Consider the following 126,729-nt stretch of genomic DNA (forward strand, 5'->3'; position numbering starts at 1 on the left):
TGAAATTGCAGTATGTATGCATACCTGGATGCAGGTGTACCTGCTTCTACATAATCCAGGACATAGATACTACTGTGGTATAGTCCTGCGTTACTTGGGATGATACATATTTACATGTGGAGGTGATCTGTATAATCATTTTACTACAAAGAAAGAAATGCATATGGCTCCTTATTACTGGATTTTTTTTTTGGATGTCTTCCAAATTCTCTGGGAAGTATGTTCATTTTGTTTATCTACTTTTGACTCAACCTGAGTAACAAAGTTCTTTCAGGCTGCTGCTTATAAACACAACCACATGCAGCCAAGCAAATATTTATACAAATGGCAAAGTCTTCGAATGAAATGAAGAGAACGGAGTGTTTCAAGAGGTCTATAATCTTTATACACCAACAAAGATGAGCACAACATAAAAAAGTAAATCAAGGCTGCTATACCAAGAAGCTCTTGATAAAGATCTCTACTTTAAGAAACCTCTAATCCATATGGCTTATAGAAAGACCTGCCCATAAAATAAGTCACTAGTCACACTTCAGTTAGCTGTGGGGACAGTTGTGCTGGAGGTGCTCAGAAGTAAATAGCGATAATGAGTCTTTTCTAGACTGATCTGAGTTTGCTACAAACTAAGCTGGTCATGCTAGCAGTGCAGCAGTGGAAGTGTGAGGAAAAAAACAAACCTAAGTAGTGTGCTGGCGTCCATACTACTTACGTGGTTAAGTGTGTGCAACACAGACGGAGGTCACTCCTGGCAAGCACTCTTAACACAAAGGACCTAACAATTCACTCAGTAGATGGCAACTCTTCTGTAGTAATAGTATCAATCTGCAGCCCTGAGACTGCAATCTGGTACTGTTTTCTTAAGGATTCACAAAAGTCTGGGGAAAGCATACAGTGGCGTCTCCTTTCTGCTGCAGCAGCCAAAAAAGTTATTTTTACTTACGGGAACACCCTTCTCTTTCATGTTGCTTTGTGATTAGTAAATTCTCTTGGCTATTGGGTGTCTGGAAATATTTCTACACTTTCATACAAGCTGAAGAAGAGAGAAAAGGGAAAAGATTAAAAATACATGGGGAATTTTTTTTGGCAAATACTTGGGAGAGGAGCAAAATAAAGAGACTGCAGCACAAATGCATATTTCTGACATTCTTGACAGGCATTTTTATATTACGTGTTCTGCAGTCAGAATGAGATACTCAGGGAAAGACTTCTCCAGGCAGTGCAGCTGAATCCACTGTCTACAGTAAGAGGTCTAGATCAAAAAATACCACCTAGAATCAGAATTATTTTGCTTCAACAAATCTATGCCTTTATTTCTAAACCTATCTTATTAACAACAGACATAAAGATTGCAGTAAACCCTGATATGAAGTGTGGCATCGCTGAAGGTTCTCCATCCTCTAAAGGTGCTCTCCTGCTGTGCTAATGGTTGATGTAGCAGCACAGATGTTCAGTAGGGGATTTTTCAGCATAAGCAATTGTCATGCCATCTCTATCATAGTTTCTCTACTTCCTACATTTGGCAGAAAAAATGTATTGTGTACCTACCATGTTACAGGCTATGGTGACTATTGCTTCTCTTTGCCTGCAGAGAAAATTCACACATGCTGCCTGAACAGATAATACTTCAGTTATGTAATCAATAAGATAATACTTATTGTGTAAGGGAATGAAAGACAGTTTCAGTTTCATGCACGCAGTGTGGTTTCTTTGCCAAGTCAGCCACACACTTCCTGCGTGATCGGGAAAAGTTATTTAATCTGTTCTCACTCATCCTCAGTTGTAAAATAAGCATGAAGAGTATGGGAGCTGCTGATGACTTTTTGTGAATATCATATATCTGTTGGTCTTTTGTTACAGTTAGCTCTATCAACAAATTAATTCAAGCAGTGGACAACAGTCCTTTCTTAGAAAAGATGTTAACAGGTTCAGCTGATTCAATTAGTAGCATTCAAAAGAACAACACAAAAAACCCCATGAATCAGTTTGGATGAGATTCAAGCAGGAAAGAGGGAAAAACAACTCTGCTGGCTGTATACATGGGAGTTGTAAGCCTCCAGTTGAGAGATTTGTGTGTCGGACCTGAAGTAATTGTACTGTAACCTAATAGGGAATCACTGCTGAGTATCCAATACATGTCATAGGTCTAACACTTTGGGCATCTACTACTTAAAATTTTTGTCAGCGACCTTAAAGATAACATGAGATAATTACTGATAGCTCACAAATGACCAAGAGGATGATTCATTGACAGCAATGCAAATTGCTCTTGTAGTTGTTTTTTAAAAAAAAGCGTACCAAAATCTAAACATACAAATAAATCTTGTAAAAACTTGTACTAACATGTAAATATACACTAATACCTAAACAAAAAGGTTCATGGGCTAAATGCACAAGGGCAGTTCATGAGAGAATATTACATTTTTAAAAAATCCCTGAGTTGCTGGTAGATATAAATCTCCGATGCAGCCACATCCAAAAGGAATGAGGGCTCATATTGGATACAAAAAAAATAAAATCAGGTACTAGGGGGAGGATTGTCACCTCTGCTTTTAACCCCTTGTGGCCAGAGGAATACTCCTGCTCAACTTCTTCTGTCCGTAATTTAAAAAGGTGTTTATGAAGTGCTCATAGTAAAGGGTGTCTACCAGGCTTGTTTGTGCTTGCACAGACCAATGCAAGACATATATTTTTAAATGAAGGATTACAGGAAAGATTTTGTATTAAGCTGCTCCTCACACTTTCTTTTAAACTAAAATCTCACTGTCTTTTGATATCAGTGTCTGTTTTTAATCTACTACAAGGCAAAACTCTTTCCATTCTGAGCCTTAACTCTGCAGGGGAGAAAATATCTGAGACACCTGCAAACCTCTTTACTTGACCATGCAGTTGATGATATTTCATATCCTGAAGTTCATTTAGTATTGTTTCCATATATAGATGCATATCAGTTATGGAAGTGTACTGGAGCATAAGTAAAATGAAAGAAGGAACTCAGAGAAAAAAAATACGGTTATTCCAACCAGCCTGAGTCCAATTCTATTGCCACAGTGAAATCTGATAGTTTTGCCTCTGTGTACAGTGGCAACAGAACCATGTTCTCATAGTTAAAGTCTGAATCTGTATATGTCTATTAGGATGGATTATAGCTTTGAGTAGATACCTGAAATTAATACAGCTGAGTGCTATCCCATTTTTAATATAATAAAAAGGACTGATGCACATCATTTGAAATGATCATGAACAGTGGTTCCAAGAGGTAACTGAATGAATCATAATAAGTTTCATGAGCATTTCTGTTGGTAATTAGGGTCATAAAGCTACCGTGAATGATTCCAAACACCATCCATCACAAAATAACATATAATTTAATAACAAAGCAAACAACAATATAATAACCATAGTGCAATACAAAGCTTAACAGCTAACTAGCATTTTTAACATGCTAGTCAAAAATGTGCCCTCAGAGATGTCCACACAAACTGTTCCACTTTTGACTCAAAAGTGACTTGAAATGAAACTGAGGCATTTAAAAAAATTTTTGAAAAATGAAAAAGAACACACATAATAATGTAAAAGTTTATTATGTTATAGAGTGAGTAGAAGGAATGAATTTCCAAATGAGATAAATTAAATAGACTTTCATGATGCTGTCAGGGAAAAGTTCAAGGACTTTGGGGGGGGGGGGGGAAAACACACCAATGCTCAACAGCTCTACAGTTTTTAAGAATCAAGAACATGAATAATTTTTGCAAATGAGAGTAGCATCTGGTCCTTTTTTCCCTGATCTGCAAAACTGAGCCATATTACGACTAGTCCAAAGGGTGGGATGTCAGCCAAAAACACCTTTAAAAAGTTTTAGATGTTACATTTAATAAAGGTGACAAGGTTGCTATCAAGCCATTGCAAGTATAGAGAGCCTATAGCATGTTCCAATTCTATGCCATTACGTATCTGGAATAAGAAAAGACAATTCAGCAGCAAGTATTATAACACATGAGCTAATATGATAAAAATAATTGACATCATGAAATAATCTGCTTTAGATTAAGAAACCATCATTGCACACAAACAGTATTAATTAAAACACACACTAATACAAAAAGCATTTATTTCTAAGAGAGTTGTAATAGTTTTCAAAGTATTCCAAAGCATTAACCATTACTGTTCCTAAATATTTGTATGCTTTTTTAAAAAAAACCCACAATTGTCAGAGCACAATACACTCTGACCAGGTTCTTTTAGATATTTCATCCATGGAGGGTTTAATGTTTAATAACAAATTTACTTATTTGTAGATATTTGATGTTACATGGTATTTGGATTTAGCAGAATGATACAGCAACCTACTGAAATCACAATACAAGCGCAAGTTGTAAAGTAAGCGAAGTTGCACTTCATACAATATAGCAATTACAATATACAGGTGAGTCACAGTACAAACCTGATTCTCATTACAGGTCTCTATAATACGCTCACCATCACAAAGCCAGGCATCTCCAGTCACCGGGAAGTAATACATGGGTTGAAAGCAGCTTGAGCCCGTTGCTCTCTTCAAAGTTCTTTTTGTTGGCTGTTTTATTTATTTATTTATTTTTACACTCTATGTTAAGCTGAGCCACTCCCCCCGTGCTGGTCTGGCTAACTCAAGATGACATTCACATTCTTCGGATTAACTCAGGGAAAAAACATTTACACAACCAGTTGATCCACTCAACTGATATAGCTGTTTATCTAAAACAAAGGCCCTCTGGTCCTCCTTTTCTAAGATAAATTCAGCTTTCTTTGCAACAGCTGTGGTCAGTTACTCCCTACATTCTTCCCTGAACTTCATGGGCACATCACCCTTGCCCATCTCCTCTGAACATATACCTTCAGTACTCTTAATATAAGGCATTTCTCTGGGAGGAAACAGGGAAAAAAATCTACTGCTATGGCTTTGATTGAAGAAAAAGAAAGTCATCTATCTTTCATATAAGTTAATTGGCATTCACAACATGAGTAGTCCCCTGACTAAACTGACTGTTTACAATATTTTTGCTTTTGCTAAACAAAAGAGTAAAACATGCACAAAATTAGCATTAGCAATTAGCAAATTTTTCCAGTGTTCTCAAGCTTTAAGACTACAGACTATAGAAACTCAAAAATGTTTTGGAATTCTCTGGGGTTATGGATTTACTACAGTATCATTTTGCACTACAGCAGGAGAGCCACTGCAGTACCAGATTTACCACAACTAGGATATGGAGAAATAATTACTTCAGTGAAGACCAAAAATCTTTGTGAAGTGTTACCTGTCTGATGATGAATGGGGTCCTCTACAAAGAAGCTCCATAAAAGCATTCAATCTGTTTGGGAGCGAAGCTTTTGCAGTGGCTGAAGTTACACAAGAAAATTACAAAATGCTACAGTTACTGGCTAAAGATCTTAGGATTTTTGTTTGCACCTGCTGCTGAAACATGGCTTAGGTAGCATTTTTTTTTTTTTTTTTTTTTAAAAAAAGGGGAACACTGTTGTAGAGCTACTGCAAATAAGATATTTCTGGAAGCGTCTTCACGTCCCTTCCTCCGTCCTGTTTTCGTAGAGGTGCTGCCCCTCTGTTTCTCTCATCAACTAAGAATTCAGTCCGACTTCTACGTGGAGAAAAGCATAGAAACGTTGTGGACAGAAAAAGATGGCCAAGCATACAAAAGTTAAAATCTGCAGAAGAAAGTGAAGTACTTCACACACACCGAAAACAAAAAAAAAACAAAACAAACAAAAAAACCCCACCACCCAGAAGAGTCCGTTTCACAGTTTTTAACCACCCTCAAGGCAGACCTGCTCTCCGAGAGCCAGACACCCAGGCGGCAGAGGGCTTTCGGAGCCCACCAGCAGCGGTGTTTACCGGCTGGAGAACCTCCGCGCCGGCTCCCTTCAGCGAAGGGTGCTTATCAGGGACGCCCGTGGCGCAGTTGCACGAAACAGCGCTTTGAGCGAGATGCCGAGCGGCGGCCGCCCAGCCGGGGCAGCGCCGCGCCGTGATGGCGGCTCCCCTCGGCCCCGGCCGCGGCGACCCCCGACGCGACCCGAGCCGCCTCCCGGCCCTGCACCCGCGGCACTTCCCAAGCGACAGGGCTTTTGACGTGCTGCTTGTCGCGAAACCGCGGCCGGCCCTGCCGCTGCCCAGACGCCTCCCGCCGTAACGGCCCGGTGGTGCCGGCGGCCCGGCGCTCACCTCCGTGCGGGGACGGACGACACCCGCCGCGGCGCGGCTCTCCCCGCCCCCGGGCCGGGCCGGGCGTGCGCAAGGCGGGCTGACGCGCGGCGCTGGCGGCGCCCGGCATTGTGGGAGCGGAGGGGGCGGCGCCGAGGCCGAGGCCGAGGCCGGGGCCGGGGCCGGGGCCGTGGTGACGGGTTCCGGTGCTGGGGCGCAGACGTGTCGGGCCGCGTCGGTGGGCGAGAGGCGCCGCCGTCCTGCCCCGCCGGAGCAGCTCCCGCCGCGGCCTGGGGCCGGCCCGGCGGCGCCATGTCCGGGACCAGCAGCCCCGAAGCCGTGAAGAAGCTGCTGGAAAACATGCAGGGGGACCTGCGGGGCCTGAGCCTCGAATGCCGCAAAAAATTCCCCCCCGTGAAGGAGGTGAGGGGCCGGGGCGCCGTCGGGCCGGGCCCGGCGCTGGGCAGCGGTCCGTGCCCTGCGGCCGCGGCTCGCCCGGCGGCTCCGTGTCCGGGGCTGGTGCTTCCGGCGCGGTGCCGAAGCGGGGAGCTCGGCCGGGATAGCTGAGCTTCCTCAGCCGGGCGGTGGGGGGGTGTCTGTGGGACAGCTCCTTGTAACTGGAGAAACTCGGGGGACAGAGTACTTTAGGTTACTTTTTTCTTCCTTAAAACAAAACAAAACCTTACCTTAACTGGATTATATGTTTTATCTTTCAAATCTGGATTTACTGTACTTGCAGCTCGAGACTTCAGTTATCTTGATAACTAGGATTACTCCAGCTGAAGAGAAATTAGAATATTCTCTCTAATTAAAAGTATACACTTTAACAGTATGTTTTCTTTTAGTATATTTATACAGTGAATTTAACTTTTTCTCTGTCAGTAGTTTGTGAGTTGCCATTTCTTAAAATATATTTTCCACACAATGGTGGAAGGAAAAACTGAGATTAAGTTGCAGGACCAGAAAGGTATCTGTGAAGATATGAAAAAGACACTGCCAATTTGGAAGAAAGGAATTGCGTATTTAGTATGACTTTAGTTTTAATTAAGTGATAATATATTTAGTGTCATACAAAGTATTAAATACTTTAATATATGAATTGAAGCTAGTGATTGTGCTGTTTTGAAAGGCATGAAGTGCTGTACTGTAGTAGAGCATGTTATGTATGATTGCAGGTTGCAGAAGAATACCAGTGTGTTTGAGAATGTGTGGTCACATATAATCAAGAAAAGGTTGTGATCATTTGGACAGAAGGCCCAGTGTGTATTTTAGAGAGAGGCTGAGGTTCCATTTCCACATTCTCCGGTGTATTAATGCGTGACTTTGTAAGTTATTAAGTTGCTGAACCACTTTCCCCACTGTGATAATGTTTACCTTCTTCAAGATCTACAGAGGAGATGGGCAATGTAATTTTTAAGTTAGTATTTTTAATAATGCTTCATTATATCTGCCATGCTGAAGGTTAAAATAACCACTGCACGTACACTTCTTGGTATTTGCTTGTTTTCCATGTTTCTTGTGTGTGACTTTTTGTGTTCCCTTTTGCATCTAGACAGCAGTTTATATAGCTTACTTTGCTAATAAAATGTTTTCACAGTTGTGTGGAGTTTGGATAGGTTGTATTTGTGAACACCTTCCAGTACTACTCCACAGAGAGGTGGGACTTTTTCTGAAGCAAATTGTGGGTCCTTATATAGAAGTCTGAGGTGAGTAGCAGTCCTGTAGTAGGATATATGATACAGTTGTGAGGAAGTAAGACTGTTTCCTGCTTCTGGAAGCCCCTTTTTTTTTTCTTCTTCTTTTCCTCTCTCTAGTTTTAAAGGAAACTGATATCTTACTTTTCTGTCTGTCAGATCTGAACTGATGAATTGGTATTTGAATCATATGCATTTGTTCTAATCATGACTGGATTTAGCTAGTGATCAGAGGAGTTGAATTTTCTTCTTACTGATTTGGAACAGTGCCAGTTTTTTGAACTGCTTTTAAATGTAGGCTTCTTTAAACTGATTCCTAATACTTATGATCTCACTGTCGACTTGTGATATAACTAGACTGTTCTCATTTCCACCTCATGCCAAGTAGTTTATATGCTTATATTGCAGCTGATATGTGTGCCTCCGTGTCACTTTTTAATGCTGTCATAGTGTGATAAAGCTATTGAAAAATACGTAGTCTAAAATAATAGTTGTGAGCTCTATTATAGTTGTTAGATTCAATAGGTGCTGTGTACAGGTAAACTGCTTCTAATAATCCTTTCAATTTCTGAGGGAAACTTTGCTCACAGCTATTTGTTATCATCAGCCCTTTCTAAAATTATTTCTGTCTACTCTGTTCTTTTGGATTTTTATATTAATAGTGTTAATGAAAATTCTGCAAAATCAGTTTAGTTGGTAGTTTTGCTGCTGATAAAGGAAGTAGTGTAGTTCCCAGTTCTGCCTGTTGCTCAACTGATTAATGTTAACAAAACCTTTTTGAATCACTACTGTAAGGAGTTAAAGTGTCATAATCAGAAAAATAATACCCATTTTAATTAAACGGGGTTTTAGTTTTCACCTTCTAAATATGTTTGTAATGAACATGTTATTATGTATATGTATACATGTGTGCGCATGTATATATACACACACACACACGTTATATAACTAATGCCATATTTATTAGGTACAAAGAGAGCAAAACAGTATTAAATGATTCTTTGAACAGACAGGTAGATGGCACAGACAGCTTTATCAGATTTTTGGGGGTCAGCAGAAAAGGGATCAGCTGGCTGTCTTTTGAAATCTGTGAGATTTAGACCTTCTCCTCAGACAGGTACCTGAATTAAGGTCTTAAGATCTTGCTGGGAATGGAACTTGAACTCTTTGGTATTTTAAGCACTTTTGTCTCATATAGTTTCAATTACTTTTGAGTCTGTAAAGTTTTCTTAGTAAGTCGTATTTATGTGGAGATCATGTAGTTCTTAAGTCCAGTCACTTCTAACAGTGGATTTTGAGGTTTCTACTAATGCTCTGATAATCTGTTAAGAAACCTTGAAACTGTTGAATATCTCCCAATGTTAAACTTACAAGTATGTGGCAAACCCTGAAACTTCCTTCCCCTTACAAACAAAAAGAATTTCTTCCTAAGAAATAACAGAATGCATTTTTGCCCCCAAAGCAGTCTACACTACTTCTTTGTTGTGTATGACAGATTATGCACATGAGTAGAACCATTTATTTTGCTAGGTCATGTCACTTAATACTGTGCAAAATGGGAACCGCGGAAAGAGTTTGTGGATTTGACATTATGTTGCTGGCAGTATTTTGGGATTAACCATGTGTTAGACTTATTTTTTTAAGGGTGTGGAGAATACTGATTACTATTAGGTTTCAGACCAACATCTATTTGTTGTTAGGGTTTTCTTGTCTGTTTCTGTATGATTAGGGTATAAACCCTATATGTTGCTTAAGATTGTCTACAGAAATACTCTAAACATGAAAGCTATATACTGTGACCAAAGAGTGATTTGGTGATTGCATGTCTGTGATATGCCAAAACTGTTTATATTGGCAGATGTACAACTAATTACACTGCTGAAAAACGTACTCCTGTTTTCAGTATTTTTTCATATCCCAGTTATAGAAACAAACACTAACCAGGGAGGTGAGAGCGGCTTTCAGGACAAACATAAATTAAACTGTATCTTTGGAGTTTAAAATAAAGGAGGATGAAGCAGTCTTTGGTACCAGCAGTGGTTTTGCTCATGTTATATTAAGTAATCTGATGTTTCTCTTAGAAGACAGTATTACTTGGCCATAATTCTCTGTCTTTAATATGGGGTCTTTAGGCTTTGTTCTTTATTAATACATAGTAGTGCTTAACTTCTGACTCTGAATTGACCTGCATGATACACATAACAGAGCTCAATGCAGTATTTTAACCTGCTAGTGACCGCAGTTTGAATATTCTGTGCTGGGTGTGTGCCAAAGCAGACAGTACTGTTTTTAACCATCATCTTGAAAAATTGTTGTGCCATCATGTTGAGTAATTTAGCAGAAGTGCTTCAGGTCTGTTTTTAAACAACAAATCCTTAATTTAAAAAAATTAGCTTAGAAAGTGAATTGGAGTATGAACTTCATCTTATCATAATATTGAAAATAATTTAGTGTGTTAAATCAATTGTCTAATGTTCCTTATTCTGGTTGAAAATACTGTTATGTAAGTAACATCTGATTTGGTTAGATGATTCGGTTGGGTAAGGAACCTTAGAAATACAGTGAAAAATATTTATATTTAACAGAAATAATTGAATTAAAAGGGGGGGGGGCAGAAGCATACCAGAAAATTCTTCTCAACCTGAATGTCAAACTTGTTTCAGTCTTATAACTCCATGTTGTTTACATAGATCCAGTCCAGCCATCTGAGCTTTCTAAGTAGGCTTGTAGCCTCTAGGTTGACACAGGGCTTTTTTATTTTTTTAACTATCAATTAAAACCAAAGGAACTTAAAAAGCACAGAAAAAGTTTAACCCTGGTCCAGCTTACTGCACAGTTACAGGAATGTTTGGGCAGGTAGAAGAGCGATAAGGAAAGAGCAGGTAGGGTTGGAGAAGAGCAGGAACTGCATGCTTGGGTGACTGGGTCAGCTTGCATGGCCTCAACCAGTCGTGGAAGAGAGGTGTGCTTTTCACTTAGCAGCTCTTTAATTGATTGAAAGTTGTAGTATCTTTATGTTTTAGGATGTTTGCTGCTGGAGTAACTTGGAACAGTGGAAAAGAAATAATGTTCAACTTCCCTAAGCTTTACATGGGCACTTTGAAAAGCAGCACTTCTTTAGCTTGGAGTATTTCAGTGAAAGTGCTCTCTAGAGATTCTTGAAAGATATTTTTTGATATCCTTTCCATACTGTTTCTTTCCCAGACCTTTGAAAAGGAGCAGAATTGCTTTTGTTAAACTACTTATTGAGTTGCGTATGCCTTTGGCATACTAAAGTATTTTTGAAACAATGTAGTAAATTGATTCACTATATCTAGGAGAAATAATAGGATCTGATTTTGCAGTCTTATTTTCCTTCTTTTATTAGAACTTTACCTATAGGCAAGTGGCTTTAAGTTCTTTGAGTAAAGGTTAAAGAGTCCAGACTTGAGCAGCTTCTGGATAAGTAAGAAATTGTTTTTGAAATTGTTTCATTACACTGTAAGTTATATGGCCCCTTCTTAGGGACTCCCTGTTGTGTACTGTGAACACAGTTTTATTCATACATTTCTTCCTTTGAAGCCCACTGCTCTCTGTATGGAGATATACCTGACAGTTGCATCCACTTAATTAAATCATTCTAGTTCTGGAATGATTTGCTGATACTGAACTCATCTTAGTGCTAATGCTGAAAAATTGGTTTGGAAGCTTATTCTTTTAGGGAATCTCTCTGATATTGTTGGGTAGCAACATGAAAGCAAATGTAAGGATATATTGCAATATTTAAACGTGTTACAAAGGTTAATTAGGTTCATAGTTTTCAAGTGATCTTCAGATATTCATATTGATAAATCTTGACTTTAGGATTCCTGATGCAACTGTAATGGATAGTAAAAAAAAAAAAAAATTAGGTGTGGTATGTCAATATTAGCTGTTTGTTTTGCAATAGTAACAGTATTTCAGAAAGTCTGTTGACTGTAGTCCAGTAGACAAATGAGGGATTAAGAAAGAAAAAGATATGCTGAAATGCTTTGTAATTTGGCCCTTTCAGTCACTTAATGTATTACTAGTATTGATGGGTTTGAGAGAGCTGTGTTCATGCACCTATCACAGTGAAAAAACAGGAAACAAATGGACTTGGCATAGAACAGACCTTAGTACATAAATTGTTCTCTGTAGGGGTAACCAAGTTTTTTTTTGCTTTATTTTTCTACTAAAATGTATCAAGTAATCCTGAAGCTATAGCCTATAGGAGGGAGCTTAACTTGTAGTGAGCTTTCCAAGTTGGTTAATTTTCAAGTCTTCACAGCATTAGTTCAGAAAGATGCAAATACTGTAGAAAGTGTTTTTTGTTTGCTTTAATGAGTCAACACTTAACTAATGTTTTGAAAATTCATTCGAGATGGAGAAACTGTGATCTGTAAAAATGCATATTTTCATAATTAGGCAGCTTCCACTGAAGCATGTGTCTTGCACATGTGACTGGAAGTTATTCTGTAGTGTTCTCTGGTTGCCAGCCAGTAGCTGAGCTGGTAACTTGAAACAGGTGAGTCCTAATATTTCCTGCAGTCCCTTTCTTATTGCTAATCTTTACCAGTTGCCAAGTCTGCTAACTTCATGTTTGGAATCAATTAATTTTGCTGTGTTTTTATTCAAAAATAATCTGTGTATAGTAATACTTTTTTTCAAGAAATTATTTTAAAAAATATGCTGTTACGTTTCTGGGGGACCATCATCTTCTATTCAAATGTCTTCTAAGTTTCAAGACTTATTATAATTTTAAATTTCATTTGACCTTTTGCTCTTACTTCTGTCTTTTAATCTTTGATAAGAAATGCCATGTGTTCAAGAATGGCTGACGTTATGCATGTAGGTCAAATTTCTCCATCATATAGTATCTTAAAACTTTAATTTATCACTCTTACTATCCTAAAAGATATAATACAGTATTTATAGAACTGTTATGAAAAAACTTTCTTTACCTCAATCTATCTGTAAACTTTTAAAGGTAGAATTCAATGCAGGATTAAGGTGCCTATTCATTGATCACATATGCTCTGTTCATTATGGAAATACAGTCAATACAGTCAGTGGAGCTGGGCAGCTTTTCAGAGGACCTTGCAGTAGACGCCAAGGGAGTTGATTCAGTCCATCATCCACACATAGGTATCTTTGCTACTTGAGATGCCTTAATGTATTTTGCTTGGCTTGCAGCAGCTAGTCCAGGAAAGCATGGGTCTTCCATATGTCCTGCACTGTGTCCTGCTGTCCACATGTAGATGTCTCAGATATGGAGGCCCAAGCTTAGACAACTGTACTGAGCCCCTGCTGGTGATTCAGCTGAATTATTTTAAGGAGGAGCTTTAAGAACTAAGGAGCATTCAGTAGAGACTAAATTTCCAGTGTAGTGGGAGTCTAGATACTTAAGTTCCTGTGTCTTAATCTCAGATTGAATTCCCCTCCACTCCCATGGCTTCCTGAACATTATACAGGAAACCCGTATTTTGGAAATTAGATTTTGGAGACCCAGATTCTAAACTTGTGTCCAAACTGTTGATTGTGGTTTCTTTTTATCAGGTGCCAGGCAAACAGCTGTCACTGTCATGGATTTACAGTCTCTGACTAGGTGACTCTGAATATAGTATCTGTGGCAATGCCTCAAGAGTTGTCTGGTCCCATCTGTTCTGATCAACAAGCTGAACACAAAATTAGTTTGAACTTCAAGCACAAATCTCCCAAAGCTCTGAAACAGATTTTTGTGTAGAAATATGATTGTTATGACAAAAATATGTCATGAAAATTCAAATGCTCTATTTCAGTGATTTTTATAATCAGTTGTGTTGTACTTGATGGATTATTCAAAAATATATTAATGCTTGACATGGACTTTGTTAAGATATCCATACATCCCACGTACACACACACACACACACACACACACATATAAAGAAATATTACATACATCCTGACTATCTTACTATGCAAGAGAGAGGTTTGACTAAGACGTCTTCAAATCTTCGCTAAGTAGTTGTTTCTTCTGTATCAAATCTTGGTTAACATTTTTATTTACATTTCCATCAGTGCAGCTTAGTAATGAGTTGTTGCATGTTATTTGCTCTGATTCAGTTGGTTGATTTATATGTGATGGTTTTCTAGCTGAGGTGTAGTGTTTTGATTGTCAAATGAAAATTCGTGATATTAAATGTTTGTATTTCATTATCTTTACATACACATTCACATCAGGTGACACAACAGCTCTGAAGCAATTTAGATAACACTGGCACCTCTTCTGGCATTATTGATGATTAACCTTCAGGTTTCTGAATTGGTTGCTGATACTGCAAGCTGACAATTTCAGAAGATTAGTAGACTAGAAGAGTAATCGCTCCTGTCAAGAGAAATCGCACTTTTAACATCAGGGCAACTAATATAGTTGCACTAAAGCTGGAAATGAACAAGGTTCTCTGCAAAAAATATGGAATATCATAAATCTTATGGTGGTGGAGAAATTGTATAATAGAATCAATTAACATGTCTATTTTTTTTCTCAGAGTATTGGAGCATCAGTAATTGAGAATAGTACTGATCTTGAGTAGAGTTTAGCAGGGATTAGAGTTTGGTATCTTCAAGTATTGTCCCTGCTGTTGGGATATACATTATTTATTTCTTCCACTGAGCACTACTAGACCATGGTTTAGAATAAACCTGAGCAATTTTGCTTCTGTTTCAGGTAGACTATGAACAGTTAAAGAAACTGTCATCTAGATGAATAGAGACTGACCATTTCTCTGCATTTTCTTGCATTTATATGCTAAATGGAGGTAACAGGAACAAAAAAGGCAAATGTATTAATTTCTTGATTAAAAAAAAAAAAAAGGTCAGGCCGTTCAACAATTCATGTAAATTGCACATTCCAAGCTTAAAATAGTGAGAAGATTATAGCTGCTGCTGCTTTTCCATTGAAGATGTGATGATGCAAATAGCTTACTGAAATATAATTTTCAGTTTTAGGAAAATTAATAATATTTTACCATGATTGCTAAGAATCTGTGAAAGAAATATTACAGTAGGAAACTTGAGCAGAAATTATAGAATTACAAGTGATATGAAATAAGAATTATTCCATTCCTTTTTCCTTACTGTCTTTCTCTGCTTGTACACATATCCAGGATGGGGTATGAATCTGAACAGTGATTGCAAACCAGTCCACATTCTCCACAGCCTCCCAGTAGGTACATGTAGACAGCAACAGGCTCTCCCCTCAGCCATGTCTTCTTCAGACTGAGCTAGCGCAGCTCTCAGCCTCTCCTTGTACGTTGTTCTCCAGCCCCCTGACTGTCCTAGTGGCCTTCTGCTAGACTCAGTCTAGTATGTTGATGTCTGTCTTGTACTGGGGAGCCCAAAACTGGACACAGTACTCCAGCAGTGGACTCACAAATGCCAAACAGAGGGGAAAACTCTATTCTGTCAGCCCGCTGGCTATTCTCTTACTAATACAGCCCAGCATGCAGTTGGCCACCTTTGCCATAAGGGCACAGTGCTGGCTCTTGTTCCACTTGCTGTCCAGCAGGACCCCTGGGTCACTTTCTGCAAAGCTAGCTGCTTTCTAACCAGTCAGCTCCCAGCCTGTACTGGTGCATGGGCTTAAATTATCCCATGCGCAGGACTTTGCATGTACTTTTGTTGAACTCATGGGTTCCTATCAGCCGACTTGTTCAGCCTGTGTGGGTTCCTCTGAACAGCAACCCTGCCCTCCAGCATACTGAAACCCCAATTAGATGTCTGTCCACAGACTCTATCTTGTTATCCAGGTCGCTAAGTTGTTAAATGCTGTTTGCCCTAGTATTGATCTCTGAAGAGCGCCGCTAGTAACTGGGTGCCAGCTGAACTACACTGTGCTTGTCATCATGCTTTGAGCCTGACAGTCTAGCCAGTTTTTCACCCGCTTTATTGTCCACTTGTTTCACCAATATCTCACCGGTTTGACTATAAGGATGCTGTTGGAGACAGTGTCAAAGGCCTTTCTGTAGTCAACGTATACAATATGCACTGCTCTCCCCTTAGCCGTACAGCCAGTCATCTGATTGTAGAAGGCAACCAAGTTGGTTAGGCCTATGGTAAATTCATGTTGGCTGTTCCTGATCATCTTCTTGCCCTGTATGTGCCTGGAAATGGTTTCCAGGAGTATTTGCACTGTAAATCTCCCAGGGACTGATGTGAGGCTGGCTGGCCTGTAGTTCTCTTAATGTTCTTCCCTGCACTTCTTGAAGATATGTGTGTCATTTACCTTTTTCCAGTCATCAGTAACCTTCCCCAGTCACCATGACCCTGAGAGAGGGTGACCTTTCACTGACCTTGGCCTTTGAGTGCCTCCTCTCTGATTCCGTGGACTTGTATGTGTGCAGTTAGCTTAAGTATTTAGCTTACGTACTCCATAACTGTGTCTTCCTTTACAGTGCGTGATGCTACATTCCCAGAGACTCTGCTAGTTGACTTTTCTCTGAGCCAGTAGGACGTGAGCAAGCTCTAATCCAAATGCAAAAAATCATCTAATATAATAAATCCCTGTCAGTACCCAGTGCCATGCAATCAGAACCAGCATTTTACCAGTTTAAATATGGAGAGAATGAGCATAGATCTGTATAAAAGAGAAGGGTATGAGTAGGGGTTGTACTCCTGATGAAGAAGATAAAAAATACAGCCCTTTTTCACACAGATGTGTTATACTTGAGTACTTTCATGGGACTGATTTAGTGTGGAAGTTTTTTTGCTTGTGTGGCCTTTTCCAAAGAATAGTTCTGCAGTACAGTAATAGTTTGTAGTGTGCTTTTGCAAAGCACACCAGAACAAGTATGAAGTGAAACTGTACTTTAGAGTATCTCTTGTCTAAACTATTGGATATAGGTTTAGTATTCCAGTTGGAAAGGCAAATAATGATGAATAGAAAAAATAAGATCCAGTCTTAGTAAAAAGTTTACAAATGATGTAAATAACAACACAGATTATTATTCCTGAAAGTACTGAATGCTTTTCTTTTTTAGAAGAGAGAAATCAAAAGCTTACTTAGTAAGAACAGCAAACCTTACAGCAATTTTAATATCTCTGGAGGTAGCAATTTGCTCTGACCTTTTAGTTGAGATGCAAATGGTCATTTAAAACATTAGTGGTGGAAGTTTTTGATTTTATTACTTTTTGGTAACAATACTATCCCATTTAGAAGATCATACACACAAATATTTTTTTGAATTAGATAATCCGTAGTAGAAATTTCAGCTCAGGCCTGCTGTTCTGTTGAATATCTCTTGGTGTTTAAAAAAAAAAAAAAAAAGAAAGAAGTTCTGGCCTCTGGTCCTAATTGAGAGGTACCAGTCCCTTTGAAGATCAGCAAGCTCAACACCTTTTTAAAATTGTGGCTATGGTAAAGATAATGGATGTTCTTTTCACTTCCTGAAAAGGGTCACTTGTAAATAAGATTTTCTGTATTAGAATTTTGTGTCGTCTTTCCCTTTTGAAAAGTTAGTAACTATATTATTATTTTTCAATGAAAAAAGGGTAGCTCTTTCACATAGCCCAGAGAAAGAGCAAGTCCATAGGAATTACCATGGAGCAACTGATGTGCTGTCAGATCGTATCGCAGTCAAGCCTGTGGCCCCTTGCTTGCATGTCCGTATGCGTTGCCACGTTGCAGTGGGGGGGTCTGTGATGTCTTTGCCCTAAATAATTACACAATTACATATTCAAGTATACACTGTGCCGTTATTCCTTCTGGCCATTCTTTTCTTGAGCTGCCAAGTATCATCATCAACATTGTCATCACCATGGAGTTAGCTACAATGGTATCTTTTGATAGTGTAGGCTGATCCTCTGCAGTTCAGTTTGAGAGCTTTCAGGGCTTTTCCCTGACAGACGGCTTGGTGCACTTCAGCTTCAGTTATCACTGTGCTTCTGATATTGGTAGGTTAGCATTGTGTTGTCCTGAACAGTAACCAGTAGAATTGCATACTCTAATTGTCCTAATACCTAAATATAATATAGTTATAAATCTTTATATTTTGTGTGCACATATTTTAGGAAATTTAACTCTGGGACTTGAACGTAACCCAGTTGTTGGAAAATGTCGATTCTTCTGGAGGGTGGATTAACTCTTTGCTTGGAGTTAGCTGAGTGCCTGAACAGTAATTAGCTGTCTGTGTTTCGCGGTTGGTGCTTTTGGCCTTACACAAGCGTTTACATCTCCAAGATTGGAAAGTGTACATGGAGGTCTAATGACCGGAAGACTAAAGTTCCTTCCTATTTGGACTAAGAAGTCAGTGAGAAGGGGAAGAGTTTTGGATCTGAGAAACTATTAAAGGTGGGGTAAAAAACAGGAGATCTGGATGTGGGAATTCATATTTTGTGAAGACAGCATATGTGTATAATGTAGCTGTAGGCTGAAATTCTCAGGGAGCTATGAACATTTTCACTGTCAGACTGTACACTGGAAGAGGCACTTTGGCTCTAGGAGGTAGGTATTACACATAGCTTTCTTTTCAGTTTACTTTTTCTATAAGCTTTGCAGCTGCACTGTGTATATCTTGATTTTTGTAAATAAATTCTTCATTTGCTTTACTTTGGTTTCTATTAAGGGTGATTTCCATGTAATAAGCAAATATCTAGGAAGTTCTACGGAAGCAGAAAGATAACGAGGCAAGTGCTTGAACCCAGAGGGCCGTGATGAAGTTTCGTACAAGATTTTTGACTGTTTTGTTGCCAGTATCCAGAAGATTGATTTGGTTATGAGCTATGACTGAGAATCAGTGTCTGTTCTCCCTGAAGATTCCCTTTCCCCAAACTGAAGGCTACAATTACTTCAGCAGAAATGTGGAACAAACGATTAATGGCTAGTGTGTGTTCAGGGTATTTTATTTCAGTTCAGTACACAGGTATTAAAGTAGCAGAATAAGAAATCTGACTGAAGGTTTCAGGTACACTTGAGCTTTGTAATTCCACAGGAATTATGTACTTTTGCTTCTTTTTAAAAACAAAGAGCTCTGACTTGCTCATTAGACTATTTCTATTTACTGTGCTGCTAACTGAAACTCTGATAACACTACTTTTAAAAGTGGTAGCTGCTTTAAAAACGTGGAGCCTTATATTGTTTATGTGAAAGTAGATTATCATATTTATACCAGTAAATGTACAGTATGATACTGGCCATCTCCTGGATTAGTGTTCTTATAAGATCCTTTTATAATGGAGCAATGTCTTGAAGAGTGCTGTAGTAATTTTCAAATTCATGTAATCTGTACACTTAATGCCCATTTTAACCTGCCAAGTTAAATCGAAGCTATCCAAATACACTTTTATATTGATGTCAATAGGATAGCCAGATAACTATTTATAGTCTCATTTTTTTCTGTTGGTTATTTTTTCAACGAAAGTCATTTTTTGTAAATGGTCGTATGTAGTTGTTTTTTACATATATAGTTGAGTGTTTTTTTTTCTAGGATGTGTGCAACATAATTAATTTATAATTGCAACGTTTTGATTTAGAATTTTAAACAGAAACCAAAGCAAAATCCAGATAATCATAGAACTTCCTGTATCTTGTAAGGAAAGAAAAAAAACACTTATTGTATTTAGAGTGATAGTAAAATGTCTAATAGTTGTTCTTTTATTTTACCTTAGTTTTAAAAAAAGTATGCTGTTTTATATAAAGCCAGTGTAGAAACAGCTAACTGGGGTATGTGTTATAAATTATTTTTTCTTTCTTCATCCAAAGAGGCCACAGTATGTGTGAATGTCACATGTGTGGGCAGGCTTAGTATTTCTTTGCAGATTGAGTTTGCACTGCTGGCAAGAAAGAAATTAATTGCCAGTAGATGTGATGAGGTTTAGTTTGGAGATAATTGAACTTGGACTGTGACAAATCCTTCATATTAATTAATGGGAATAATTTGTTTTGTCAAGACCCTTCCCCCCCCCCAATTAGCTTACAGTTTATAACTGAAGCAGAACAGGGATTGACTTAAAACTTAGACACTTCAACACTTTAAGTTAACGTAATTAAAATAAATGAGAGCTGCATTCGACATGCCTCATTTTAATTATGCAGAAGATATATTTGCATGTCAATTTGCATTCATTTGAGCATGTTGTATGGCAGTTCAGGCACTGTGTGTGTGTATTACACAATTTTTTAAGTAGAAACACTGTGTTCAGCAAAGCTTATATAATTCCCCCAAATTTCACAAATATATTCAAATGTAATGATGGTAACGGCTGTGCTTCATCTCTCTGTATTTGTGTTGGGAACTACAAAAATGTTGAAAATTGAAGTTCTCTATTTCTAATTTAGCTATTTTGAGAAATAAAATATGTATATGAAGTCTCAGTTACAATGTTTGATTTTAAATTTATACTCATCTTAATCTGAGTTTCTGGGAAATCTTATTAGAATAGTGTTTTGATGGAAGGGAAATGTCACTATATGGTAGAATTTTATGTACTGTCGCTTTCACATTTCTGCTGCCACAGATTGTCTGCTTCTCTAATCTGTTTTATATAGTGCCGTCATACTTCCTTAAATAGTAAGGTAAAATCAGGGGAAAAGTGGAAAGCCTTAGTGCGTAAAGTATGCAGAAATATGAAACTGAATTAAAAGGTGGTAGTGTACTTTTAAATTTGGCAAAATAATATTTTCCAGTAGTCCGTGTCCTGTGATTTGGGGAAAACCTGTGTGTGTGAAGCCACACAACACCCACACTCAGTCTCCTGGCCAGCGGAGAGGGCATCCATGGGAGAGGCAGTGGGTGCTGCTGTTGGCAACTCCGGTAGCACTTATGGGCCAAGGCAGGAACTCCTGCTGCGGATGGTGTGGCCTGTCGGGAGGAACCGAGGCTGTGGGCAGGGAACAACGCTTGTAGAGCTTATACATGGCACTGCAGCTACAGCATTGGGCTAATTGCATATGGAAATTAGGATACAAAATCCAGGGGGAAATGGGGTTCATTCTAGTACCCGTTGTTAGCAGAAGCCTTTGTTTTAGAACTGAAAATACCACTAGGTGACTGGAAGAACAGTGATGAAATTCATGTGTTGAGTACCACATCTAGTTTATTAACTGGATTTCATCCCTGAAGTATTAAGTGATGATATAATTACCGATATTCACAAGATCTTCAGAATTTTGATCTGGTAAATGTGACGGATGATATAATATATAATGGTAACTGTTTTACTGTTTAAAGCCATATAAAAACTACTTATCACTTTTCTTGTTTACTAGTGATTTTTCTTTGCATTCATAGGACTGGAAAGTAATATAATGAAAATTTTTTGTTTTCTGAAAATTCTGAACCACAGAATAAATGCCTTTCTGTAGAATTCTGGAAATTAATTTCAGAAACTAGAAAGACTTCACTGCTGCATTAACTTTGCTTACTGAAAACACCACAAAAGTGTTTTTGCTCTGAGATTATGCATTTTTATTTATCGTAGATGTGTTTGTTTCTCTTCAGGTAATGATATATGAAATAGCATCTAAACTGATTGTTCTTTTTCTCTTACAGGCTGCTGAATCAGGAATAATAAAAGTGAAAACGATAGTTGCACGAAATACTGATATCTTGGCAGGTAATTATTTCAATATCAATGCAGTGGGAAAAGTAAATTTGGGTTTCAGATCAGAACTTTAAAAAGATGTTTTGGATTTGTGTAATAATCCTACAGACTTTTTAGTGTGCATTGTATCAATGATACTTTACTTTTTGGCACCTAGCAAAAAATCGAGTAATATTGAGAAATCCGTTATGCTATTCCTATTTCATGTTAGTGCTGTACTGATGCTGAGGAAGGTCTCCATTTTCAGTGGTGGTTCTACAAAAGTAGTCATCAACATAGAAAAATAAAATGAAATTCTTAGACTCCAAATTCTCACCCTCTTGTTCACTGCCCACATTCACCAGAGCTGTTGTTGAGTGCTCTAATAGAGTTCTGCAGCGTGATCCTCATCTGAATGTTTAGCATCAGAGTCTAGCCTGGGGAGACTTGTACCTGGCAGGCAAAAATTCATCTCAGTCTGAGACAAGGTCATTCAATTTAAGATGTATCATTGCCTTGAGGGACAAGAGATCTCTTGCGAGTTGCAGCTTTGTAACCACTTAATACAGTATCTTTAACTTTCTTCAGCTTTATTAAATTGCATGTAAAGTGAAGGCTTCTTGCCAATTGCTGTTTGAGCCCTTGGCCAAATTTGAATGTCCCTGTATTAATACATGAGTGTCTACAGCAGCTGTAGTCAAAATCCTTACAATGCTAAATTACTGGAAAGGTCAAAATGAAACTTAATGAAACGTAAATCTGTTTCTTGTTTTGAGATATGTAAGTTAAATATTGTTAAGGAGGCACTTTCTAGAATTATTTGAAATAGCAGCCCCTCCCCTCAATATTTCACTTTAATGCCTCTTTTTTATTTGTTTATTTTCTTTGTTTTTACTGCTGTCATGAATGCTGACATAAGTGGGAAAACTATGCCAGGTAATGTCAGCTATGCATCAAAATACACAAACATACTAGACGGATCTCCAGTAAGCCATCTGGGAACCTAGCAGCGTTCTTCGGAATATTACTGTGTAAAGATCTTTACATTTTTTTTTAAAAGCTGGTTTGTGATCTTGCAAGTTTTCAAGTTTTTACTCTTCATTTCAAAGTGAGGAGATGTGAAAGATCATTGATTCTAGGCATACATAGACAGTCTTTCCTTTTATCCTTTTGAAGGAACACTTTCTGGTAGTTTGTCAAATTTTGTAAGCATTTTCATTTGAAAGATTTAAACTAAGATATATTTAGTATTTGTTTCACTCACCCAAAAACTGCACAGATTTGTTGGTATGAGGTTTGAAATAACATCAGGCCCTAAAAATTACTTTGATTTGTTGATATTTGCTAATAGGACAGTAACTTTTTTCCAGGGAGAAATTGAGGGGCAGAAGGGAACCTGTACTGTGCCTGCACCTTATCCTAATGTTTTACAGTTTAAACATAATGCCATTAAACACTCCCAATTCTTTATGGATTCTTGTATTTTTTAAGCTGTCAGTTGTAACCTAATCTTGTAGATAAGGTAATATCCAGATCTCTGTTGTCTCCTACATGCTATTTAACAGTTTTCTTGAAGAAGATGGTATATATTCTTTAGTAATAATAAAGCCGAAAAAGGCTGCTCTAATTGTGAGATCTGGTGAAGCAAATATGGCTGCTAGATAATTTAGGAGCAACTAATAGGCTTTCTAAAAAATATCCAAAAATAAATTTTGATCAGTATATGATTTTTCTTTATATTTTGATGGAAACATTGTCATTTCACAGAAATAGAACAATTATATCACGTTCTTAAATAAGCTGAACTTCGCTTTCTTGAAGCATTGCACTGTGTAAGACTAATTATTTGGAAAATAGATGCAGTCTTAAAATAACATTACTTCTGTATGTTTGTAATATCTGGTGAGATGTGTTTAACTTGCCAGAACTCTGAGGTTGTTGATCTAGTTTCTTTCTTTCTCTTGGAAAAGTTACATTGAGCAGTTTCAAAATTTTCACTCTTGGCAGTCTATATGTGCTTTTAAATTTATTTATGAAGATTTCAGTACTTCTAAAAGAGAACTTAGCTTGAGCTTCAGATCACAGGAGATAAATGTGAGAAGTTATTTCCACATGGCTCTAAGATGTGCCGTTTTTAGGTAGTTCATACTTTTGCTAAAGAAGTTCTTTTTAAAAAAATAAGGGTTATTATCTTTGCTGATGGAATGAAGTACTAAGTCTTTTTTTTTTTAGCAAAAACTTCTTGTGTGATGTGGTTCATTATGAAAGATTTATTTTTTAGTATCATTTATTTCTTTTTCTATAAAATTTTGGTATAGTAAAATGGAAGCAGACCTTGATATAAGCAAATTCTTGCGTGTATTTTAAGACTGAAGCTAATATAATAGTCAGTAGTACAGATTACCAAGCATGTAAACTGTTCAGCTTAATAATGAAAATGCTTGTATAGATGCTGTTGGGGGATTGTTTTTAATGGATTACAGGAACGATACTGTAAAAAGTTACAATTTTTCTTTATCCCATTATATGTTAATTCCCCTGTCGTTTTTGCCTTTCAGAACTCTATCATGAGTCTTATGTTAAGTCTTATGTTAAGAATAAGTGTTTTGTTATATCTTTTTGAGTTTAGTTCTTGATGATTGGAATTTGGTGGCAATTTGGAAATTTATATGAGTAAGAGGCATCCTTTATGATGAGGTTTCTAGGCTCTGTAGGCTCTGTGTAATAGGTATCTGTAGACTATAAAGGGAGCTTAGACATCTAGCTCACATGTAAACATTAACAGGTACTTAAATTATATGTCTTAAACGGCAACTCACTTCCACTTTTTGATTTGCTAGCCTTTTTTTTATTTTTTAATGAGAAAATCATGGAATGCTTCATTGAAGAATAATGATGGTTGATACAGTTTAAAAGGAGGTTTATTCGCTTGGTAGCTAAAAAGAACTGTAGACATCAAAGCAGAGTGTTAAACAGGCAGTGACTTGTCTGCATTAATGGGAATGAATACATTTTTATTGTTTTTGATTAGGCATTTGGTCCTCAGTCAGCTTCTGTCAACTTAACTGCTGCCCTGTACTGGCTCTGAAGAGACTGACACAACTCTGGACTGTCTGTGTGTTAATAGCTATTACCCTATGTGTTAAGAACTATTACCTTATAAAAATTGGCATCCGTAACCTACTCTAGCCTGTTCTTTTCAAAGCAAGTTGTTCATGGTGTGCTAGTGCTTCAGTGTCATTAAATATATTTTTGTAGCTCTTAACTTGATGTTTGTTTCATTTTATTTCTTCAAATCAGTTCTGGTACTTAATAACAACCCTGCTTGAGGGCCAAACTTACTCAAATCGTTCAACAGACAAAATAAAATTGAAGTTGATCATGCTTGTAGTTTTATGTGAGAATATTTTGTTTGTTTGTGGTAAGAGCTCTGCTCTAGAAATGTGTGTAAAACATTTTCATAAATGTATTTCTCTTATTACACATAGACTAAAATATATGGAAAGACATTCAGTGTAAGAACACACTGTGAATTTTCAACCGTGAGGAAATTTGTATTATCTGAAATGGGAATGAACAGCTAAAATCTTAAAATTTTGCATGAATCAACAATCTTGCACACAATCAAAAAATCACTCAGTTGGTTTGAATCATGCTTTGCTTTGATCTTTTAGAAATATTTTCTTCTTTAATTCTATGATGTTTAGCTCGGATGTCTTGAATTGCTTTTATGGGAAAAACTTTTCAAAATGTCACTGTGGAATGTTGTATTAACTGTGAAGTTTTTTTCTTTTTTTAAAAAACGAGAACTTCATGAAACTTGTCACTTCTCATGAAAAGCTTTCATTTTAATAAGCTGCCATTTCTCACAAAAACCCTGGTTGAAAAATTCCCAGCCTGGTGTATGTATCCAGGATTCAAACAGCCCAGTTTCTTTTTCCTCCTTGTTTGGTGGTGGCATTTAGCTTAGCCGTTGCCCCCCATGCCATGTGCTTTGGTATGTCTCTTTGTACCACACTTTGTGTCACTTTTGAATTCAGTTCAGAGGTGAAGTAGAGCGGAAAGAAAAGGATGCCAGTCTAAGACTGGTTATCTCTAAGGCTAGAGAGAGCTTTAAGGAAGTCACTCAGTGAAAAGCAGGTCATTGAGAAAGGAAAGAGTGCGTAAGGGAGAAGGTGTTTTGGAGTAGAGACTTATTCAGATCAAATGTTGAAGTGAGCTCTGGCAATCTGTTATCTTTTTTCGGTTGGCTTTTCCTTCTGGTGCAAAAATAACTCCCAGATTTCCAAGACTGCAGATTGCTTTTCTATTGTTCTTAATGGAGATGATTAACAAATTTTGCATTGTGTTCTTCAAAGTACTGAAAATTGACTGCTTCCATATCTCTTTTCAAAAGCATTGAAAGAAAACAGCTCAGAGGTAGTTCAGCCTTTTCTAATGGGTTGTGGAACAAAGGAACCAAAGATCACTCAGCTGTGTCTAGCAGCCATACAAAGGCTCATGTCCCATGAAGTTGTTTCAGAGGTAAGATAAATGTTCATATAAATATTTCAGTGTGGGAAATACAGGCTTCTAAGTGGAGGTAAACACCCTTTTGTAGGAGGCTGTTAGTAATATAATGAACACAGCCTGCAAAATTTGCTTTTATCTACTTTTAGAAAAATAGTAATTTAAAAGAAAACCTTCTTTTTAAGCATTAAAAAAGGTGGTGAGGAAAAATAATAACTTTGACGGGGAAATCGATGACATTCAAAACAGCTCATTTGGTTTGCATACTTGTACTGCAGGAGCAGAACATATATAGTCTGTGATAAACTTACTAAATGTTGCATCCACAAAATTTAGTCTGTGATGCATTTGTTGTATGTTACTTCTAAAAGATAATGTAAAATGGAGACACATTTCCTGCTACATTTCCTTCCTAAATGCCATGTGATCTTTTGTGGTACTGCATATACAGCATGTTAAGAAGCTTGTGAAAGTAATATTATTAAAATATATCTTCAATTGTGCTTTCATAATGTAAAATTGCAGTGTTTTCTGTCATGGATGAAATTTGAGGGTAAAATGTCTTTGTACTGTCTCTTCTACCTTTTCAAGTAAAAAAGTATGGACTTTTATTTGGACTACATGTTAAGAGATTTCTCAACTTAAAAAGAAAAATCAGCTTTTAGACTTGAAAGATCAACTTTTAAAAATATTTAGAGACACCTGTGACAATGAAATTAGTTTTATATTCAAAATGTAGTCCTGTGATATAGAAAAACAGTCAAATTCAGTTATATTCAGTTACAAGAGTGCTGTTCTTACATGCGTACACATGACTTAGCAGTATATAAACATCTTAATTGTATGCACAAAATAATTTCTTTGTAGGCTGCAGCAGGAAACATTATTAATATGCTTTGGCAACTGATGGAAAATAGTCTTGAAGAACTTAAATTGCTTCAGACAGTTCTTGTACTTTTAACAACCAATACAGTTGTGCATGATGAAGCGCTGTCCAAGGTAAGAATTTGTTAGTGCCAACTATAGTACATATAATATGCTAAATCAGCTACATCAGTCATACCAAAGAATGTGGGCAGCTTTTAGAAAAGAGGCTTGCATTAGAGGCCACTGGTAAATAAATATCTGTCATTCATAAATGATGGCTTTGCTGAAGAAATCTTTTGTAAGGTTCAGGGTTTTTTCTGTAGTAGCTTAAACCTATATACTGATGTGCGTACTGTGCATCTAATAATTATTATCTTTATGATATTTAAAATCATTCTAAATGTGAAAGAGTAGTACTGGATCTTTAAAATTCCTAGCTCAGCACATTTGTGTTTTGTTTTCTCTTACCATATTTTAACAGGCATGATATAACAACAAATATCTTTCTGTATAAAATATTTTCATAAGGAGATATAAAAGAATATTTTTAGCACTTACACTGGTTTTCCTAAAACTACAATTTAACTCAATTTGCAATAGCAACTGGTTTCATAGAGGAAAAATGGAGAGAAATTTTACATATGAAGCATTTGGAAATGATGAAGGGGGGGGTTTCTTGGTTCTGTTATGTCAATATTGTCTTCATATCTAGACTCTGAGAACAGAATTTCTTTTAGCTTCTTTGTTAATCTGTCTTTTAATTCCTCCACAGTAATCAATTTGTGACTTAATGAGCATTTTAAATTAAAATGCTGGGCAATTGCTTATCCTTCTGATATGCTAAATTATTCTGTGTATGATTTCAAACTGAAGAAATCAGAGCATATAGCACAGTGTAACCTTTCACTAGGCAAGCGTTTGGAGAAGCTGCACCCCACCCTGCACTGAATCTGTTTCCGAAGTAGTGTTACACAACCTCAGCTTGATTAATATTATTCCATTATTTGCTATTGTGTTTGCAGTTTTTTCCTTCATTCTCTAATGAATGGGTGAAAGGCAATGAATTCCTAGTTTCAGGAACTTTTTTTCTATCTTCAGCCTTATTTCCCTTTCCTTTCTAAAGTTGTGGGGAAGCCTTAAATTCTGTAGTCTTTATCCTCATATAAACTATTCAGCCTTGTATAGTAACTCTTCATAAAATAGGTATTCTGTGGCAGAACCATAAATTTTGATGAATGAAATGGAAATACTTTAGAAAGTGGGATTCTCGGTCTTTAACTGGATAGCAGATATTCTCTAATGACTTGCAACATTGCAGTTTATCAAGTTTTAATCTAGGCTCTGGAGAGAGGCAGTCTGTTGAAGTCCACCCTAACTTTCTCTTCTGCATATCCCATATCTTTTATAGCAGTGTGCTTCTCATCTCTTCCCTCATTTATTCTGCTTTTCTGCCTCCATGTACCCTCTCTCTCCCCATTATTCTTAGGTTCTTGGTATCTACATCCCATTTCATTTGCCTTTTTTAAACACTTTCCAAACACCTTTTTTAGCATCCCTCATTTCTTCTTCCTTTTCATATCCTGAAATTTTCTCCTTTTGAACACCATACATAAAAGCATGTGATCACAGCAGTGCTGAATAACTAGGAAAGGTCTTTCCCAGCACTTTTCTCCTGTCCTATAGGACAGGATATCTTGTCTTGATGTATCTTATTAGGATATATCCTGATCCAGAACATGCTCACGTGATGGAATCACTGGAAGATCTAATTGCTGGACTTTTAACAAATCCCTTAGAATACATTAAAAACTAGTGTTTTTCAGAAGTTTATAGTCAAATTAGGGCAGATTTTGACAGGGGGAAGAAAAAAAAACCCCTAATTCCTGTCGTAGAGTGATATCCTGTAAAATTTCTAGAGTGGAATTACTAGAGTTTCTCGGTGAACCAAATGTAAGCCTTAACATGGGTAAAATGATGGATTGTTTGTTTCCTACCTGAAATAGGTAGAAATTTCTTTTAAGAAATATCTGAAAGGTTTGTCTTGTTGAAAGGTTCCTGGAAAAAGTCAGTTTGAGGCAGACATGTATGTTGCTTGTGCAGTTTTTAGCTTGACTGATTGAAATTAAGAAAATTACTGGCAAACATTCTTGAAAAGGCCCTTAAAATAGGCATTGCTGTTAGGTTAACCTAGAGGTCATATCAAATCCAATGGGAGATGGTGTTTGTGCCAGCCCAATGACACATGAAAATGCGCACCTTAGAGAGGAATAGTTGCAGCAGAGGCAACGTGGTAGTGAAAGTGCTGTGATGTAATACAGGAGAGGAAGCGATAGGTTATGTGTATCTTAGCTTTGGAATTGCCTGACCTTTCTGTGATTAACCATATAATCCTAAATCTTTTTTGACATTAATATTAATACAAGTTTTTTTATGTGGTTGATTACTGTGTAGTCTCTGTATGATGATTATAGTTGTACAGGTGCATCATAATGTCTTCATTAATACCATTTCTAGCTTACCTTTGGGGGGATTAGTAAAAAGAGATTTTTCTGTGGGACAATCCACAAAACTACTCTGATTCTTCAAATTTACAATGATTAAATAAATTTTTTCAGATAACTTTTTGCCAAACTACAATGGAAAATGTTCTCCAATCAGCGTTCTTGACTCTTGGCTAAAAGATAGATATATTGTTGTGAGATTAAATTCTTTTCTTTCAGGCAATTGTACTTTGTTTTCGATTGCACTTCACAAAAGATAATATCACAAATAACACGGCAGCAGCTACAGTGCGACAGGTAGTTACTGTTGTATTTGAGAGAGTGGTTGCTGAAGATGAACGATACAAAGGTGGGTATATTTCTTATTCTGCTCACTTGTGGTAACCTGTTTTTTGGGCACACATCAAATGCTTATCTTTTTCAGATAGACAGTAAAAAAAGTACATAAATGTTAAAAGAAAATAGACATTATTAATTTTTATTGTCTTTTATACATGTACTTGTATATAGAAAGGAGATGAAATCCTCAGCCATTCCGTAGGTCCAAATCTGTACATCAGTATATCAAATAGATTTTTCTTAATGTGAGAACTGGTCTTAAGGCTGGTATTGCAAAGGAATTTGGAGCAAGAGAGTCATTTAAAGTGCAGGTAATTTAGATCACTTAGTATGAAATAACTCTTAGTGATAGTTCTGAAGAGAACACTTATTTTAAGTGCTTGGTATTCATGAACTTTGATATTCAGTCTAACCTTTATTTCTGTAGAAATGATAAGTTGCGGAAGAATTACTTGACCATTCTTCCAGAATCTGTGTTTGTAAGAACACTTAACGTGTACTTGATTTTGAACAGTTCTTTTGTTCACAAAACTCATTTCTGGTTTTTACATAGATACTATTGAACAGCCAGTTGCAGTTCAAGGAAATAGTAACAGAAGATCTGTCAGTACACTGAAGCCATGTGCTAAAGATGCGTATATGCTTTTTCAGGTAATTGCAGAGCATACACTTATACATTTGCAGTTATAATTGGATGCTTCTCTACCACTATAAGGAATTTCAAAAATCTTCTGTCAGCATATTGATAAGCTCCTTAACCAGAGCCTCAGGTTTTCTTTTGCATAGTTATTGTAATTGGCAATGCAATGTTACATCCCAGAGGAATGATTAGAAAATGAGGACAAAGTGGCTTAGAAAAGGTTTTTAAAATAAATGTTAACTAATAACTAAGCAAGCATGTCTGCATTAATTTCAAGGATCTTTTTTGCTTTAGCCAAACACTGCACCATAGTTCAGTCTTTTTTCTTGTGTTTGGTATGGCATTGTAATGTAGAAAATATAGTGAAAAATAATGATTATATTCATTATACCAATAAAAATCGTTTTTACTTATGAAATTCACTTTTCTTGAGGTATTTTTGAGAGCAGGAATGAACATGATTACTAAAAGGATACAACCAAAGTTTAAAATTTGTTAAAAAGGTTTTTTGCTTGATATTTTATGTAAAAGGTGTATTTGAGAAAAATGAACTTTAAAGTGGACAGTTACTCATCACAAAGAAGGGAGTGAGTTTAGATTTCGTTGTAGACTCAGAAAACTTGGAAACTTTATCGCAGTAAAGGATTGTGAAGAGACTGTAAAAGCTAATGTATTTCTTTCTAAGGATCTTTGCCAGTTAGTTAATGCTGATGCTCCCTACTGGCTCGTGGGTATGACAGAAATGACCCGGACATTTGGACTTGAACTTCTTGAGTCAGTCCTCAATGACTTTCCACAAGTGTTTTTACAGGTAATTAATTCTTGGAAGGAAAATTAGGATTTTTCCTGACATATGTAATAAAATTAAATCCTCATTAATTTAGTGGGAATGTGTCAATATACTGCTGCTTTAGAGGAGCTGTAACTTTTGCATGTTTTCTTTTCCTGATAGAAATGAACCACGTACTTTGTCTGCTTTTTTCTATCCCATACACTTTATATGTTCAACTCTGTGTGTTTGTGCCTTTTATAGAGCGTGTGGTACTTTGTAAGTAAGGTCTTTTTTACTTTTTATTTTGCCAGTTATATCTCCTTCAAAGATGCATTTCCTTATCTTCTTGCATGATTTATGACACTGTTGATGATACAGCTGTGTAGCTTAGTTTGTGGCAACATCATTTCCACAGAAACAATAACTTCCCCCCACCTGCAAAGCAGTAGGAATTGTGACTTAGAATTGTATGATTCTGCTTCATGTGAATACACCGTGATCTTTCAGTAACACATTTTAACAGGCAGTAGCTAAATTCAGAAGTTAATTATATAATAAATGATGTATTAGCATCTTACTATAATTTGCAAAGTACAAGAGGAGTGTGTGGTATGAACCTGACGGTGTCATTTTGTTGTGCTTTTTGGTAGCTTTTTAATGGTGTCTGCTGTTCTTGCTTTTCATTTCCTGAGTGTGTAATTTATACAAAGATTTGTGTGACTTCAGAGCACTTGGTCTTAACACTAAATGTAAATAAGATGCTTAATCAGAGCTACGGGTAGCAATTAAAGAAAATCTGTTTTTAAGCTGTGAATTGATTTTCATTTGTATAATTTGTTCCTAATATGAATTTTTCTTTTTTTCTTTTTCAGCATCAAGAATTCAGTTTTCTCCTTAAAGAAAGGGTATGCCCTCTTGTTATAAAGCTCTTTTCCCCAAATATCAAATTCAGACAAGGTTCCAGCGCATCATCTTCCCCAGCACCAGTGGAAAAACCGTATTTTCCCATCTGTATGCGTTTGCTGAGAGTAGTTTCTGTTTTGATTAAGCAGTTTTACAGTTTGTTGGTAAGAATATGTTCAAATTTTATTTATACAGATCTGGTTTTCTGTGTGTGTACTGGTACTGAGTTCAGCAGAGTGTTAGCTGTTGGGAACAGTTGACCTATAGTGAGGGAAGGAAAGTCTGAATTATATCTTCCTTTTATATGTGTTTGTGTTTACTTGTATTCTACAAGTAAGCATTCTCCATTCTACTTGTATAATTTCTCAGAGTAGCTTGTTAGCTGTCTTTGGATTTTTCTGTAGTTGCCAAAAGGTTAGTTCCTTTACTTGACTGTCTTTCAGTTAAGTTTTGGGGAATCTTTAAATCCTCTTGTATTGTTTGTTTGGCTTTGAATATGTTAGTTGTGGTGCTTGATGATAGTTGCTAAGAGGCTTTTGACTTCTGTTGCTTAAATAAAGTGTTGGCAAAAAGTTTATAAAAGATATTTATAAGTTTAAAACCTTGTTCATTTATTATGCCACTTACATTTCAGCTGGTTTTTACTTCCCAAGTTTTAGGTACAGTATTTGTTTAAAAGAAAAAAAAGATTTTTTCTTTCTTTCATTTCTTTGTTGTAGCACATTTTAGAACTTTGTTGAAATGTCTGTAAGGAATTTAACTTCTTGAATACAATTACATATGTGATGTTAGCTTGGCAAAACAATATCATGATTATTAGGCATATATTGTATATTACTTGAAGTGAATGCTTGTTAAAGCTTTTTAGATCCTGTGCAAAACTTGCTAGTATAGGTCTCCTAATCTGGAACAAAAGTTTTTTGGAGAAAATATTTTGCAGGAGGCTTTTTCTTTTAATTTAATGGCTGTGAACTGTATTTTTTAGGTAACGGAATGTGAAATCTTTCTGTCATTGCTGGTTAAGTTTCTGGATGCAGACAAACCACAGTGGCTAAGAGCTGTTGCAGTAGAATCTATTCACAGGCTTTGTGTGCAGCCTCAGCTATTAAGGTACAACATATCGAACTTCACTTTTATGTGAAAGTGAAGAATTTTTTTTATTTTTCTCTGGTGGAAAGGACTTCCGAAAGTATTGTAAATATTTAGAAACTTAGACAATAAACTCTTCAAGATGATTTTTTTTGGATGCATTTGACCATGCTTATTATCCAGGAGTAGCTGAATTATAGTTATCTGATTATCCCAAACCCTCTGTGTCTCACCAGTATTAAAGAAGCATTTACCCAAAACTAAATTTTATTATTTACCTAAATATTTGCAGTTAAAATGTGCTTTTACTCTCTAATTTGTCAAATACTTACTATAATTTTAAAAATATTTTACAGGTCCTTTTGTCAGTCCTATGATATGAAGCAACATTCCACTAAAATTTTCCGTGATATTGTGAATGCACTGGGGTCCTTCATCCAGTCACTGTTTCTTGTAACAAGCACAGGGAATACATCAGCAACACCGAACCAAGCTGGTAAAGTCTTGTCTTACTATTGTTTTAATTTTCCAATATTTTCTTATTATAATTTTGAATTGTTCCAGTTTATACATTTGGTTTAGTACAATTCTGTAATTTAGCATGTATTTAGGTGAAAAGCTTGCTTGAGGTAAACTGATGTTTTCAGGTCTGTTACAATGGATGATTTTATCTACCTGTAGCCTGGCATAGGTTTAGCCCCCAGTCAGCAGAGCATTACCCATCCAGCTGCATCCGCTTCTAGAGTGACCAAGCTCTTGGTTCAGAATTTTTCTGAAGGAAACTGAGGGGTTTACCTCTGATTTCTGACTACTGCAAATTTGATTCTACTTGCCTAATTTGTTTTGAGGTTTTGTAAGGGCTGTGTACACCTGAAGCAGTAAGACTGTGTGTGTTTGCTTCCTCTTTTGAGAGACAAAAGCTAATTTATTTTTGTTTTTTAGGGCCAGAACTGGATTAAGAAAGTCAAAGGATAGAAAGGAAGATCTGTGTTTTACAGATGATCTTTGCTTTTCCTGTAGGCAGAAAATAGTTCATTACTGAAACTAGATTCTTTCCTTGCAGCCATTTTGGCATTTCACTAGGTATATTTTTATTTTTGTAAGAAGGAATGGTCTTATTGTTAATCCCTTTGCAGGCAGTCACATCTGAGTTAGGGTGCTCTGCTTCTTCACATGGCTCTGAAAGCAGAAGCCCAGCAACAAACAAAATAAAAATAATTTCTAAGTGTTTCTTTTGACATGCCTTCTTAAACAAGATAATAATTTGATAATTATTCTGATAATGTATCAATAATAAAAATATAAAATAATAGGTATATAATATCAAGAGAGTGACCCTGTCAGCTTAAAAACTGTGTAATGTATGTGTTTGTCCCGCAAAGAGAATGAAATGGGAATCTTTGTCATTAAGCTTTGTGAGTACTTTCTCACTGAAGTCACAAACGGTTTCCAGCTTCTATAATGGGAAACTTTGCAGAAAATCAGGCTCAGGCTACAGTTTTATCAGGAAAGTAGATTTGTATGGGTGTATTTATTTGTGCTTTCATGAATGTTTTTTTGTGCAGTCTGGTAACCATGACTCGGAGCGCTTTGGAGGTAAATGGATTATCTGGCACTGAGGTATATAATTAAGTGTACTGTGAAAAAAAACGTATCTTTTTCTTCTAAGGGATCTGAAAATGAATAACCTTGTCTTCAAAATGCTGTTGTATTAAGGGGAAATAAAATGGTCAGTGTATTTCCCTGCTGCTGATTGCTTTTAGACAGCAAGAGATAGGCATCAGAATGCCTAAAGGAGTGTCTCAGAAGTGGGCACAAATATTTTCCTATTTTTCATTGCAGAAATCTGTGCATCACCAGTGCTATTCAACTTTTTATCAAAGTTAGCCAAATATACATAGTTATGCCAAATTACGTGCAAGAGCTATGAATGAGGAAAGAATGAAACTGCCTGATCATGTGTGTGTGTTTTCTTTATTTTTATTTTTTTTAAAGAAACCTGTCCAGTAAGAACTGAATCAGTTTTGTCACTTTTTCTCCTAGTCATTTATTCTTGCACTAGCAGTCAAAGAAGTATCTAAGTTAGCAGGTCTTTCTTTTCCTCCTAGGACATTAGAGAGAATTATGGTTTTGCTATAGTTTAAGGGATATGTGGAGATAAATTTTGCTTTAATTAATAAACATTAAAAAATCTGGTGTTAAACCCATACATGTCAGTGCTCACTCATAAAGGTTGGTGTGTTCTGAATTCCAAGTTGGTGTTTGCATTGTTTACATGGAGACATTTATCATGGTAGCTATTGTTCAGTAGCTGTCTGTATGGAAGCTGACAGAGCAATTTTATTATTTTTGGGTTAGTTTAACCCCTTATGGTAAATCAGAAAAGCAGTTTTCATCATGGAATACACACATATGCAAGAAGCTATTCTTAAATATTCACTCTCCAAATTTACATTTCTCCTTAGTCTGAAACAGCACTGTAATACAGTCTTGTCCTTAGCACTATTACTATTTCTCTGGCTTATCATTCCAATTCATTTTCTCCGTTAACTTTTCACCTTTTTTTCTTCCTGTCTGAGTTTTTCTCATGCATTTCACTTTCTGTTTCTTCTCCTATGGCCACGTATAACAGACAAGGAGCAGATCAGTGCAACTTAATTTTCTCTCAATCTTCCAATTATTATGATAATCCTGTGATAACTGTATATACCTTATGAGCATGCGGTTGTCTTTTGAACTTCAATCTTGCAACAAGGTAGCCCTTTCATAGAAGAAGATTAAAGCTGCATCTACCTAAGCTTTGTATCACCTTTATTATACAGGTGTAAACCTTTTACCTTTCACTGTAAGAAGTTATGTTGGTACAAAGATGATTTTATATGACTAACTCCACACTGGGATGACAAATAACTACACCAGTGTATTGTGTTAGTGGCAGTACTTTGACCGTTTTGGTTTAGCAGTATGATTTATGTTTTAATCTGATAAGCTTTACTGTATTAAAGTGCATAGGCTTCTGTGTGCATTTGTTTTGCCTGAATTAGTGAATTAGCCTCTCTATATCATTAAAAAAGAACATACCAAAATGAAAGTTGTTAGACTGATGCATATAGGTGCTTTGTGGCACCTTCCTGAGGACTCGGCCTTTTCTCTCTCCTTTGTCTATACAGAGAGACAGTCTGAACTTGTGGCACCTACTCCTAATAAGTATCAACTTGTTTATACAGAAGTCCTTTTGTCAGCTTTTTTTGGCTTCTTGGATTGGAATCAAAATTTGTTCACTTATGGCTGTTGGTTGACATGTTGTTGGCTCTTCCCTGATGTTTATTCTCCTCTAGCTTGGAGCAGAACAGATTCAAACCCTGCAGTTCTTAAACTACTGAATTTCTTCATGTGGCTTTTGCATTTTTGAAATCTTTCAAGTTTGTGGTGATCTTTATTCTTGGAGTGACTAACTTGTATTTCCTATAATTTCATGAGTTCTAGATGTAGCTATTCAAATAATCCATGACATTTTATTTAAATATCTGTTTGATGCTACACTTACATATATATAATGTTTATTTTATATATAAAATATATATAAAATATTTTTTTCATCAAGGCCATTTAAGTTTAGTTTGCTCATAGAGTGTTATGAATGTTGCTGCTGCTGTACCTTTCACAAAAACATTTTATTATGACTGAAAACGGAGCAATTGATATCAACAGTGCCTTTTAAGCTAACTACTCTGCACGTAATACTGTGTTTTAGACAGCAGGGGGAGCACGAATATAGTGGTTCCCCCTTTCCCCCCAGAGCTGGTGGTCTCAGGTTGATCCATGTATCTCAACATAAAAATTAAGTATAGAAAAAGGATGTTTGGTGGTAACTAAAATCAGATTGTGAGACTGGTTAGTTTTATCGCTTTGTTTCCCTGAACAGGAAGCAATGTGGCAGGGAGCGCTGGCTCAGCACAAGCCACCCCAGGAGTGCTTGGAATGGGGGGGGGTGCAACTGTGTTACCTGCGTTTGAGTACAGAGGTACCTGGATACCTATCCTGAACGTAACAGTACAAGGAAGTGCTAAAGCTACCTAGTAAGTACCACTTTCCATTTAAAAATACATATAATAAAGATCTTTATTTACAACTTGATTATATAAGGATTTTTTAAATTAGTTAATATGGAGGTGTTGATTCCACTGGCAGTTGAGATTTTGTTTTTGTCAGTGCAGTGAAGCGATCTCATTTTTTTTCATTGTTTTGTTAGTGTTTGGTATTCTGATCCAAATATCCCCTATGGCTTTAGCGTCTGTTGCAGTTTTCTTTACCACACCATTGCAGTGTTAACTCTTAAGTTTTAGGCCTCACTATAGTAAATAATAATTTTAGAATATCTTTTAATGGCTTCTGTAATGGCAAACAAGAGAGGCATTAAACCAGGGGAACATTAGTGTGAGTGGAAAATAGCTTTCCACAGTGCTTCTACTGTATGGCAGTTCTCATGGAACAGGATATTTTGATAGATGCTGGACAGGTTGCCATTCCAGGCACTGGAATATATTGACCTGTATACCAAGGTTAGACTGTGAATGCTTTTTAGTATGACCAGCTAGTTTTTTTCTTGAAGAGTTTGTTTAATGGCGATTGTATTTTCAGTTTACAGAGCTGTAAATATGAGGTTTTGAAATAGTGGAAGTTTTTTCATGTCAGTCGTGACCATTGAGGGTCATCTGTTCAAAACTGCAAATTATTTGCACAGCCCACAAGATTTTGGTGTACTAATACTCAGTGAAATCAGCAAATAGTCTGGCTCTCAGTACTTTTTTAATGCAGAGATTCCCTTAATTGCCTTTGAGGTTTAAAAGGAAAAATTCATCCTTAGATTTCAGAAGTTTAACGGCTTGCATGTGTTAAACATTGCCTCTTGACTTTCTGTTCTAATATTTCCTGTAAATATCCTTTTAGTTTACCTAATCATTCTTGGGAATCCCATCCCATCCTTGGGGTTCTCTCCTCGTGCTGTCATTAGATTTTCATAAAATGGTCAGATCTCATTTTTGTGCAGTGATTTGATTCCAGGGACATGAATTGTGAACAGAGCTAACAGATGACTTTTTGCCAGGGTAGACCTGTCTCTTCCCAGATCACTGTGCCTTGTCTTCCTCTTTACACGAGAAAGGAAATGTGTTTTAGAGAACAGATGGAGGAGATTTGCATTCAAGACTTGTCATACCCATTCCCTTGTAACTCTAACAAGTAACATCATTTTTCAGTAGTTTGCTCTCCCATCTGTGAAAATAAGGGTATATGACGTCTGTCTCGCATGTGTCTTAACTATAAAACTCAATAATGATTTTAATTATTTCTGTATATAAATTTTCTATTCTCAGTTGTAGGAGCTAAAACTGCTATGTTTTAAAAAATGTTAGTAGTGTAAAATGTTGTGAACAAAATTTCTCTAATATGAACAATTTTTAGTAAATGTAAGCATATAGGTTTTTTTAATATAAACTTTTTGGAATATGAAAAAACAACCTATGTTAGGGTTCTGATCCCAGAATTAAGAACCTTTTGAGAAATATTTTCAAACACTTGTTAAATAAGTCCATTATTTTAACGACTTCAAAATTTAGACCTCCTGGTCAAAAATGCGTAACATGACAGTGTTAGCAGCATAAGACTTTAGAGTGGAAAGGAGAAATATAAAATAAAATTACAGTAATTTTGAAAAAGACAAAACTTTTATAGGCTTATTCTGTATGAAATTGTTGTAGTATCAAGATGTAATATGATTTTTTCAAATGTCCGTCATTTTTAACACTTCAGTACTCATTAGCAGTGACATTTTTATAGTTTTGTACAGTATAATGCACACAGTTTGTCAAAGGTTATTTTTAAATTGAATTTTAAATGTGAAGTCATACTTTTTTAAAAAAAAAATCGTCTTCTGTTGAAAAATTCCATTAAATTTGGTGACAAGATTAAAAATACTACTCTTTTCGTTTACTGTTTTGATGTACTTCAAGTCGATTAGAATTGAAAAAAAAAAGATGAAGACTTAATGGAAAGAATGCAGTATTATTACTTTTTTGTTACTTAACCAACTCACTTATTAATCTCTGTATAAAGGCTTGTAAGTCATGATGAATGTTTTTCCAACTATTCTGCATTCTGTGAGGCTGCTAATGGAAAAGTATAGGCTTGTACTAAAGGAAACAGTGTAGCCTGTTGATTAGTGTCTGTTAGTTTCATTATTGGCCAGGTGTTTGTAGACACCCATGGCCAATTTTAGGCAATCTGGTTTTCTGCATAACCTGAAAGGCTGCCTCAATTTGTCTGAGCTACATGCAACAAGATTTGGAATAAGTAGAGAGGGTTTAAGCAAAAGTAGAAAGTTTGCATGCATCAAATAGTTTGGCTGGTTCTAGGATTTCACAGCGGTTTTTCTCTCTCTGCCACATTCTCCGAAGTAGCCAGATGATAGCCAGCTACAGCGTAGAAGTCCTGTGGTAGCGTAGTACTGCGCTGAGGCTCAAGTGTACCTTTCAAATCAGTACCTATTTGAATGCCAAACTGAGTTGACACAGCTGTGTTTTTCATGACTACACCTTTTTCTTTTATGGAGTCATTGTGCCTCACTTAATTGGGACACCAAAGCCAGAGTAACAATTACCTTACATTTTTTGTCCTTACTGTTCCTCCATAGAATGAGCATTAGTCTCCACTTCCCCCACCACTTTGTGTCTGCCTTGTCCCACTCTAGATCTGATAGTAGAAACAAAAGTTGAACTGCCTGTACTTCATAAGTCTTCAGATATCTAAGGCTACTTTCTATAGGAAAGTAGAAAGTAGAAATAATATCTGAAGTGTTATTTGTTTGGGAGAAAGAAAGAAAAGCCTTTGGGCAGAAAGGACTGGTGATAAGGTGGTATAAAAGTGTCTTTAACTTGTAGCTGGAGTGCCTGGCCCTAAGAGTGGTTTGTAGACCAAATCATGAAAAATGGTTTTTGGTTGTTGGAGTGGTAGGTAGTTTCTGTAGGACTGACTCTCCTTGGGCAGACACTGGTGCTGTAGCAACTACAGTCTGTTTCCTGCAGGATTTGTAACTCGGCAGTTCTTTATGTGCTTTTAAGGTAAAAAAATGAAGAAAAGTGGCAATGAGACAACAGCTCTAGAATAGTGATGTTTTAATTGCAGGGCATTTGGCAGTGAATAATGTCAGCCGTTCCTCTTTGTACAAATAACTTTCACTGTTTACATATGCATTTAACATAGTTGATGGGAGGTGATGAATATTTGGTCATATATTATCTTCCAGTGGCAGGGTTTTCCAGTTTTATGGACTCAGTGATAATGATCACGGAACATGTGACTTGTTCTCAATTTGTTATAACAATATTCACACTGTCACACCGCCTTATTTCCTCTTTGTACATTCTTCTGAAAAGGTTCTTTTGCAGTAGCTTTAAGCAGAATGAGAATACGAGTAGCAGAATTCATTCAGTGACACTTCCTTATATGTGTTAATGTCTTAATATTTATTTGCAGATCCACATACTATACTTGGAGTTTCTACCCTTTTATTTATTTTATTTAGTGACTTATTTACTATTTTAATTAGTAACTTAATTTGTGAAGTAGTTTATTTTCTGGAGTTTCTGTAACTCTCCAAGGATGATATTTGGGGCCTTTTTGTAGTTATCGGGTGTTTGGAAACTTGTTTTTTCTTATTGTTTTTTGTCGCAGTTGTACTGTTACACATTTACTTGTAATGCTTTCCATTTTTTAGTTTGGAAATGCTGGACAAAGTAGAGCCACCTACAATTCCTGAAGGCTATGCCATGTCAGTGGCATTTCACTGTTTACTGGATCTTGTCCGGGGTATCACTACCATGATTGAAGGAGAGTTGGGAGAAGCTGAAACAGTCAGTCAAATCACAACAGAGGCAGCCTCATCATCAGCACAGTCTTCAGAGAAGCAAGATTTGCAGTCTGTATCTGACCAATCGGACAAAGACCTAGGTATTTGAAAATGCAAATAACACAAATTACAACACAAGAAATGAAATCTTATTAGTACAATTGTATGTTTAATATATGTACATTCTTTTTATTATTAAATTTTTTATGGAGACATTCTAGCATCTACATCATTAAGATTACTTTGACTTTTATGAGAAGGAAGGTTAAAATAATTCATGCTTTGTTGTTTAAATTTATTGTTTTGAAATATTATGTAAAAGCTTTCAATGAAATAGTAATTTTTAGTGATTTTTATCATTTCTAATTATGTTTGAACAAATATTTGGAAATAGTTTTTAAAGTTTCTGAAATAACTTCTAATTTTGGGAGGGTTTTTTTGTTTGTTTGTTTGTTTTAACAGAACAGCAGTAGGTTATAAAAAGATACTTGACTTTTATGTACTGTTTCTGTCATATAGCACTTTAGCCATAGTCTCCTTATGGTGTTTTAATACTGATTTACATGTATGTGTGGGATTGGGACAGCAGAGGGAGTGATAATAGGTGTTGTGTTCTCCAGGACTACTATTCTGCCTTCTTGTGTTCTTAACTCTGCTTAACACTGAGATCCAGGAAGGTCACAAGAGAGATCCTGACTGAAAGAAATGTGGCAGTTACAAGCACATTACAGAACTCTGTTTCTAGTGACAAGATGAGAAGACACATGTTTTAGTGGAGAGATGTTAAATAAGGATCCAGGGAAGAACTTACCTTCTTTAGAAGCAGAAATAACAGGGGCTTGTATTTGTGCAGCATATGAGGAGTCAGTATATGCACATGCAGAAAGGCTTGGCTCCCTGGAGCGATTTTACATGGTGTACCAGGAAGGCGGGATTGTGGCGGTGAGGTTGGTGCCAAGGCATCAGCGCTGCAGAGAGCAGGGAAGTGGGTTCGTCCTGGCCGCGGGCTCTGGCCGCCTCAGCCGTGGAGCTCTCCATGGTGCTGAGGCAAACGGGCTCTGCGCAGCGGCGCGGCAGGGCAGAGGGAGGCAGGAGCGTGGGAATGATAAGGGCAAATTATAGGTCTGTGAGACCTACAATTTTCTCCTGTTAGGTCAGAGAAATGAAAAAATGTTCCAGGAACCTGGAGAATTATAAATGCCAGGGGAGAGATGTCTTTCCATCACTGCAAAATTTCAGTGTGTGTTTCTTGCCTACCCCATGTCCCTAATTTATGCACTTCTGCATGCTTGTTTTTATAGACAAAGTCTTAAAATCGTTGTATATGCCTTTGTAGGGTCTTTTGTGTAATTTAGTGTAAGCACTGTGTGCAGTACAATTAATTCTATGTGGTAAGCACAAAGGAGTTTATTAGATTTGGTGATCACAGAATCACAGAATGGTTGAGGTTGGAAGAGACCTTTGGAGATCACCTAGCCCAACCCCCCTGCTCAAGCAGGGTCACCTAGAGCACATTGCACAGGATCGTGTCCAGGCGGGTTTTGAATATCTCCGGAGAAGGAGACTCCACAACCTCTCTGGGCAACCTGTTCCAGTGCTCTGTCACCCTCACAGGAAAGAAGTTTTTTCCTCATGTTCAGATGGAACTTCCTGTGTTTCAGTTTGTGCCTGTTGCCTCACGTCCTGTTGCTGGGCACCACTGAAAGGACTCTGGTCCCATCCTCTTGGCACCCTCCCTTTAGATACTTGTATACATTGATAAGATTCCCCCTCAGACCTCTCTTCTCCAGGCTAAACAGGCCCAGCTCTCTCAGCCTTTCCTCATAAGAGAGATGCTCCAGTCCCCTAATCATAGCCCTCCGCTGGACTCTCTGCAGTAGTGCCGTGTCTCTCTTGTATTGGGGAGCCCAGAACTGGATGCAGTACTCCAGATGTGGCCTCACCAGGGCTGAGTAGAGGGGGAGAATCACCTCCCTCGACCTGCTGGCAACACTCTTCCTGATGCAGCCCAGGATACCATTGGCCTTCTTGGCCACAAGGGCACATTGCTGCCTCATGCTTAACTTGGTGTTCACCAGGACTCCCAGGTCCTTCTCCTCAGAGCTGCTTTCCAGCAGCTCAACCCCCAACCTGTACTGGTGCATGGGGTTATTCCTCCCTAGGTGCAGGACCGTGCACTTGTCTTTGTTGAACTTCATGAGGTTCCTCTCTGCCCACCTCTCCAGCCTGTCCAAGTCTCTCTGAATGGCAGCACAGCCCTCCGGTGTATCAGCCACTCCTCCCAGTTTTGTATCATCAGCAAACTTGCTGAGGGTGCACTCTGTCCCTTCATCCAGGTCACTGATGAATAAGTTGATAAGTGATGCTGGGAATGTATTGAGAAATGTAAATGAAAAGTACCTTTAATGTGTAGTTTCCATATTAGGAGTTGCATTGATGACTTTTTTTACTTCAGCCATGTTATTTTAAATGTGGATGTTTAAATGGTACTGGTGTGTGTGTGTGTATACATTTATATGTATATGCACACACACATATATATGTTTTTTAAATACACTTTACAAGATCCAGCAGTGAGCATTGTGCATTGGTGCCAATATTTTATTTAATAACTTTCAGTTATATTTTTCTGCTACAAACATGTATATACATTTCTTTCAAGTTAGCAGACCTGTCTGGGAAGAAATGGTGAATGCATGTTGGTGTGGTCTTCTTGCTGCATTATCCCTCCTACTTGATGCAAGGTATTTCATCTTTTGTATCTCTTGTTCTTTCATAGATGGTGTTCCCAGTTATATCTTGAACTGAGTTTTGAAACTGCTCAAATTGACAGAGAGAGTATGACAGAGAGCTCTTCATAGTACATAAGCAGACAATACCAGAGAAGTTTTGTGTGTTAGTGATGGGTAGATTGAGTGAGGATCTGTTAGGAGTAAACTACATGCAAGTCCCTGAAAGTGTGGCATAAAACTCTAATGTACATAGAGCAGTTGTACATATTTGTAATGCACATGGAGCTCTTAATACATAGAGAGCAGTTAATTACATTTTCAAAGTCTTATGTTTAAACTATTTCATTTTTTAAATTCTTTTTTATTTTGACTGAATGTTTTGTCGCATTAAAATGATTCCTCTCAAGTCTTGATTACTGTTGATAAAGTGGCTAAATAATTTTTCAGTACTTGTTAGCACTATACAGTCTTTCCATTGAAGTGGAATAGCTGTTTAGTAGGTAAAAACTTTGGCAACTTAACTGCCCTTTTCTAGGAGTCTTTAGTTATCAACCCCCTTTTTCTGAAGTCAGTGTTAAATATCTCCTTGTAGTCTGCTTTGTGCTAAGTCATTCAGAACTAAAGACCAATTTTATAGGAAATGATTCTAAATAATTTTGTTGATTGGTTATGCTTGCTCTTCAGCATTTATTGTGTTGCCAGTTTTAAAGTGTAAGTTCTCATTGCTTTCACATTCGGTTAGCTGCTTTTTCTGTGTGTAGATTAATTCCTACTAAATGATATATGCTCTTTCAGCACTGATGAAGCTGCCACTGAAAATATTTTAAAAGCAGAGTTGACCATGGCTGCACTTTGTGGAAGATTAGGTCTTGTCACGTCAAGAGATGCCTTTATCACTGCCATTTGCAAAGGATCCTTGCCTCCTCACTATGCCCTTACTGTATTAAACAGCACAACTGCAGCTCTGTCCAGCAAATGTATGTATAAACATTTCCTTTATTATATGTTCAAATATGTTTAGTTTTGTTACATGTATTGTCCATGTTAAAATAACTCTAACCCCAACTTTTTTCTCAAGATGTGGTTGAAAACATAAATAAGAGTAGTGTTCTTTGGCATGAAGTATTTGGTTATATTAATTTAGTCAGAATCCTCAGGCAGGATTTAGACTGCCTGCCTTTCAGATCTTAGTCTTAGTCTTGCAGCATCCTAAGCCTGCTAGGTACTGTTCTACTCAAGCTAAAACTTACTTCCTTGAATGTTTAACATATATCTAAAGTTCCTATTGTAAGAAGATCTACTATCCTAAAGCTTTGTATGATGTGTAGTTAAGACACTCAAACTCTTGGATAGTCCCTGGGCAAAAATCACAGATACTCCAAAGTTGGATAGAACTTCCTTCATTTGTGGTGTACTTCAGTCTTTTCTATAGTTGTCTAGTGACTGTAGTACTTACTGAGTAAATGGCAGGTCTTAAGTTCTTGGCTCCCTTCAGCTTACAAAGAATAAATTGATGCTTCCCACATCCTGAGAGTGCTACAAGCACCAAGTTATGGGATATGCTAGATGGTGGTGTACTCTGTTTCTGATTTTGAAATTGAATTATTATGTAGCTAGAAATGGAATTACCTGGAGAATATGCACATGGGTCTAACAGTAGACCTCTAACATAAAATGAAAATACCCTTGTTTGGGAACAAGGACCAGAACCTCTTCTTCAGCCCACCAGCTGAGTATATTATTAGATCGTGAGTCCGTGAAACAGTGCTAACAGTGAGGTTCTGTTGTCTGCTAAAGTGCAGTACTTTTGCAAGTTGCAAATGTAGTTTAGAAACATAAAATAAATTATGTCTGGATATTTTTATAATATGCTTTTTAGATTTTCTGAGGGGAGAGAAGCAGTGAGCTTCACCTTTTTATATTTAGGTTGGTATGTTACTCTTCTTTCTACAGCTGAGTTACAAAAAGGATCCCTTATAGACCTGTATTGGAAAAACATCACAACATAGCAGATATAACACCTTTATTTTCAGACTGCACAAGTACAACAGTAGCACAGAGTGATTTTATACACATAACTGAGTTGAGGCATATACTCAACCTGTATGTGCTTGCACAAATATTTCGGACGTAATATATATTAACAAGTTGCAAGCCATACCTTGTAGTTAATGAGGGACAAATTAATACTGGTTCCTTTAACCCTGTAAAACAATACTATAATAATCTAAATATATTTGAAGATCTCAATGTAGTGAGCTACCTTAAAGCTAGTACTGTGATAAAATTCACAGAAATTTGTTTATCAGAATGTGGTGGTTGTTACTACAGTGAGTACTGGCTTTTAAGTTTGGAATTTTTTTTTATTTTCCTCTAGCGTATTCTATTCAGGGACAGAATGTTCAAATGATCAGTCCCTCAAGCGAGTCTCATCAGCAAGTTGTAGCAGTAGGTCAGCCCTTAGCTCTTCAGCCACAGGGAACAGTGATGGTAAGTAAAACTTGTAAATGATCTCTGTCTTGCTTAACAGATTCTTTCTGCATCTCACTGTGTCTCAAAAGAGACAACAGATAATCTTTGTTTGTAAGAATGCTGTTTATCTGAAATACTTTCTTAGGCTCTTAATTTAGACAGCAAAGCTCTGTAATTGTAAAGAAGGTTTGCTCCAGGCTTTTATCTGAATTTTAGTTCAGCTCCTGCCTATTTTGTTTGAAAGCCCTTGGATCTCAGCTCTGTTATGTGTCTGCGTGCAAAGATTAGCTTGTAAGTTTTGTTGTGAGACAGGCTCTGACTTTGTAGAGAAGATGCGGTTAAAGCCGGAGTACTTGAACTTGTGTTTTTGATCTTCCAGTTCCCCTGTGAGTTTTCACAGTTCTATATACTATGGTTGTCTTGCTTATGACCCACTCTTCGGTCAGGAGCTTCTATTGCTTTCGGTTTTACCTGGTTTGACCTTTACATGTAGCCTGTTCTCTGCTTAGTTCAATGAAATAGCGTCACAACATGTCTCAGTCTATCTCCTAGTTAGAAAAGCACACTGGGTTTCTGATTAATCTCTACTGTGATTTACATCACAGAGTGTGATTAGAGGAGAATTATTCAAATCATCATTGGTATTTTAAGACATATATTTTAAGAAATGGTCAGAGCTAAATATTAAAAGGGAAAATAATAAAACTCTGAAGTCCTCTTGCTGCAAAACAAAGCATAGCAATTTCAGAATTCATGATTTCTGTGTCGTCCTGTCTCTGCTGCAGAGAACTTGGTTGTGTGGCCTTATATAATAAAAGGAACCAAAATGAATCATGTTCATGGGCTGAAGAAATTTTTTGGTAGGACAGTCTCATTTTTGAAGTGCAGAAAAAGGATCTGGATGATGCAGGAAAAAAAAACGGTGTCCAGATAGCAAACTTCAGAGTCAGTCTTGAAACACACAAGTAGCTGGATGACATAAAATGCAAGAGGCTATTTTCTAATTCCAGACAGGAAGTCAGTGACCTATATTCTACTATGTTGTGTTTGCCAGGCATATTTTAGCATACACTGTTGTTTTTTTTAATTAGAAGAATCCATTTGAATGGGATTTACATGGATGGATTATTATTCCAGAGGATCCAAATGGTAAAACTTAGTGGCAAGTTCAGTGAAAAGCTCCCTTAGAAATAGCAGTGTTTGACCTCTCAGTATTCACAGCCTTGAGATAGTAATAAAGAAGGCAAGTAATCATTTTCATTGTATGGAAGCATCTCTATTCTTGTTAATATTTACTTGATTTTTTTTTTTTTCTTCCCTTCCTGGAGGATGATGATTGGCTTCCCCTGTATTGGAAAAAAGTTCTCAGTCTAGTTGGTGAGATTCACAGAATCATGGAATCACAGAACAGTTGAGGTTGGAAGGAATCTTTGGAGATCATCTAGTTCAACACCCTTGCTCAAGCAGGGTTGCCTAGAGCAGGCTGCCCAGGACCATGTCTGGACAGCTTTTGAATATCTGCAAGGATGGAGACTCCACAACCTCTCTGGGCAACCTGTTCCAGTGCTCTGTCACCCTTACAACAGTAAAGAAGTTCTTCCTTAGATTCAGATGGAACTTCTGTGTTTCAGTTTGTACTCTTGTCCTGCCACTGGGCACCACTGAAAAGAGTGTGGCTCCATACTCTTTACACCCTCCCTTCAGATATTTATATGCATTGATAAGATCCCCACTCAGTCTTCTCTTCTCCATGGTAAATAGTCCCGGCTCTCTCAGCCTTTTATCATATGAGAGATGCTCAGTGGTGCACCCACTAGTTATTGACCTCCAATTAGACTTTGGGCCACTGATCACAACCCTCTGAGCTCTGCTGTTCATGCAGTTTTCCATCCACCGTACTGTCAGCTCATCTAGCCCATACTTTGTCAGCTTGTCTATGAGGATGTTATGAGAGATAGTGTGGAAAGTGCTACTGAAGTCAAGGTAGAGAACATCCACTGCTCTCCCCTCGTCTATCCAGCCAGTCATTCCATCACAGAAGGGTATCAGGTTGGTTGAGTATGATTTCCCCTTTTTGAATCCATGCTGACTACTCCTGATCGCCTTCTTGTCCTTCATGTGCCTGGAAACGGTATCCAGGATGAGCTGCTCCATCACCTTTCCAGGGATGGAGGTGAGGCTGACTGGCCTGTAGTTCCCTGGGTCCTCCTTCTTGCCCTTTTTGAAGACTGGAGTGACATTTGCTTTCTTCCAGTCCTCAGGCCTCTCCTGATCATCACGACCTTTCAAAGATGATTGAGAGTGGCCTAGCAATGACAGCAGCCAGCTCCCTCAGTACTCGTGGGTGTATCCCATCAGCGCCCATGTACTTGTGTATATCCAATTTGCTTAAGTGATCCCTAACCTGATCCTCTTCCACCAAGAGAAAGTCTTCAGATTGTTATACTGTACATACTGTCACCAGTGTTTGCCACACAGTTTACAAGTCCTTTACTTTGTTGGATGTACTCTTCATTAACACATTAAGATATGACAAAACAAAGGAGAAATGTTTTTCTTTTAATGGAACAGGAACACATAGAGTGCTCGTTAAATATGTTGACCTAAAAATAACCTTTGCACAAATGTTTGAGGCACACCCAGTTACGCCATGATTTTTTCCACCAGGAAACAATTCCTAAAGCAAACCAAGTTTGTCAGGTGCGAGAAGCTCTGGGATTTGGTTTGAAAATTCTTCAAAATTTAGGGGAAAGCTTCTGCTGGGAGTGTTCTGAAGTGGCATAAGCTGAGTGTTGGTCTGCAGTCTCAGAGCTCAGAGGTGGTCTCATCCAAAATGGCTGTGTATGCATGTGAAGCAGCGTTCTCCAACCCTTTGTAGGGCAGCCTTGGCCATTAGGGTATTACTGATGTTTTCTTTTTACACTCATAATTGAGACTTAATGTTGTCACCATTTATTGACATCCATATACTCCTTTTGTATCCTGATCCAGTGCTTAAAGTCTGTAATAATAGTCAGGGCCATATGACCCAGATAACCATTTCATTCAAAGTGTGTTAGACACCTGTATGAAAACATCTGTAATTTCTGTAACACTGAAAATAATGTGACTTTTTGGGAGGAGAGAAGGCACTGATCAAACTGTATTCAACGCCAGCAAGATAAGACTGAGGGATGAATTACTTATGTAAAACAGATACATTGCACCAGTGCTAATTTTAAATGTAATCTTTAAGCTATTTAGTAAAAAAATTTTTTAAAAATTGCAAGTTTCCTAGAAACATTATTATTGTAGAACAATATTATTTTTTTTAGCTGACTTCAAAAAATATCCAGTGTATGAGGACATTACTCAGCTTAGCCCACTGCCATGGAGCTGTTCTTGGTACATCGTGGCAACTTGTCCTGGCTACTCTTCAGGTATGGCATAGGAAATAAGTGTATGGTTTCTGATGCCTTGTTTTTTTGGTTATAATTTGTCTTTGAGTGTTTATGTGAGCAATAGAAAAAGCTTTGATTCTGCTCATGGTGTACTTTGAGTTGCCTTGAATAAGTACTGTAGCATTTCATTTGAATTCTGTTTGGCTGGCTGGCTGCCCACTAACTCGGGTAGTGTTAGTTTCCTTTCTGTCTGAAGAGATTTCTCTGCTGAAACACTAATACCCGAGATCTAAATATTTCTGTGTAAATAAATATAAAATAATGTGTTTAAATATTTCTACCACTTTATAGAAATCTATGTTGAAAAATCATCCTTTTGTATTTCAGCATCTTGTGTGGATTCTGGGATTGAAGCCAGGTGTTGGGGGTGCCTTAAAGCCTGGAAGAGCTGTAGAAGGGCCCAGTACAGTAAGCATGATTGTTCATTCTGTAGCTTAATGATGATGCAGTGTTTGCTGTTGCAATCTATAAGATAAATTTCTGTTTCTTTTTTAGGTTCTGACTACAGCAGTTATGACTGATCTGCCAGTTATATCCAACATACTTTCGAGGCTTTTTGAAAGCTCACAGTAAGAGACCTCATCTTATAATTAAAATAATGTGTGTGTATCAAACTTGGCAGTGCTTTGATAGCTGTTATTTTTCAGGTATCTTGATGATGTGTCCTTACATCACTTAATAAATGCCCTTTGCTCCTTGTCTCTGGAAGCCATGGATATGGCCTACGGAAACAATAAGGTAGAAAAAAGAGTCCTTTATTTTCCTTTTCGATGTTTTTGTGAGACAGGCAGAAGATTTGTCTGCTTGTTTTTTAAGCTAACTGCTTCTAATATTAAGCCAGTAATACATTTGATACTCTAGACTATAAAATAAGTTAAGAACCAGAAAATATCTTGATTAAAATGGTTCGTATGGTTACTAAATCCTCTGAGCATTTTCACTGTGTTCCTGTTACGTTTTTTGTTAACTAAGGAATGTCATGGGTTTCCATTAATCAGATTACGGTAGATAAAATTTTAAAAAGCCCTTTTAAATTCAGAGGTTAGGTATTTTGAATGGCACAGTACATTCTGTGAGGTGCTCATTTTTACTTCCTTTTTTTTTAATAATACACTTCAAGAATAAGCATGACAATTTTGATATTAAAAAAAAGCCTGATAGTTCTTATTTACCTGGGAAAATGATAGAATTTCTGGCAGCCGAGAAAACAACTTTTGGCCCAGAATTGTTAAAGACCCTGTGATTGAAGAGGATTGAACATATCTTCTCTTAGGCATAATCTAATTCCAGAGGAGGGTTTCTGAAAGCCCTGTTGCTTGATCTTTTACACTAGAGATAATAGTGACAGAAAATAAGTAAATAGAAGTTTGATTTAAACTCTTCTGTGTTTAGAATATCTGACAGTTATAGCATCAGTTCAATTCTTTAAGGCAGAGAGAGGAAAATAAACTAAGTAGTTGGTGTTTAAAATCGGTTGAAAAAGAGAATAAAAAATCAGCATAAACGGGAACAGTGAAGAGCAGAATAATTCCAGTGCAACAGTAACTTTGAATATATGTTGTTTTTTTATTATTGTTTTTCTTTTTAGAAGTCTATTGTAAATATTTGCATATGTATTTGATAAATGGAAATTTACATATTCCTGCAGAGCATTTGTGAAGCTGAGGGAAGATAAAGCAGAAGGGGATCCTTAAATGAAATAATCTATAATGTTTGTTTATATATAATTTCTGACTTTAAAAGTCATGATGGAAAACAAGTCTATTTTGCTAGTAAAATATGTTATGTAGTCCTGCCTCATACCAGTTTTATAAAAATGAGAGTTTTGAAAGGAATATTAGGACTCTGGCTCCATGTTCAAACTAGGAGAAAACTACGTGAAAAATTATGAAAAGAATATTCTTCGTGGTATTCTGTTGCTACCCCCTTGTGGCTTCTCTTGAAGTACTGCAGCTGCTATGGAAGCTTCCAGTCCTGCTACTTATGCTGTGAATATTGTCACAACAGTTTATGAAATACAGTACTCTCATGCAGACTAGCTACATCCTAATTTATAAAATATAATGTAGAGAAAGGCTCTAACATTATTTCAGTTACCTCAGAGTCATGTGTTCAAATTCCATTTTACAAAGGAACCATCGCTTTTTGCTGTTGCTAAATTACTGGAAACGGGACTAGTTAACATGCACAGGATTGAGATTCTTTGGAGACCTCTGACCGGTCATCTTCTGGAGGTAACTGCTTTCTTTTATCAGTCATCCCAGAAGTTAATTTGTGATAATGAAGATCTTGTGGAAATGCATTTCCACAAGTGTAATTTTTTTTTTTTTTTAATTTAAACCCTATTTAGATGTTTTATGCACTTTGTTTGTACAACTTGAATACATCACAGGTTGAATTTAAAGGTGAATTTAAATATTTAAATCACAGTATTTTATAGCTCTTACTGACTTTCTCTTCATGGTGCTGTCTGTTGGTGTTATATCTTATAAACACAGTGATAAATATTAGTTTACAATACTTCACATATGATTTATACTCAATAAAGCACAAGAATGTTTTATATTGGGTTCACATAGTACAAATTGCTAGGGAGACTTTAAGATACATTTTTATGCCTTTACCAGATAGATTGAAGCCATTAGATTGACCAAACTTTTTTTTGTTTTGTGGGGTTTTTTTTGTTAATAGTAAATGTAAACTAACATTTTGGGCGGTCTCATAGAAGCAAATCTTGTATAAATAACAAAATAGTTGTCATTACCGTATTTCAGTTTCTTGAGTAACTATTTTACCTTCCATATGAAAAAACGTGCTTCATCAGGGGAAAAAAAAATTAAATTTTGAGTTTGAATTTGGAACTAAAAACAAGTGAGGGTCTGTAATTGTTAAGTTTTTATCCTGTTCAATGATGTGTAGAGGAGTGGAAATCCAAGAACAGGTTGGATTTAAAGTGGGTAAAGGAGAGAGATTTTCCTCCTCATTTTCCAGCAAGTGTTGGACACTTCCTTAGAACCAGTACATTATAATAATTTTATTTCAAACAGTATTAGGGATTGGCCATCTCTAACCTTATTTATGCAAATCAGCTCACCTCCATGTAATCTTACCTTTTCTTCAGGAGAAAGAATTTGAATACTTAAGAGTCTAAAGGCTTAAAGCAAAAGCATCTCTTTCTCTCCTCCCCCCCCAGCAAATAACGTTCACCATCCACATCCTGGGAGTTCATGTGTCCTCTAGTAAGCTGTCCACTTCAGTCTGTTATCTATTACGGATATTTGCCACTGTTTTGGAGAAAATACACATTTTAAAGTGTTGTCTGATTTCCTTTTAAATCTAAGTCTTCAAGGAGCAATGAGGAAGGAGAAAGCACCACCCGCAAATTCAATTAAATGCAACCTGGGGGAAGAATTCCTTCCCTGTCTCTCAACTGATGGTCTGGTCAGATTCACAGTATCATGAAGCAGTTCAAATTCTATCTTTTTTTTTAATATGGAGTAAGGAAAATATGAGTAATTCAGGAGAGTAGCTATGTCTTGTCTGCATTTTGGAGGCTTTGTTTTTTGTTTGTTTGTTTGGTTTTTTACATGAAGCTAGCTATTCTGTCTCAGCCTTCTTTTCAGTTTTGCTAGTGGCTAATAAGGAGACAGTCTGCCATCCCAAACCATCTGCCTTCATTATGAACCTGCCTTGGACCTTGAAAGGTTCTGAATTCTCACATCATCTGAGCTAGGGCTAGAAGGGTGGGTAGAAATAATCATTTAGAGGTCAATGAGACTGTAGACCTCTTTTATCTTGTTTGACAGACACATATCAGGTATGGGAGCACAGTTCATAGTATGTTTGTATATGTGGAATGGATTTGCATAGTATTTTTATTTTGCTGTTCTGTGAAAAGCAACTAGCAAAACCATTAGGTTTAGATAATTAGGATGCAAAGAACAAAAAGAAACAAAAATGCATTGGAAACTTAAGCAGATTCTCAGTGTTCACTGTTGTTTTGTCAAGCTTTTGAAATAATGGTTTCTAAGCCTTGTTTTACATTCACCATGTAGTTACTTTTTGTATTTGAGCATATAGAAGAGCAGATGCTTGGATTGTCTTGGTTACTATCATGCTTCCACAGTTGATTATGTTAAACTGAATGTGGAAGGTAAAACTTGTATTTCATAGTATCCTAAGACCAAATTAAACCTAAGAGTTTCAGGCATGCTGCATTAGAGTTCTTTGGTGCTTTTTAATCTATTATTATCTGAATTAGCAATTAGTACCTTGACATTGGAGAATGTTTTGAATTGAACTGCTGTGATCTTCATTTTCTTTCCTTCTGTCTTTCCCTGCTTCCTGTTGCTTCCTTATTCAGAAGGTATGTCTGTCCAAAACATAAGTTTTCTTTTTGACTGTCAGACTTAATTTTTATCGTTTAGAGAATTGCTGTATTTTATCTATTATTGTATAATATTTTATTATAGTTGTTTGTAAAAGTCTGCTATAATTGAAATATCCAATTTTTAACCAAGAATTGAATATATTTAATATATAAATAAAAAGGGCCTTAAACAAAACTGTTGTGTTTTCAGGTCTGTCAGCATCCAAACTCCAGAATGAGAGAATGGGGAGCAGAAGCTTTAACTTCTCTCATTAAAGCAGGACTGATGTTCAGCCATGATCCTCCTTTATCACAAAATCAGGTAAAGTAAGTTTATGCTTTACTTTTCTGGAACTTGCAGTGAACATGAAATCAAAATCTTCCCTAGAGGAAGTTTTTTACAGTTCAATGAGTAGGTGGCATTCATAAAGCAATTTTACCATTGAGTTTATAAAGCCTAAAGCCGTAACATTCAGATGTAACTATTGAGAATTGCCTCATGTATTCTGATGAACTCTCCCCTCCTTCCTTTTGCAAGTGCATAACAAAGAATGGTGCTGCTTGCACATTGCGTCCATTTGTTAGAAGGAATTGTGGATCACCCTCAGGAGTGCAAAACAGTTTCAGAATGTTTAGAAGCATATGTATGATTTAGTGGCAGGCAAAAAATAAATTTTCTTACCTTGTAAATTACAGCTATTCAGTCCATTTTTAATAAAACATTCTAATATTTTTACTGAGGTTCAATGGATATTATTTCCAAGATGTGTTTAGTAGGATGCTTAGTCTAGCCCTGCTGGGTCAGCATAAAATCGCATGATGTTTTTATACAACTGTGACAGCATGCTATAGTTGGCATTTAGCTGGTCCCTCCCTGAAGGACCTGGATAACAGGTGAAAAAGAAAAAAAAATACAGATTTCCTGCTGAGATCCTTTATAAACATTTTTTTAGAAGGGCCAGTGTGCCACTGAATTTCAGCTTTTTAGGTAACTTTAAAAACCTAAGAATCTTACGTTGGCACTGTATGGTTTTACATATTATATATGAGAATAATTAAAGATTTGTTAATTTTTAGCATGCTTAATATGCTTTATTATTTACTTTTAGAGACTGCAGCTACTTTTATTAAATCCACTAAAGGAGCTGTCAAACATTAGTCATCCAGATATCAGGATTAAACAGTTGGAGTGTGTGCTGCAGATTTTGCAAAGTCAGGGTGACAGCTTGGGACCTGGTTGGCCATTGGTGCTTGGAGTCATGGGGGCAATCCGAAGTGATCAGGGGTAAGTGATGGAAAAAAAAAATTAAAAATCAATAAAGATAAGAACAGCAGAAAGAATTCTGCTTTTAGTTTTTTACTTTAATAACTACTCTGTTGATAGTCATGATTTTTATTGTCATTTTTAGCTTATGAATAATTTTACTCAACAGAAATCCAGTTTCGGTATTTTTCCTGTAGCACGTGTTTTTTACTGAACTGATCTTCCAGAAGACTAAAGTATTGTTACATTCTACCTTCTGTGGTCAGCATGCAGTATAGACCAAGGAGTACTCCTTGTGCCAATTCAGTTTATCGCAACCGTCTGGTGGACACATCTCTGGTGCCACCAAAGAATTCTGTATGACTTAGCTGTTGCTTGCAGTTCCTCTCTTGTTTCTTTTTCTCTTTAAATCTTTAGATAGCCTCTAGTATCTGTCTTCCTCTGAACTTTATCTGTGGTTTTTGGGTTTTTTTTTTGTTTGTTTTTTTAAGACTTACTTTCTCAGTGGCTGCTGCTAAAACAAAGGTGGAAGATTATTTACTTGCTGTGGGTGAATCCCTTGACTGAGCAACACAGCTGATTACTATATTGCTAGATAGGGGGCATGAACTGTACTGATGTTTGGTGCTTGAAATCCTCTCAACCACAGGGGAAAGCAAGAGCTGAAGTTGCAAGAAGTGCCTTTGAAATTAGCAGTTGAATCTGACCCTGTAGCTGTAAGCACCAAGAACTGTATCCATACACTTAGACCATATTATTCCTTCCTTGGTACTAGTCAAGACTGTGTGTATGAGGATAGGTCATCAAATAACTGTCAGAAGAATTCATCTTGGTGCATCTCTCTCCTTTCTCCCCACCTTAGCTTCTGTCTTCTGGCCCTCTGACCAAGACCTCCTAACTGCCTCCAAATGCTTGAGAGATTTTGTTCTTGCCACCAGTATCACTTGCTTTAGCAGCAGTACTCACCAAACATCCCCCAAGGATCTTGACACTCTTGGCTGTCAGCTAACTTTTTTTTTTTTTTTTTTTTTTTTTTTAAGGAAAAATTCCATCTTAACCATGCTTCCTTTGGTACCTGCTGCTTCCACTTTTAGTACAGTGTGTTCTGTGGTTCCTAGATGCTGTCTCACTTTCACTGTTATTGTTAATGGACAGGAACCAGCACTGACATATTCTCGGGATAGGTTTCAGATCCCTTTAGCCTCAGGTCCATACTTTGCTGGCAAATGTCTCAAGATGTTACTAAGATCTTGTGTTATACCTTAGTCTCATAGTACAAAGATGATAGAATACCCTCCTTCAACTATGTAGCACTGTTTTTCCAAATCATGTCAATTGCAGTAGGAAAAAAAAATTAAGCAAACCACCTCTTATCCTTGGGAAACAACTGAATACCTTGCCTTGCTTATAGTTGTGATCACGAGATGTGGACACTATTGCTGTGCTTTAAGCTTATTGATCATTCATTAGACTTTCTTCACAAGTGTTTTCCATCTGGTCAGTGAACATCCTGGCTTCCAGGGTAGAGATCCATTTATCTTTTGGAACTTTTGCCAGGCTGCTATAAATACAGAAGATTCTATTTTGAGCACCAGTGATACTTCAGTCACTTCTTGATTGCACCACACTAGTCTGCCAAGCAAAAAGAATTCTTCCTTTGAAGAATTTCTTTTCAATGGGATATCCCTGTCCATTTTAAGGTTGAATAAAGCCATAAATAATCTTAAAGTTTTCTAGAGCTAAGCTTAGGTTTCTTGCATTTGTATTTCCTTTTTGGGTGTTCATTCATAGCATTAAAAGCAATCTAACATTTTGAAGAGCTGTCTTTTGCGTGAAGGACTTTGAAACCTTCCTCCAAACACATAGTACTGCAGGGAACTTAATTGGGAAATGAACTGTGTTTTGAATTTGTTCTAGTGGCCTCTCGTTTGAAGATAAAAAGAGAAGCTGCTTTCCCATTAACTCGATTCAAAATGAGTAGTGCAACCATACTTTCATTTCCTGCCTCCTTCCCTTCTCCCTTAGAGTCCTTGAAGATCACATACCTCTGGAACTCTAGCTGAGAAGGAACTAAAACAGTTTTGGGTGTGTTTCACATTATAAACTCATGCAGTGAATATGAGGGAAGGTAGTGTATGAGCATTTGCTCCTTGAGTATGGCAAAGATAAAACCTTTGGTCTTCTGTAGTAGGATGGGTGTACTACAGTACACATTTTTTTATAGGACAATAATGGTGTAACTAATTATTCTCATGTGAAGTTTCTTGTGTGTTCTTCTCACTTCCATCTTCTGTTGGCTGTTAGAATACAGTAGAAACTGGTGACCCACAATACAGACCCACTGGTGATTTTTACTTTGAATTACACAGAAAGAAAAAGTGGTTCTTTTATTTAGCATTCTGAAATGTATAACTAACATACCTGTATTCTGGATTTTTTCCTGGAATATATATTCTGAAGGACATGAGGTTTCTATATTACAAACCTTTGAATTTTTTTTTTAGGTTGAATATTAAACATTTTTTAAAAATTCTATAGTGAAATTTAAATGCAGCTGCAGCAGTTTGCCTTCCCTATTTTGTATTATCTACACTCCACCACTCCTTTTTGATTTCTTCATTTCCTCTCTTACTAAGCAAGTTCTTGGTTGTAGATGACCATCCTGCTTGTGAGAGCTTCTTTCATAAACCTTTTCCATACTGTAGTGTTATTCTGTATTTGTATTCAGAATCCAATTCTGAAAGTGAAATATTTATCAAAGATATATTTAGTGGCAGAGATTTTCCAAAGATTTTGTCTAACATAATACTGTATTGAAGCAAGTAAAACCTTATATACAAGCAGCCATTAAGTTGGCAAGCATCTTTGCTAATAAGTAAAAAGACATTCTGCCTTTCCATCTGGTTGGCATACTTTAAGTAATTTCTCTTTGTAACTCCTGAAACAAGAAACTGTTCAGAACAGCTTAGTCTTTGGAAGTTTATAATGCTTAAACTTAAGCTTTGTTTTGCCTATTGTGGCTTTTTTAGAATGTCTTAGCTTACACATTCAAATTAACAAGTCCTAGAACTTCAGAACAGTGAAGCAGACTTTGCTTTAGCGTATAAAACTAGTTGAGGACCACTGGAGGGTCTAAATTTCAACTTCGCTAGTTAACATGGACTAAAATGCTTTGTCAGAATTTGAAGCTTCAGGTTAATGTTATATCTCAAAAAAAATCCTCATTGAAACATTTTAAGTGTTTCAAATTTATCATGAAAACTTTAAATGGATCTTTCTTTTTTTCTTTAATAATGCTGTCTCCTGAGGTATTGTATTCAAAAAGTTTCTGTGCTCTTGAAGAAATTTGAAATGAGTGTGTGTGTGTGTGTTTTGTTTTTGTTTTGTTTTCTTAAGAGAGTCCTTAATACGGACTGCATTCCAGTGTCTTCAGTTGGTTGTGACAGACTTTCTTCCAACAATGCCATGTACTTGTCTACAGATAGTTGTTGAAGTTGCAGGAAGCTTTGGACTTCACAATCAAGAGCTAAATATTAGCTTAACTTCAATTGGTTTGTTGGTGAGTTTTATATTAACCTACAGTGATGCTGCTTCTGGCTTTCATTTTCTTATTTTTTTAATGAAAATAAATTTGTAGTCTGTCCTACAAATGAAAGCCAAAACCCATTTTTTGAATTATTACAGAACTCCCATGCAGTCATTTGGAATCATATGTAGACTGAGTGAGCACAGTTTATCTTTAATGCTGCGTAACACCATGGTTATGTAAAACAAATAGCACTGTGTTGCAAACATGTTCACCAATATGTTATTTCTAATATGTTATTTCCCTTTCTAGTAGTTCATGTATAATGATGTCCTAAAAGCTACAGCTAAGAAATATGCTTTGTGCATCTTGCAGTATTTACATGCTAATCTTCTTCCATCAGTGTATTTGATGTACTTTGCAAAATACTCCTAAACATGAAAATCATAAATGATTTATTTCATGATCATTAAGAACATTAGAATATCTTTGTTGTCCAACAATGTGTTTTATTTATTTTGCAGTGGAATATTTCGGATTATTTTTTCCAAAGAGGTGAAATAATCGAAAAGGAGCTAAACAAAGAAGAAGCAGTGCTGCAGAAGCAGGCAGAAGAAAAGGGGGTGATGCTAAATAGACCATTTCATCCTGCACCACCATTTGACTGTCTTTGGTTATGTCTCTATGCCAAACTTGGAGAACTCTGTGTGGATCCCCGACCTGCAGTTAGAAAAAGTGCTGGGCAGACCTTGTTTTCTACTATTGCTGCTCATGGAACTTTATTGCAGCATTCAACATGGCACACTGTAATATGGAAGGTATAACGTGAGCTTCTACTGAAGTTTTTCAATATTGCATTCATGTTTTAAAATAGCCTGCCTGTGAAGGTTACATCAGCTATTTTCTTTAAGAGTTTTTGGAGACAACGTATGGTAGCAGAAGTTGCCTCTCTGCCTCTTTTTTTAACACTTTCTTTTCTCTGGCTCCTAAAGCCTCTTATGAAACTTCATTTTTGTACCTTGATCATTTCTTTCTTATACCAACATAGTATAAAAAGGGTGCTCCTTTCCTGCACAGATAAATTACTCCTTCCTTTGTGTGAAGATCTGGTGATATTTGAGGGTCATGCAATTGGACTGATTTGATCTATCAATCAAATGTCCTTTTCTGGATCATGGTCGTGTTAGTAGTGCCTTATGGAGAAATCGGGCTGTAGCTGAGTCAGTTGTTGCCTGTTGTATCTGAGCAGTATTTGAGATCCATAGATGTTGGCCTTTCATTAGTACTAACACTATTCTTGGTGATTCTGATCATGCTGTTTCTAGCCCTTCTCAAGTGAACATCTGTGTAATACTTTACTAATCGTTTGGCTGATTGTTACTCTTTGCTGTTGCAGAGGCTGTTTAGAATAAGGGAACACTCCAGGTTCCATAATGACATAAAGGATAATGGAAAATAAATTTTCTATTTCCTTGTTGTTTTAGCATGAACACAAATATCTTATTTCAAGAGTTGCTTTTTTCCCTTTTTCTGACTATTACAGGTTTTATTTCACCTGTTGAATAGGGTTCGAGAATCTTCTACCACAGCTGACAAAGAGAAGATTGAATCGGGAGGAGGCAACATCCTCATCCATCATTCAAGGGATACAGCTGAGAAACAGTGGGCTGAGACATGGGTATTAACACTGGCTGGAGTTGCAAGAATATTTAACACCAGGAGATACTTATTGCAGCCTTTAGGTAAAATCATAGTTTAAAATTATTGAAAGATACAGTAATGTACTTTCAGCTTTGTATATTTTTTTCAGTTAGAGTACTGGGCAAGAATCTTATCTTAGAGGTGTGTTCTGCTGTGTCTCACCTCAAATACGATGAAAATCATGGAGTTTTTGATTCATGCTCCTTAGAGCCTTAATCTTAAGTATCAAATTCATCTTCTATATCACGGTAGCTGAGATTAAATCTCACTGTTCACAATTCTAGGTACCAAATAATTTTTGTTTATGGTAGCCTGGTAACAGTAATAATCAAAAGATCAGAAAAATTGTCAGAACCTATTTTTCCTCTTGTCTTTTTAAGGTTACAGAATATGTGCCTAGAACTCTTCTGTAACATCAGTGTGTCAAGTTTGAACAATGTTATTAAAATGTAGAGAGAACTCCTGTAAAGTCAATGGAGTAAAAAAAGTCAAAACTGTCAAAACTGTCAAAAAAAAGTCAACTGTTTAAAAAGGAAAAAAGGGAATTTCTTAAAGAAAAAGTGAGACTCATTATGCCATGAAAGTTGTTAAGGTTATGCTCTTTCAAGTGATTCTTTTTGCCTCCTCACTCCCCATCTATCCACTGTTTCAGTCTTAGACAAAGGTGTTAATTTGAGTTACTTTTCTGTTGTCTATTCCCCAGCTAAAGGTAACTGAAGTGAGCTCACCTCTTCTTTTTCCTTAAAATCTTCTCTCTCCCCTTTTGGAGTCTTTATTTTCTCTTGGTGCTTTTACTTCCTCCTCTTCTCTTTTTATTCAGGTTCTAATTTTTCCCTTTTTCTTTTTCTTATTATAAAAAATAAGCATTAGGTTATTTACCGAGATATTGTTATTAGTTATTACTAAGTACAATTGAACAATGTAAATGTATTGAATTAAATAAATGAATATAGTGAGTGCAGCATGACCATGAGCTAGTTTTGCTTAGAACAAACGTTTTGCTTCAGTTTAGATTTCTTATCAGAGACGTTCTGATATAATTTCAAAACAATTTTTCATTTCCTAATTAAATTAACTAGGATTACTTGACATACATTACTTTTAAAAATGTGATATAACTAATGTATAGTTTGCACAGGGAATTCCAAATTGCATTAATATGTCTTCACCATGTCATAGTATGTAGTTAATATATGCATAACTAAAAATAAGTTATGCTTTACTTATTTTCATTTAATATCATGGTCTTTGGCTATTTGTGATATAGAGACCAACATATTAACAACTGTCAAGAATATCAGTTATTTGAAGAAATGTAATGGATTTGAGACTATTTTAAACTTCAGATAAAACTTAATGAATAATAAAACATTAGAGGGATGTAGTAATTATTGAAAACCAGTAATTAGCGGCATAGAAAATTTAAGGCTAAGCCTAAATTTAATGAAAATCTTAAATGATCTTAAAATGATGAAAAACTTATACTCCAAAATGAAATCTTACTATAGAGTATAATTATCATAGCATTTTTAAAATCAAATCCTTATAAATTGCATGACTTTAGGCTTGACTCTGTATTTCTTCTATGTGCTTAACTCTTTCTGAAATCAACAGGCATCTGGTATGCATAAGAAAAATCTGTTCTACTCTCCAGAATAAAGAAAACTTATTTCCCTCAGTGGTATGTGATATATTGCTAGCAAATTCTGGTATAAGGAGTGATCTATTATTTCAATCCTTATATTTGTGTATTTGCCTATTTCGTTCATTCTCTTTGGTTACAGCTGAACTGATATATTCCAAAAGCCAATGAAGCAATCACCCGACCTCATGAAATTTCTCTGAGTTAAAGTAACATGTATACCAACAGCCTTTCAGAGAGAAAGGGAAAAAAAATAACAAGCCAGCCCCAAGCTGATGTTTGTTTCCTCTTTTTTAAATAGGAGACTTTTCCCAAGCCTGGGATGTTCTTCTTGATCATATCCAGTCAGCAGCACTCAGCAAAAATAATGAAGTTTCTTTGGCTGCTCTGAAAAGCTTCCAGGAAATCTTACAGATTGTTTCTCCTGTCCGAGACTCAGAGAAACCTGACACACCACCCGCTCTCAATGTTTCTGTACCTGTGGTTGCGGGGACAACAACTGCCACTAGTCTTGGCAGATCGTTCATGAGAACTGACTCCATAGGAGAAAGAATTGGAAGATACAGTGGATCTGAACCGCCTGTAATAACAGATGAGATTGAAGATTTGAATCTTTGGTGGGCAGCCTGGAACAGCTGGTATCGGATTGGCTCAGAAAGTACAAAGCCTCCAATTACTTGTGATAAATTGACTTTCATTCCCAGCCAGCCTTTTCTTACAGCTTTAATTCAAATATTCCCAGCTCTTTACCAACACATCAAAACTGGTTTCAGCATGGATGATCTCCAAAAGCTGGGTGTCATTTTGCACGGTGCTGTTTCAGTTCCGATCAGTTCTGATGCTTCGCCTTTCATCCTTCCATCTTATACCGAAGCAGTTTTGACAAGTTTACAGGAAGCAGTGCTTACAGCTTTAGATGTTTTACAAAAGGTAATAATGTGACTTCAAACATGTGGTGAAAGGTGAACTATACTGTGGCTCAGTTCTTCTACTTGGAGCTACAGTGTAGTGACTTAAACATTAATTGTTTAATTACTTACAATTGCCCAGCATACTGTTAGAGCAATCAGAACTCCATTCCTGGTGCAACCCAGCTGCTCTACCTGAAAAGGAATAGTGTAATCTTTACCAAATGCACTTTTGCTTGATTGTAGAAATACCTTAAATGTTGTGTTATGTTTTTATTGGTTTACTTGTCTATCTATTAAAGTATTGTATTTTTATAAGAATCTGGAAGTGGATGTGGGGCAATATTCCCCCCTAAAAGTGTTCCTTATGTTGCCCTGGTCATGCCATAAACCAAATCTAGAACAATGGTGATCTTGATTTTGAGAACTTGGAGTTCCTGCAAAACAAAATCTGAAAAGGTCTCCAGCGGACCACCTTCTTACCTCTTATTAATTAGTAGTTTAAGGAAAATGCAGCATCTTGCCATAGGAATTCTTACTATAGAACTCATCCTCAAAGAGCACCCTTCATGCAACTGAATCAGAAAACAGAAAATTAGGGTGTCCTATGACTGGACAGTAAAAAAAAATATGTATTTTTCTCTGGAATTGTAAAACGTCTCTTTGCAAAAGTGATTGTTCTCTCAGAAAATGTATTTATTCCAAAGAAATAACATTGTTAATAAGTGAGATCATATATTTAGTTTAAGCATGGTTTAAAAGAAAGTAATCGGGAAATGCCAGAATTAAAACTGCCCATGTAACCTGACTTCATCCTCTTGTGGCTTTCATGTATTTTACTTAACTATGCAGTCATACTCCCCGCCCCCGACAGGATCCTGCCTCATTCTGCTCATAGCATGCATGATATTTACTTAATAAGCAGCAATTCAATATCTTGTTTTCTTTGTGCTTAGCGTGTGTTGGCCTATCTCAAGCAAGGCAGAATCATTATCTTGCAGTCATTCCTGTAGTCTGCATGTTTAACAAATATTCCTAAATGTATTTTGAGAACAGAGCTAGAAGTAGTGTAGAGTAGAAGTTAGTATCAAATGTCTGTTTTGTAGGTGGGGATATAAATAATACAGAGTTTTAAGACCAGTCATATTTGCTAAATTTTAGTCCTGTTCCAGTTAGTCTTGAGCCTTCTATACCCTTCCCTCTCCTGCAGGTCAGCTCTGCCCAAGTCCTGTTCTCTCCCCTCCTTCACTTCTTCATTTCTGTCCTGTTTTCCTCACTTAATCACTCCTCAGTTTTCTGTGTTTCTTTTCTGGTCTCCTTGTCCAGATGTTCTTAGCTCCCAAAGCCTGCAGGCATTAGCACTTTTCAAAAAAAAGGGATACCAGAGTTTTTAACATGAGGACAAACTACACTTTTTTTTTCTCTCTCTAGTCTTGTTCTTATCAAGATCTTAAGCTGTTTTAGTTGAAGTTTTCTTTAAAAAAAAAAAAAAAAAATCGTGAAAAACAGATGTGCCCCCACACAGTCTAAATGGGTAGCATGGCCCTTTGAAAATACGGACTTAGAATTGGCAGTCTTAGGTACCCTAAGTTTATTCAATATTTCCTGCCCCACTATAGTTATATTACTTTTAGAACAGCACTTATGTCATTAATAAATAAGTTAAAATGTATTTTGGTCTTGGTCAGTTCTGTGAAGTCAGGTGATCTTTCCTCTAGGCCATGTAACACAGCAGAATTCGCCTGACAAGGCGGCCAGCCAGGGCTCGTGGGGAGCAAAGGCCATCTGTAAATTAATTTTGCTGAATGCAACAGTATCTTTTTTTCCTCTGTTGAAATAAATAAATACTCTGAGGTGTACACGCAGAAGCTACTCTGATAGGTAAAGAAGATTATGTAAATATTTGTCCTCTTCTTTTAAACAAAATGTTTAGTACATGTTTGCATATGGATTCAGATTAAGTTTTGTTCTTTACTGTTATAGGAAGATTCGGGTCAATTCTGATTTTCTGAGAAATTCTGGAACAATTTTGCAATTAGAATAGCTTAAAAAAAGTCATCTGTTTTTTAAGATGAAGCCTGACTTGGTTGAATAATGAGATTTTATGATGTGATTGTCTGCACTGCCAAAGGACTTTATAACTCAAGAATATAGAACTAGAAGGGAACTTTTGCTCTTTTTCCAGACTTCTATGTATTGAGCCCATTTTAGACCTTTTGTCTTGTTCTTTTTTTTCTTCATATTCCTCATTTGAACTTCTTTCCTATTCTTTCCTTTGAAGAGGGTTTTCATTGCTGTAACCTCTCATTTTCTAAGCATTGTGGAAAAATATGAATGAAAGCTAGATGAATTTTCAAAAATGACTAACCTAGCCTCCCCTTTTTTATAAGTATTTTATGACTAATTTTAAGAGTTGAAAATACCCCAGTAGACTATTATTTTAATGGATGGAAAACACTTTTATTTGTAAAATAAAACTTTTGAGGAGTTTCATGATATATTAAGAATAAGAAGCTACTAATGCCCAAACTTTAAATAAGAAGTAATTATTGCTTTTATTCAAGAGTACAGAAGTAGTAGTGCCTGGAACCAGTTGCCACTTATCTTATGTAATAATAAAGTAGAAAAGTAGAATGAATGGCAAATATATTTTAAAATTTTGCCATTATAGATATTAAGATAGTCTTCTATAGGTGCTGTCTTGGTAATATTAAAGATCTGCTTAAGTAAGTTACATTTGTGTGAGAGTTATAGGGGGTTGGGGATGCTCTTTTCCTTCCATGGGTCTGTGGAATCCTTTTTTTTTTAAATATATGTACTCTTGCATTAACCTGTCAATTTAGTGCAGTGACTTCAGTGCAGCAGCATGTCAGCTGAACTTGTTTTACAGTGTATCAGACACGTTAGCTCAGCAATTACCCTTTGCCGCAGAGATGAGTGTCTAGCACCCAAGCTTCTTCTGTTTGAGTTAGAAGAGCGTTTGGCTCAAGCGCTGGAAACGCAGTCTGACCTTTTAGGAGAAGGAGTGTTCCACTACGTTCATAACATTGGCTAAGGTTGCTGAGCATCAGGCTGCCAAAAACTGCACGTTTCATATTGCGGAAAGCTGAGGAAAGGGGGAAGGCTATTAACGATTCAGAGTGCACTCTGCCGCGGGTTGTAGGTTGCCTGAATGTGCTGCTTGGTCTAGCAACCAAGCTGCCGTACCCCTGCTGCTTGCTCCCTCTTGTGCCTGGGGCCTCAGGTCGTTCGCCAGCCTCTCTGCTGTCGTAGCTCATGTAACATAGCCCCGGCGTGCGATCTGCACTCAAACGTCTTCACACCTTGACCAAGTTTGGCCGCAACAGGTCATGAGCGACCTTTAGTTAAAGGAAAAGATTTTGATTTCTCCCCAGAGAAAAATGACAGCACAAGCCCAAGGTTTTTTTTGTGGAGTGATAAATAGATGGTTTTTGTAGCTTTGAGAAGAGGGACTTTGGGAGGAAGAGCAAAGCATTTAATATGAAAGAAAATAATTTGAATAATTTCACAGGATCGTTGTATCTGGCTTCAAAAATAAATGCTCTTCCTTTGCCTAGGGATTTGCATTGCAGCAGGAAATCATTAGTCTATGACAACATGATATTCCACTGACATCTAAGTACACTCCTCCTAAAATGTTTTCCATTTTAAAGCAAGATTATGAGTTTCAATTATGCTAAAACCATATCATTCTCATTTGATTTATGTTTCCTTCTGTAAAATAAAATTTTGACTACTTACAAAAACCTTGTATGAATTACTTCTGAGATTTAAATATTCCTTGAAGTAGAACTTAAAGAAGATGTGGCTGAGATCAACAGACAAGACTTATAAAAGACTCATATTCTGCTGTCATGTTATAGCAGAGTTTGTAAGGAAAAGATACCTTCTATTAGACCAAATGAGATAGCTGTATTTGCTAAACTATATGGCTAGGTATCTTGCAACATAATTTGGTTTAATAAAATAAAACTCATTTTCCTTAAACTGTTAAAACTATACACTGTGTTTTAGAGAGCATGACTCTTGCATAGTCCAGTTTCTGCATGACAGTACTCATCTTGCATTTATACAGTCAGTTTATTTTCATATTGATTGTGTTGTTACAGCTTTAGAATTATGTTAGCATAGCAAAATCAATCGTGAGCTAAAAAACAGTAGATTTCATTGTTAACAAAGGCAGCTAAGAGACTGATAATCTGTGTTTTTTATAACATACTCCTTTTTGTGATACTGGGAATTTCTACAATTTCTAGAATTTTTAGAAGGTCCTAGTATTGAGGCAGATTCTTGAATAGTGAAGCTCAAGATACGTATTAAGCTTCTCTGTTTTTTGTTTTGGTATAGGCTATATGCGTGGGCTCAGAAAATATGCAGATAATGTATCCTGCAATCTTTGACCAGCTATTGGCATTTGTAGAATTTTCCTGTAAGCCCCCACAGTATGGACAGCTGGAAACCAAACATATTGCAAATGCAAAGTATAATCAGGTAATTTATTAGAAATCTCATTTGTTTCATTTGGCTGATGAACAATTCAGCTTCAGATAGAGGTTGTTTAGCAAGATGCATTTATTCCATCTGTAAAAACTTTGCTGTGTGTGTTGCATAATGAGTTAATTTATTAGTTTTTTAGGGTTTTTTTTTTTTACATGCTTTTCTTATCCTCTTTTGTTCCCTTTGAGTTCTTCTTTTCCTTTATACTTTGTATTCTTCCCTATAGGAAAAGTCTTGCATGAACACCAGACATAGTGAATGTGTCTGAATTTGTCCAATGAATTCATCTAAAGTAACTTGTCCTGTATTTGGTAACAAATTTAATAAAGACACGATAATTTTGAATGGAGAAAATTCCTTCAAGCTTCCAATTTTTGTATTGCACATGCTGTAGAGAAGTGGAACATATTCAGTAGTTCTTTAAATCTGTGTACTCTGCTGTTCACTAAGCATGACAATCTGATTCAGTGTAATCTAAGAGGTAACTGTTATGTATGTATTAATTCTTCTTATTCTGTTTGTCCTGCAACACAATGGAATCACACTAGATACAACTATTTGCACCGGTGAGTTAAATTTCCTTAAAGATTGTCCTAATGTAGTTGTCTTGCATAGATTGCAACATTTCTCTTACTTAAATGTGCTTTACTTTATTGTAGAGTACATTGTCAAAGTCAGACTACATTGTGTTTGTAATTTTGTTGCTTGGACCATATTCTTAGCAAACCTTGCATGCATTAAACGGAGAGTTCAATGCAAAATAAACATTTTCTATTCCTTAACTAGTATGTTTTCATAAACAGGTCATTAATTTACTGTTCTTTTTCCTAGGCGGAATGGGTAGCATTGAATTACGTACCGTTTGCTGAGAGATCGTTGGAAGTTGTTGTAGACTTGTATCAAAAGACTGCTTGCCATAAAGCTGTGGTAAATGAGAAAGTTCTTCAGAACATTATTAAGGTAAAAGTTTGTGTCATGCTTATGCTATGAATTAATGAATTTATTTTGAAACCTTTGAGTTTTATTCTGGGATAATGTTAATGAATGCTTTCAGTGAAGTTTAAAGCTTTAATAATCAAATGGATTTTTTTATGAAGTTGGGCAGGGGGTAATTTCTTTTGATGCTGTTATTGATTAGGCTGTATATTTTGTTCTTTAGCTGGATGATACAATAATGTCAGCACCAGTATTTCAAAGTTAAGACAAAATTTAAAAGATATGTTAGTCCACAAAATAAGACTTTCAGAGTCAAAAATTACTATGCACCTGCATCCGAAAAGCAGGCCTCTTAGTTTGACCCTTTATATGTGGCATTGAAGACTAGACTCGGACTTCTCAAAATCAGCTATCTACTGCGGCATGTACTTGTGAGCTGTGTTCTATCTGTTAGTTTTGATGTGCACTTAATGCCCTTGTGTGTGATTAATGTAGCTACAGAATTTTATGGTCACACAAGTGGGCTTTTAAGGGGAAATCACCAAGCTGTTAACCTCTTTTGACCTTGTTTCCATTTTAGGAAATGATTTTGGCAAATAATCAAAGTAGTAACAAATGTTTGTTTAAAAAATATATATATACATATATGTGGGACCTTGGTTTGTGTGTGATGACTTTTGGCTGGCTTCAGGTAGTTCCTGTACCTAAATTTAAAAACACTAATATGTTCAAAATAATTATGTGGTATTATTTATAATCTATTGTGAATTGAATTTTTGTATTTCAATACAGTTGCTTTCCACTTTTGTTTTAATGGAATAGGTTGAAACTGATATAAATGCCACTTCTCTGTAAAGTTCAGAAAGTTGATATTAATGTATTCCACTGCAGTAGATGAAAACACTTTTAAAATGATTATCCATTTCTCTAAAGCCCATGTTGACATTGGAATAAGATTTGACCCCTCCGAACAATAGTATCAGAAGAAAAATATTCTGTTTTTCTCTAGGATTAATTCCTAGCTCTCACAACCCCCCATTCCCAAAATTATTTTCAATTGCCTCACTCTTGACAGTGAGTTCTCCCTTTGCTTTCCTTAAATCAGAGATCTCCTTAAACACATTAGAGACATGTATGTAAAACCAGAATGTAGTCAAAATATATTTGAAATGTAAATTAAGAATGAGATTTCCAAGATAACTTGGTATCAGCTCCTAGTTAATTAATTGTTGTTTGACTAACAATATTAAAAGGAGTAAATACAGTGCAAACAGTATGTGTGCTAAATGTTTTATCATTAATGAGTTTCTTCTATAGATATTAAAGCTGTCTAACAGATTTTTAAGTTTTCTTGTGTTTTTATCTGCTGTACATTTAAGTTATACTGCAGACTTAATGTCTGGAATTTCACTAATTCTTTTTACTTGTAAACTTCATCTGTTTTTATATTCAGTAATGACCAAATGTCTTACAGTGATGCATACAGTTCAACTTTTGCATTTTACAAAAAGTTAATTTCAGTGGGACTTTTTTTATTTTGGAAGCACTTGGTATAACTTTCTAGGAACAGCACTAAACTCTCCAGAATATACTTATGCTAATGAACTGCCTGCAATCTGTTAGATGCTATGACAGCCTGTTTGGCTGGCTGGTTAGCAGAAATGATAGATGGTAATATAGAAAAAGAAAATTATCAGGTAATCTCCAATGTAGTAATGAATCAACTCCAGCTCCTAACCTTGTGCTTGGTAACAGATCTGTGCTTTAGCCAGATAGCATGCAATAAATATTCTTTACAATTATTTTAAAAAGAGGAAAGATAGGGATATGTACTGTCATCTATGAAAATATCTACTGAGATCTTCTGCAGAGGTCTGTCTTATTCTTATATTTCTCTGAGCAACTATAAATCTTGTTTGAACTTTCTTTTTGCAGACGCTGAGAATACCTCTTAGTTTGAAATATTCTTGTCCTTCTGAAAGCACATGGAAACTAGCAGTGTCCTCTCTTCTCAAAGTTCTTTCTATTGGACTACCAGTTGCGAGGCAGCATGCATCTTCTGGAAAATTTGACAGTATGTGGCCAGAGCTAGCCAATACTTTTGAAGATTTTTTATTCACTAAAAGGTAAATACAAATTCCTCTTCTTTCTTTCTTTCTCTTTTTTTTTTTTAACTGGCAAATATTCTTAAGTAATTTGTTTAGTAAAGAAACAGAACAATATGCTGGTAGAGTTCAGTAAAAATGGCCTTATCTCTGGGATTTTTGATTTCTGGAAGTGATTTTAATGAATGAAGGAAAAAAGGTAACCACTTTCTCTACTTCAGAAAAGTTCATTGAAAAGGTAAAATGTCATGGCAAGAAATAGCTCAACTGAGCTCTGAGTAAAGGCCTAAGCTTTCTAATCAGCCCATGGAATTCTGCATGGACTCCCAAGAATGTTTACTGTAGATTTGACAAAGAATTATTAATGTGTACTCACTTTTCTTTTCTTCCAATTTGAAGAGAACAACAACAATTTTTTTTTTTTTTTCAGTTAAGGTGAGCACCATCAACTATATGTATTTGTCTTGAGGAGTTCTTGAAATTTTCCACCTACTAGGTGTTCTGATTTATTTATTTATTTTTGGTTAATATTGCTATTCACTTAGAAACCTGTAGTTATCTTGCATTTGTATTTCTACCCAAGGTAAACTGACTGAAAGTTATAAATAACTATGCTTTATTTTTAATATTTTGTGAAAAAAAGATAGCTGAATATTTGAATTTATAATTAGACGGATGGCTATATAGGTACATGCATAATCTCTCAAGAATTGAGTTCTGTAGATGCAGGCCTTTTGAGAAAGCCCAGAAGAGAACAATAATAATGATCAATCTGGCCTATGAGTGTCTGTTCAGCCTAAAGAATATATCTTTAGGAAGACATGGTAAGTCTATAGAATAGGGTAAAAGGTTGCTCTAGAGCAATTTTCACTGTCCCTTGAGGACGAGCGAAAAATGAATTTCAGTACAGCAAAGACTACCTGGGGTAGGCATTAAGAAAAACTTTTATTGTAAGGAAGGTTAGGTATTATAGAAGATTGCTTAGGACAGATGCGGAATTTCTGTTGTAAGTTTCTATGAACACCTTTGGATGAAAACCTTTCAGGAATAGTTTATCTAATTGTGCCTCAAATTAAAGAAGGATGTGGAGTACGAAAAATCAAATTCCCTTACATCCTCCTTTCCTCTGTGTGTGTGATTGTTGATTTCAGTAACAAATTAATCTCTCTCTTTTTAATAGAAAACAGTAGGGCAATTCTGTACCTAAAAATAATAGGCTGTGTAGGTGGGTGTGTATACACTTTTCAAACACACAAAAATTCAACAACCAAACACAGCTGTATTTACTAACAATGGTTAAATAGCAGCTTGCCCAAAAACATAACTGAAAATGAAACTTAATTTTAGAGATACATCCATTATTGAAAATATTGTAATATGAGTAGATTTGAAATTTAGTTAATAGGGTAATAGGGTAATTCAGTGAAAAAACTGTCTTTTCTCTTTGTATATACGTCAAAGAAGTATTATTAAGTAGGAGGAACTTTAAAGAGTTCATCAAGACTATGCAAAAGACAAATTAATCATCCAGATTTTTGTTTTGATGCTATTTCTTTAATTTAAAATAATCTTTGCAGTAATTTTTTGGTTTTGGCTGCTGTTACTAGCGCTGCTTCCATTCTGAGATAAGCAAATCAGCTAACAGCCTACAATCAATATCATTATTGGGTTTAGAGTATTACAATGAAGATTTCTGAGATTACAGTAGAAGAACGTATGTTCATTTAAATGTTACTTTGTGAACAGGTACTACTATTTGCTATAAATGAATTATTCCTAAATATCTGCAAAACAAATGAAACATATCCATATTGCATGTTTTTAATTGACCCAGACTGGCACTGCTACAATTTGGGGTATTAACTACTCAAAAATCCAGGGAAGTAGGATTATCATGGTTCTTAAAAGTATTTCAAGATAATCTGCTGCCATCTGCCTGACCTTTTTGGCCAAATATGTTGTCTGTTTTTCTTAGTTTACACTGAGTGCTTTATATTTTTCTTGAAAGTTGGTCCAACCACAGAAATTCCATCTTAACATGTTGCTTACTGAAAACAATCTTTGCTGGTGTTAATTTTAACAGCTTTTACCAGCTCTTCTGCATAGGAGAATATTCTCTGGAGATAAAGGAAAAACAGTGTTTCTGTGAATATTTATGATGCCCTGAATCTTGTCTGTCTTCACTTAAGATTCTGTTTTTGCCTTTTTGAAGGCCAGAGTATATTCTATAATTTTACCTACAAGGTGAGTTTTAAGGGTCAGCATTTCATCAGAATTAAAGAATTTCTCACAAAAGTTGTATAAAACATTTCTGTTTTCTCACTTAGAAGCATTATGGTTCTAAAGAATGTAAAATATTAATGGTAGACTGGTGGTTTATAGACCCGTATGTGTACAGCTGGATAACTTCCTGGTTATCTAGGCTTCTGCTGTTACAGAACACTATTTTTACTCCTTCCAGGGTATTTACTAGTAGATGCTTTTTTGCCTGTTTAGTTGTCTGTTGTATGGCTATTAAGTCTTTCTTTTTTTTTTTTTTTTCCTAATATCCATCTTTTTCTAACTGTTAAATAGCACTTTGTCTTCCCAAGTGCGTGCTCCTCTTCCTTATAGTTAGAGCCTATATCTCTTTGTAGCCTTTTGCCTTCTGTTACTGGGTAGCCTTTCTGTGCCCTCTGTCAGCCTGAGCCACGTGGTGCTAGTAGGAGTTAAAGAAGGGAGTACGCCTGCCTTATGCCAGGACAATTAGCAATAGCAGTCATTTCTCATTTTCTTCATCCTCCTCCTCATCCCCACAATGCTCCTGAAGTTCGCCCCTCTCACTGGGATGACAGGAGTGTTCTAGAGATAGCTGTGGAAGTTGCCCACGTTGAGGTAATTCTCTTCTTATTTCCTTCTGCACTTCTGTGCAAGGCGCTGTGAAACTCGCCTTGGCAAATAGGATAATGTCCCTTTTGTTTTGGAAATTTCTAAATTATTGTGTCTTGGAGCTGGTTGTAATTACAGTATAGTCAGTGTCTTACATCTGTAGTTGTTCTGTTTCAAAGTAAATTGAATTCAGAATTTTCAATTTTACTTTTTGTTCTTTCAATTTTTTTTTTCTTGGTTATGGTTCTAATAGAAATCATATGTTAAGCATAGTGGTGTCTTGTTTAAGAATAATTTGGGAGAATTTAACTACTGTTTTGAAAGTAACTAATAGCTAAAATTTATCTGTTGAACTGAAGTACATGTCAACCTTTAAATTATAGGAAAAGGCAGTGGCAAAATACATTCTAAAGACTATGGTGGTCCTTTCTTTTAAGTCAGCTAGGTGATACAAAGACTGTTGTTCAATGTATCCCCTGATGTATTTATATTAACGAGTTGTGCTTTTTAAACCTTTGAGTGTGTACTCGATTTTTGTCTGTATTGCCAAAATCAGTTAGCTAAGGCACAGATGAGAAGCGCTCCCTATGCTCTTAGTCAGATTTGTGACTTGTAAATTTGACTTAGTTTTAGTTACTCTGTTGACTGTAGTGCTGACTGTCATTTATGGTGATTCAGTCATCTCTTGATGGCTTTCGAACTTGCAAATATGTCATGCAATACGAGCTTTGGTCCAACAGGGTTTATTAAGTCAGGTACAGAAGTGCACAAATCTGGCCACTCTGCTTAAGACCAGCATGGATTGAAAAGGCTCAAAGAATTTGGAAAATGCAATTCGGAGACATCCTGGGAGACTATCAGTGAGACAAAGACTTAATAGCATTACTGCATTATCTGGATTTTTACCATTATACAGCATGTCTAGTTGTTCCTACCTCTTGTAATGAAAAACTGAATACAGTTAGAACTGAAAATTAACTTTTTCATGTTACCACTATCTAATTGTTTTCTGATCTCTCTGCTTCAAGGAAACTGAAATGTTGTTTGTCAGAAAGGAACTTACTTTTCCTCCTTTACTCCTGTACACCTTTTCATATTCCATTTTTTCCACTATTTAAGGTTCATACATATTCCATGCTGTTATCTGTCCAGGCTTTATTCAAAGCTAGGTAAACATCTTCCTTTTTTATCTGACCTTCAAACCCTTATTCTTCAGAGCTGACTTGGCACTGCTGGTATAGTTATAATTATGAAATGTTTACATCTTTTTAAAACTTAAAAATATCTTATTTCAGTCAGTCTTCTGTCAATGGTATGTAACACATTTGGCTAGTTTTCCCTTTAACATTGTGCATTAAAATATCCCAATGTAAATTTTTTCGGTTTTGTATCCTCCAAGTCCCCACCTGGCTGAGGAAGCAAAAATTTTCCTAGAGTAGATACAGCTGTTTCTTTCACTGGCATTTTCAGTTTTTAACCGACATTTTAAAACACTTTTTTGGTCTAACTTAGCTCATAATTCTTCGATTAGAAGAATTTTGCTACCACTAGTGAAACTGAATTGGCATTGGTTAACCAAAAGGCCTCTGCGAATAAAAGCCCTTAAAAACCTGTGGACCTCTAAAATAGTGAACCTCGTCTGCATGGCCTTGCCGTTGTCTTTTGGACTGGAGTAGGCTGTCAAGGAAGGTATGGTGCTGAATGAGAGGAGGTATTTACTGATGTTTGAAATGTACATAGCACAGCAGAAATAATCTCTGCAGCTTTGTGCATCAAGAAATTTAAAATATAGCAAAAAGAGCTGAGGTAAATAAAGTGGAATGTTACTGTCAGAGAATTAACAACTTCCAAGCAACAAGCTTCAGCTTTATTATTATTTTTTTCTAGCAAGCTACATCTGAGGAGGCTCAATGATCTTGATTTTTATTATAAACCAAAATGACATTTTAAAATTAATACATTTCACATAACTTAATTTTCGCAAAATTGTCTTCTAGTAAAAGACTGGTCTGCTTATTATTTCATATCATACTTCCTTCCCAGAGGGTTTCACAGAAACATGTCAAGCCATTATATAAAATAAAATTCAACTAATGTGTATGTATATAATTTATTAGAGCAGAAGTCTGTGCTCACATGGGGGAATTAAATCAATACTTTCCAGAAAGATGCTTGAGAACAGGGTGCTGCTATGCATGGCAGGTCTCACGGTGCCTGTTAGCTCTTAGTTGTTATGCTTTAAAGCCTTCCCTTCCCTAGGCAGCGTGGGCGGTGGCTGGAAGCTCCACACATAGGAAAGGCTGAACAGAGCGGCAGTGTGCGTGGCACTGCCTCTTGTGTTCACTGGCTCTTGATCGTTCTGGTACAGTTCGGCTGTATTGCATCAAACAAGGAAAGTTTTTGGCTCCTAGATTGGTGTTTCATATTGACACCTTACAAAAATCTATTTACTTGGGAGAAACTTGCTACACGAACAAGAGTTTAGCATAATCTGTAGCATATATAGCAGACGAAACATGGATGACTGGACTGGTAAGTCATATATGGCAGATCAAATATGGATGACCAGACAGATAGGTCATAAAACCACTTTGAAGTAAACCTGAGCTCAGAAAGTCAGGCATTCTTAACTTAGGAAATGTCAGAATGCAAGTTTGCCATGTAATTTACCATGTCTTATATGCATGCATCATAATAGTTTCTATGACTATTTAAAGGATTTGCATAGTCACCTTCTTTATTGTTTATATGTTACACAAGGTACTGACTGAACAGCCTCTTGGTATTTTCTTCATTTTCGGCATACAGGCCCAAACTGGCTGACTGCCTAACATCCAAACCAGTATTAAATATAGCATTTTGTTTTCTTCTTTTTGGCTTTTTTCTGTGTCTAGTCATACACATAGCACTTGAATGTTTCACAGACAGAGGTGAAGTTATTTACAGAACATCCCTTTGAGGTAGGGAGATATCTTTGTTTTCAAGGGGGAACATTGGTACATACTGTCACGATTGTCAGAATGTTAGCTGTAGCTGTGCAGACTGAACTCCAGGTGTCTCATGCTGAGCATCCAGAAGATGAAAAGAACTCTCTTGGAAAAATCTCTGAATTGACGTGGTCAGCATCATATAGGAACACTGGGGGAAAAAATGTTAGCCAAACTAACCGGATTTAGAAGACACCAAAGTTCTCAAACCTTTCATGAAAATTGGCAGTGAGATAGAGAAGGCAGCCCCAGACTACTACCCCCTGTGAAGAAAAGGCTGGCACAGGTCCACCATCGTATATTTGGCAGCTGCCTTGCCAGTCAGCACGTACCTGCTTCTGAACTACTGCTGCACAAGTGGGCTGTTGCCTGGTGGGGAGTGTGAAGGTGGGGGAAGCTGGGGTTTGGGGGAGGGAGTTTGGAAACAAGCCAAGGGATGCTGGTTTGCCTGCCACTACCATGCTTCACTGACTCCGCTGCTTACAAAACAGCTTCGTTCTTTGTTCAGTCCAGAACTCTGTTGTCCTTGCATCTGCCTATTCTGCCATAAATCAGGCAGGGAATGTGGCAGACTGACTAGATAATTTCCCTTCCCTCCTAGGAGTGACCGTCCTGTGTACTTAATCAGATGGTTTCTCTGGAAAAAATAAAGCTTCATTTAATTTAAGATGCATCATAACACACACAAATATACACAACAGCAGTAAGTCGAAGTACCACAGGCAATCTTATTTCTACTATTTCTATCCATTCCTTTCAAGTGGTAGAATTTCCAAGCTGTTGCTTAGCTTGGAGATTTTATATGTAGTTGTTTTAAAAAGATAAACATAAAATTGAGGGAGAAGGAAGAGAATTTACTATTTGGAATCATATTGACCTTTTATAGACCCTTGTCTCAGATCTTTATTGTTAATGTTACTAGTTATTACATTAGTTCTGATAGAATACTGTATTATCTTCTATACAAACTAGTGTTTATGCAAGACATGACGGAGAAGTAGAACCTACAATTTTCAAGGGGTTTCACAATTGTCTTTAAATTTCAAAGGAACATGGGCATTAGGATTCTGGCTTCTGCTTTATGTCAGGAAAACAGGAAAGCCTAACTAGGTCAGAACAGATAGGTATCTAGACTTATTATATGTCGTTTCTGATAGATTAGTGGATACCAGAGGAGGTGTGCCAGGTGACTATGTAGTGATGTTTTCTTGTAATACTCTTCCAACCTCCCAATTTATGCAGCTTGGAAACTTCCTATACCAGAGGCTGCCAGCGGCTCATAACAGATTTTTATTTTTATAATTTGGCCAACTGCATTTTGAATCTGTGTACATTTTAGCATCTAATCCCATGATGTGGGATCATAAACTAGGAATTCCAGAGTTTAACTGTCCATTGAGTGAAATACCTTCTTTGATTTCCACCACCCATGTCCCCCCCCCCCCCCCAAACCTGACACTTGGTTTCCTGCTTTCAAACTCTTATTTGGGGGCAGAAATCATACATTAAGTACTGCATCTCGATTAGCAAAAACAGTATCGTGCAGCAGGAGCGGATCTGTAGAGTAAAACAGTTCCTGGTGAGGACCTGCCATCCAGGGAATGCTCATTTAGGAGTTTTGTTTCAGAGTAGCTGTAGTCTGGCTTCCTGTGGTGTGAACATCTGCTAGAGCTTGGAGTACATCTTTTGGTTTAGTTTCATCAAAAAGGTATCCAGTTCTGTGCTCTCTGAGACCAGATGCGAGCCAAGGTTTGGTAAATGGAGATGACTGAAAGATTCACTTTAAAGCCAGTGTGTGATCCAAATTAAAACACCTGAGCTGAAGCAATGAAGTAGTTGATTGTTATCGAAAGAGGAGGCCCCTCTCTTTCTCTCCTCCTGAGGAACTCAGCTCACTAACTTGGCAGAAGCATAATTGAGCAAAGGAAAAAATGGTTAGTTTTCTTATAGGCTGGAGAGTTGGATCAACTTAACAGATGGTCCAGTAAGTACAAGGAATGACTCAGTGGATGAGACAGAACTTCACTGGAAGAAAACTGTGTCACTGATAGTTGGCATAAAATTTCCAATCAAATAATGTAAGATTTCCAAAGTTACAAGCAGATAAGGTGACCTCTTGTAAAGCAGTGGGTAAATTTCATGGTTGAAGAACTTCTGGACATGTTATCTGTGAATAAATTTCTGTATGTAGTGGATAAATGACAAAAAGTTATGAAATCTTCAAAATCATTGTTTGTAAAATGGGATTCTCTCTTTATAAAATTAATTAAGAATGAGAACAAATGTATCACATTGAGTTCTCAAAAAAGAGAGACAAAGTATTGTCTCATGAATGAGAAAAGTATTTAATGTAGAAGGAAAATGATATAAAATTAATTTTTTCAAATGTAATGCTGAAAATCAAAAATCTCTCATAATCTTGGGAAGATTATGAGAAAATCAGGGAAAAAGTAAAAAATAATAAACTGTGATCCCTTACATTACCTTCACGCATTAAGCTAAGCAGATATTGCAACTTCTGAATATATAAGACAAAGGAGATTATTTATACAGGTATGAAAAATGATGGTGTTGGTATTGCAAGTCCTTAATCCAGTCCATCAGTTTTAACTCTTAAATCTTATTAACTATACTTTTTTCTTTCAAACCATTTTCTGCATCATTATTCATAAAATATTTTATTCAAAACTGTTAATCATTACCATATACAGTGCAAACTTGATGCATGTAATAACTTTTCTTTAAATGTAATGCATTTCCCCCCATATTTATCTCCTGACACATTTTGTGAATTTAAAAGTATAATGTAGTATGTTTATTTTTAGTACACCTCCTGATAATCTCTCAATTCAAGAATTTCAGAAGAATGAGAGTATTGATGTTGAGGTAAGGAGACTACAGAAAATTATGTTATACTGTCAAACATACAAGGTAGTGACATTAATAGATTGCATGTACTCCTGAAATAATTTTTGAAAATCATCCATTCAGTATTTCTTGGCAATATTTTTTCCTTTCTGAAAACAAGATGGACAACAAATTCATAAGCCCAGAATTTGCAAAAAGTAGGAAGCTGCATGCCAAAAATTTTTTTCTTGTTGTCATCTGGAGTTCGAGATAGCCTAAAGTGGATAAATGGAACATGTTTCTGCCTCTAATCCATTTTCTGATTCTTATTCTTTATGTTATTGTCAAGCAATTACACAGGTAATTACATTATAAATGAATGGAGGAAGCTGACAATCAAACGTACAGCAAATGCTTTTTGTGTTGAGGGGTGGTATTCAGTCAGTGATGACGTTTACCCTCTAAATGTGTTCTCTATACCAAAAAGCATAAACGGAGAAATGATGTCATGTTTGTGCTATACAGAGACCACTGTGATTGTAAAGGAAATCTTATTTGGTTGGGTAACACTTAAGAAAATTTAGAGAAGACGATATTTGGAATGAAGAGGGGCTGGTCCCCTTTTGCTCCAGGGCAAAGAGGTGCAGCAGACCAGGGAGTAGGAGTACACAGGAAAGGGAGTTGCAGAGAAGAGGAGGTGATAGCTATGGGTTTGATCTCCTGTCATCTCTCCAGAGTGGCAGCTGGACCATAAAGACTTCAAGATAAATGTAGGAGTGGTGCTGTCTGCAGAGAGCAGGACTGTGAGGTCTGGTACATTAACGTACAGAGATCTATGCCCACTTTGTTTCTGATTGGAAACATCAAGGCCAAGGATTTAAAGCATTTTGGTTAATGTGCGCTGCCTTAAACTGTTTAGATAATTGCCTTTCTTGCTCTGCTTTGCAGACGTCACATCATAAGCATGTGACACATGTCTTAATGCCTTAATGAGGATGTTGAATTGGGTGGAGAGAGGGAGATGGAGGTTAGTTCTGAATGTCTGATCTTCTCTTTTCAAAACTGTAAATTCAATTTCAAGAACATATTTCAAATGTCAGTGGAAATCTGAGTGATAACTGCTTCAAAAACTCAGAAGCCCCCCAAAAATAGTAGCTCAGCTTTAACCTGTTATACAGAAGTCCACAATTTTTGGATGTATTTGCAAATTTGTAAAAGCTAGCATTGGAAAATTTTTTTGAAGTTTCATTAGGCAGGGATATTCAGATTTTTCTTGAACATTGTATTTTGCTTAATGTATCTGTCTTTCGTGTACTAGAATTATAAACTTTAATTTTCAGAAAATCAAAATAAATATATTTATATTATTTTAGGTGGTGCAGCTTATCAGCACAGAGATACTGCCATATGCTAATTTTATTCCTAAGGAATTTGTTGGTCAAATAATGACTATGCTCAATAAAGGCTCAATACATTCTCAGTCATCCTCGTTTACAGGTATGGTACCTGAATGACAAAAGATACAGAAAATGGTGTTTAAATGTATTAGAAAGTAAAGAAAATGATGACAGTACTTATTCTTATAAAAACTTGAAGCTTCATGACACGTATTCAGTATAAATCACTGGTTTTATAAGTTATATTTTATCTCATGGAAGTTGCAGAGCATTCCATGCAGGGTTTTTTTTTTCTAATTATTTCTTTACTTCTTGGTCAGTACCATGTTCAGTATTGTACTTGTATTTCTTTATAGTTTTTACTGGACTTCCTACATAGTTTATTTTCTTTACGCCAGTTGAAATAGTCCTGATAATAATTTCAGACAATTGTAAGAGAGACATAAAATCCTGTTCTTAAAAATTAAATGATCTTAGCATAGCTGTATGGTATAACTAATGAGATATATTCTCTGCCTTCAAGAAAAAACAGTTAGAGCTTTTGGAGAAAGATGAAGAAACTGGACATAAACCATTACTGAAAAAAACATTTGGATTGTACAGTACCAAATATTAGTACTTATGCTATAGAGCCAGGGTTACTATTTTTTAATAATTTTATGTATTTTATCATTAAAGCAATGTAAGTGGGTGACACATTAATAATTGTGTTGCATATTTTCTTTTATTTTGGGGACTATTATGATTATTGTCCAGTCACCTTTTCTTAGAATGTGTTCTTAATATTAGTTCAGATCAGTGTTAATTTTTTTTAATTCTATAGGAATGATACTTTAATTGTATTTTGCAAAAAAGTTAACTGATTGAAATGCAACATTTAGTGTATTAGCATGCACATTGCACAATTAAATAAAACTTTTTACTTTGACAGAAGCAGAAATAGATATTCGAATGAGAGAGGAATTTTCTAAAGTATGTTTTGAAACACTGCTCCAGTTTTCATTCAGTAATAAAGTCACAACTCCTCAGGAAGGCTACATCTCTAGAATGGCACTTTCTGTGCTCTTAAAAAGGTCACAGGATGTATTGCATCGCTACATAGAAGATGAGAGATTGAGTGGCAAATGTCCTCTTCCACGGTATGTCCAACATCTTTAGGAAATCAAGGGTAGTAGTCTCTAAACTGAGAGGTGGAGAGTCTCCTCCAAAGTAAGATAAAACATCCAGTAGCACTGTTGTGAATCCTTATTGAAGTAATTGTTGTTGAAACAAAAAATTTGACCTAAGTATAGGTCAAATTAGTAAATTCTTTAAAATGTGAACTTACTTATGTTTTAACTTCAGCAGAAATGTTTTTGATGGTTTAAATCTGCAAGGTATTTCAATGAATGACTGATAGAATTGATTGTTTTCATTTTAAAGCTAATCACATACATCAGTATTTTCAGATTGAGATATGTATGCTGTTACTGTTTCTAATATTGAATTTAAAGCCATCCTAGCCAGCAACAGCTATGATGGTGGAAAAGTTAAAGACCAATGATAACCGTAATGACATAATATCCTTTCAGTAGGCTTCATTGCAGCTGTTTTTAATACATTTTTGTCTTTTTTATTTTATGTAAGTTTCAAAGAAAATTTGTATTCTTGAGATTAAATTGTATAGTCGATTGTTTGTATTTTTCCCTTTGTAGGCAACAAGTAACAGAAATCATATTTGTTTTGAAAGCTGTCAGTACTCTCATAGACTCACTTAAAAAAACTCAGCCTGAAAATGGTAAGTTGCATTTAAACAACATGGTTCTAAGCAAGATAAAATTATATCTGCCACATAGACATGTTCATTCTTTCCTGTAATAAACACAAATTGGAAAGGAAAGTATAATTTTTAAGATTTGGTATTTTGCAATTCTGTGTATATGTAGATGTCAGGTAGATTGGCCAGGGGGAGAGTTTTTCCAGTTTATCTAACAGTATAAAATCATAAGATATGTTTAATGAAGTAGAAAATTTCCATCTCTGATATCTTTTATTAAAAAGAGCTTGGTATCTTCTTAAAAACAAACAAACAAAAAACCCCCCAGAAAATACTATAGAATTCTTAAATATACATAACTATATTTGCTAGTCTTACTAGATCCTTTTTTTCCTTATGGTGTCCTTGTAGGTTGCTATGGATCTCATTCCCTTAGGTGCAGTCTGCAACTAAAGGGGTGTACAAGTTAAATGAATGGGTCGGCTGTTCATACTTAAGTCTTGCCTTCCCTCCCTTTCTATTGTAGTACCTCCTGCCCCCATACGCAGTATAATAATTTGTAGCGATAATAAAGCAAAAAAAATCTTAGTCAGGCCTTTCTGATGAATAAACAAGAGTTTTGCTTAAAACAGCGTATATAACAAGTGTGAGTCTCATTAATTATTTTTAATGGAATGTTAATTTTTTCTTGAAGATCCTTTCTTTTTATTCAAGCTAACATAATTCTTTTTATTTGAAGCTCTGGAGTGACACAAATGTGAATATCTTTGATTGCTTTAATTTTTCTTTTGAAACTTTGTGATATTTTATAGTAACTCATTGGCATTTTGATTAGTTTAAACATTATTTTGCTTTGTTCCAGTGATCCCAGAGAGAAGAAATGCAGCATTGTCAAGGCCCTTTAAAATAAAAATGTATTAGATATTTTTGATAAATCTTTAAAATATAATAAATATAATGCTGTTAATTCCCCCCCCAATAAAGCAAAATGTACACTCTTTGATTTAGCATTATTTTGACTTTATTTATTTATTTATTTATTTAAGCCTGTGAGAATGAAGAGTTAGACATGTTTCCGCTGTCTCAGACAAAACAGAAATGACAGTGCCACAAACACGTCTCATGCTTCTCTCTTGGAGAAGGAAAGATGTCTTAGCTCATTGATGCCCAAGTAGATGGTTGACAGATGTATTTAAAGGGCTGAATTAAATGGAAGATCACAACTTCCTTTATAATAAAGAATCTTTATCTCCTGTAAGCTGTATCTACTGTATGCATAGATGGTTCTCACCAGAAAATTTACAGTCAGACAATAGATTAATTTTTTTATTTAAAGACTGTATTGGATAAATAGATACTCTTCTGTCCGTATTAATTGGTTGTTCCCATTTTCCCAAAGTTCCAGATATTCAAGCTGCTATCAGATGTTTATTTATTAGGCAGTATCATGCTGCCTAATACTGACTCTTTGTTAAGTTAGCTGCACTGGACTCTGCAACTCTGACAGAATAACATACACATCACTTCCCTCCATCTCCCTGTTTTTAATATTATCAGCAAGGGGGAAAAAAACCTGTCCATCCCGAAACAAACTGGCCTTTCCAGAAAAACATAGGCAGGTGGGTTTCCTGAAGGATGTAATGCCTTACTCATAGCATCAGTGAGTAGGCAGATTTATTGATAATGTGGTTTTTAAGTCTGACGATAAAAAGGTGAAGGTAAAACTATGCCAGAACAGGTGAAGCTGTTTGGCATACCCTGAAGGCAACTCAAGTGCTACCTTGGTGGGCCTTCTCCTTAGAGGAGTAGAGTAGCCAATTCAGTTCAGCTAGACTGTTCCCCACGTCCCCCTTCCTGGGATGAGAGAAATGCTTCTCCTGATCAGTATATGACAATGATTGCCAAGACTGCTGCTGGCTTTCTCATAAAGAGAACTACTGGACACGTTAGAGAATTGGTTTACTCCCACTTCTTCTAGCTTTTAGTAGTTTTTTATTTCTGTAGTAAAAATATTAATGTTGTATGAAATCAGCAAGTGACTTAATTTGTTCTTTTTTTCATTACAGTTGATGGTAACACATGGGCACAAGTTATTGCCTTGTACCCAACTTTAGTAGAGTGCATCACCTGCTCATCGTCAGAAGTGTGTTCTGCTCTGAAAGAGGCACTGGTTCCCTTTAAGGACTTCATGCATCCACCAGCATCCAAGGTACAGAATGGAGAGTCTTGACCCCATAAAACTTTTTTTTTAATTTTTGAAAGAAAAAAGTATCCAAAAATGTTTGTTCCCAGGTGATCTTTCTCTGAGGAAATCTCTTGTGGCTAGTACTTGGCAACCAGTGTTGACTGCCTTTCAACTGCACTAACAAGAGCTCAGTAATTCATGAATACAAACTATATCTCAAAGGTTCCAGAGTGAGTAGCAGTGCAAACCTTTAATAAATTTAACTGAATAGTGGAATCATTTATAATCTAATGTACTTGCTACAGTATCTTGAAGTGGTGATTGAAAAGTGGGCTTATGTACAGCTTGTTGTGTATGTGTTAATGATGTTAATGATGTAACTAAAAATATTTCAATTCAGTCAGATTTATTAGGCTGGTGTTTTGCACCCTTTTTTGAAGTACAAATTGTACTAAAATTTTATGCAAGATGGTACTGTAACATTCCGTATTATCTGTAACCAGCCTTTGTAAAAAAAAAAAGGAACTGATATACTTGTGTGTATAATAAATGGTACAGTTCTGTATAAAATAGTTGCATTTATTATTTAAATTCTTTTTAAAATATTGATAGTTACATGCTTGAAAATGTATTTATTATGAATAAGTTGTATGCTTGCATTTTTACTTAGTTTGCCTTCTAATTGCCAGATATGCTTATTCATATCTGATCGTGTTGTTAGTTTTTGCTAAATTGAATGTATCTTCTCTGTGGCCATTGCACATTTAAACAAAGAGGTCATATGACAAAAGATTGCAGCAAACAGTCAATGATCAGCTGATCTCAAACTTCAAAATAGTTGACCTGAAATAAGTTTGAATATGCAGAAATCCACTGTAGCACTTCAACACTACCATACCTCACTTCATAAAATACGTGTTTCAAGATGTTTGTTTTATTCAACTCTATCCATTTTTGTAGTTGCAGCTTTGCTTTAAAAAAAATACATGAAGTTTGTCTGCCTTCTTTGCCCGTATTGACAGATGTCACTGGCTTTGAATTATGACTTAAGAAAGGTGATTTCAAATATCTGAAATACTTGTCTGTAATATTTTGTTCAATAATTAAGTGCTTTGTTTTGTAATGTCTTTTCAATCCAAACAAATTGTTCTAACCTTTTAATTATAAACTATGTCTGATATAAAATCATGAGAAGTGTATTTTTGAAGATAGTTAACCATTTAGAGTGCACTAAAATTTGGCACTAAGTAAATGTGTATTTTGTTTCATTTTCACATAAGACACTATTGAAACAAAATACTTTTAATAGTATTCTTTTTAAAGCTTGAATTGTGGCTTAGCACATTAAACTTTTATTTAATGAATTATGATTTCAATAATATTTCACCTGTATTCACACATACTTTCATGCCGTGATGTGAAAGCACAAAGGCCAATGTTTAAAAAAAAAAGAGAAAGACAGGTGCCTTTCTATGGATTTCAGAGTTTTTTTAGGTTCTTGATCCTTAAAGTCATTTGTAGATATTAAAAGCAATTATCATGCATAAGAGATGGTATTATATCTGTTTGCTTTACACTTTTCTGGCTAAAGGGACATTCATTGGTACATGTGAACAGATGTAAAAGTTGTAGGAGCCTCAAGTGAAAGTGTGACAAGCTGGTCAGGGTTAGAAGTACCATGTGTGAATAATGCTATGCAAGCACAGCTTTGAACAGCTTGTTCCCACAAGCCTCCAGTTTATGCTCCTTTTCAAAAGTTCTCTGTTTGAATGTACAATAAATACTCAAGGGGCTTTAAGACCTTGTGTATTTCTCTGTGACCAAAGTTGCATGGAACTTAATCTTTAAACGTGGGTAGTTTTTAGAGAAACACACATTTTACATTAAGGAAACAAATATTTCCTGTTAATGGGTTTGTGTCAAAAGAGCTTGTTTGGAGAAGCAGTTCCAGTGTATTGCAGAATTGGGTCCCATATACAACTAAGAACCTTATCAGTTCTGGAGAAGTGAAAACCTGGCAACTGCTGTGCTAACTAATGGAAGATAAACAAGCACTATAAAGTCACTTAAAAAACAGAGGTTGGCGGGAGAGGGTCTTAATTTTGTTTATGCCATCTTAACCAGAATTTCTGGAAAGTGACATGCAGACCAAACTGTGGATGAGCTTGTTTCTAATTAGTCTGTTTTTTCAGTGATAGCACAGATATATTCTGTCTAATGAAGCAAATCTTCAGTAAACTCTTTTCAGCTTTATCTATATTTAAAAAGGAGGGTATGCTAGCATATATGTGTATATATCTTTTCTCTAAGCCTCTAGACTTTAGTATACTTTATCACTTATGGGCATTAATCTTTGAAAGGCTGTGAAATACAATCTACCCATCAGCTACCTTCGCTACTTTCCCCCTTAATGATCAAATGAATAATACCTGTGCTATTTGAGGCAAGTTTCGGATGTGCAAGGTGAGGCTGACCATATTTAAATTTTTCTCATATTTTGTATAAATGGTTTGAGAACCAAAAAGGAGGCTTTTCATTGACTAATTTTGTCTGTAAATAAGAATTACCCCTTTACTGTGCCTTCTTGTTCAGCACTCAAATATTACTTGTAACTTCAAGTATTAGTTTCTTTTTTCTATTTATAGCTTTTACTAAATATTTTTGATGCCAACAGCTTTTTTTGAATTTGTAAAATGTCACATTTTTACATCTATTTCTAGCAAGGCAAATCTTGTACGGGTTCTTGAAGAAATCTAATTAGAAAGAACATTGGCCATCATATAAATCCATGTCCAAGTTGTTCTTCTCAAGTCAGCAGGACTGCTTAGGTATATTAGGTAAAATGCATGGACATTTTCAGAATTGGAGCCTGCACTGCGTCACTGAAATCAGCTAGAAAGGGATACAGTTGACTGTATAGAAATAAGTAAAGTGGAAGTTAGATGATAAACGTAAATTGCTGAATGTAACCACTTCCCTTATGATAAACGTAAATTGCTGAATGTAACCACTTCCCTTACCTATTACATTTTCTTCTTCTTCCCCACCTTAAAAAAAAAAAAAAAAAAAAAAAAAAAAAAAAAAAAAAAAAAAAAAAAAAAAAAAAAAGCCTTGGATTGGGAATCCAAAGTGAAAATTTGAGAGGCCTACAGATTATCAGAAGGGTCATTCCAAGATACTGGATTATTTGGGAAAACTTGTCCGTCTCCATGCTATGACCATTGCCTCAATGTAAGCAAGTGTTTAAGATTATATAGTGTCCTAATTTTAGGATTAGGAAAAAAGCAGATGGTTTAAACTGGGAACTTTGTAGGAGAAGTTTTATTCTTAAAGGTAACAGAGTAATTATTTGCGTATCATCAGAGATGCTTATCTAACAGGGAATTTGTTTTGTGTACATATGCTTGCTTCCTCCTCTGTTTATTGATGAATTGTGGAATGTTACTGGACATTAAGCCACATGTATGTATGGCCAGTATTACACATTTGCAGGAGCAAGTAACAGTATGTCTATGCAACTTCAGTAATTTTTCATCATACTCTTCAGATAGGTTTTTTCCCCCCAACAGATGGTTGAGTTGTTTCTTCTTGCAAAATGGCAAACCATGTCATAGCTGACCTTGAACTCTTCAGGCAAGATATTTTTAGTGAGGTTAATGCCTTTTCTTTTCTCAACATATCTCTACATATGGCAAACACAAGTCCTAGTCATCAGCATATTTTACAGAAGTTCATTTAAAAGTTCAGAATATTGCTGTTCTTGAAAAAAACGTATTTTCTCCTCTTCTGTTTCTATAAGCCTCAATTCTGTGTCTTTCACTGCGTGTTCACCTTGAATTTGCAGCCTGCTACTCCTTTCCTTTGTGGCCAGGCATCTCCTACAACCTTCCACTTGAATCCTCCTAAGGTGAGGCTCTACATGTGAAAGAAGGAAGTCCTGCACAGTAGCCTTGCACATCCTGATTATAGAGACTAGTACATGCCCATAAGGCTGTGTAAGATTGGAGCATATCGGTTTTCAAAGTGTCATACTGGATGTCAGAAAGTTACAAAAAGGTAACGGGGGTGTGGGTTTTGTTTAAACTGGGGTCCAAACTAGAGGATAGGTATGGCCTATATCTGTACATGTAGAATATTTATTTTCCATCAGCAAAATATTAATAGACAGAATATTTGCATTCCTTGAGGAAATCAAAATTTCAGAAAGTATTTAGTTGAACACAGGTGAAAAGACTTTCCTCCTAAAATGTAGACTGATAATGTCTGATAATTTCTTGTCCTTTGAAACTTTGATAAATTAATACACTTTACTGTGTCCTCAGAAGCAGTGAGTTAGTATAATTCACACTTCACTGTAGTCAGTGGAGGTTCTAATGCTTGACTTCACAAAGGAAGAAAAATTTGATCGATGCTGACTGCCTCAAAAGACCCGAGTATACCATGTCTAATTCTTTGCAAAATCTTCAATTGTGTAGCCTCAGATTCAACATCTTAAGAGTACATCCAGAATTCTTATAAGTTAATTTTGGATTACATGATGACAACGCTAGGTTGTTCCAGCAGTGTCCTTATCTAAATTAGTGAGTTCTGTTCTCATCCTCTTTTGTTTTCCTGTTGGGTTGTTTTATTTTTTCATTTCTGATACTGCAAGAAAAAAATGGAATTATCTCATATTGGAGTTGAGACAAAAATGTTCTTCTGTAGGATCTTTATATGCCACTGTACTCATAAAATATCTCTCCATGTTTATTAAGTGTACTTGTTCTGACAAAGGAATGTAGATCTGCATTTATAGTACACTACATATAAATTGAAGTGAGACCTGCTTACTGTAACAGTGTAGCAACTCTAGACAAGTTCTTCTATCTGTTCTCTTCTCCCCCCTCAAGAAATTGTAATGCACATTGTAGAATACTGTTTAGCTGTGTTCTTAATGTTATTTATTTAGGTATAGCTATAAGACATCTACAGAAATTTTAGTTTGTTTTTCTTGAAAACAGTATTTTGTAAGTTTACTGTATGTGAAATTAATTGTATATTGGAATAAATCAAGTAAACATGTTAACAATGTTTAAGTTTATAAAGTCACCTTTTACAGTCATAGGGGAAAAAAAAAGTAAATTCATCATAATTCCTATTTCGTTTAGGTGTTGGGTCACAAAAGCAATGAGCTCTATAAAGGTATCCTTCTGCTTATGCTAGCAATTAGCTATCCTGTATGACTGGGTATCTAGTGGAAGACAAAGTATTTATTGGGAAAGCAGAGTAAGACGGGAAGTAAGAAAGCTGAGCTGAAGCATGAATTTCATCTGTTTGTTCGGGGGAAAAAAAATATGTATTATTCCTTTGGATTTTGAGACCATTTTCAATTGCTCCCGATATAGCAGTATAAAATTGTTTGTTTCTTTGAGGTTTGTTCATTTTGCTATTCAGGTCAGAACTTCCTGAGCCATGCACATAAGCAGCAATTCATTCTAACAAAATAGTTGCTATTTTCTCCTTAATTTTTTAAGGCTAAATTTAGAGTTGCATGGTGCATTATTTTTTTATTCAGAGAGAAAGCAGTCAGTTATTATTTAGTCATGAAGGTTGCTTAAGTTGTACAAAACAGGTATGTGCTTTTACCACTAGGAAGCAATCTGGTAAGTATTTCATTTCCTTTCTCCCTAAACTAGTTACATTACTTACAGGCACTGGTTTAAGATTAGGATCTGTTCGTGGACATTTGATCTGATCTTTTTAAATGGCTTATCTGTAAGTGCTTACTAACACTTACTACTTTAACACATACTATTTTGCTGTGTGATGTGTTTCTTTAAGACATTGCTCATTGAGGAATGATAAGGATGCCAGTATTGTTTCTTTTTCCCTGGGTTTTCCACCCCTTTTTTTCTGACAATACATTTCTGGTGTGTGCTTTTCTTCAGTTGTATGTTTTTGGGGCAGGGACATCTATCTGTCCATGCAGTATATTGCACATCAGGGCCAGTGCAAGTCAAATAAAAATGATTGTAATAGTTATGTAGAACAGTGGTTTCATTTTGGGAGTAAATACTCTTTAGGGTTTACAAGTGTGTTTCAGTTATAAATGTGTGTTTTGCTGTACTGACATAAACATATACAGTTTTAGTATTACCCTGTTGAACGTTGGAATGCATATCGGACAAGGCTGCTTTTACCTTATTATAAATTGTAATGGAACTCACACTTCCATTTCTTACAGCGTTTTAGTTTTATTTAGTTGAAAATTCAGAGATACGATGAAGGTAGAGATGTGCAAAAATCTCTTTAGATACCAAGAACTACGTGGAAGTCTTTCACTAAAAATGGTGAAACTGCATGAAGAGCAGGGAGAAAAAGCAGCTGCTGCCAAATGAGTATAGAAATGGGCAGGAAGAAAGACGCTTTATCTGGTAGGTGAAGCAAAACTACAAGGGATTTTTAAAATGAATTAAGCAAATTATATGGATCTTGAAATTGAATCAGAAACAGATGTTTGAGTACTGCCTCTTTGTACTTATAAGTGGAATAGGCAGCATATGCAGAAGAAAGTCTGCAAAGGACTTAGAGAATATAAAATAATTCCTTCCTCTTTCTATCCTTTAAAGTCACGTAAGGATTAATATGGATATTTTCCCTTGCAGAGAACTGTTTTCAAAATGAGCATTTTTCATTCTGTTTTTTAGCTTTATTTTAGCTTTTATTTTATATTCTGATTTTCATTAGAATCATCTAAGAGACTGAAGACTGGGCTATTACTGTTTAATGTCATCAATATAAAAAGCTAAGTTTGGAATCAGCATTATCCCAGAGAATGCTAAGAATTGGGTGTAAATAGATATGGTTGTTTGTTCTCTGGGGGGAAAAAAATAAAAATGCTTTCTGGAAGCCACAGCAGCTTATTACAAATTTAGCTAAGAAAGGAGAGGGGGAAAAAAAAGAGCTAGAATGAAAATAGTGCTGCAGCTAAAATTAATGGATGAGAACCTGAAGAGTCTAAACTTGGGCTAAAGTGATGCAAAAGTCAGAGTTCCCAGGCTCTATGCAAGAGTATAGGTCTGCTCCTGGAAAGGAAACTGAAAAGCCCAAGCTAAGAATTCTGGATGCTTAAGAATGTCTTTCTTCAAAAACAAATCTGAGTTAAAAAATACTGTTAGTAGAAATTGCCCTACTTTCAAGAGGTTCATAAACTTCAGAAAATACAGTACTTTTTCTGTACATTCATTTTGATAATTCATATGTCATTGTTCTCCATGTCACTTTTCTTGGGGGGAAAAGGGGAGGTTACAAAATGTTGCAGCTTGTGTAAATGTGTATAGTATGCATATAGTGTTATGAAAGAATCAGCTATGCCAAACTGAACGTCTCTGTAGTACCAATGGATCATGTTGGATTTTTTCCTCTTTGGCTTAGCGAACTGACTGTGCCTTGTTCCAAGAATTCTCAAATTGCCTTCCAGTTCTATCAACAAAATATTCTAAGCAAATGAATGGTTCTTATTGTGAACCTGGTTCTGTACACAAAAGCCTTCTCTCTTAATGATTAGTGTTTTCACATGTAGGTGAGATTAAGGATTTTCATCTCCAGCATCTTTAGGTAAAACTGCTTAGGTAGGGATGTAAACTGTTTGGAGACATCACTGATTGTAGTTTACTAAATAATTTTGTCCATTACAAGGCTAATAGGACATGGGTAGTTTTTGTCCTGATTGCAGTTTATGAGTAAATGTAATGAGCAAGGCCTGTGCAATATTTAGTTCACCTAAAGTCTCAGGAGAGCACTCTTCAAATAGAAAGCTTCAGTACAACTTGGGCACGAGCATATAAGCATATTTCCTCAGTGAGAATACTTTCCTTAAGTGAAGGTTGCATTGTATTCTAGGAACTCGTAAATCTCATTTCATAGCTGAGCTATAGCGTTCAGATTTATATCAGGTTCCAAGTATCTGCTGTCTCCTTTATAGACAGACAGTGTTACACACTCTAGGAGCCACCTGCTGGGATCAAGAATGACTATACCACCAGTAAGTGAGGAAGAAATCTGGTGGTTTAAGACAACTTGGGTGAGAAAGACAGTGAAATTAAATGATCACGATCCTTAAAAAGGGAGGAGGGAGAACATCAAAATAAAATGAGTGGACTTCAAGAAGGCAGACCTCAGAAAAGTGATGGGTAAGATCTCACAGAAGGCAAGTCTGAGGTAACAGGGGAACTGAGGAGATAATACAGTTCCTTGCAGATGGGAAGGTCACAACTGAAAGTATATCCCAATGCAGCAGAGGGAGAGGAGCTGTAATAAGAGACCAGTTTAGTTAAATCAGGAACTCTATTGACTTCAAACACAAGGGGGATGACTACAGAAGGTGGAAATATAGGTCAGATAAATAAATGCAGATACCATGAAAGAACAGTGTTAACACATACGAAATTAAATACGTCAAGGAACAAAATCAGATAAAACCGTCAACTGTCAGAGAATAAAAACATAAGTATTAAAAGCTTTGCACCAACAAAAGTGTTGACTATTTGAAAGAGAAGACTATTTACATATCAAGTGATCATGCGTTTGGCTCAGTTTTGCAATTTATGTGTTGGATTATTTTGATTTGTTATAGAGATGATTGATCCAAAAAGTCAGAAGTCAAATGTCAGTATGTGGCTCACACATCGATATCAGTGACAAAGGTTGAAGAAGTTGACCTAGAAAAAGGAAAAACAGGAATAGAAAATAGCTGTGTGTTGTCAAATTGATTGGGCCTGATGAACTTCATCCTGATAGTTAAAGAGCAATTTCACGAGCTTTACAGACTCTTTGAAAACTAGCATAAAACAAGAGAGCTACTAGAAGACTTTTAAAAGTGTAAACCCAGTGTTTTAGCTTTTTTAAGAGAAGATAGAAATTATAGATCAATTAGCCATTTTTTCTGAGAAATAAAAACTGTTTGTTAGCATCAGCAGGATGTCCATGAGGTAAGTAACAACTGATAGGAATTTGCTAAGAATGAAACATGTTTACATCATTTTTTGTGTTTTCTGATTCAGAATATAATAGCCCTTATGTCCTATCAGTTTGACAGTAACATGCTAGAAACTGATCCTTGTTTGAGTTCCTTGTTTAAGCATTTACATCTTGATTATGAAATGGATTAGATAAAAAAAAATGTATGTTTTGGCCTTCTCTGAGTATGCTTACTATGCTAACTACAGCATTTCAGTACCAAGAGATTAGCATTCATTGCTGAAATTTAATTTACTATCTGCATTTAGAGGAGTTCTTAAATAATCTGATTTTTAAAATCTGTATGATATGCTGTTTCTTTTCATGTTAATACATGTTTATTCCCACCGATGATCCAGATGCCTACATTAAGAACTTCTAAAGGAATCTCATTGTCAGCAGCATAATCTTCTTTCTACCTGAAGCATGTTCCTAACAGAAAGGATGAATTATATACAGCCACCATCTTTTTCTTCAGTCAAAAGTACTGCAAAGTTGAAACATACTCGAAGCTCTCTGCCTATGCCTGTCAGTCTACTGTTCAGTTTTTTGTTTTTTCAGGGGGGCAGGTTACCTATAAATAAAAAGAGAAGGAAAATGCCTTGCATGTCAAGTATCTGTTTAGCATCTTGCCAGTCCTGTGTTTGAAGATCCTGGGCTTCAAGCTGGAATCATAACTGTTGTTCTCTGCGTACAGGGTATCTGTCTTAGACTTGGCATGAGTCTCCATGACCAATGATATTTCTGAAGTTGACAGCTTCTAGACTGCAGAGTCTGGTGAGGATAAGAGATTATTGGGAACTTGAAACTTGACACTGTATTGTCTTGCTTTCGTTGCTAACTATTTCTTACTTGAAACTATTGAAGTTGCCAAGGAATTTCTTAGGTTTTTGGCTTCCTTGCTAGTGGATTCACACTTCTTTCCCTGTCACATCAGACTGTTGCCTAGTCACATGAGGGGCTGAGAGGCCCCACAGAAAAATGGCAACCAAAAGTAGATGTCCACCAACAGGACAATTCATATGAATTGCAGCCGACTTTCTTCTCACTCCCAGAAGACCTTTAAGAAGGACAGACAGCAGGCTGGTTTTGATCATCCTCTTTCATCAGAACACATGGAAGAGGACAGGAATATTACAGGTATAGTACCGCTGGCCTGTACATGTACAAAGAACCTATTTCTGGAGTATATCAGAACTATTACTTGCAGATCTACTTACTGAACATTTTCATTAATCTGTTAATGCCTTGGGGCTTTGATCTGCAGCACTTGGCACTTCCTTGCCGCTAAATGAGCCCTAGAGTCTGCACACAGCACTGCCCTAGAACATCAAATGGGGAAGGATAAACATTTATTTTAGAAAACAAGGATTTAAATTAAGTATTTTCTCTGAAAATATGAAATTGCTAACTGTGTTAAAGCAATAGGCACTGTCATCTCTTAAAATATTAAGCAGTTATGTGCTGCCAAAGTGGTAAAAGAAAGTACTGAACTGATGAATGGAGTAGCATGAAACCCTTCTTTACAGAGTAAGAAGCAGGAAGCAAGAGTTTTTGAAGTGCTAAACCATGCTTTGATAGCAGTTGCTTATTCTTACAGTTTGATTTCACTTTATCCCATCAGCTCAATTCAGATGACTAGTTCAAACTTGGAAACAGATCGGGAGTTGAAAAAGAAGCTTGCTTTTCCCTTCCATAAATAGAATAGATCTGTGAGGATGAGATCTACTGTATCTAAAAGCTGAAGGCAGTGCTAGCCAGAAACAATTAGTTCTGTCCTTGGTATTAACAACATATATTTCAAGAATGAACCCAATACATTTAAAACAGATCAGTCTAAGAAAGAATTATTTTGAATACCATTTTTTTCATATAATTCTACTTTGCATCCAAATAGAGTGCTATACCAACTATTAAAATACTAAGTAATCAAGAAAAAATGTACCCAGCACCATTTTCTGATTAAAATAAAATTAACAATTTAAAATCTAATAAATGTGATAAGCTATATAATTGCTAAATAAGTATAATGTACTCCCTAGTTAGAAAAAGACTGCCAATATTAGTGCAAAGACTGTATTTAATTACAAACATTTACATAATTGCTAATGAAATAATATGAATAATCTTTTAGGAAAGATAAATACAGATGCAAAACAAGGTTAAAATTACTTAAACCACAGTTCCCTGCTTATTTGAATCATTATTAAAAACATTTTGACAGAAATCATTCCTCCTGGAATCAAATTTATCAGTGAGGCAGTATGGGGTATTCAGTTTGAGAGGCACAACTGATTGGATTCTTTTTCTGAGATTCAGATAATTAAAAGTTGGAGGTCTACACCAAAATTATATAGCGTGGCTTTCATTTATAATCTGGGAAGACAAGTAGACTGTCCTAGCAGGCGATTCATTCCACACATTTGCTTTTGTTTTTGTATTTTTATTTTTTTAACATGTCCTTTGCTATGGTCTGCTCTGAGGTTTGGCTGTTGTGTGTGTGTCTTCCCCCACCACCCCAACCTAGATAATATTTAAGTATGAATACGTTGTATACTGTATATGCAAGGATAGCATTGTAGTCATTGCATTAGTCTAAATATTTAGATGACGATTTAAGGGCTTGAAATACACTCTTAATATAGAAAACATGGCCCTGTTTGAACCGTAAACTCACTTTCTTACCATGATCTGCCTTGATTTTCAATAGATTCTTAATGAACTCAGTAAAACAAAGTAAACTTTTCAGGTCCTGCTATGCTTTCACGCATTCCTCATTAGAGGATTTTTCCTGTTTTTATATAGCATGTTACTGATGCTTTCCACCCAATTGTTTCAGGTTAGCAAGGTTACAGTTGCTTCTGTTACCTATGATTTGGGGCTTGAATGCTTATTTTTGGCATTTCTCCACCTTGAATTCCTCACCTTCAAGGAAAAAGAGAAAAATATTTGCTAGTAAGCATGACTTTGAAAGTCTTTGGACATTCATGTTTTAGTAAAGAAGACTTGAGCTGCAGAAAGTTATCAAGGGTGCTGATCCTCTAAATCCATCAGAACCTTGCCATTACAGGGTGTGGGAGATTGTGAGGGAAGCAGGGAAGTGAAGGGCTCCAACAAACATTAGGTTCCAGAGCTTGCAGATTGGTACCTGCATTCACCTGCGCCTATGAATGCAATGCAGTTGTTCTCATAAACATCCTTTTCATTACTTTTTCATTCATTACTTTTCAGTATCCTAACTCCTCAGATTTCTGGTTTTCAGATAAATGTAAATGCAAGAAAAAAAAAGTGCAGTGTTCTGATTTGCTGTATACTAAATTTGTGAAGTATGCTGAATATCTGCAACAAGCTTTTAATAATATCTGATAACAACTAAAAAATGTCTTGCCAATATATGATAGACTACAAATATTTAAATTAATAAACATATCAAACCTTCATATCAAGAGGAAACTATTCTACTGTTATCTGCCCCTTCATATATATATTTATATAATCATTAAATTCATCCTAATGGAAGTGATTTACATTTACGTTTTACTTTCACCCAGAAGTGCTGATTTTCCTCATACAGAAATTGAAAACTTCTTGTCCAAGAAACTTCCTAAAAGTGCTCATATTGTTAAGATGGATTTTCAGTCTGTTAATTCATTAATGTAAAAAAGGTCTTAGTACAGCAAAAGGAGAGTCATCAAAACATGATAGTGTCTCGTCTAAAAGTAGTTTTATACTATATTGTTGAAGGAGCCTTAAAACAGGAGAGCAGTTTAAAAAAAAAAAGGCAAACCCCCAGAATTAACTAAACTTCAGTATCTTGACTGAATATGGAGGATTTTTTCCATTATTACATAGCTTTTGTCATATAATCTACCCCAAATTTGGGGTAGGAAAAAAAGCTCTGGAATATTTGGGTTTTGCTCACCTCAATTTTTTTTTTAATAAACTCTTTAATTTTCCCAGTTTTATAGTGTTTCTTTTTCAGAATTAGGTCCTTATGTGTACACAAACTTAACTGAGTAAAACTGGATCCTGCATTTCCTTGGTTCATCCATCTCTTCGTAATACTTTGCTTTTTCTGAGTTGACCTCAAATAGCAGAACTATTACATCTTACTGTTCTTGTGAGAAAAAATATTACATGGCTTTGTATAGGAAAATAGAGGAATAGGGAGAAAGTGGTCTGGAGGAGATTAGGCACTGTGTTCCAGAACCAGAAGCAAAAGACTGAGTTACTAGATGCTTCTGTTTGCTCATCTGTAGAATGTTCTTTAACTTTCTAGTCTGTATTAAAACATATGGACTCTGTAAATGTATAGAAACTCTTTTGGTATGTATTTTCTCCAACAGTATGTCATTGGTTTAAATGTCTCTTAAGCAGTCAATGATCTAATCTAGTCTGATGTCTAATATAGGCAGCAATTTTAAAAACAAGGAACTAAAAGACAGTAAGAAAATATTTTATTTTTGTCTTTTTCTTTAAGGTGACTGTTTTGGCTGCTTTATAGCGTGGCTTTCTCAGCTATAAATTTGCTGCAAGCTGTCACTAAAGGCAACAGATTTTATTCTCAGAGCCATGTTATAATCAGTTTTGCACTAGAAAGCTGCAAGCCAGGTTATTTCCATTTTTTGGATCACTGCTGTTCATACAGGTTCTGTAAGCCCAACTATGCATTTTTTGACCGTTGCAACTTGGTTTCTGTTGTGTATTGGTAGGGTTGTTGGGGAGGGTCCCCCTCCCCCCAGATTTGTTCACAAGATGTGTTGGTGGTGAGGGCCAAAACAAATTTGATCAAAATGTGTTTGTAGTTTTTGTGAATTTGTGAACCTCATTACAATCTATTTCTGTGAGGTCCAGTTTTTCGTATGCAGTAATCTTACTGTGGTCCATTTCCATTTAGAGGAGAAAAAAAAAAAGCTTCTAGGCTTCATATTTGTGTAGAAAAGCTTTACAGAATGCAAAAATTAATTCATTTTAAAAGTTAAAGCCCGCAGACACAGAATGTAATGTGTATTTTGTGCTTTTAAAACAATTGCCCTCTTTCTTGCTTAAAAAGTTTTAAGTATTTAGCTTTACTTATTGCCGTTAACGTTAGCAGTTGTAGCCCAACCTCATCACACTGCACATATATGATGTGGAAAGAGCACCTTTACACCTCTAGTTAAAGCATGCAATGTAGTCGGACAGTAAACCGTCGGGAAAGAACTGCACTCCGGTACAACTTGTTTTTCGGCGGTTTCGAAGAGCCGCTTTGTGCGCGCCTCCAGGCCGCGGCTCCCGTCAGCGCCGAGGCCCCGGGAGCCCGGGCGCTTCCCGGCCCCCTCCTCCACCCCCCCCCCAGCTGATCTCACTTACAGACGGGACTCCACTCCCACTTTAAAACATCTTTTTTCCCCTGAAGATGTTTTATAAGCGAGCCCCACCGCCAGCACTAGGAACAGCCTCCCCTCCGCGGCGCTCTCCCTACCGGCCCGCCTCGGCTCTCCGCGGGCGGTGCTGGGGCATGCGCACGGCCTCCGCCCCGGCCGCCGCTTTTCCCGCGTCTTTCATGGGGCCCCGGATCGAGAGCAGTAGAGTCTCCCCCTCCCGGCATCCCCCAGGACGGACGTAGCACCTTCCTGTGCAGTCCGGCAGGAATCGCAGGGAGAGCTACAGTGGAGTGGCGCAGCGTCCGTCTGTGAATAGCAGCCTCCCGCACGGCCCGCGCCATCTTGAATACGAGCTGCGAGCAGCGTCCCCCCTCCCGCTCCAAGATGGCGCTGGCCGGGTGAGTGACATGTCCAGTCACGTGGGCAGCGGATGAGCCCCTCTCTCCCCCCGCCTTAAATGATCTCTATGGTTCAGCCGGACACACAGGAGGCGGCGGCGGCGGCGGCGAGGGACGGAGCCTCGGCAGCAGTGGGGGCTGCGGCGGCCGCTCGGCGCCCTTTTGTCTGCGGCCTGAGAAAGGCGAGCGCTTCCCTGCGTCCCCCTCCGGGCTGCCCCCGGCGACTCCCCGCGGAGGGCACCGGGGCGGCGGGTCCCTCCCCGGGTCTCGGTCCCAGCCGGGCGGTGCGGCGCGGCGCCTCCTCGCCGCACGCGGACGAGCCGGCGCGAGCGGCGGCGGGGCCGGGCGCCGCCTGCCCTTCGCCGCCCTCCCGCCCCCCCCCGGCGGAAGGGACCGGCGGGGCCGGGGCGGCGGGGGGCGCGGGCAGGGCCGGGGAGCGGCGGGGCCGCGGCCGGGGCGGGAGTACTGCAGTGGGGGGCGGCGCGGGCAGGTCCCGGTGGGCGCCGCCGCTGCCGCCGGCTTCTCCCGCGCTGCCGCGGTTCCTGCGCAGGATGGACGCGGCGAGAGGCTGGAGCGGGCTGGGGGTGCTGGTGTGCCGCGCCGCCGCTCCCCTTCCTTTCCTCCCTCCTTCCCTTCCCTTCCTCTCCCCTCGCCTCCCCGTCTGTTATAGGCTTGCGGAGCTGTGGCTGTTTGAAATTAAACGTGATCTTTACTGTACCAGCTGGGGTCTGTAATGTATCTGATAAATGAAGCCCTTCCCGTCGGTTTCAGGTCATGCAAGGAAAAGGGCAAAGCTGGGGAGGGAGCTGGGCGGGGTTTCCCTTTGCTTTTCACAGTCAGGCGAGCGGAGTCTGGCTGATGTCTGCAGCAGATAAAGGAGACAAGAGGATCATCAAAAGACCCTAGAGCCCTTTTATCTTTCTGCTGTTTTCTCCCTCTGATTGCATTTATCGTTGACGTCTTGTCTGTCTGCTTACTCTGCCCCTTCAGAAAGGGTCGGGTGCACCAGGGCCCTGGCTGAGGTAGTAGTTTGTGCTGTTGGTCGGGCTGTGACATTGCCCGCTGTGGAGATAACTGCGCAAGCTACTGCCTTGCTAGTGCTGGTGATGATCAGCTGCAGATGAAGACAATGACAATGGGAATCCCCTTTGTTTTCCCGGGATTGCATGCTGCTGAGGTGGCAACAATTCCTTCTCCTCCTACTTCTGCAGGAGTCTAGCCTTGGCCACTGAGATGCGTGGAGTTCGAGCCCTGTCACTAGGATATTGTCTCTTTCGCAGACCTGGATGAAAAACCACTAGTTTCACACTGTTTGGAGGGCACTTGAATTTTGGCTGAAGAGCAAGCGTCTGCATTTCTTCTAATACTTAGACCTTATTATTCACATGGCAGCCTTGAAAGAGGTGGATTTTCTGTTTTATGAAGATGGAATTCAGTGACTGTCTTGTATTTTCTGTGTTCTGAATGTGTAAACCTTGTATGTGTGATCTTAACCGCTCTTGCTTGCGTGGTATGAAATCCTGCGTATTTATCTAACAAAAGCCAAAATATGTAATTATCACTTTCCTTACATTGATAAGGTAGTCTTTTCACAGTATAGTTGATTGTACTGTTTAGTGCTAACAGTTTATAGGTGAACTTCTGAAATATTTTTTCTGTGTATCTTGATTTACTTTTGTGAGATGCAAACCCATGAAACTGCTACTGTGCCTTAATTGTATTGCTGATATATTTGTAGTGATGGCTAAGGATATCATTTTGATACGAATTTTAGTGTGCTGACCATTTATTACTATGGCATAAACTTGGAATATATTAAAACACCTACAATAAATGTGCATAACTGTCTCTTTTTTTTTTAATGAGAGTTAGTTTTACAGTCCTTATAAGATCTAAATACAAGCAGGTTATGGTTGCTCTTTTGAGTTTATGCTGAAAATCAAAGCTCTAGATGAACACTTAACAAGTTGGTGATTTAGTAGTGCTTGTAATTCACAGGTCTAATGCATTTCTATTACTGGGAAGAGTTGGTCAAACTTACAAATATTTCAGTTCCTTTGTCTCTTTTTTCTTTTTAATGTCTGAGCTAATTATTTGTTTAGAACCCATGTAAAGATTGCTCTTTCACCTTTGCTGAATATAAAGTGTCTGGCAGAATATAGGAGTCGTTATAGTTAACAAATTTAATCTAATAATACTTCATTCGTAAACTGCAATGCATAATCTAATAACTTGAGCTCTGTCATAAACTTCACTTTTTAAAAAGTAAATATTCTCATGCTCACTAATACAACAACATGTTCATGGTTATTTTACTCCAAAGAGAATCTACTAGTAATATCTGTCATAATTGTTGACTATCCACAAATTTGAAACATACTCCTGGCCTTTTTTATACCTTAATTGAAAATGGAAAATGGATGCTGTAGGTGCATGCTTGTCGCATCCTAACAAACAGCATTTCCCAAACAGAGCCACTTAGAAGTTAATGTGGTATTTTCATCACCTAACTTTAGGCATTTAGCTGGCTGATCCCCTAGTTCCTCTGTCTTCAGTGGAGGAGGGAGAGGTAGGTCCCTGATGTGGATTGCCCTTTGGAGTACCCTAACATTATTTGATCTGAGTGCTCCTTTGAAGGAGCTTGTCTCTGCATGCTGGTTGTAAGGGAGGTGAAGGAGCCGAGTCCCTCAAGATGAGTGGTGTGAGTTTGTTCTCTGTTTTGCTTTCTCTTCCTATTCTCAGGGAACCTGGATCAAAGTAGGACTTCGCTCCCTTTGTAGTTTGGTTTGGTTTGGTTTTTTTGGTTGTTGAAAAGATGATCAATGAGAGATTTGTTCCAATACCACTACCTTTAAACATTTGGTTGTTCACCTTCTATATAAAATATCTCTCTTAAACTTCGTTTGCCACCTGAGCAGTCAGTTCTTCATGCTCTGGATGGCAACCTCAAATTTCAGGAGAATGTTAAAAGCCTATATTAAAATAAGATAGAGCTACCAAAATAATGCAGGTAGGAGGACTACTCGTGACCTATTGTGTAATACACGAGGTGGTTTCTCCTCATGTCTATGTAGGTCTCAGTTATGTATTGCTTGGTAGATTTTGGGTGCATACATGTGAATTGTTTCCTCAGGGAGTTATATTCAAGATGTTTAGCTTTGCTTTAGGAGTATTCATACATTTCTTAGTTCAGAACACTTCTCAGTCTTAGTTCAAAGTATAGAAATAAGAGTTCAGACAAGTTCTGTCCCTAGCTTTGTCACAGTCTCAGTATTTATTGCTTAACTGTCCAACTTGCATTGCTTATTTATATGAACAGGGCTGCAGCATCAAGCTTCAAGGCACAAAGATTAATTCTGTAGTGGGATGGAGAGCCTTATCTTAGGGGTAAGGCTGTAAAATTGAAGCTGGTATTTCTGAAAATACTGAGAAAACCTTAAATGGAAAGAATGGCTCATATCTTGTAAATTCAATGATCCTTTATTGTGATTTGATGAATTAGTTTGGAAAAAAAATTGCATCATGCCAATTAAAAAGCTGTACTGCTGGCACATTATTGTCTATGGCATTGTTTCTTGCTGAATTATTTTTTCCTTTATTCTTCAGAGGTTTCACTCAGTCAAACTTGTGTGAATTTGTTACAGAAACATTAAAATAGGCACATGGCTGAGTTGATGGAATTTCTGCATAAAGTTATTTAGTTCATAGTATCTCTATTGTGTATTGTTTGCTGTGCTGGATGAGAAAGTACTGCAAGAAACATTCTTATGTAGCTTTTCTGAGCACTTCTTTTGACTCATGGAATAATAAAAAATACACTGAGATTCACAGCATAGTCGGTTAAGCTTTAGATGCTCTTATTTGCTGGTTTGATGTCTTTTTTGCACTATTGTCTTACCTATTTTGTGAAGAACAGTCACCAGCTGCTCATCCCTCCAGGTACTGTCTGTCAATGCCTGTTTTAAAGACACTGGCACACATCAACCTAAAATCTTAGATTCGTGATAGTTGCTTCCCTGCAGGGTGCAGTTGCCCTCTCTGTCACCAAAGAGAATGCTGCGTTCCCAGCTAGCAAAACTAGTGTTTGAGAACTTGTCTTTGCTGGAGGTTGGCCTGGTTCTTCTATTTTAATAGATTCTGGGTAATACGCCTGCTGAGGAAGACCTCTTGCTTACAATAGGAAGCAGCTCAAGACAGTAAGAGAGGAAATGTCAGTTTCTTGAGAGTTAAGTCTATAAATACATAAGCACTGAACTAAAATATATCAGGTGTATTTTTCACCCTTCAGTGAGTGCATTTAATAGCTGTACATACAACTCTTCATTGGGTGCTTTCTTTACTCTGCAAGAGTGGGTAAATATTAACATTAGAAAATTCTTACGTTAGTGATTATAAATGAAAGTGGACTGCATACTTCATATTTAACTTAACTTACTTGCACCTTCCACTATCCTATGCTTAAGTGTTACTCAAAGAAATGATAGAAAATGGTTCTAGAACATTGATTCTCAAGGAGGTTATATATTGCAAGTGGTATATGTGTGTAGTGAGGTTTTTTTCTTCAGCAGAAATAGAAGTGTCATTATTCAGAAGAAGAAAGTTTGGATATTTGTGAAATGGTCTTAGATATCTACCTTCTTTTTGAGAAAGTACTCAACTTTTTTAGTTAGGTGAGTCAAAACATCTGTTAGCCTCTCAGCTGCCTTAAGGTATAGACTTTGTGAATTTCTGTCAAAGAACATGTGTCCTGCCACTGAAGAGGGGAATGAGTGGAGAAATATAACACAAAAAGTTATCTTTATTGGGGATTAATTGGACTTGCTTGAGTGAAAGGCTTGCATGTAATGGGAAGGGGCTGGAGGAGGCGGGTACACTTCGGCATGGGAAATGCCATAAGGAACAGAGCTGGTGTGTTTGGTCTGGGAAAAGAATTCGAAGACTGGATATAAACTTTCATTTCTTATCCCTGTTCAAGACTTTCCCTGGAGAAAGGGCTCTCTTACTTGGCCTTGCAGTTTCATTTACCAATGCTTGCTTATTGCTGCTATTTGTCTTTCAGTTTTCTCTGTATACCTTAAGTTCTCACTCTTGTTTGTGTACCCTGCTTGCCTCTATTTCCCAAGCAAAACTGCCCACATCTTTGCAGTTCATAGCTATTGAAGTTTCCCTGCCTGTGTTAGGCTTTTGTCAAAGGTTGCAATGGCTGCAACAAAAGAACTGTCTTGGTGCAACAGATCAACTTTATTCAGAACTTAGTGACACCAATTTGTCAGTACACAAATAGAAAGGAGCCACTGTTGCATCTTCTTTTCATAGATATCATAAATCTCTCGCTCTAGGCTAGTTAAGAAAACAGCATCTATGATATCTGATTATCAGACCCCTTCCCTTATAATTTTATTCCTTCTTTCCACCTTCTCCACAGTAACTTCTGAAAACAAGAGCTGTCTTCAGTCACTGGAAAGAAGGCAGAAATTTTAAAAGAAAATTATGTTCTTCTAACTTCCATGAAAATATGTTTATCTCATTATTAAAGTGTTGTTATATTTTTCTACTCCCTCTTTCATCTGGAGACCACTAGGAGTTTATAACCCCATCTCATTTTGAAGGGCACATGAAAATTCTGCTTTTTCTGCCCTTCATTTCATCCTTTGCAAGAAGTGAGGATTTTGCCTTGCATGTGTTTTTAAGCCTTGTCCCACAGAAGTGAGATGAATGAGTAAGTGTGAAAATGCTGGCATTGAAAGAGGCAAGGTAATACTTACTTTCTGTATGAAGGTGTGTGTGTTGGAGGGGGAGGAGGGAATAGTTTGCTGTTGACATCTGAAGTTCCGCATCAGGAGGAACCGTTTAAGTGATAGCCCAGTGACCTAGTATTATCTGTGGCACATGTTCCTGAAGGGATATGTTACTTTGATGCGAAGGCTTTTGACTTGGCATGCCACCTGCAAAGAAAAGATAAGAAGCATGGAAGTAAAGAAAAAAAGTATGGTGACAGACTTCCAGCTGCTTTGAAATCTACCTTTTTATCTGGTTTCTGGTTTATCTGATAAAAAAAAAAATCTTTTTTATTTTAAGTTTGAAGCAGTTGTTGAGACCTTGATTTTCAGGCTGAAGCTTAGTTTTCAGGCTAAAATAGAACTTGTCCCTTCCCAAAATTTCTGCACCATGCTCTTAAAAGAAAAATTTGGTCCCAAAATGAAAATGGCAGTTTTGAGCACTGAGATCAAGACTTTATATGAAATATATTTTTCTGTTTGTTTTGTGTCTGTACTTCTAGGTATTGCAATGTGAAATATTTGTAAAGGTGCAGTTGAGGAAGAAAGCTTCTGAAAGATTAAAATGAACTAAAAAACAGTCCATTTTAGTTATTGTAAAAAGCTTTGGTTATGATGGTTAAATATTTTTTAGTATTTGAAGTAAGAAGTGGTGCCTTCTCCCCACCCCCACCCCTTATGTAGGTGTGAAAGCTGTGTTGCTCTGAGTCCAATAAAATGATCTAATATTCTAGCTGAATTGTGTTTCTGTACAGGCCCATGGGTTTCATCAGTCAGTGATATATGCAGCCATTGCAGACGGGCAAACATGTTCGTATCTTGTGCAGTAGTGACTGCAGTTGTGCTCTTAATAGAAAGAACACAAAGGGGCTAAAATTGGAATTGAAAACTGGAACTTTTCTTTGGGAGTCTCTGTGTTCCCAGTCCTGGTACTGGTGCATGGGACTGTCAGAATCTTCTGAAAAATTTATTGCTGTGTGAATGAGCTGTTAATAGGTACTAATTCAGTAAGAAAGTTAGCCACCATCTGGCTCCGTTCTTCCATTCCACCTACATGGAGTGGATGGACCCCACTGTTGTATGTTTCCTTGAATGATTTTTAGATGTGGTTGTAGCTGAACTTGCACAACTGAATGCTGAGTTATGTCTGGAAGAAGATGAAGCCAAGGAAGTAGACATGTAATGACATGCATTCTTCTTGTTCTTTCTCTTCCTAAATTGAACATGTATATTAGAAACTGAGGGAGATGTAGGGCCAAAGTACAGTCCTGTGTGAAGTGGTATGTCTGCGTGGTTGCAGGCTAAATTGTGCAGTCTGACTTCTGTTCATGGAGCTGAAGCCTGGGGCTTCTTCCAGATTAACAGGTCACCTCTGTAGTGCAAGTCAGCAGCTGTGCTTTACAGTATGAAAGCTATTCCTAAGTTTCTTGGCAATGCAGACAGCTGTAGTGTGAGGATTATTCATCTATTGCATACCTAAGGACTACACTAGCATGCATAATTATATAAAGGTCTTATATAAACCACAGCCCTTCAGTGTGTCCTGTAAAGTCAATTCACTTGACTTCGCTAGAACTGCATCTAGTTCTTGCTGCTCACCTCTAGCAAGGCCTATCTCAAGGCCATCTATGTTTTATGGGGTGGAACAAGGTCATCTACAGCAATCTGGTTGAGGTTTGTGTCTTAGATGTTCTGTCATCCTAGTTTTCTAAAGTTTTCCAGTCTGGAAAGCTGCCTGCACCTCCTTAGAGGTCTAGGGCAAACTACAATTTACCCCTCATCAAGGACAGGTTTTGGCTTAGATGAATACTGGGAAAATTGCCAGCAGATCCAGAACTACTGCATGAGTAGGCCTGTCTTCAGAACTATTGGTGAAGAGCTGTGACTTGCCCTATTGCACCAGCACACCTCTTCTCAAGATCAAGAGGGCAACTGTCCTCTACAGAGCTTTGCTGCATCTAATTCTGATCACTTGGTGGACAATTATTTAAGAGTGGGTAAATCTAACATGCAAATCTACATTACTGAGTGGCTTGTATTATAGCAGTGGTTCAAAAACTAATTCATTGTTGGGGATTACAAATGGGATCTATTTCTCCATATGATGCCTTCTCTAGAGATCTCACAGTTGAGCTAAGCAGCACAGAAAGCACTTCTTTACCTTCAGGGACAAGTTGCTCATAGAGGCCAATATCTAGGTACGCAATGGCCTGTACTGAGTATGTGATGCCTGTGCTTCCTGAGGTCTTCTTTCCCAAGGTAATATGATGGTAATCATGAGTATTATCAGTATTACACATGCATCATGACTATCCATATCCATCTTCTGTTGCTCTGTGTCATGCAACCCTATCTAATTTACATTTGACTTCAGATGCTGAGATTCTGTAGCCTATAGATCTAGTGTGACAGTGGAATAGTAACTCCTTGAGCTGGGCTTATTGTCAGTGCCATCAGTATCATTGTGGCCTTTCACACTGCAAAACTTGAATATGGACGAGAGAAATGCTTCTGTAAGAAATGGACACAGTGGGTTACTTATATATAATCTCATATTGGCTAGGGTGCCTAGATGTAAAGTAAGTCTGAAACATTGCATATACTTGTACAGTATAAGAGCTAGCACTGCTATATTCACTAAGTGCTCATAGGTGTGCCAGCCAGGCAGCTATAGTGCCCTTTTTTCCCAGGTGCCTCAAGTTTCTTCTGTCTCTCATGACCTAGTTATTCCACCACTTCCCAGCCTCATTAATGTCTCTCTTCTCTCTAGCACCTGAAAGATTGCTATCTAGTTATGATAGTCCCTGATGTCATATGTTGTCTGTTGTGCATCCTGTGCCCATGCTATTCTAATACATGCTTATAGGCTAGAGCAGAAAAGAGAAAGGATGGCATTGGAAGCAAGTGCTTCAGTTGTACCAATTTTTCAAATGATTGAAAAGTAAAAATGGTCTAGTGAGGCAACAAGATGTAAGGCTTAAACAAAGTAGATAAGAAGTCGTGCTACTAATTAAAACCCAAACAAAATGATCACTGCAATGTCTAGAGGGACCAAAGGTCCTTAAATATTAATGCAGAATATTCTACTTCTCTCCCTTCCCCAGGCATGTACTACCTACAGCTCTGCTGCTGGGACGTTGTGGTGCTGGAGGGTTTAGGACCTCACACAGCTTCTGAGAACCCCCAACAGCCACCATGTGAGCTGCAGCTAAGTGAGCTAGAAGTTAGAGGCAGCACTCAAACAGGTCAGGTGCCTTTAGGGTCTTCTGCTTCAGGAAGCCCTAGTGCACGTGGCTCAGCTGCTCACGATGCTCATGCATAAGCCTGGTCAGATGGCTGTGGTCAGCTCATGCCAAGCCTGGACTTAGTGCTTAGCCAAAAACTCCTTTTTTGGTAATTCTGAAATCCTTGTAGCATCCTCCCTAGCCTCCTATTGATTTGTGTGGGAAGAGGGGTTGCAAGCAGCTTTGGAGCAGTAGGGCCCACCTTCAGAAGAATCAAAAGAGACAGAGAGAGCGAAGCATTAGAACTGAATGGTGTATGGGGCTGTTTCCCAGGACCGGTCTACACTGGCACCTGCACGCCAAGGCCAAAACTTGCAATTCGGTATACGGATGCCAGTATTAAACCAGTTGTCAATGATCTAGAAGGTAAAATACCATCCTTAGCTGCAGTGATTGATAGGATACAGTGATTGGTAGGACAGTAAATGTGGATCATTTACTGTTACAGAGCAATCCAAAATGTCTCATTAGTCACTGTCCAACTTATTTTAATACTGTCAAATGCAAAGTAACATATCTAGTAGCAAAAAAGTAGGCTATATCCACAGGATGTGTTGTGTAAAGACCTAAAAGTAGTTTGAGGTAACAGATGGCAACTCTTAGTCTGTTATATAAAATTATTTGTAAACGTCAGGAAAAAAAAATAGAATTAATTCAGTCAAAAATTCCTGCTGGTTTAAAGAGCATGGTGAGATTATATCTGATGGATAATAGGGGTGTTTGACAGGAAAACAATACAGTGGAGCTGGCATTTTCAAAGTTAAGCCTAAATGGTGAAATAAGCGGGCTTCCCCTCTCTACATCTTCTTTGGAATTCATTATTTGAGTAAAAAGATGTGTTGACTTACAGGTATAAGCTGCACCAATATGATCACCACGCTCAGTCTTCTAGCTTCTACCATGATTCATTAAAGTCATAACCTGCTCAGACCAAACCAAGGCAGCAAGGAAGACTGAGGTGATTATGCTGTTATTACTGATTTGGCTCTAGTCTCAACCACCCCCTGGAATACCAGACTTGGCTACTTTTGGTTGCCCCTTTGTGCCTCAGTTTTCTCCCTCTTTCTTTTCTAGCTTTTCTGGTTTTGCTTTTATGCTAATCAAGCCTCGTTTAACTAGTCAAAAGCTTATCTTCTGCAATATTGTGACCAGGTTAAAAGCAATGTCTCTGATGTGATATAAATTTTGCCAGAGCTTGAAGTGACTGAAAGATGACACCTGTCTTTTCATTAGTAGTGAGTATGAAAGAACTAGCAATATCAGAATAGCCTTTTCTTATCTGTTTAGGGTTTGGATTTTTTTTCTCCCTTTCTCTCTTGTTATGTTTGTGCCTGCTTTTTGGCTTCATGGCCTTGAATCTATCCTATTTCAATTTGTCTTCCTCTCCCTAAAAACACTTTTAACATTTTGGTTTATCAAGACTGTCAAAATGGGTATTTCTATATTTTATATATCTAAAACGTCAGGAAAGGGATACAATGAAGCCTTAGGTTACCCTTCAAATGATTTAACTGTGTATGATTTGCTGGTGTCTTTCTCCTCCCCTTTCCTCTATAAAGGGCTCATACCTTTCTAGTATCATTGACTGTGAGAGAATTAAGCAGATTAAGCAGAAGATAATGAGATTGTTGGACTCATAACTCTTCCATTTAATACTGTACAAGGCAGCATCATGTTGACACTTGGACTATCTTGGTCCATGTATACTGCCAGTATTAGTACAACATGGAGACTGTATCTCATTAAGCAAAAATTCAGAAAAGGGACTAGTGTCATCATAGATAAGTAACTTGCTGTAGACTTTTGCTTCAGTGCTTCATTTCACAGAAAGAAAGCTATTAAGCTGAAGTTAGAAAGTGATCTTTCCTTCATACACTACTTGATTATTGTGCACAGCAAGTGGTGTTTTTAATTCAAGAAGAAAATGGGACTATTGGGGAGAATTCAGAGAATGAAGTTTTTGGAAAAAAGTCTCAAGATACAAACCGTATATATTCAGCTGATCAAAGAAAAAGATGGGAAGTGACATAGCACTTACATATGGCAAAGTAACGTGGGGACCTTTAATCTTACATAGAGACACAGAAGATCAAGTGGTATCTTATGTCATTAATTCCTACAGTTAGAGTGCCAGGAGTAATTAAACATTTGAACAGTTGACTGGGAAAGGCGGTAGAACTGAAACATGCTAAAGGTCTTACAACTTTCTCTTTAAACAACATACAACATTCAGACACTTGAAAAAATTATATGGCTGTTGTATTGAGTAACTGATGACACTGATACTGCCAAGGCTGAAGCTGTACCTGGGAATGGATGTTTTCAGTATCAAACTCCATATCTACTCAATGGCTAAGCTTTGGCAATGATTTCTAAGTGGAGTTCGAAGCCTGGTCATCAATAGTCAGCACTCTGCTTGGGGCTTTGGACACCAGACCTTTCTTCGCTGATGTCTTAGCAAAAACTTCCCTCACAGTTTTCATCCTTAGGAATCAGTAATCCTGCCATCCTTACTATTCTTAAATTTCTCAGCTCCACTGAATCCAAAAGATACAGCCATGGCAATGGTCTTTCTTCTCTTCTGTAGTGCAAAAATCTGCAGAACGCCTATGGCTGTTAATTGAAAATTCAAAGTCAGTATTTTCCTTTGACTCTTCTCTTCCAGGGGTCAAGAAAAATAAAATCATTAACAATATGCTGTTACAGTATTGAAAGCCACAATTTTCTCTATGAAATAGAATTTTATTGCATGCCTTTCACTAGTGTTTCCTTGGCTTCATATCCTGCTGACTTTACTGTTCCTAGAAAATATGCTGAGTTTATGTTCCTGATTCTGGTTCCCAAGGCACATGTCCACCTTTAGCTTCTTTGTCCTTTGGAATGGACTCTTTTGTCCTCTATGTCCTTTGGATGGAGACTTTTGTACTTTGGAATAAGTCGCTTCTTTCTGGGACTATAATGGGTTGTGTTTAGTGTCATCCTTAGTGCTGGATGTAGCTCTTCTGATGGTCACCTTCATGTATCTGACAAGTACAGGAATCATGGAATATGTCTGGAGCAGTCTGATCACCAGATCCACTTTTGGGTCGTGTCTTCCTTCCCTTCATCTGGGCAGCCTTCTGCCCTCCCACTGGCAACAGCATCAAGCCATAGCTTTGTCCCCCAAAACACGGGGTCCTTTGATCTCCTTTTCTTCTAGCTGCAGCAACTTCTGTGCATTGCAACCTGTGCAGAGATGCACATTCTCCTCCTTCCTCTTCCCTGAACAGCTGCTGAACTCACTTTCCTCTGCTTGTCACCAAAAGCCAGATTTCTACCATTCAAATAGGGAGGTAGTTAGTAAAACATGTTCGGCCAGCAACCTTACCCAAAGTGTCAGACAGCTACTGCTGTAGTGGGCTGGGAAGGATGAGGAGCCATGGCTGTTGCTGAAAGGCAGCCATCCTATGCATTTTTACTCCAGCAATAGTAGCAGCTCTTTCTCCCTGGCTTTCTGTGTTGGACTGGGAACAGACTCAGGAGGAGGTAATCTGCCATCTTATTAAAAAAAAGAAAAGGTAGGTCAGAAAAGTTCTGTCAGCCACTTCCAGTCTTTGGGCACTAGCTGGGCTGTAATCTTATATATATGTATATATATGCCTATATTTTTTAAGCTGTCAGTGACAAATACTAGTGTATTGTAATTTCTAGTTGATGTTGGAATCAGAATTTAAAAACACTTATTTCTTATAAATGTGGAATCTGTATGCTATAGAAAAAAAACAGTTGGCAGACAGCAGGACTGCTTTGGCAAAATAATTTTGGATATGTGAATTAAAGTTATCTTAGTGTTACGGCATGGCTGTACAGACACAAAGACAGATTCCTTTGCTTTCACCATTACATCAACAAAGTTTTGATAAACATTGTTGTCTTTGATTGCAGATAACACGTTGTTTCTGTTTGGGTGCTTATTCAACCATTGCTACTGCAAGGATTTGTGGTTTCTAATTTTTTTTAAAACTTTGCTTAAAAAAATATCCACGTTATCTGTGCAAGGAAAGTTTGTCTTCTCAAACATTTTTTTCTCCAATTCCAGCAGGCTTTGCTTTCCAAGTTACTGGAAGTATTAGAAATATCCTTCATTCAACAATGTGTTCCATGTAAGTCCTTTTTGTAAGGAAGTCCTATGGAAGGCAACTTGGGAAGTATTGGATCTGCTGCTGTGTATGGTCAGTATCCCCTTGAAGTAATGCAGAGCATATGCGCCGTTTAAAGAGGCATCTGAGTTGCTGCTAAGGCAAGAAGCCATCACTTAACTTAAACAATTAGACCAGAATCTAAATTATGGTCTGCTTCTCACAAAAAATACCAGAAAGGCTGTGATGAAGGCTGGTTTCCTTAGATCCTCATTCTTTTCTACAGGAATGATATATTTATTTTTAAGCATCTGTGTATGTGCCAACAGCTTGTTCTCTTAAGCAACTTCTGGGAAATTGCTCTTCCCCTCCAAGGATGCTCCTCTGTGGCCTACTGCAGCATAACCAGCTAAATTTAATCTCTGCCTTGTTAACACTTGAAAGGGTCCATTTACAGAATTATTCAGGAAACATGGGTCAAGATTTTTCAGCTGCCCCAAGTGCACTTGGGGAATCAATGAGAGAGCTAAGACTCAAACCAGACTGGACACGGATAAGTCTGATTGTTTGGAAGAAGTAGCCTGAAGCTATAGCAGAAACAACTAACCTTTTCTATTGAAATTGTAAACATTCTTTTTAGGAGTCTGCTGCCACCTGCCACATTATTGTCACAACACAGATTGGTGCCATAAGCCTATTGTTTGGCTATACTTTAAAACAATCCTGATATTGAACCTAACCCGGAATGTGAACTCCTGTTTGTAGTTTGGATGCCTGGCTGCATAACACAACTTGTTTAGCTGCCTTTGTATTTCTAGGGTAAGTGTACATGTCTTAAAACCTACCTACAGGAAAAAGGGTAAAGGAATGAACAAGGTACCTACCTCTCTCTCTCCCTATCAGAGACACCTGTGCATGGTAACTACAAAAATGAAAGAAGAAACTGCTAGAAGAGCAACATGTGCAATTAAATTTCTCCCCTTCTCACTCCCCTGTTTATCCAATAGAACCTGAATTTGGCAGTCTGCAGGATGTACTGCAAATCTTTGCATTTATTTTAAGTTACTTGCAAATGATAGAAATTTGAGTTCTTACATTGACTTGATAGTGAATGAATACTGTTCCATGTAAGAACATACTGCTTTATATCAAGAACTATGTACATAAGCAAGTCTGTATTAGTTGCACAAGTATTAAATGGAAGTATGATAATTTTCTCCTCAATAACTCCACTTCTTTCTTGAGTTTCCATTTTTGCTGCTTTTTCTCTTTTATCTACAAAGTAACTCATGTTCTCCTTCAAGTGATTATGCAGTCTGAGGGAGAAAAAAAAATGAAAATAAGGATAGATCTTTACATACATGTGGAAAATACTTTTCTTAACATGAATGCATCTATTCAAGCACAAGCGCATTTTCACAACTTTGCCTGATGGATCTTATTTTCCAATTTTTTTCTGATTTTGACTGTTCCCATGTGACCATTTTCATTACCCTTTTCAAAAATGTACTATACTAGAGAGAATCTTAAGTCTATGGCTGAAATCAGACCAGTTTCAAACATAAACTAATGACCTCATTTGTCTTGCATAAAATGCATGTTTTTTATTTTTGTTGGAACAGTATTACCTTACTATGTAATGAATGTAAAATATATCTCCTAATTCAATGTTACTATTAACCCCTTCCCCCTTTTCTGAATTTGATTACTACTTTGTAGCATGACTGCTTTACATCTGTCATGATGCTCATGTTTATTTCAGGTGACTATTTATCAAGATGATATTGAGTTTAATTCTACAGTGAATGGATTTGTGATCTTTTTTATTTTTTATTTTTGATAATTCCAGTAAGAATGATATTTTCCCTGCAATGTTAGTGAAGACAGAGCAGTGTGCTTCAAGAATGGATTCTGGTAGAATACATTTCTAAATCTTCTTCCAGTTAATACTATAACCAGTGCATTTCTTCTCTCCATTAAGTTTCTTTGCATATCAAACAAAGCAATTTTAGTTAGTTTCACTTGATTTCTGATAACCAAGTTGACTGCTATTTAATTATTGTCCTCCTGGTGCTTGAAATTGTTTACTTCGTCATTTTTCTGGCACTAAGCTTAGTATTTCATTAAAAATACTGAATTATAAGCCCCTATACACTTATATATTGAAGTAGTTCATGTAGTTGCCATTTTCTAAATCTCTCTGACCTCACCTAACAGTGATTACGTAGAAATAATACTAGATAATCCCAGTTAAATGTTGCTATTTCCTTACTTCTCTATAAACACGTCTCTCAGAAGATAAATTCTACAGCTTATGACAACAACATAAGTTTAGATGGATTCAAAAAAACCCCCAGCAAAATGGGGTGAAGGAGGCAAAGATTAGATGGGTGACTTAATATTTGCAGGTATATACCAAAAGAGGACACTTGGAACAAAGGCAAGCAAATAGAGAAAGTGATCTTTTGAGTAATTGATGCACAATTCAGATTGACAAGACTGGCTAGTGAAGCAAAAATAAAGTTGAGGAATAAGTTTCCTTTACTGAAGGATGAGAAAAGAGAAAGAAGGCAGAAAATGGAGTAACAGATAAGTAGAAGAGAGAAAGCAGTATCAGCAGAAAGGAAAAAATTATGATGGTAGGGATTTGAAGCCCAAGGAAAGTGAACATGACAGACTATAAAAGAGAACAGATGACAGAATGGTCTGCAGACAGAAGAAAGAAAAGATGGGAAATCGAAGGAAGACACAATTAGCATCAGAAAAATAATATGTATGTAACTGGAACTTCCTTCTGAAGCAAAATGGACAGGCTGTCATGAGAACAGATCCAAAAGTGTGTTTGCTAACATCAAAATTATAAGATTTGAACCTGAAAACTATAATGATGCAGTGAAGAGAAGCATACAGATTTTCTAGGAACTTCAGTGGAGTTCTCCCATGTCTAAGAAGTAATGGCAAAGGCATGATGATTAGCACACTACTCAAGTGTTGGTGCTAGGAAGGAGACTGAGAAATATTCTTTATGTAGTGTTCTCAGTGAGTCGACAATGGATACATTAGTATTCTGGCTACCCATTGAGATACTGCTTAAGCCCATGTTGGCGGGGGGGGGGCAATTAGTTTGAGACAGAGCTATATTTACGTATAATCCATGCCTACATAAACAGAAAGAAGGTATAAGGTAAAGGACATATGATACATACATTGCAGGCTAAGGCATGTAGAAAGAGGGGCAGTGCTGTTAGAGTAATAGTCATCCTAGACAGACTTCTGGGACTGGGGGTGGGGAAGCACTAGATTTAAGAAAACATTTTGTAAACTCATGAGAAGGCTTATGTGAGACAGTTGCAGAGTAGCAGAGAATAATATCTGGGTTTCCAAGAGCCCCTTTCCATTGCATGCTTTCAAATATTTATCTAGATGTTCTCCAACTGTTTAGCTTGATCCTGCCTTACAACAACTCCTTTCTTTTTCACCAATGTTGTGTTGTGTCATGCCACTGTTATGCACTGTTATGCACTTAACATTGCAGCCAAGTAGTTCTTAAGCATTTCAGCCTTCCCCACGTCTCCTGAAAAAGGAAGATAAAACAAGTCCGCAGTCATGTGCTGTTTTATTGTTCCTTCTTTCTCAGAAGCTTGTTCTGCTTTATAAGGTAATTTCACTTGCCTTTTTATCAATTACTTCACTATGACTGTGAACATTTTTAACCTGACTTTCTAAGAAAACAAAATTTTTGTGATTGCGTGTCTGTTAATCTCTTATGAACCTTGAATTCATTGGCTTATTTCATCCAAATTGGACCAGCCAGAAGAGAAATATTAAGTTTCTGAAAAGTTTATGTCTTTATAGGCAGCTGGATGAAGAGGAGACCTGGTAACAGAAAGACTGTAAGTTTCAACCCTTATTAGATACCTGAAAATCCAAATGAGAACTCATCCTATAGGCACAAATCCAGAGGAAACCAGCCTTTACTGGTTCAGCTGCTCAAATCCTTCAGACTTCCCAGCCCTTGCCATGCAGCTGCACCAGGTGGTGGCATTCCCAGAACTTTAGCCTGGGAGAACTGGTCTTCTCTAGACATGAGTGAGATGCTCAGCTGGCAGTCAGATGCCTGAATTAGCTATTACTGTAATACTACTATAGATCAGTGGAACAGAGTGGGACATTTAAAAAAAACCTACTAACACAAATGAAGTCTTTGTAGTTGTGCTTTTGTGTGTCTGTTACCTTCTTCAGCTGTCCTACAATTTCTGTTCCTACTGTGCCCTGGATTCGGAGGTGGTTTTCATCTTCTCATTTCCAGAAATGTTGCTACAGTAACAACTCTTTTTTTCCATTCTTTTCTTTCCTGGCAAATGTTGATTTTATGGTACTATAGTTTGCAAGTTGAATTGGTCTAATGGAGGAAGAAAACACAATGAAGATAGAAAAAGCCATGTAAGAAGAGCATATGAAACCTGAGAGCTTTACTAAACTAACGGAATACATTCATTAATCATTCTTGTGGTAGTTTTAAAGTACTACTGCCCATCCCCCACCAAAAAAAAGTATCTAAAGAAAGCATGCTAAAAACCAGCATTGGGTTTCTCAGCAATCTTGAATGATGATGTTAAATATATATCCAACAGTCTCTGTTCAAAAATAAAGATTCTGCCATCATAGAACAGAGAACATGGTGAGAACAAGAATATTTCTCAGTGATTCTTTCATAAAGTGCAATTTTTAAGCAGATAGGGTAATAATGTATGTGGCAGTTATGATTTTGGGAATTTTAGTCTTACGAGTAATTTGTTGAAAACCTGTGTGTCAACCTTTGCCCATCAATGCAGATGATGGATGATGGGCTAATGCTAGCCCCAAGAAAAAGTTACAAATGCAATGATGGTAGGAATAATGACTTTACAGATGAAACATTTTTCATTATACATTGAAATTTAAGGTAAATAGCTCTGACTGTATATACAGCTGATGATAACCAGCAATTAGTTTCTTTCCATAGGAAGGAGATTGAAAGCAGGAAATGCAGTAGTCAGCATTTTTCTGTTATATAAATTTATTCCATATAAACAATCTATATCCTCCTTCTGATTTGAAAGACTGCTTTTGTGCATAACTCAGACATTCTGTGTATGCAACACAGATTTGTATCTCTAGGTAATAGCTGTAATCCAGAGCATGGCTCTTTGTGTATGAAGTGGGGATAGTGCCTTCATTCTGAAGATAAACAAGACTCATCAGACATCTTTGATCGCACAACCCTCACTTTGTTCGCTAACCCCCAGGCAGTTAGGTACTGCTTTTTATCTTTTGCAGCATCATGCATTTGTACTCTAGGAATGGACCATTTATAAATATTCTCTCTTCCAGAACACACAGTAACCCCCTCCTCCCATACACCTACTGATGGAATCACTCAAAGCTGAACAAAATTTTCATAGACTTTGCATTGTTCATTTTTGTGGAAGCAAAGGTAGGAGTCATAAATCACTTTCCTGATTGCAGTCCTGCAGCTTCAAGACTCTACATGGAGGCTTTCTCTCACCCCTTTTTTATAAGGAATGTGCTGTATGCCTAACTAATAATTAACAGCTTTGTTTTTTAAGATGACTGAGTGAGGCTGGGTGTGTTATTGGAACTGATTCTTTCTCCAGGAGATATCAAGTAATGCTAAGTGTTCTGCAAAGGTAAACTGAAAACCTTATCTTAATACAGTTCCATAAACCTCATTCTAGTGCATTTCCTAACTTTTAAGGGTTGCATGTAGTAGCTCAGCTGAGTGAATTTGAGCACAATGGTCATTTCAGCTGCCCAGGTTAGCTCTACAGCCTAGTATGTAGAGCAGTGTCATGTTTTCCCATCTAACTCCAAACCCACTATCTCCTAACTACTGCCACCACCATACACAGGACAGCTTTTGGTCATTTTCTCTAAGTCTCATTAAACTCCTGAGAGCAAGCAGGTACAAGTATGTCCCTTATAGAATGACAGATACATTTAGCACCTCTGTACGTCCAGTTTCATATACTAGTAGGTGTGTCTGGCAAGCAGGACATTACAGAAGTAGGCATCAATTGATGCTAGCTCCATGCCTGCCACCAGGGCCAGCAGGCAGGGCAGCACTGGCCTTACCTGCTTGCTCTTGCCTGCTTGACTGGCCTTTTGCTTGGCGTGCTGACTACATCAGGAGCAACTTTCCCTATATACTGCTCCCTCCTATATTACACAGAAAAAAAACCATCATCCTCACCCTCTCCATCACGTCACCTGTACCAGCACTGCAGCAACCTGTTACTGCAAGCGCTGCCACAGGAATTGCCCTTGCCCTCTAAAAGGCCACTCTGCCACCAGATGCACGGGGGCCACAGGCTCCTGGGTTGCCACCTCAATGCCCCCTCGAGGGGGCCCCCTACAAATCCCCTGCAGAGACCATCCCTGCTCCCTCCTGACAGCACTGCACCCTATGGACCCCTGTCCTCCCCTGTGGCAGGAGTTTTTTAAAAAAGAGGACAGAGGGGATCAGAGCCGAGTAGTCTCTTCCTCACCACCCCCTTGCCCTGCACCACTCGTGTTGTCCCCCTTTTCCTTCCCTTGGTGTGGCTTGTGCCTCTTTCCTCCGCTGAGCCCGTTACCCTGCGCAGCAGCTAGAGCCCGTTTCCCTTCCTCAACTCCTCGGCATCGTGGCAGAAAACCCCGTGCCCCCACCCTGGGGGTGGGTGCCGCTGCCCTCCAGTAGAGAGGTGGCCCTGTCCCGTGTCACTCCAGTCACCGTGGGGCCCCTCATGTCTTTTTCTCTCCCCCCTTTAGATGAGGAGAAACAGATTTGGGTGGGTGGGCGTTGGGCTTGTGGTCTCTTAAAATGTCACTGGAGATTTTCAGCCATGCGTTTCACTACAGCCACTTTAATCTTGTGTTTCCTCAAAACAACACCTGGGTCAAAAGATCGCCTTAAAATTTGTTGGCGACGTGGTTACCCCGTGGTGGTGGCAGTGGTGGCCGCTGCCTCCACCCCACTGAAGCATTTGAGCCTCCTTCAGGCCCTGCCTGTGCTCGAGACGGGCTTTCGCTTGGCATCCTCACTGCCATCATACATAGCGGCTAATGTCTTTTGCGAATTTGGCTGGCCCTCTCCATAACAAAATAATTTCTGGTGATTTGAGGGCCATTATGAATTAGATAGATGGTTACAAAGGTGAGTTACAGAGATTCAAGCTAGGAGCCTTTTTTTTTTGTCCTCATGAGTAATGCCTGGACAACGTTACTGAAACATCAGTTAATTTTATACTTATTAACACATAAACATGCTCTTCAAGTAAATCTTAGCTCTTCCGTAGCAGACAAATTTGCTTTGCATTTGCATAGTTTTGCTTGCGAAGGCTTTACGCCTCCACACGTGTCTCCTGTTGTAGTGGGGCTTGTGTCACTTCTTGCGTCCTAGCAATGATAAGTGTCATCAGAAATGATTTCAGCTTTCCGTGGGCACTGAGTTATTTCAAACACTGTCCTCTTGCCTGTAACTCTAGCCACATCAGTACTTACAGTACTTAATAGCACTTAATTTTAACTTTCTCAGACTGTTTTATTGGCTTTCTTTGGACATTATACTTTGTTATAAAATTTATATACATTTTGTTATAAATTTATACAACGTTTTGACTAGATTTTTGGAGAGCCAGTCACTAAGCCTGTTGTATTTTGTTCACTCGTTGGGCAGAACTATGCTTTCCCTGGTCACACTACACAGAGTCCAGCAAACCCCAAGACAGTGTCTTTTCTTAAGCTATGGGTGTAGCTGGGAGACTTGTACCACCATTTGTGTTGTGTTTTGTGTGAAAAGACGAGAAAGAGGAAGAAGTATGAAAGATTACCTCATTGGGCTTGTCAATTATTAGAATTGCCTTCAAAGAATTTCTTCAAATATTCCCTCTGGTTCTTGCTAAAGCAGGAATATTTTTTGCAAATGTAGTAACTGATAATTTTTAAAAACAATTAGAAGCCAAACGTAATTCTGTATATTCTAGTCTTGAATGGACAGTACTTCAGTAGTAAATAAGTCACTTACTTTAACCCTGAGATGCTAATTAAGCCATCTGTAGGCATTTTAAACATGAGACCCCTGAGACAATCAATCATATATTCCAGGATGTCATGTAGAATATATTCTTTAAAAGATAAGTCTCTTAGGTTGTTGTTTCAGTGATGATAAATGAAGAGTATTTGTACTTTTAAACTAAACTGTAAGACTCACTTGCCTCTATGTGTGTAATAGTGTAAAGTGTTATAATGAAACCAGTGGTAAGTTGAGGGATCAAAAAAACAAACAAACAGGCATATGCTAAAAAGTAGTCTTTCCTTTAAAAGTTTTCCTTACTTCTCTGCTGTTGAGTGTGTTTGCTTGTAATATTCCAGAATTAAATCTGAACCCATCCAGAGTGGGCTTTAAGTGGGAAGAAAAATCTATTCTTATTTTGAGAGGAACAAAGATTTGCTGGTGTTTATTGGTATGCCAGTCAGAGATCTGAAGAGGACCTGTTCAGTATTTACTTAGGAGACTGTAGCTCTTGTCACGGGTAAAAACAGTGTGTAGAAACTTTTTAGTTGACCCCTCACATTACTGATTACTTAATTTCAGGCTTATGGGAAAAGATTAATAATAAATAAAATAAAATAAATAAAAATAAAATAATAAAATTACCAGACATAATTTATCAGATTCTCCTAATGTCTCTGTAGCGTGCTATAAGGAACAACACGACTATGCTATAATGGCAAGATGTACAGGCTGACGCATAGATCTTTTTGTAGTCTTCAGGTCTGTAATGTGGGCATAAGCTTTGTTTTTATTTTCATGGGTTTGGGGGTTATTCTTGTGGTTATCATTGGCCTCCCAACCTTTTTAGTGAGATAGATAGTTGTGTATGCATTTATTCTTCAGTCTCTTGACAACACATATTAGATTATTTGGGCTTTTCTGCACATTTGATAATTTATTCTATTGTCTTATATCATCTTTTCATTGTTTAAAATAACTGTTATTGTTTCATATTTTGGAGGGTTGAAATATTGTTTTCTGCTTTGTCCCCTCTGTCATGTGAAGATTAAGCGGACCACCTTAGTTTCAGGTCAGATGATAGCATTTCATCAGAACAGTGAAATGACTGTAAGCATTGATCCCCTGTGGATGAAATTCTAGCCTGCAGGATTTCTGTCTCCCACCTTGAAGGGTGGCAAGACAATTACTGAGATCCTCACAGACGTGCTTTAAAGCTGGGCATAACCCAGCAGTGAATGAAATGCATAACCTTCCAAATCGGTGACATTTAACCCAACCACACGTCAGTCCAGGTGGCAAGATAAATTGGTACTCAGCTGCTCCCAGTCTATATTTTTCTGGTTAGTGCTCTATATACAAGAAACGATCTTGGCTCCTCCTATATGCACATGCATGTGTGAACACGCTTTCTGTATTCAAATTTTCTGGTATAGATAAACTTTTAAAGCATCTATATTTCATTTCATGCTCCTTTTAAAAACGTTTGTTCTTTCTGTAGAGAGAGCGCCCACCTTTCCCTTTGCCTTTCATCCTTTCTCTTCTTATTTGTGCAATGAAATCACATCACTCAGTTGTGACATTTTAGTAGTGGCTGCTACACTCATTTTAACCAAAAGAATATTCTTCTGAAACAAAACCTAGATATATTTACATACCAATAGATATGCTCTATAACTTCTATAAAGAAGACTGAATGATAAAAACAGTAAAATATGTGAAGCATTTAGGTGTTTCTGAAATCTACCCTTAAAAAGGGCAAGAGGCAGCAATCCCTTGTGCCAACCTCCTTTATCTCTCCGGAAGCTATTTCTTGTTTACTGTAATGCTTAATAATGCTATTTCACAGGGTGCTTTAGATTCCCACCAACAGCAAAAAAATTATTTAAAAATATCCCAACAACTTACAAATCCAAGACCAGGCGTCTGTTTGTGTGCAGTTCTAAATGAAGCTTTACCATTTCTTAACTAATGAGGATCTTTTCCATGTGGAATAAATTCTTAGTACTTAGCAGCATTAGTAATGCTTCAGAAAAAAAGTATTTAAAATGGTTCAGTTGCCAACAACTGTCTTTGACTGTCTCAGTAAGACATTGAAAGAGCCCTTCTGCTCTAAATTAATAAGGCCAATCACAAACACACAAAGCCCAGAATGACCGATCATTCTTCTGGTGTCTTTGCTATCTTTACTGAGGTCAGATAAATCACTTTCAAGCTGTTAAATCAATGATCATAAATTAGGGCTCTGTTTTTACAGCGCCTTGTGGGAAATTCTCATGGTTAAATTAATCTAACAGCTGCAGTGAAGAGCACCTCCCACAAGATCATGTCAAAAGTTCTCCCCCCCACACACCACTTTTTCTTTAAAGGGGAAACATGCCTAAATTACTTGTTTTTATCTAATGCACAAAATGGAATCCCTCAGTCTATCCCTGCTAATTCATGTTTCAGTTGTACCCAGCTGTTTAAATTGCACTGCGCAGAGATTGCCTTGATCCCCAGGTGCTGGTACTCCATCTGTGCTACTCTGAGAGACTATTTACAGCAGAGGTTAGGCCAGTGATTGCTGGGATGGAAAACTCATTTCTCAGCCTGGCTTTTATTTACACTCTTATTAAAGATCCTTTCACTCATGTTGGAATGGCAGCTAGTGGCTGCAGTGAGCATTTGGCATTGAGCCAAGCAGCAAAATTACCATGTTGATGAAAGATAGCCTGCTTCCATTTTAACCTTTCACTGTTCTCCCCTTTCCATCTATATTTGCATGAAGAAGGATGATTATTGAAAGAGACAGGGGGACAAAGGGATGAGCGAATCCTTGTCAGCTGAGCTATTCAGGGGATAAACCAATGGTTTGTGACCAATTTGGAAAAATCTTTACTGCCCTATTAATTTCCTACTCCTTTCCCTTAATTGCTATTAGCATTTATTTTCATATGAAGCAACAATGCTGCTCATGCCCTGGTCTTCTCCTTCCCTTACCGCTTCCTTGTGCCTTGTGAACACGACCCTGGGATATGACTGCAATGTTGAGGTTTCTACTTCATCCCCAATGCAGGTCACACAGAGCCACAGCAACACCCTCAAAATGATTTTCCTACAAACGTGCCTGTTTGTTAGAAATGAATCACTTTCCCGGGAGCAAGTGCCTCGTCATGCATACTGTGTTAGCCTGTGGGGGGGTGGGGGGGGGAAGGGAGAGTACAAACAGTTGCTGGGGGAGGCTGACATTCAATCATAGTGCTGTGGACCCGGCTGTACTTAAAAATAATAAGTGTTTCTCCAGAAACCTCAGCACATCTGTTTTTAGGAGCAACACAGGACTGCTGAAGAGCAACAAAATCCAGCTCAGCTGTTGTGAGACAACGACCAGCATTTCTGAGTGCCAACTATAACACAACCAAATGCAAAGCACAACAAGGTGGCGACCCCTAAACCTCAAGCCTCACTACCAAGCTCCATTTAGCAGGTAGACTGTGGCCTAAGACAAGTCCCTAAGTGCAGCAGTAGTGCAGATTTTTGACTGCTAGCAACATAGCACTGTTCTTTCTCTTTGCCTGCTTCCAGGGCAGAAGGAAGGAAGAGTCCTTTTATTTTCCATTTCCCTGAGTGGAGGAGCAGTAACTGTATTGAGACGTTTACAAGATTTGGTATTCTTGCTCATGAGTCTTGTTTCTGCTGGTGTGCAAGCATTAGCTTTCATCAAAAAAAAAAAAAAAAAAATTGGGGTAGATACTGAAGGATTTAACCCCTCGCTTGGTTAGATGTCTGTGTCCTACCATCTTTTAGCCACTGCCCAACCTTGCAGGTCCTCAAGAATCTCAGCCTCCACTGCTCTCTGGGCGGCTGAAACGTCTGCTGATGGCCTGGCACAGGCAGCTTCACAGGACCCAGCCGTCTGATGGCCACATCCCGGCACATTCCCAGCAGGACTTGCTGAACAAGGAAGCTTTTCAATACAGACTTAGATATTGGGTCCTCCAAACAATAAACAAAAAATTGAGTCACTCCTAGTTCCATTTTTAAAAAACTTAGTTTTGTCTCTTTGAAGATGAGGCACCTGGAAAAAGGGGGGGGGGGGGTCTTGCTATCTCCCCCCTCCCCTTAGCCTTTCTAAAAGGTAGAGGGTTAGTTAACCAAAGCATGAACATATACTCAGTTAGTATATTCTGGGTAACTGACAGCTAAAATGTGTATGTTTACATACCACTGCTTTCTTTCTGCTCCTGGAACATGCACAAACAGATCATGATTTCCAACATCCTAGCTGCTGTTCCAAGTTCCTTGACAACTTTTTTTCATATATATATATACCTATAAACTGAATTTTCTACAAGTGCTTATTTATCAAAGTTCAGTCTGTGCCATTTAGCTAATTTCAGGTTAGATGGTTGTTGTCCTTCCCATTTCCTAATTGAATGAGTAGCACTCTATCATCTGCTTTCCTAGTGAAGCAATCACCAGGGAAATCTTGCAGGAGAGGTAGCAGAGAAGCACTACTAGGAAATTTTGCAAAACCCTAGATTGTCCTTTCTTTCTTTCTTTCCTTCTTTCTTTCTTTCTTTTTTTCTTTCTTTCTTTCTTTTTGAGCCAAACAGACCTTCCTTAAAACACCATTCTTAGAAAAATGTAACCACAGAAAGATTTACTGGCTGAGCATTGTATTTAATATTTTTCCCATTCATAAAATACTTGTATGTCTGGACATGAGACTTAGTTTGAAGGGTGTGTTTTTATTCTTGTCTGGCTCGTTTAAACTGGTTATGTGCTAGTGCTCAAGCGGAGAAGGGGTAAGAATGATGTTCCATTGCTTACATTCCAAATACTCCAAATTCCCAGATGTAAAATTCAATTGCATGACTGGTGGTGGAAAGCAAGTACTGAGAGGGGTGCAAAGACCTGCCAAGTAATTTTTTTTTTTAATTGGGCGCAAACTCTGCTCATTCCTTAGAAAATGCAGCATAAATGTTTATTAATAACTTGTTCTTGTAGTACCTCGAGCTCAGCTGGGTAACATGCCTTTGATTTTTGGCTGCAAACCTCTAGGGAGAGCTGGAGGATGATGAGAAAAGCGACATTTGGTGCAATAACCTATGGCACCAATGTGTGACGGAAAGTAAACAGGCACAACATGAGGACAAGAGTATTTCTCTTTTCAGTCAGAATCAAGGTCTAAATTGCTTGTGGATTAAAAAAAAAAAAATCCCCTGCTCTTTGTATGTTCTTTGGCAATTTCCTATTTGAATAATTGGTTTGTCTGCTTCTAGATCCTGGAGAACTGCAACTGGATTTGGCTTCTTGTCATCCCCTCTCCTGTCCCAGTACATGCTGTGATATTGCACTGTACTGTGCAACAGCTGCCACAGCCTGCATCCGCTAAGGCTCTCCAGATGCAAAGGGGAGTCAGGATTAAAAACAAAATATACATTTAAGAGATACAGATGGGCAGACCCAGTCTAAATTTTTTGATGTGACTAAAATGACTGCAGGTGTCAGCTGCTTTTACATCTCCATCTCTTAATGAACATTATCTTGTACAGAGAAATGGTCTCTATTTAGGAACAAATACCTACCTGATGAGGTGGCAATCTATTCACTTGTCTCCCACTGCTACTTTCATGGGAAAACCATATCTTTTCTTGCAATTTTACTTTAGGAATATCTTGCAGAATTTCCATATATTTTAAATCTTCTCTTCCTAAAGCAAAAATAGCAAAATTTCACATTTGTTTGCTTAGTCCCTGAAAAGTTGGAACAATACAGAAATAATAAGTATTAACTGTCCCATCACAAGCTAAATGCAACATCTGAGCTTGTGTGACAAGCTTTGGATCTTCCAATCAGCTCTTAATTTACTGAGAAGTGGTTTCCTTAGAAAAAAATAGGGCCAAACAAATGAACTGGGGAAACAATGGCTCAAAAGGTAGAACCCTCTCAAATCAACTTAAACCATAAAAGTTTCCCCTTTCAAATAGCAGAAGCCACATACATACATGCAAGTTTTTCTTCTGAGGGACCATTTTTTTAGGTTAAAAAAAAATTGTGTTTTAAATCAAAAAGATAAGGATGGTAACAAGAAGGAAGGAAAAAACAGCACCCATAAGTAAACC

General features: G+C 37.2%; 1 protein-coding gene and 3 long non-coding RNA genes across 14 annotated transcripts; 2 read left to right on the top strand and 2 right to left on the bottom strand.

The window, feature by feature from the left end:
- Positions 1–3,562: 3,562 nt before the first annotated feature.
- Positions 3,563–6,289, bottom strand: LOC112970144. 4 transcript variants are annotated; one of them, XR_003254900.1, is made up of 2 exons: positions 6,215–6,289; positions 3,563–5,630 (listed from the first exon to the last, which is right to left on the bottom strand). It is a non-coding gene; the product is annotated as an uncharacterized LOC112970144 (long non-coding RNA). The 4 variants fall into 4 exon arrangements; XR_003254898.1 differs by having other exon boundaries at positions 3,563–5,697; positions 6,215–6,283; XR_003254901.1 differs by lacking the exon at positions 6,215–6,289 and adding an exon at positions 5,818–6,204.
- An 89-nt stretch (positions 6,290–6,378) lies between these two features.
- Positions 6,379–85,147, top strand: MON2 (MON2 homolog, regulator of endosome-to-Golgi trafficking). Of its 8 annotated transcripts, none has more exons than XM_026074184.1 (36): positions 6,381–6,616; positions 21,417–21,480; positions 25,844–25,971; positions 26,824–26,955; positions 29,544–29,673; positions 30,217–30,314; positions 30,989–31,114; positions 31,948–32,142; positions 32,964–33,088; positions 33,424–33,563; positions 36,993–37,146; positions 40,842–41,074; positions 43,636–43,717; positions 44,501–44,682; positions 46,083–46,195; positions 49,492–49,596; positions 49,945–50,025; positions 50,113–50,186; positions 50,265–50,355; positions 51,750–51,851; positions 54,198–54,308; positions 55,096–55,271; positions 58,647–58,809; positions 59,301–59,594; positions 60,320–60,518; positions 62,421–63,049; positions 67,396–67,539; positions 68,094–68,111; positions 68,377–68,505; positions 70,417–70,607; positions 79,267–79,327; positions 80,662–80,785; positions 81,617–81,824; positions 82,380–82,462; positions 84,508–84,650; positions 84,734–85,147. In XM_026074184.1, exons 1-36 carry the CDS (start codon positions 6,506–6,508, stop codon positions 84,746–84,748), a joined length of 5,154 nt encoding a protein of 1,717 aa, XP_025929969.1. In that variant the 5' UTR covers positions 6,381–6,505; the 3' UTR covers positions 84,749–85,147. The 8 variants fall into 8 exon arrangements, with proteins under 8 accessions (XP_025929975.1, XP_025929976.1, XP_025929974.1 ...); XM_026074186.1 differs by adding an exon at positions 7,369–7,518 and having other exon boundaries at positions 6,529–6,616; positions 84,508–85,147; XM_026074183.1 differs by having other exon boundaries at positions 84,508–85,147.
- Positions 85,148–85,220: 73 nt separating this feature from the next.
- On the bottom strand, positions 85,221–99,170 carry LOC112970139. Its single transcript, XR_003254894.1, has 2 exons — positions 99,088–99,170; positions 85,221–89,270 (listed from the first exon to the last, which is right to left on the bottom strand). It is a non-coding gene; the product is annotated as an uncharacterized LOC112970139 (long non-coding RNA).
- On the top strand, positions 98,977–101,227 carry LOC112970138. The gene is made up of 2 exons (XR_003254892.1): positions 98,977–99,387; positions 100,599–101,227. It is a non-coding gene; the product is annotated as an uncharacterized LOC112970138 (long non-coding RNA).
- Positions 101,228–126,729: the final 25,502 nt, after the last annotated feature.

Source organism: Apteryx rowi, unplaced genomic scaffold, assembly GCF_003343035.1.
Source record: "Apteryx rowi isolate R43461 unplaced genomic scaffold, aptRow1 scaffold_380, whole genome shotgun sequence".
Taxonomy (NCBI): Eukaryota; Metazoa; Chordata; class Aves; order Apterygiformes; family Apterygidae; genus Apteryx; species Apteryx rowi.

Coding starts and splice junctions, on each gene's coding strand:
- MON2 (XM_026074183.1), top strand. CDS start 6,506: ATGTCCGGGACCAGCAGCCCCGAAGCCGTGAAGAAGCTGCTGGAAAAC. Junction 46,196..49,491: donor AGCCACAGGGAACAGTGATG/GTAAGTAAAACT, acceptor TATTTTTTTTAG/CTGACTTCAAAAAATATCCA. Junction 68,506..70,416: donor TTCTTCAGAACATTATTAAG/GTAAAAGTTTGT, acceptor TTCTTTTTGCAG/ACGCTGAGAATACCTCTTAG.